This window comes from Alexandromys fortis, unplaced genomic scaffold (genome assembly GCF_014885135.2).
Source record: "Alexandromys fortis isolate MF-2015 unplaced genomic scaffold, M_Fortis_MF-2015_v1.1 scaffold_164, whole genome shotgun sequence".
Lineage (NCBI taxonomy): Eukaryota > Metazoa > Chordata > Mammalia > Rodentia > Cricetidae > Alexandromys > Alexandromys fortis.
In genome coordinates this window covers 2576459-2720637 of record NW_026068047.1, presented here as the reverse complement: position 1 = coordinate 2720637, position 144179 = coordinate 2576459, and the positions used below count along the sequence as shown (strand labels likewise).

Sequence of the window (144179 nt, the reverse complement as noted above, 5' to 3'; positions counted from 1 at the left end):
GGGGAGGAGGCGGAAATCTTTTTTTTTTTTCAATAAAAAATTATATTAAAAAAAAAAAAGAAAGAAAGACAGGGCCCAGAGAACTGCAATCCTTTATGGAAGCATGCACTTTTTGCAGCATACTCCAAATAATAGGCATGCATGAAGAGTGCACTTTGTAACAAAATGAGGACTTGCTTTTCCACACATGGCAACTTCCACACACGGCAAGCTCACTGCGCTGTAGTCTTCATGCGGGTTCTGTTACCTTCAAGCTTGAAAACTCTTAAGGGGTCCACATTTGCCAGCTCCAGGAAGAAGGATGTGGTTAGTTATGCAATGGAATACTGTAATGTAAGAGGTCCCATCGTGACAGGAGCCCCAGAAGGCCAGAATAACTTTAATAGCTAGTAACTTCAGAGAAGCCATTGAGCTGACATCATCTGCTATAAAAGAGATTAGTGCTAGTTTTACCATTTTCTTGAATTGTAGCCATAATGAAATATTAAAAATAAAAATATGGACATGTAAAAATGTATGTCTTAAAAACACCATATAAGATAATGTCAAAAATAATATACTGGGGGTTGGTGAGAATGTTCAGAGGATAAAGACATCTGCTACCAACATGACAACCTGAGTGTAATCCCCAGGATCAACATGATAAAAGAAAGAATCCCCCACCCCCAAGTTGTCTGTCTTCCACACACATGCCATGGCATGTGTGTCTGTTGTTCCTGAACACTAGACTCTTAAACACCCAGGTAGTCCCCAGATTTAGTATTTCAATAATGTAACATCTCTTATTGAAACGACTATGATTTTCAAACCCATTGACTCGGCTAGCCTTAATTCTAAGTTCAAAGACTCATTTCAATACTTCACATGTGTTAAGCTCAGCTGCTAAAGTTGTAACTCAAGTCAATTCATCTTTGTGTTCTTTGTGAACAAAATCATCATCCATCAGTGTCACAAATGAGTAACTTGGGAATGAGTTGGTTTGCCTCGCCTGTTTACTCCCGAATCCTGTTGCTATAAACAGATTGTGTATCTGCCCCAGTCATTTCTGCCTTTGTTTCTCAATTCTTCTAACTAGTCTTCCAGTCTTTGTTTATCCCTCTCTGGTGTTTTATTGTTGCTACTGTAAATACTATTTTTCTGAAATTTTAATACAATTAGGATGCTCTTAAGTTCTTCACAGAGTTCAGTACAAAACCAATGTCCCACAAGCACAGCTCACAAGCCCTTCAAGATCTTTCCCACTCTCCTCCCCAAAGCCCTGGCCACTTATTTATCCTCTTGTTCCAAAATCCAGATGCACTGATTTGCATTTTCCCAAATGTGCAACCACCTCCCTGATTCCACGTGTTGCCAGTGCTGTTCTCTATAGTCTTGCTGTTTAGCTAACTGCTACAGATCTTTTCATCTCCAGTGGTTTGATTTGGTTTTGTGGTCCTGAGGCTGGAACCCAGGGCCTTGCAAATGCTTGGCCAAGTGTTCTACCACTACTTTACATACCTAGCCTTAGACCTCTTCCAGCAAATGGCCTCAAACCACTCCCAACACAATTCCATCTGCACGGCTGGACTTTGCTAAGACTCAACCTGAAACCATTTTTCCACAGTCTGTTTTCTTAACCAGATGTGATCCCTGAGGGCAAGTACTGGGACTTTCATTTTTTTTTTCTCTCTCTCTCCAACAGCCGCTTCTTCCCCTGGAACAGAAAAGGATTATTTCTGACCCTGATCAGGTAGTAAAAACTGGGAGACCCATCCATGGAAGGAATTTTCTTTTGAATCCCTGCCCAGACAGGAAAAGGATCTCTTTAATTAGGCATGACCTTGAGGTTGGCCAGCAGATGGATAAAAGCAGGTCAACGGTTTAATAATAGGTTTTCTCTAGACCGATGACATTTTAAAAGAATGTATACAACTAACTGGCTATCTTTTGGTTTAAAGACTGAAGAGGAACCACAGCAAGCAGGAGAGTCCCTCTCCTTTAACTAAATGCCACAAATCAACGAGCGTTTGTTCCCACGGTCTCAAGTATATCTGGCCCTTTGAATATATGTCAGAAGAGAGAGAGACTAAATCCTTTTGCAATTCTGTTTTTGACTCTTCTACTGTATGGACAGTTCTCATGGGCCTGAAAACAACCAAAAAGCCTTTGCTCCCATGGGAACAGCATCTCCTTGCACTGACTCTGGACAAGAAAGAACCAGGAAAAAAGAAGTCTTGAGCATTTTACTTGAAAACTCTTCCTTACTTAATGAATTTTAGAAAGCCACTTGACTATCATCTTCCCCCAAAATAGTATTATAATTGTTAAAGTAGCATTGGTACTCTGATATCTTCAAGTATTACCTAGAAACCCCAGGCTGTGTTCCTTCCTTCCTATCTGACTAGTCATCCCAATCGCAATAACTCTCTCTGTCTCTGTCTCTGTCTCTCTCTCCCATGACACAGCCAAAGCCCTCTGCCAACACAGAGTTCTCCATTCATGCAAGTATCCTGGTATCAAGAAGAACAAGGAAGTCCTTTGGAAAATGAATGGCAGTGCTCCCATTTGGTCTTAGCAGAGATAACTCACTCAGATTATTAGAAGCATGCACAGGCAAGAATATCAGCTCCACATTTTGGATTTAGAATGTGTCCCCCCAACCCCTCTCTGTCAATGAATTGCCATCAGACAGAATAGACACGCCCACATATGCATGGCCTCACAGCAAATACAGCCCCAGCATCGTGCCAGCTGCCAAGATGGAAGGTAATAAGTTGTCTGTAGCCTGGATCGCCTCATCAATATTTTAGCAAATTCTACAACCTGAAAATTTGTGGCTCAGGCAGTGCTTCTGGCTTACCCTGCTCAGGCTTAACCTGTCCTGGCCTTAGACCTGTTCATTCCTCTTAACAAAATGCTTCCAGAAAGGCAGGAAGACCCAAAGGAGCCAAAGATGCTACTACTTTTGAAATATTTTCATTCATGTTTGTTAGAAAAACACCCAAATTAGTTTCAATTATTCATCCACAGGCTTAGCGAATGAACCAAGACAGTAGGCACAAGCTCATATTTCTTTTTGTTTTGTTTTGTATTTTTAAAAATATTGTTATGATAAGCATCTATTTAGACTTGCCCAGGTCTAACAAACGAAAATAGGGGACTCCAATTCAGTTCAATTTATATTTCAGATAAACAATGAAAACTCTTCTGTTATAAATGTAACATAATCTTTGGGATGTAGAAACACTAAAAGGGCATTTATTGTTTATCTGAAGTTCACATTTATCTGGGCACCTTTATTTTTCATAATAATTTATGTATTTCTCATGGTCATAACTGGTTGAGGCAGAAAAAGGAGAGAAAAGCACACAGAATGTGCAATGTGGCTGTAGAAGTTTTCTCCAGGATGGGATTTCCTCTGACCTTTATGATCATTAAATTTGTATGAAATTTCCAATTTTTTATCTTAACTCTTATGTTCAGAAATCTAACGCGAGTCATGTTTTAAGTGATCTGTATAGCTGGCTTATAATTATGCAAATTTTATACGAACAAAACGCCATTATTTTGAAATGGAATCCACTCCTCCATAACAGGCTGAAGCAGTAACTGGCTGTGAGGGTCACCTGCCATTGTCCTAAATTTCATGCACAGGAACTTCTACCCTGTAAGAAGAAAATCAGCATTTTCGTTGTGGAACATGCCGCCTGCAACTGAAAGTGCGGCTGGGAGCTACAGAGAGAACCAAGGATGCTGGCTGCAGAAAGGGGAGAGGTGGGCTGCAGACAGGGAGAGGGTGGGCTGCAGAAAGGGAACAGAAGCTGCCTTTCAAAGTGATTGTTTTCCAAGCCCCAAACACGCAAATTAGAAAAAGTATGAATTAAAATTCTTTGACACATGATGCATTGATTCTTGTGGCAAATATCTTTACTATAAATTTGGTCACTGGTGAGTAACTACCGAGACAAAGCAGAACAAATTTCACAGCCCTGGGCATTGCTCTTCTCCCTTGAGTCTTACAGACCATAAACAGTCCCTCTGTGATTTGGTAAGCCTTTCAGAATCATGAATATTTGAGTGAATTTTTTCCATGACATAACAAGCAGCCTCTGAGAACTCGTTATTAGCGGTTCACTAGGGTTACAATCAGACAGTGCTTTTGTTTATATACACATTCATTTGAAGTTATTTTCTCTTCATGGAATAATTTGCTAAAGTTTTTGTAAAGGTCTCTGTGGTTTTATAAATCACCATAAGAAATGGTTCCTCATGGATATGTTGGCATTCTTGGCGAATTTACATGATAAATGATGATTAGAGGTTATTAAAAACTTAACTGATAAATATTAACTATCCATTGTGCTAATTGTTGGCTCTTATTCTGAGTCATCTTTGTAATGGCAGGTGCTGTGACAGGTCTGAAATAAAACACCAGTGTTCACAAAAGGCCTACCTCTTAAAGGAAGCCTTCCTGACCTCTCCTCTATGTTCCCAGCTGTAGAAGAGAGGTGAACAGACAGACAGCAGTCAGCAGTAGGGGGACAGGGCACTATTTTGTCTCGGCTTTGTTGGTGTGGTTCATTTTCCTTTATATTTTTCCTGTACTTTAGGGTCACTATTCCGAAACTAAACCTAAGTGGGAACGTTGGTATAAAATCAAAGGGAAGGAACCTGCTGCTGAGAATTTTCTCAGAGAATCTAAAGCTACCTCACTTTTCAAATGTCAGTAGCAACACCATGCTATGGCATTAGAGTGATGTCTCTGGTCTTTTGAAAAAAAAAAAAAAAAAAAAAAAAGGTGCCTCCTAGAGTTCACAGTGCAACCAGGGGCTGGGGCTATTTTCTTTCAGCATGCTGAAGGCCTACTACTCCTGCCAGTTTGCAGTCAGATAGCTAAGGCAGGCCAGAGTCAGGAAAACCAGGATGGGAAAAGGGGGGTGACAGAGGGAGAGAGATGCAGGGGGAAAGGGAGAACAAAGGGGAGGAGAAAGAAAGATGGAAGGGAAGGAAAAGAGAAGCGGAGCAGAGACGGAAGGGAGAATGTGGTGGTTTGAATGTAATTGGCCCCTATAATAAACTCATAGGGAGTGGCGCTATTAGGAGGTGTGGCTGTGTTGGAGTGGGTGTGGCCTTGTTGGAGGAAGTGCGTCACTGTGGGGTGGACTTTGAGGGTTCCTATGCTCAGAATACCACCTAGTGTCTCCGTTCATTTCCTGTTGCCTGTAAAATGTAGGACTCTGAGCACCATACACGCAGCCGTGCTCCTCGCCATGATGATAATGGACTGAACCTCTGAAACTGTAAGGGAGCCACCTCAATTAAATGTTTTCCCTAAAGGAGTTGCCATGGTCACGGTGGCTCTTCACAGAAATGAAAATTTTAAGTAAGACAGAAAGGAGAGAGAGGAGCAGCCACCTGGCACACGGATAGGGATAACCTGATGCAGAAGGATGGAAAGAGAGGTTTCCAGTGCAGTCGCTTCCTGGGGAATGGTTTCAATGGGCGGGAGGTGGAGCGCTTTTGGAAGCCAAAGGAGATGGGGACAATCAAACTGTTCTGTGGAGGCTGGGAAGCTGACTAGGTGAGAAAAGTGCTGTGCAAGCTGAGCACCTGTGCTCAGGGCCTGGGCATCTCAAAGGCTGATTGACAAACTCCAAACTCCACAAGAAACTTCATCCCAAAAAATTAGGCGGAGGAGCCAAAAAGACGGCTCAGCAGTTAAGAGATCTAGTTACTCTTGCAGAGGGCCTGGGTTTAGACCCCAGCACTTTCGTGGCAGCTGATAATCATCCACGACTCTAGTCCCAAGGGATCCAAAGCCCTCTTGTAGCCTGAGTGGACGCTATACACACCACGTGGTGCACAGACATACATGAGGGGAAAAAGATGAAGGGAAGCATGATAAAAAATGACACCAGAAGTCCACCTCTGGCATCCAGGGGTTCATTTATACTACACATGTACACCATACACACACACACACTACTTCTCCTAACTGAGACTTGTTGGAATATGTTTTTCTCCTGTGCAATTCAGACCTACAACTCACCCACACTTGGGTTAACTTACTCCTCAGACCTGTTCTGATGACCATACCCTCAGCCTTCATCTTGACTAAGACTGGACCTGAGATAAGGCATCAACATTTGGTAAGAATGAGAACGACAGATCTGAGCTACTTTGGAAGTTGAATAAGTGCTGGTCCTTTGTAAGAATATTCTCTGTGCTTCCTTACAGCTTAGCAACCTTTTCATTGTCGAAACTTAATTAAATTATAATTAGATCACTCACACCCAGCGTTGCCTGCACACATATGCTTCTGCACAACAGGGTTCATCCCTGGAGGAGACTAATTCTCTCTCTCTCCGCCGTCATTAACTGCCCATAGCTCCTCATCTAGGAGCGGGGCCAGTGAGAATCCCCCCCCCCCCCATTTAGGTTGGGATGTTCTTCTGGTTAATTTCAGGTCAACTTGACACAAGCTAGAGTTATCTGAAAGGAGGGAACCTCTATTGAGAAAATGACTGCATGAAATCCACAAAGCATTTTGTAAATTAGTGATTGACGGGGCAATGTAACTGTGTCTATAACAATTCTGTGCGTGTGTTTCAAGCATCTTTAGTGTTACTTATCCCTCCCTCCTTCTTTCCTCTTTTTCTGTATTTCCTCCCCTCCTCCCCAGTTAAGACTCCCATAGATGTTCTAAGAAAGAGAAAACGCCAGTAACTTTTTTTTAAAAAAAGAAAACATCTGTTTTAACTCTAGAGCCAAGACCAGCCATACTGGTTATAATCTGGTCAATTTCTGGTGCCTCAGTTTTACCACTGGGTGAGGTCATGGTTTCCTGAAAACTCTTTGTGTGCAAAATTCTCTCAGAATTGAAAATTAGATGTTTATTCCCGTCGTCGTGTTCGGGCTTTGGTGGTGCCGCTCTTTGCAGGAAGTCTGCTCTAGTTGCCTACTTTCTCTGGAAGTCAGAGCTCATATTTCAGGCCTAGATGACACCCTAAGTCCAGGTTCGCAGCAAATGCATTGGTGATGAGTATTGTCGCCGTTTCAGCACTAGATAACAACCCAAGGCCTAATCCGCAACTTGTTCAGCACGAACTAGAACACCTCAACAGGGTAGTTCACCCTTGGGCTGAATAGTTTTTGTCAATCTAGGACAAACTAGAGTCACCTAGGAGGAGGAAACCTCGATAGAGATACTGTGTCCATCAGCTTGCCCTGTGGTCGTGTCTGGAGAGTGTATCTTTAAGTGAAGTTTTATATGGGAATATAAGTAGATAGTCTCACCACTGGGAAGGCAGTCCTGTGCAGACTAAGCAAGTCATGGCAGAGCAATCCAGGAAGCAGTGTTCTTCCATGGCCTCTGCTTCAGTTCCTGCTTCCAGATTCCTGCCTTAGCTCCCCTCAATAATGGAATATTACCTGTAAGTATAAAATAAAAAAAAAATTCTTGTCCTCCCTAAGTTGCTGTTGACCATGGCATTTACCGCAACAATACGAAGTAAATTAAAATGTCCCCAAGGGTCTGCCTACGGATGTGATACCCCTGAATCCTCATCCTCAGCCACTGACCTGCATGGTCTAGGCTCTAGAAGAAGTCACTCCCACAAGGCCAGTCCCAGGTTCTATGCTGTAACTACAGGCACCTGCACTCCACAACCCACCAACAGCAACACAGGATAAAACCAGCTAGACAGAACCAACACTATAGGCTGCCTTCTGCAGAGACAGAATCACAGCTCAACACTGCTATGAGCAGCCACAAGTCATCTGAGCACAAATAAAATTCAGATGGAGGAGACCCACATGTGTCTACCAAGCAGCAGGGCTGTGCCAGTGGCTCTTTCCACAGCAGGCCTGAAGATAGGGTCCTAAGGTTATATCCCATGTGAGGTTTCACCAGCCCATCACTAAGTCTGAAAACAGTCCTTGGCTGTCCTGTCCTCTTCAACCCACAACGAAAAGTCATTCTCCATACCGTACTACTTCAAGTTGGAGGAATGCTAGCCAAGTAGTGTGTTGGCCACTGAGGTCAATCCTAAACTGGGCCATAGCTGAGTCTCTTAGCCACAAGGACCTGCATACTCTCAAGGGAGCACCCAGCCCCTTGCACCAACTGATAGTAACGCAGGCCAAACTGTGAGTCAGTCCCACTAGGTGGGGGTTTCCATCTTATGATGGAAGCCCGTCTAGAAGCTCCACCCATAAGTATTGTCCTGTAGATTGCTGTTCTGCGTATGGATAGGGAATGCATGGTGGAGTATACATTTGGCCACGAAGGCTGGTGCTAAGCTGACTCACACCTGAGGCTGCTGATGTTCTAGGCTCACTTCAAGGATGGCAATGATTCAAGCTAAAACCTAAGTGTCTCCCACCAGTGTGCAGGTCACCACCCGATGCCAGGCAGGTCTCGAAGTCCCATGCGTGAACTTTGTCCTAGATGTACAGACTTTCCATTTCTCTCTGGCCCACCTTCTCACCATCAAGGACCTATCTGAGCCCCTCATCACAGTCCTAGGCTCTCTTCCATTTCCTGCTCCTCGTCAGTTAGTTTTGTCCTTCTATAGTTTTGTCTCTGCTGTAGAATCAGAATGAACTGGAGTAGGAGTAACGGAAGCAGTCTGACACTGGTTGGTAAGTTCTGGTGACTTCTGTGGCTACTTACCTGGTGTTAGGAACTGTTGGGCTCTTTTCTGGCACAGTGACTCACTCTGGAGACCTGGTATCTGGTTTCAAGAAAAGGCCTGAACTGAATTCCTTCTCTTTCCCCAGCCAATAGTGTCTTTATCATCTCTTTGGAGTTGAGGAAGAGCGACAGGAAGTCTCCCTTCCTGTGCTCTTTAATGCGTCTTTCCCTGTTATTGTGCTAAGATCAGACACGGGCTCTCCCTTGGTTTCTTTAGCTTTTGTGAAAGCAGTTTGAAGAGCTGCTCAAGCTGGTGGCTTTGCGAGAAGAACGTTATTAAAGGCTATTACTCATCGGCTATTTTTCTCTTCTTTGGTTGGATGACTCAGGAGAGGCGTGTATACCCTGGGAGGAAAGGTTGGAGACCATCATAGGATTCTGCCTACTATGGCCCTAAAGCAAGAAACCAAGCTTGGCTTCTTGGAAACATTGTCAGGGTCACGGAGGAAATGTCCAGGTGATGTGCCCCAAAATATGACACTGTAGAAATCAGCACCATTTATCAATCCATTCCCGTTGCTATAGTGAACTGCCTCTGCCCGGAGATTTTACAAAGAAATGGTTTACAGATCGTGCTGTTCTGTAGAATGAAAGTCTAATCTTGGGTGGTTTCATCTTGTTCAGCTTCTGATAAACACCACCCGAGCTGAGCCACGCATGACACACGGAGAGCATCATGGTAGGGGATTGCGTGTGAGGGAGACATTAATGTGGTAAAGCAAGAAGCTGAGCTTCTCAGGGGTCAGGATTGCTGCTGGAAGTAGGGCCTAGTGCTTCCAATGCCATTCCGCTGTCTAAAACAAGTCACATGGCCAAGCTGACGTGAATGGTGAACATGTCTGCAACCCTCTCCCAGAACAGAGCCAGCCAAGCTGATTCTCAGACCACACTTTTAAAGAGTCTTTATTACAGGTACAGACAATGAAAATCTCCCTGGGGTAGGCACCCCTTGTATTCTTGTGGAAAGGCCTACTCAATAGGAGGGGGCTCATGTCTGCTACGGTAAACCTAGCCAGCCCATGGCTGCAGAGGTCAGAGACCCCTGAAGACAACCTACCATTGCCATGTTCCTAAATCAACATGGTTTCGAACTGTGTTTTAAATACTTACCCTCATCCCCACAGATGAGTGTAGCTGTCAGTCTTCACCAAAGAAACTTCTTTGTCCAGCAAAGACCATTACAAAGATCCACAACCAGTTAAGAGGCTGATAGGAAGTGACAATGTGGGGGCCAGCCACAGTCGTTACAGTACAACCCGAACAGCTAAGGCTCATGGGACATGCGTGGGAGAGGGGGCAGAACGACTGAAGAGATAGAACCAAGATGTCTGCCGCCAAGACATTGTCTCCATACATGACAAGGTGCTGTACCCACGAAGTCTCAACAGCATGGTTGCCTAAACAAGACCTGCATAACAGCCATGTGCGGATGGTGGAAACTGCACAAGACCCCACCTCTAGAGGAAGAGCTAGAGGTAAAGCGTTGACTGATGGGAAAGGGAGGATGGGTTTTCTCAGGGACATGTGCTCAAGGGGGCAGTCCTAAACACATGTGCATGCAAACAACACTAAATGGACTCATTTGACTCTGTGTGCGTGTGTGTGTGCGTGCATTCATGTTTATGTGTGTGTGCATTCACGTTCATGTGTGGGGGGTCAATAAAAATTATAGAAGAGCTCCTGAATTCAAGTGGGGAAGAAACACAGTAGGAACTGAAAGGGAATAGAGGGAGGTGGAAATTGTGTAAACCTAGTACTCACAGATGAGATTTGCAAAAAATAAAAATTTAAGTAAAAATTATTAAATTTTTTAAGCTTCCACCTAAAACTTCTTATTACCAGATAAGGGGACACACACACCACACACTTTTCTCTCAGAAGGAAACAGTATACGTCTGGATGTCTTCTCTATGCTATCCTGGCTGAGTTTCATACATTCTGAATCCCCAGCGGCCACAGGCCTTGCTTGCTCAAGTGTCAGCTATCTGGCAGGGTGTGCGCTTCTCCTTGTGTCCCTGCCAATGTGTCACAGCAGATAGGGTGAGATGATTTGATGGGAATAACAACTTGATTCTCAGCTATCTCTGATCTAACTACAAAGCAGTGAGAGGCTTTGGAATCTCAGTAACGGAGTATGGCCTTCTCTTATTGAGAAGGAAGAGGCTGGTGAGGTGGTTCCGTGGGTGAAGAGCTAGCTAGTGTAAACCTGAGTCTGATCCCCAGACCTCAAAGGGTGAAAATAAAGTTCAAACTTTCCAGTATGGTGTCTTCTGACCACTGCATGGGAGTCATGGAATGTACACACACACACACACACACACACACACACACACACACACACTAAACAAATGTCAAAGGGAGGATGAAAAGAAAAGGCACAAGTGAATGGCTGGGGTTTTTTTTTCTCTCCTCATCTCTTTATTTTCCTTTATTTTTGTGTATTGGAACAGAGATCATTTGCTCTAACTAAAAAAAATTAAAATTAAAGTAATAGACTTAGTTTACTATAATTACCAACCAGCTAGTTACTTATAAACATCAGTCTCCTAGCTAAAACCCAGAAGCATGACAAATATTTTTAAGAGTATTCCCTAGAACAACTTCACATTTAAAAATTCATACTAAATATTTTGAGAGTAAAGCTCACTACTCAAGTTAGTTCCATGTCTTCAAGAAATACCTTTTACACCTATGATGTGAAGTTGTCATAAGAGAACTACCTTCAAAGTCAGAAATCCAGACCACAGCTGCCTGGACTCTACCTACCACTGTCCCTATCATTACATACATATAATTTATTATAATTAATAAAATTTTAGATATCTCCAAAAGGAAGTAAACATAAAGACACACTCAAACATGCAAACATTCATGCATACATAAAAAGTATGCGTAAGCACATAAACATTTATATTACAATATAATATACATACTATTTCATAGTCACAATAAAATGCACACAATTGTGTACATAGTTATATAAGTTAAAGCTGTATTTGGATTTAAAATTATAATTTTAAATAATATACAACATAAACAATTATTTAAATTATAAATATATATTTCTTTCTCAATTTATTGCAAATTATACATGGAAATCACATGCATTTCTGCAACTCCAAAAAACTCTGCATTAGTAGGCAGTTACCAAAACCTTGTGCTTGAACTAAGCATCCTCAAAGTAATTTGGTATCACAAATGTCTAGTTTCATTCCTTTATGAAGCAAAATCTTGACAATTTAATTTAGAAATTATATACTCTCAGTTCTGTCAAAGCTTCCTTGGCTCATGGACAATGCAAATGACCTAGGTTTAATAGTCACCCAAATAAAATGGATCTTTTGTTCTCACCAGAATTGGACGGCAGTTCTGCAGGTAGGCCTGTGTACCAGCTGGCGCATCAATGAAGCCGGCTACACACCAAAAAAGCTGCGCTTTGAGTCCCCACGCGGCTTCATACAAAGCAAGTTATTTTTACATTACCTAAAATGAGCACAAACACAATAGTGCGTTCACAAAACAGCAACCCACGCTTTCCTCCTCCACGTGGTTTCATAATACTTTAATTAACTTGAATTATTTTATGAGATAGTGTGTAATTGAACTAATAAGAGCCTCCCACTACATTATAACTAGAAGTCACAACTCATCATCTTGAAATATAATCTAGTTTCTTAACTTGATGCTCATTATAAACCCAGGAAAGAATTAGAATAGGCATTTTGTTTTATTGTCTATTCTTAGAGGATGTGTATTTTAGTTAGAGCATTGGATAATTATAATTATTTTTCCAACTTTTGACAAAGGTTTTCTAATCAAAGAACTGGAGGAAATATCAGAAAAGAAGAAAAGGTGAGGATGGTGTCAATGAAGAGTCCAGATGTGGACCCGGCCACAGTGAATAGGGGCTCTGAGTCAGAGGAAAACTAATGCATGCCTCCTTGGCTTTTCTGTGTTTTGGTAGAAATTTTCAAATTTTCTTTTGGCTAAAACTATCTTTAAGGGAATCTGAATCCAGCTTTGTAATCCTTAAACTTATAGCACAAAAATACAGCTACCATCCTTTGCTTCTCAAACCCCATTCACACATAGCAAAGTGTTCAAACTACCTCACAGTAAATCTTTAAAATTTGGTAACAATTTTACTTTAAAGAGTTTTGTAAAATCATGAAGATAAAAAGGTAGTAAAGACAAGTTCGGTTCTATAGAAAGGCAGTGATTTGAAGGTTTATTTTAATTTGTATATTCATTAAGTAAACAATGGCTTGACTGTGACATTTTCACACATGTAGGTAATGTACTTTGAAAATAATCACCTCCTGTTCTCTCCTGACTCCTCCTACCTTTTTCTGGCCTCCCTCTTCTCAAATAATCTCTCTCTACTTTAATGTCTTATTTTCTTATCATCTAGATTACACATCTGAGAAAACAACAGGTGGCATTGGACTGAGTCTGGCTTATTTCATTTAACGTGATGACCTTTAGCTTCATTATTGCTTCTGAAAATGACATAATTTTATTATCAAGTTTGTACACGCTCCACTGTGATCATTTAGTACACTTCCTCTATCTAGTCCTCTGCTGATGGTTGACATCAAGGGCAGTTTCATAACTTTTTCTGCATCTTGGCAAAGCTGGCTCTTTAGCTCATAACTCAGAAAATAAAACAGCCATTTCCACCTCCTTTTTAACTATGGGGAAAATGTCTCTGTCCCCATGAAAATTATTCTTGGGGAACTCATTGCAAGGATGCCACTTGTGCAATTAGTTCTTATTTTCTCTAGTTATTTTTCCTCTGGATTATTCCAACATATTCAAAGACATGCTCATGTTGCTCATGTTCCCCGTTCCCCTCCAATGAAGTTCCATGGTATCATCAGGAGGTTAATTTTCTCGCATCTCTGTATCCCTTCACGCTGTTAGATTCATCCTCAAGGCACTACCCCTTACGCTGACAAAGTCACTGTAACAGGTCTAACTCCATATATCTATAAACCATGGCATATGAAATTATTAGGAAGAGTGATTTTGGCAGCTTTCTTGGTGCTCTCAGAAGGACATGAAATGTTTCTTTCTTTAGAAGCTTACAGAAAATGAGACTATGAATATTTTATTTGCCAAATATTTTACAGGTCTGCTTTTACTCTAATTCTCTTGAACAAATCGTCATATGAAGAGTGATTTAAGTCTATGTCATGTGAGTCAATGACTATGATATGGGGTAGGAAAGATTACCCGATTGAGACACAACCATAAAATTTATATTAGTCTCCAAGTAAAAAGCCAGAGCCTTCCAAATACGACAGGTGCCACAGATGCAAATGAGAAAACAAACGATGGTGGGAGAGGGGGCCACTACACCACCCCACACATCATTTCCAGAATTAGATGTTTCATTCTCCAATGGTCCTCTGCCATCACTGGATCCAGCATCTTCTCCTATATTCCAATAAATGCTAACACTTGTCATTTTATTGATGACCATAATTCAGAGATTATTTTAACTTGACTTGGTTTCCGTCATCCCACCATCTAGTCCATCAGTAGGGTCTATGTGTCCCATATCCCACATCTATGCTAAAACTATTGCGTGTCTGATTCAAAGACCACTGTCTAGGTGTTCCTACCCTGTAGATTTTACTCTGTTTCTGGGTTCTAAAAAATTTTTAGAAAAGGTATTCTAAACTATAATCAGAATCATTCATGCATACAGACATTAACAGTGCCAAAAAGATAATTGCTAATACAGAGATGGGTAAGCTTTTAATACATTTCTCAAAATGTCAGAATAAAATCAATTTATTTATAAATCTCAATCTTAATTGAACAAATAAAAGGCATGTTCAGGTTATTTTGGATTCAGGAAAAGTGGAAGCATGCATACTGAATAAGGAAAGGATCCAGCTCTAGAAATGGCTGTGGAAATTAGGCTAATGCTATAAAATCCTGTCGGTCTATTTCTTTTACTTGTCACATTTTTAACATTTTTTAGACATATTTTGGAATTATTTAAATATATTAAGTTCTTTAGGTATGGGAAAAATTTTACTGTCCTGCTACTTAAAATTTCTTGATGCTCTTTTACTTTATGAAAATTAGTTGACATTGGCTTACTTCGCCTGGAGTAGGGTCCTCTTAAGAAGAAGTCTTCATGTTGGGTTGATTGGTCATTGTGAGGCAGAAGCAGGTGAATGCCTGTAACTCTGAGGGCAGTATGGCTTACACAATGAGCGCCAGGACAGCCAAGGCTCTATAATAAAACCCTGTGTCAAACAAACAAACAAAAAACAAAATACCCCAATTCTATTAGAGTTGAAATTAAATAAATGAGATGTGCCCTGAATTCTTTATAGAGGGTTTTTAACTGTATGCATTTTAAATAAATGAAATCCTTTTGGATAGGTTTTCAAATTAGTTCATATTCACTGTACATATTCGTGAGTTCCATAAACATTTTCAGTCAAGTATACTATATACTTTAACCATATTTAATTCCATATGTTTTCCCACCTCTCTCCCCACTAGTCTCTGTCCTTTTCACACACACACACACACACACACACACACACACACACACACGAGAGAGAGAGAAAGATAAAGACAGAGGCAGACAGTGACAGAGAAACAGAAAACCAGACAGAGACAAAGAATATATTGACATATATCTAAAATCAACATATGAGAAAAGAAATTTGATATTTGTCTTTCTGAATTTTGCAAAAAAAATTATAATCTCTAGTTCCATCTACTTTCCTTCTAATAACATGACCGAGTTTTGATCATAGCGGATTAAAATACCATGTGTGTCTATGCTACATCTTCCTTAACAGCTGTATGAACATCTAGGCTGATTCATAACTTGAAGAGTGCCATGGAAACCACAGACAAGCTGGTACCTCTGTAGTATGTCTAGACTCCTCAGGGTATGTCCCCAGGAGTGGTATAGCAGAATCATATGGTAGTTTTAGTTTAGTTTTAAATTTTTTGAGGGAGACTACATATTGATCATCCACAATGGCTAGATTAATTTACATCTCCAACAACAGTGTAACACTTTTCCTTTTTCCCCAACACCTTGACCAGAATTTCACTTTTGTGTTCTTAATGATAGCCATCTTATCATTAAGTGCGGTAATAGCAAAAAAATAAATTTAAATAAATATATTTAAATATAAAAAATTAATAAATAGAATTGCATAAAATTAAAAAGTTTCTACGCAGCAAAAGAAACAATGAACTGAGTGAAGAGATGCTTTACAGTATGGAAGAGAAATCTTTGTCAGCTCCATATCTGGAAAGTGACTAAAATTTATACTGTATGAAGAATAAGAGAAAAAAAAACTCCCCCACCAGAGAATCCAATCAATAAGTGCACTAATAAAATTGTGCTGTGCTGGCTACTGTTACTGCATCTTGACACAGCTAGAGTCATCTAAAAAGAGAGAATATCAGCTAAGAAAATGTCTCCGTAAGATCAGCCCAAAGGCAAGTCTGTAGAGCATTTTCTGATTAATAATTGATATGGATGGTACCGGCTCATCCTGAGTTTTTGGTCTGGGATCTATAAGAAAGCAGACTTAGCAAGCTATGAGAAGCAAGCTAGTAAGTAACACTGCTTCATGCCTGCTGCTTCAGTTCCTGCCTCCAAGTTCCTGCCTTGAGTCCTGCTCTCCCTCCTGTCCTCAGTGGTGGAGTGAGACCTGAGAGTTGTAGGCTGGAATACACCCTTTTCTCCTCAAGTGACTCGTGGTCATGGTGTTACATTACAGCAGTAGAGATTCTAAGTCAGAGATGACGGATGATTCTCAAAGGATGAAATACAAAAGGAAAAAAGATGAAAATTGTTTATCGTCCTCAGCCATCAACTAATTGAAAGTCAGAACTGCATATGGATGCACAAAAGACCCAAATAGCCAAAGTAATACTAAGCAAGAACAGCAATGCAGGTCATATCATAATACCCTGTTTTTAAATTACCCTACAAAGTCATAGGGGAAAAAAAACAGTATGGTGCTGGCTCAAGCTCAGACATGTAGACTGATGGAGTAGAATCAAAAACCCAGAAATCAATCCATGCAGCTACACCCATTTGACCCTCAACAATGGAGCCGAAAACTCACATGGAGAAAAAAAGCCTCTTCAATAGTAAATGAACTCTCATCAAAAATTTATTATAGTCTAATCTACAAAAAGGAGTAAAAAAAAAAATAGCTCCAATCTTTCACCATGTCTAAACAGATTTCCCCCCGAGACTGAGAAGTGTTATCTTGGTATTCTTCCCTCCCCAAGTGTTCTCAACTGGAAGTTCCAGTCTGGGAAATGACGGAATCATAGGAATTGTGTTCTGAGGTTTCCTGGATGAAGATGGTGTCGTGTGGAGTCGGGAATTCGGGCAGGGAAAAAATGGAAAAGGAGAAAGGAACACACCTCCAGAGACCCATAAACATGCAATCTAACTCTTAAGCCTTGCCATCACCACAGAAGGGGAAAGCCCACCATGCCCAAAGCCCACCAAGCATCTTATTTTCCTCTCTCTTCCCTGGCAAGAAGATATCTCTCATTTCTTGATGCCTTTCAAGGGTCTAGGGAGGGAAAACAAGAGGCAATAAGACATCGTTAGGTGCACAGAGCCTTACATTATAATGGCCATTTCCTATTTTTGTTTTCAAACGAGGGGAGAGAATTAGGATTATGTCATTAAAACAGTCATTGACTTAACCTTTCATTTGAGGTAGGATAGTGGTAGCAACGGAGACAAAAAGAGACGTCTCTGGGATATATTTTGGAAGTAGATTGACATATATTGTGGTTGGAGGAATAGCAAATGAAAAGAGAACTAAGAATTACTCTGAGGTTTTCGTTCTTTGAGTGCATTGTGTCCTTTTATTTCCACCCTCTCAAACTTTTTATCGCTCTGAGCCAGAATGCAGTTTGGAGCAGTCTGGTGTTCATAGCGCATCGATCTGGATCTCCTGTGAACAACACGGGTGGACCATACACATAACCCATGTGCTTACAAGGTGAAAAGAGCTGGGGTGTGGATGAATAATGACGTACGTCTTAAACCTCTTCAGAAAAGGTTCCTGGGAGCAGAGCATTTCCACTGATATTATAAGGGGAATGGGGGCACCAAAGATGAGAGCAGGAAGGCAGGAATGATGCTAGTTTAAAAAAAAAAAAAAAAAAAAAAAAACTTGGATTCATACAAAGCCAGTCAGATTGGCAGCTCACAAGGATGCTTGCCTAAGGAGTGGACACTCCCATGAGGTCCTTGTGTGTGCTCCGCAGAAGTCATGAGAATCAGAGGGCAGGCGTTAGAGTTTCCCACCTGAGGAATCCCCAGAACAAGTGTTGCGGTTACTTTGCTGCTGCTGTGATCAGCAGCAGCACCGAAAGCTCCCTGGGGACAAAAGGCTTTCTTACATCTCACGGCTTAAAGTCTGTTGTGAATGCAGTCAGGGCAGAAACCCAAGCAGAAGCCATGGAGAGAAGCTGCTTACTGGCTTGCTCCCTGCAGATGGATCCGTCTGCATTTTTATACAACTTAGGACCACTTTTCCAAGAGTGGCGATGCCCACAGTGAGCTGGGCCCTCCCACACCCATCATTAAATAGACGTCCTAGACGTCCCTATAAGCCAGTCCGATGGAAGTATTTTCTCAATGGAGGTTCCGTCTTCCCAGATGACTCTAGATGGTGTCAAGTTGACAAAAAACTAAGCTGCACACCGCTAACGGCTGTGACGAGCAACCCGAATCTGGTTAGCCAGAGTCGGAAACCCCTCCATGACGCTCCCCAGTGCTCACCTCCATAAGAAATTAATTTGGGTTGCACAACTCAAGTCTTCTGCTGTAGACAGAAGTATTTCATTTTTTAGAAATTACTAAAAATATTTATAGCTTGACGAAGCTAATTTAAAACACACAGCAAAAGCATGCCATTTTCTTAGGTTCTCTGGACTGCAGATGCAGGAATGGCAGCTTATCCCTCAGCAGTGATGGCTCGGGCAGGAGCTCTCTGTGAAAGTAATTCTCTCTTCAAGAGAACCCTTGAGCAGACAACAAGGCCTTTCTACTCACTGGGCAACTGTCAAGCAAGGAGATGAAATTGTCTCCTGTCCCATTTTCCCTAAACTTTCCAAGCATTTGGGCCTCAACACCATCCTGACTTCATCCTAGGGAGAAGTGATATTTTTTTCTCTGACCCAGGAAAATATTTTATAATCTATTTCCTAATCTAGGAAAAGCTGAATCTTACCCCTGTTTTAAAACAAAACAAAATAATAAAAAAAAACCCTAACTAAAATTTGTCCTGAAAAACAAGTGTGATTAAATAAGGCAACCGGAAAAATATTTTCTTTGTTCTGCTGAGAAAATTCGACAGAGCCTGAGGACCCCAGCCAGCCTGGCCATTAGGAATTCAGGCCAAGGCAGGAAAGCAGCCATGCTTACCCTGTCTAGCTGAAACAGCCATAAGACATTTCTGGCCTTTTTCTGCTCCTTGGATAGAAACAACTGCTATTAGCTTCTTTAATAGTTCTGGAGAAGATGAACTCCATCATCTCTGCACATACTGGAGGAATCAATTTTTCTCTGATGGAGCTAGCAATGCTTCTTGTGGAAAAACTATTTTGTCATAAATTTTAAAGAGCACACGAGGAGAAACAATTTGCTAGCTCCAGAATGTACAAAGAAAAAAAAGGGGGGGAAATCGGAAGAAAGCGTAAGGGAGGCCATCAGGAAATGGGAAGAGCCACTAACCACATTCATTCTGAGGACAGTGCTAAGCGGGTGCCGACTTCACGCTCAGCATTTGAAGCACACATGTCTCTTGATAAAAAGAAAGGGAATGAAATTATAAAGCCTGACAATGTCATCACCATAAAGAGCTCTGAAAGTTACTGTCTTAAAATAAGTGCCTCAGAGGCCTGGATAGTCTCACCCACACAAAAGCAATTTTTTTTTTCTTTTTGTCATCTTCTTATTTAACTATGCTAATCCCCAGCGAAGCAAGCACGGGGTTCCGATGAAGTGCAATGTTGTGAACCATGACATTTAACAGACGAGCAAGCTGTTCCCCCAAATGAGCCATGACTCTAAGACTGGGCAAAAAATAGCCTGAAATGAATCACACAGCGTACAATGGCACATGGGATGATTCACCAGGTCCCCAGGAAAGTACGTAGGAGTGGATGGCTAGTGTACTCAGGGTAACACAGTCCCCACGGGCAGAGATGATTGATTGGTCTGTACCACACTGAGCTTGGAGCTGAGGGGATAGCACAGGAAGTGCTGTGATGGACAGGGCCTGAGGGAACGACTCCTCCTGGGATGATAAGCCGGGACCGCTTGTCTTCTGAGGCAGACAGGGCCTACTGCACTACACCCTCTGAAGTGTGTGCAGAGGGCTGCACAGCTGGCATCAGATAAAATATTCGGGATCATTTTACTTGTATGTTACCTAGAGGCAGCACTCCCTCCCCAACGTTAAATCTAAACCATCCCTGTCATTTCAGGCTCTTGAATGAAATCTGTTTCTCACAGGATGTCTCTCTCAGTCTTGGAAATAGTATGCTATTCCCCTACCAAATGGGAACACCTATTTGCATAACTCCTTCTCTTTCTACGCACACGCGCGCACACACACACACACACACACACACACACACACACACACACACACCGAGAGAGAAACAGACTTCTTTAAAGAAAAAATATCTCAAGAAGCAAGTGATAAAGATGTGTTTCCCAGGATTGTAGGGGGCGGGCACACCAGCACCTGCAAAGAACTCACGCTAGAGGTGACTGCTCACTGACTCATGAAAAAGCCCCAGAGAGACTGGTTCCCACAGTTGTCCCTCAGGGAAAGAGGGACAGAAAATGTGGTATGAAACATTCCCAGGGAATTACAGCTTCAGTGGATTTAGAGGAAGTTGGAACTGCCTTGCTAGACGGTCACCATGCAAGAGCATAAACAAGGCAATAGCCCTTGCCTAACTAACTCTAACAGAAGACATTCAAAATTCACCCCACACATACACAGGCCGAATCCAGTGAAAATGTGTTGATAGGCTGTGAGTCTACCCTTCTTAGCTTGAACGTCAGGCAACTTTACTTCTTGATGCAACTTAAAAGCAAAATCAGTATTGTGATTATTACTATCCACATCTCAACTAGAGGTTCCAAAACTATTTTAAGAAAGTCGAAAGCAAGTATAAGCAAGTCCCAGGAAGAGTTCCAGTTTGAAGCCCAAACATTAGCACTCTTTGTAACTGGTAAATGAGCATCTTGCTCACATCCATTATAACCCACAGGCGCACCACATCTTTAACTCTTCCCATATGTCCTGGGCTTGCATGGTGACAGTACTGCTGCTCAGCACACTTTTTCACTTCATCTCGAAATAGTCAGAGAATCAGATGCTATTTCTGGCATTCCAGGAAGGACGCCTAGAGTCTGTGCAATTAGCTAACCGTGCTCGCAAGCGTCTACAAGTGCAAGAAGAGGTTAGCAAGCCTCGTTTGCTCTGAGGGATCTCCTCTTGCTTCACAAGGAGGCTCAGAAAAAAAGAAGATGACCAAGCACAAGTTCTCACAACCCTCCTGTAAGGCAAGCAGTGGGCAGGCTACCAGGAACCCTTATTAGTGCTCCCCTCAGAGCTGGAAAGTCTTTGAGTCTTCTGGTCCGAAGCATTGAGACTCTAAATGACCAGGCCACTCGGGCTCTTCAGTTTGAGTGGACTTTGAAGTCATGGCATGAGCAGGTGCTATTGGTAAAAGCTTCCACTAGATAGTTTACTGACAAAGTAGCAGAAAGTCACAGAGGAGAAAGCTGGGTCTTGGAAGTCCTGAAGTCCTACATCAGAGATTACTTTAGTTGTCAAGATGTAATCTTCTTTTAAAGCATATAGTCAGTGCTGTGGCATAACTAATACAGAAAAAAATAAAACTGAAGCCTTCCTGGGATTCTGCTGTGCTTTCATCCATGGTGAGGATTGCTGAAACACCTCAGCCCCTCACACCGGTTTTGATTTAGGCCTTTCCATCTAATGGATGCTTTCTAGGAAGGCAAGCGTTTGTTGAAACCTAGTTTGTCAGCAAGTTCTGGGGTAGGTACATTACTATATGGTTATATTACCCCTGCAATGAAAGGCATTTACGGCAGGAGATGGATTGCACAAATTCATCTACAGAATGCAATCACGCCCATGACAATAAAGATGTTGTGATATTATCCAAACAAACGATCCCACACTTGCACGGCAGCGCAGATTATAAACATCTGTTGGTGGGTTTAGTCAAGTAAAGGTTATCTCGGGGAAGGCAGGTTAACGAAGCAGTTCATCACCTGCCTGATTGTTGGTCTGTTTTGTTTTTAAGATTTACTTTATTATTACTCATATGTAGGTGGTGTGCCTGTGTGTAGCCACGTGTGTGTGGAAGTCTTTGGAAGCAAGAAGGGGGCATCCAATCTCCTGCGGCTGGAGTTAGCAGGCAGTTAGCTGTGAGTTACCTCATGTGGGTGCTGGGAATCAACCCACAGCTCAAAAAAAAAAAAAAAAAAAAGCAGCAAGCACTCTTAACTAATGAGATTTTTAACTAGTTTCCACAGACCCTTAAAGTCTTCATTCAGTGTTCAGAACAGATTAGTTGGGATTCCTGGTGAATTGCGAGAGTGCAAGCAGAATTCATATTTTCTGCTTAGTTAAAACATACAGCGGTTAGGAAAGCCTGATGGTGTAGATGATTTGTAGGCAGGTCATAGAATGTGCCTATCTGTGCCAGATAGAAAAGGAGGCACCACTCTTAAATATATTCTCTTCCTAATTAAAAAAAAATTCTGATCTCTTCAATCAATGTCAAAATTTCAGTTCTTCTGACAGCAACTTCTAATACCGGCTCACAAATTACAAACTAAACTTGTTTCCTTGTGCAGTGACCATGAAGGACATTGACATTCAGTAACGTATCTCACACACACACATCAAAACACAGTGACTGTACTCAACAGATGTGGTTTGATTCCACCTAAATATAACCTTACATTAGTAGCTTTGCTATATAAAGAAGTATGAGAACTCTGCAGTCACTTCTTAACTGAAAGCATGTGGAAGGGACGCCAACGTAGAGTTCCTGGGGAAGGCCAAAGGGTTGGTTTGCTTTGTGCTCTGACCTCTGCGTGACTTGCCTCATCTTCCATCACCACCAAGTCAGAGACCATCTACGAATCTACTCACTTCATCTTCTTCTGAAAGCTACCTGTAGGATTTGAGTCTCACTGACCTGCACAGGCCCCATTGGCTCAGATTCTCCCTGGAGACCTTGCTGGGGTCTGCTTGTGCACCTCCCAGCACCCCGTCATCTTGATACAAGCTAGAGGCATCTGGGAAGAGGGAACCACAACTGAGACTAACTAGTCTCTAGACTAGCCTGTAGGCAGGTCTGGGGCATCTACATGATTAACGGTATGAGAAAGCCCAGCCACCATGGGTGGTGCCATCCCTGGACAAGTGGTCCTGGAGGTATGAGAAAGGCATCTGACCATAAGCATGGGGAGCCAGCCAGTTAGCTGCACTGACATGGCTCCTCCTAAATTCCTACCTCTAGGTTTCTATCTTGAATTCCTGCCTTAACTTCCCTCAGTGAAACTGTAAGATGAAATAAACCCTTTCCTCCCCAAATGCTTCTTATCACAGCAATAGAAACCTAAGACGCTGCCTAACCCATAGTTCACTCATGTGTTCCTTCAAAGTGACCTTGTTTTCAATACCGGCTCTCTGCTAAGGTTGCCCTTTGATATTTTGATAGTTTCATGTGCATTAAATCTTCTGTGTTAATGGAGACAGGGTCCTGATGGTTCTTGCCAACCAATATCAAGAACTGAGCCCTGTCCCCAGTGCTCTCAACAAAATATAGGTACATCATTTGGGACCAAGGCATGACAGATAAACCATTCCACCTTTCTTGGGCAGTTACTTTGTATCTTGGTTCCTGCCATAACTGGCACCTGCTCCCTGGCCATCACTCGGGTTATCCCTGTCATTTTATTTTGATGTTATTGTTTAAATACAATATGAAATCTGCCGACATCTTCAGCAGCCATACAGTTCTTGAGGTTCATCCAGGTTGAGTCGTGTACCAACAGCTCATTTCTTTCCATTGCTTATGCATCAAAGTTTGCAGAGTGTAGGAACGCAGGGACCATTTCCATCTCAGAAGTCGCAGTCTCCTGCCAGCAAGGGCTGAAAACAATCCACCCACAATGTAAGGGACGTAGGTTGAGATCTGGTTAGCTTCCAGTATTTTCCTATCACAACTAATCTAAGAACATCCATGAACAAGTTTTGTGTTAGTATAAACTTTTATAGTTAAGTGCAATCATTGGTTACAAACTCGGTTTTCCAGAAGAGCTGTACCATTTTTTCATTCCCACCAGAAAATAAGAAACCCAGTCCTTCCAGGTCCGCATCAACACTCGGTGTTTTACACTATTTCTCCTTTTAGCCATGGAGGTAGGTGTACAATGATATGGCACTGTGGTTTTAATTGCTATTTTTCTGCCTGCTAATGAACATGTATTCATGACCTTACCTGTCAACTCTACCCCCTCATATGGTGAAATAGCAGTTGTTTTCCCCTATTTTGCAATCAAATTGTTTTCATAGTGGAGTGTGTGTGTGTGTGTGTGTGTGTATTTAGGCCTGAAGCTTGTTGTTCATATTTAGAATGGAGCCTTTCACTGCCAAACATTTTCTACTGGTTGAGGTAAGTCTTTGGTGGCCAGTTTCTCCCTTAGAAGAAACTATGGATGCATTTCCACGTGCTTGAATAAGGGAACTGGGAGAACATTACCGAGGAACCGGTGGACATGAGAGACATGTGAACTCAGCAGCTTTTCAAGAAAATTACATGATAAATGCATATGAAAACACCCAACTTAACAGTGAATTATAAATCATGAGTATTTTATAGATTTTTTTGTATTTTAATACAAAAAAATCTTTTTCATTTTAATACAACAGAGATGGAATTATTTTCTCTTACAAAGCAGTTGCCCTCCAATATACCACAGTTGTCTTTCTCCGCTGAGGAACCAGACTGGCTGCAACTGTGATCTCTGGTTCACCAACTGCCATGTTCTTTATCTGAATCAGCAGTATTTCATACTCTGGCCAAGTAGGAATTGTGCATCCAAGTTCGCCAAGTGTAGGAATGCAAGGACTATTTCCCTAACTCAGAAGTCACACTCTCCTCCTCTGGCTGCGGTTGAGTTGCTGGCTGGTGAGATGAAGACGAAAGACTGCAGAGGATTGTGCCTTGCTCAGGTAGAGGCTCTGGGGGACCGTTTAGTGTGCAGAAGAGTTTCTAGTTCAGGACATCAGAGAAAAAACATCTTCAGACTTCAGTAGACAATCACCTCAGAACAAGGAAAAAAGAATGGGGTGGGTTTAGCTTTGATACCCAGCACTGGCATAGCTACTCAGAACTATCTTTAACTCCAGTTCCAGGGCTCGGATGCCCTCTTCTGGCCTTTGTGGGCAATGTAAACATAGTGTACAGACAGAGATGCAGGCAAAATGCTCACATATACAAATAAATAAATCCTTTTAAAATGAGAGTAGAAGGATTTTGAGATCAAAAATTTGAGTTTATTTTAAAGACTATAAAATACAATAAAGACAGTATAAAGACAGCATAGGACAAATTAGAGCAGAGATGAGGAAACAGAGTGATAGAAGCTGAGACCAGCAAGTGTACAGAATGGAGAAACAGAGAAGCAAGGAATGTCCACAGGCTCCGCCTCAGTGATTTGGGTAGATGACTCAGGTACAAGGAAAGAATAGGAATAGTAGAAATCTCACTTCAACACAAATCAAAGGCTGGCGAGGAAACAAGAAACAGCTAGAAAAATGAACCACCTATACCTAGGAGCTGGGTGGGTAATGCATACAGGACCAATGTGGCTTTGATATCTGTCACAGCTTGGCATTATCTTCAGAAAGGACACCTAGACTTGAGCACACCTCAGATTATATAGCTCTACTTTTTTCCTGAAAACATCTCTGCATTGACAAATCTGGAAGTCTCTGAACTATATAATTGCTTTATTAAGTGTTGTTTTATAATTCTTTTTCTTGGGTATAGATAAATGACAGTTTCAAAGAGACAGCCTGTTGTACTTAGAGAATCATATTACAAAGATAGAGGACATACTTCAAATTGGCCATATTCTGTGGTGTGGGATGGGATGTCCTTCTGTATATGTGTTGCTTTTATTGGCTAATGAATAAAGCTGTTTCAGCCAGTAGCTTAGCAGAACAGAGCTAGGAAGGAAAACTAAACAATGCGAGAAGAAAGAAGGTGGAGTCAATGAGAAGCCTTATAGCCACCACAGGAGACAGATGTCTCACCAGAGCCCACAGAAACTTTGCTGCTCGCCACCACCTCATAGTGATGCACAGATTAAAGGAAATAGGTTAGTTTAGGATATAAGAGCTAGCAAGAAATACGCTTAAGCTGTTGGCCAAGCAGCATTGGAAATAATAGTTTCTGAGTGATTCTTTCTGCTCCGAGTGGCTGGGAAACAAATGAGTATGCCTCCATCAACATTTCTGGACTTCGCTTTCTTCGTTACATAAACAAACTGCCTGCGGTATATGAGCAGAGCTTCTTTAGAAATAATACTGTAAGAAATGGACCTCAACCCATCTTTGAAAAAAAAAACAAAACAAAACACATGCACCATGCCAAGAGAGTCACAGACAAACTGCCCACCCAGGGCTGGGCTTCAGACTGCAGTTGTCTCCAGGGAAAAAGCATGTCTAAAAGACATGTCGAGAATTTAAGAGATACAAATCCTAGCATTCTGTCAACAAACTGACTTGATTTGACTTGTAGTGTCTTGATTTCACAAACTTGAAGCACATCTACTGCTGGTACTCATTCCCTCACCCCAATACTTCGTACACCATCATCTTTCTAGACTCAAACACAGGGCTTGTGAGTCTTAAAAGGCCTCTCCATCCCAGTGATCACCTCAATCGATGCCTCAGACTTCCTTCAGTTCTACTGGATTTTCTTGAATCTATACAACTAGAGATGGATGGGTTACTACAGGAAGAAAGTACTGTTGGGAAAAACTACCATCATCCTCCTGGGTTTTCAAGGCAATATAATAACTGCCATCTTCATGAAAACTACAGCTCACAGCAGGGCTTATCTTTCACTTGTCTTGCAGGACCATTTCTTCCCATTTGGAATTTTATACAGTAGCTCACTATATAAAACAGACTATAAACTACAAGCAATCTGGTCATGGTTTAGAAAGAAAGGACAAGAGTCCAAGCTCATTCAGCCCCAGCTCCAACTTCACACTTTCCGTCTACAACAACTCCTGAGGATGCATCCCAGGCCGAGAGGAAGACACGAAGAAAACCACCATTTACATTTGTTCAGTGTATCAAAGCTTCCCATAAGCCCATGATGTCATAAAGCTTCTTTACTGATATCAAAAAGACATCGTAAAATTAATTTTTTCTCAAGTTATTCAAACATACAGAATAGAAAACAGGATTTTTAGCAGAGTAAAAGTATGTGCTGCCTATCAGTGTGGCGCATAAGGGAAATAACTAGGAATAGCCAGAAATTCTTCCGGAGCTGTCAATCTAGGGCTACACAGGACAACACACACATTCGAAGTGAAGTGGATCAGGATTACTTTTTATTGCATGTTTGCTTACACATCTGCTGCTTTGTGGGTTGAACTGAACTGAAACACTGTGTTAGTTTCAGCCAATTTCCCATCAACTGAAATCAAGCAGTGAACTGCCTATATATTCCCAGGGATTCTTTCCCAGAACTCAGGCACTAACATTCTCATTTTATCTATAGACTAAAGCACACATTTTAACATTGTTTTCCTTTTAATTTTAAACACTCAATAACAAACCAAACAGCATACTATAAAGAAGATAATCAAAATTTACATGTACACATATAATCCAGGCTCACAGAACTTTTGATTACACAGTACTAAAAAGTAACTATAAACAAGCACTCTGGCAAACTATTCGGTAATCCTATGTCTGTTTTAGAGAATCTTAACACTTTAAGAAGCTGATTCTTTCACAATCAGGCATTTATATGGCCTCTGTGCTACCTTCCCACCCCAACAAAACTTCATGAATCCAAGTCTCCCAGAGAAGCTTTGATTGTTGACTAAACTGCCCAGAATAATTAGGAAGAACAGCACTTCACCAGGCCCAATTTTAAAGAGGCCTAAAAAGTTAACAGCCCAATGAAAAAGCAACAATAGACACATCTACTGTGCAAACGGAACATTCTGGCTATCAATGGATCAGAAGTAATGACTGAGGCTCCTGCCTTAATCCCAGCAATGTCTTATTTAAAAAACGTAAGTGGTAAACTCTTCTAAATTACTTCATACTCTCAAATGAAAAAAATTTTTTAATGAATCATACCTACACTTTATATTTCACCCATATTTTCCTTTGTAAGACAATGTAGAAGAAACAATCCAAGCAACCTTAGCTTAACGTTTTTCCTGACATATCTTCACATAAAAGTTACTAAAATCACAATTCAAAAAGTTTCTCATTAGTCATACAAACATTATAAACTACAGGAAGAAATCATATCCACTTTTGCTCTGACGAAAACAATGTGCTACCAAATATGCAAGAATGTTTGTGCATGGGTTTTCTTCATGTCAGTGTAGCGACCACGACCCCGGGGGCAGCGTCCTCTCTCGAGTAAGCTAGCACCCATGCTTGTTCCACATAGGCACGGCCAGAGGCCCCTGTGGTGTCCTTTCAACGACGACAAACTCTTCAGGGTTGCCAAATGCCTCATAGAAAACCAGCAAGTCTTGTATCGCATGCTCCTCAACCTGTGAGAAAGAAGGAAAGAAGATTGGCTTCTTTCTTTTGGAACAGAAGAGATTAGTGGGATTAGTAGTAGTCCGACTTCCTTGGAGAGCTGAGGCTTCACAAAGATACCACACGGCAGAACAGAATCACAAACTTTCCTAGTCCCTCAGCCTTGCTAGAATAATCAGCAATTATTATTCGACCCCTTAAAAATGTTATGTGTGAGTGTCCGAGTGCATGTTTGTGCACCACCTGTGTGCCCGTGCACTGTCCTTGAGGCCAGAAGAGAACTTCTGAACTCCTCGAACTGGAGTGAAATGGTTGTGAGCTTACCGATACTAGCGTTAAGAACCAAGTCGAGGTCCTGTGGGAGAGGACTACATGCTGCTGAGCCATCTGCCAGTCCCTCAATTTGAATCTTAAAGTTAAGAGAAAAAAAAAAACTGGATTTCTTTCTGGGATCCATTCATGCTGGCAGCTTTGCCCTGTGAGGTATTTTTCTGCTACTGCACAATCCTCTACAACTTGCTGTTGCCCTCTCCAGTGTCATGAGGCTTATCTTTTCCCAGTCTGCCTCTCTCATCTTTCACATGTGTCTGTAAAATCTTTCATCTCTCAAATAAATTCTCTTTTCCATAAACTAAGCCAAAGATAATCTATTGTCTATAATCCACAAGCTGAGGTAGAAACTGAGAAGAGCAGCAAACACCATCCAAACAGCCCAAAGCATTGTCAATACTAAAACAGAAACCTGATCACAATGTGCTAGTTCAAATCAGCCTGCAGAACTACAGACCTAGGACTGGAATGTGGAACAGTCCTCAGCAAGCTGAAGCTGAGAGGGTGTGCACTCACCTGAATGAGAGCCAAGGGTTTCTCCCGGCTTCTGATGAGCGCGGCTTCTTGCTGCCGCTCTTCTTCTACAATGGATGCGAACATGACAGGAGCGATGGCGGCGGGAGCAGCCGGCAAGGAGGACAGCCAGGGGCTGGGGGAATGGCAACAATGATGAGTCGTGTCCTCAGAGTTTTCACACAAAATTTCCTAGGAAATACTATTTAGCTGTTTCCCCCACCCCCCAGGGATTTATTACACATAATGCAACCTGGAAGCTTCTGCAGAAATTACAGAATGGTGAGGTGAAAATACAGAAAAGGAAAATTATTATTTTCCTTAAATAAGAGCTACAGGTTAAATTTTAGAAAATTCTAAAAAGAAAAGGTGTAACAGAAATGATAAAATTAACTCTTATTTTAGAAAAGAGAATATTCAAACAATACATTCTAGTAACTTCAACTACCCAATTATTCATTTCTTAAATATATATTTGTGTCAATGTGAAACACTGGCCTAGCTTTTGAGGCCCACAGGTAATCAATTTAGCTTACTTGGGACTCTCTAGAACTGGAAAATCAGAAACATGATTGCTTTCTAGTCCTGGAGTTCCATGAGTTGGACATCTGTAAAATAAATTCCAAACACTGGGATTAAGGATTTCAGTAATATCTTAGCAAAACTCCTTACTAATAGATACAGCAGAGCAGTAAGCTCCTGGCGCAGAGACAAATCACCATCTGCAGTCAGGCCTAGCTTAAGGACAAGTAAGAAAACAATCTACAAAGAACTGGACCACAGGGAAAGCATCGTAAGAAGCAGTCTTTTTCTAATGATGTACATATATCATTAAGTATGGTAACCAGGCATACATGAGAAATACAAAGGCCTGTGTGAATACTTATCACCGAGTACTAACACACTGTGACATGCTCCAGATGACAGACGGAATGGGAACTAGTACACGGTCTGGAGCAGTGAGCACAAATAAACCTCACCCTCTGTAAACTGCCTTGGTTGTGGAGCTTTATCACAATGGAAAAGTAATTGATACTTGAAGGTATTGCCTGCATTTGCCCTTTTATTGTGTTTTAGCGCCCTAGCAAGCCAGTTCTCTAGCCCTGGTCTGACTTGTGAGACCTTCCCTGGGACTTAGCCAAGGAAAGTTGCATTTGATCTCCATCCAAGTTACTTCCATCAGAATACAGACTATTTCCCATTTATGTTACCCTCTTGTCTAGATTTGAAGATTTAAGAGTCTGTGATGAGCTGGATGGTGGTAGTAATCACAGCACTCAGGAGGCAGAGGCAGGAGGATTTCTGTGAGTTCAAGGCCAGCCTGGTCTATAAGAGCTATTTCCATAACAGGCCCCAAAGCTACAGAGAAACCCTGTCTCAAAAACAAACAAACAAACAAAAGAGTCTGTGATGACAGAGCAGAGATGGTGACTAGAGCAGTAAGCTAAGAGCTCACATCTTCAATCACAAACAGGAAGCAGAGAGAGTGTAAGAGTGTACTAGAAATGGCCCAAGTTACTCTCAAAGCTTGTGTCTAATAACATCCTTCCACCAGCAAGGCCATGCTTCATAATCCTCACCAAACTGTATCGCCAAGTGGGCACAAGTATCCAAACGCTTGAGTCTATTGGAGACAACTCATTCAATAAGCACACTTCAGATGCTGAAAATTATCCTGGTGGTTCTGGGATATTTTTTTCAAAATTTATTGACGCTTTCAAAGATGCACAAATAATGTAGAGGCAAGAACTACTTAGCTGTTAAGTAACTACAGCAAATCAGTAGTTACCAACTATTAAAGAGAAATAAAGGATAGATATAATCAAAGTGCAACATAGTTGTATATGGAAATGCCACAAGGAAAGCACTATTTTCTACAATTAATATTTGCAAATAAAGGATTAAAAAAATCCTTTGTTACCTTGCTGGCTAACAAACTAACTAACTAACTAAATAAATAAATAAATAAATCTAAGAAGGTTTCAAACCCAGGACCTACTAAATCAATGTAAACTAAAGCTTTAAGAGTAACAATTGCACATAACATTTCATATTTTACGACAAGCCTCAATGGTTTACGACAGGGCTGTATGGCCCTTACTTCATTCGTGATTACATTCAGAAAGGGCCATAATGCTATGCTGAAGCATCAATCTGGGAATTGTAGATATAGTGCAATAGAGAGCACTTAGCTAGAAAGTCCCCAGAAAAATTTAAAAAGGCAAACATCTGTTTCATAAGATTATAATCCCATAACTCTTCCTACTAATAATCTTTAGTGGCTAATTAAATTAAACATTTCTTTAGTCAAGCAACTTGGGAGTCCATCAAAATTCATTATAAAATATAAAAAAGCTATTAAATAAAACAGCTAGAATTTTTCAGAGTTCTAAGCTTTCAAATAATATAAAATTATTAAGCTTTAGATATTAAAAACCAGACACTCCCATATATAATCTGTACATAATTAGCGTTCTTAAAAAGGAAAAAAAAACACCAGAAGGTTATCTAAATTATTCTTTAAAGATTTTTGTTCAGGCAGCCTACAGAATGGGAAAAGATCTTTACCAATCCCACATCAGACAGAGGACTGATCTCCAAAATATACAAAGAACTCAAGAAATTGGTCATCAAAAGAACAAATAATCCAATTAAAAAAATGGGGTACAGACCTAAACAGAGCACTCTCAACAGAGGAATCTAAAATGGCTGAAAGGCACTTAAGGAAATGCTCAACATCCTTAACCATCAGAGAAATGCAAGTCAAAACAAGTCTGCGATTCCATTTTACACCTGTAAGAATGGCCAAGATCAAAAACACTGATGACAACTTATGCTGGAGAGGTTGCAGGGTAAAGGGAACATTTCTGCATAGCTGGTGGGAGTGCAAACTGGTACAGCCCCTTTGGATATCAGTATGACGATTTCTCAGAAAATTAGGAAACAACCTTCCTCAAGACCAAGCAATACCCCTTTTGGGTATATACCCAAAGGATGCTCAATTGTATCACAAGGATATGTACTCAACTATGTTCATAGCAGCATTGTCTGTCATAGCCAGAACCTGGAAACAACCTACATGCCCCTCGACCGAAGAATGGATAAGGAAAATGTGATACATTTACATTATGAAGTACTGCACAGAAGAAAGAAATAACAACTTGAAATTTGTGGGCAAATGCATGGATCAAGAAAGCATCATATACACAGACCCAGAAAGACAAATATCATATGTACTCACTCATAAATGGCTTTTAGATATAAAGCAAAGAAAAACCAGTGTACAATTCAAAATCCCAGAGAACCTAGACAACCAAGAAGACCCTAAGAGAGACATACATGGATCTAATCTACATGGAAAGTAGAAAAAGACAAGATCTCCTAAGTAAATTGGGAGTGTGGGGACCGTGGGAGAGGACAGAAGGGGAGGAGATTGGAAGGGAGGAGAGGAGAGAAAAATATATAGCTCAATATAAACAATAAAAAAAACACTAAAAAAGGTTTTTGTTTAAATTAAAAAGTACTGTCAATTTTAGATGTTAAAATAACTAAGCTATTTTTGCTTAGATAATATCTTTTTATTTAGAAGATTTTATATTGCTTTATTTTAAAAATTTACCTAATATCAGAACTAATATAATTACGATTGTAATTTTGTTCTGGAGACAGTTTCTATAATGATGAGAAACACAGCACACATTCCCAGTACAGAGACAGAGGGCTAATTAGGTGAAAGGAAAATGAAAAACAAACACAGCGAACAAAAATAAAAGAAATAATACAAAATCCTTCCCTTCTGCATTTTAATATCCCCAGATGACACTGCCTTTCTTTGCATGCCATTGCCTTGGGGGCAAATACTTTTTTCAGTCACATTTTGTACAGTTAAGACCTAATGTGTTGTGTGCAGACCTTCCTCAGCCGAGTCCCAGTCCTTACATTCTAACCCTTGGGACCACCAGCATTCCTGTCTTCCTGCTTTTCTGCCACTGTTTCCTGTTTGTGCTGTCTTTTCTCCTACTTTTCAATTTCTTCTTTAAAAATCTCAGCCCACATTCCAAAGCCTGTGACAGTAAAAAGGATACATAATAACATGGCCTGTTTCTCTGCTGCTCCCCTGGTCACACATGAGTAGAGGACCGTTAAGGCAGCAGCAGCTGGAGCGTTTGCTCTTCCTAGACTTCCGATGTGTGTGAGCTCCCTTCTCCACGTCCTCTTCCATTCTGCTGCACCACATCGCCACTTCACTCTGCCTTGGCACCTAACTCCATGTGTATGCATTCCTATTTGTTAACGAGACTTCAAATCCAGTAAGGGCCGGGCCTGCATATTATATTTTTATATATGCCCAACAGAAGCCAGTATAATGTATGCCCCTACCAGGTATCTCATAATTTGGTGAGTATTTTGTTTGCCTGCAGTGTTTTATATGTCCTTTTTGAAAAAACTTACTTGTGAATTTCATGTTTTCTATGGCTAAATAAAACACGAAACACAACCTATGTTTTTTTCCATAGCCTTATCAATGAGAGTCATCTATATAAATATTAGTTCCCACATCAACCATTAGGCTATTGACATATGATCTTTCAAGTCAAACTTCCAAAGTCATAGGACAGCACATACTTCTCGCAGTTAAGTCCCAATATGACAGCACACTCTAGTGACCAACTAGCAAACCACAGATCCTTAAAGATTTCTGAGTTCCATGACCAATGGCAACTTAGTCAATGAAGAATTACAATCTAATGTACTGTTAGTATTCAAAATGTAAAATACTACAAAAAATAAACTTAATTTTTATACTTTCAAATTTGTGCATCAGAGATACCCAATAAAATTCACTATATTCAAAAGAAATATTACCTGAAAAGAAGTTACAGTTTTCATTCATTTGTTTATTCAATCCAAAATACCCATTAAATACCCACTCTAAACATGTGTGAGCAATGACTAGCAAAGACAGACATCCTTGCTTTAATAATACTGACACGCAAACAAATACAGAACACGTACATTAAAAATAGACTGGCTCATACCTTTAATCCTAGCCCCTGGGGAAGCAGAGGAAGGGGCAGGTAGTTCTCTGTGAATCTGAGATTGGTCTGAGCTACATATCAAATTCCAGGCCAGCCAGAACTCTATAGCAAGATCTTGTTTCCAAACAAACAAAAGAATCACTAGCAACAACTGTAATTCATGTAACAGAAGTATGGCAGAAAAATGTAACAGAAATTGACTCACCAAAGCAAGGAAGACCCTCTACAATACCCAACTGAATAGACTATGAGGTGGTGTAGGAGGTTCTCCTATCATGTGTTGCTTTCATTGGTTGAATAAAGAAACTGTTTTGTCCTTTTGATAGGGCAGCCCTTAGATAGGTGGAGTAGACCAAACTGGATGCTGGGAAGAAGGGCAGTGTGGCAGACACCATGAATCTCCTGCCTGAGACTGACACTGGTTAGAATCTTTCCCCGGTAAGCCACGACCTCGTGGTGTCACACAGATTGGTAGAAATGTGTTAGATCAGGATGTGAGAGTTGGCCAATAAGAGGCTAGAGATAATGGGACAGGCAGTAATTTAATTAATACAGTTTCTATGTGATTATTTCAGGTGTAAGCTAGCCAGGCGGCGGGACACAGCCTGCCGCTCCTTCCACAGCAATGAGGAGTTGAAATCACAAGTTAAGGTGATATAAAGGATAGCTGTGAACAAGAAAAAGTCAAAGATACTATAATACAGAGATTATTTCCTAAGACAAAGTAAAAGAAGTTGACAGAAGCCAGGCTCTGTAGATCCATATTAAGAATGTTAGCTTTTGCTGGTTGGTGGTGGCACACACCTATAATCCCTGCACTCAGGAGGAAAGGCAGGTGAGTGTCTGTGAGTTTGAGGTCAGCCTGGTCTACAGAGCAAGTTAGTTCCAGGACAGCCAAGGCAACACAGAGAAACCCTGTCTCAAAATAAAAAGAATTTCAGTTTTTATCCTAAAAGCAGTAAGTTTTGTCTGCTTAAAAGAGAACACATTGGCTCAATGTAGTGATGGAAAGAAGAAAGAAGACACGGGATGGAGCCATACTCACAACTAGGGTCGAAGTTATGAAGTTTAGTGTATGTATTAAACATTCAAGAGCTAAAATGAACCATATCCTGATGACAGGCCATTCCTGAGAAAAACTAACAAGAGACCAGCAAGCATAACTTACTAAGGAATAAAGATCAGGAAGAAAGGGCTGTTTACCATATATCTACAGTTTGTCCGACTTTGGGTTTCTGAGAGCATTACTAAAAAAGCAAGAAGTTTGGCTTCAGGCATAAGGAAGGTCTGATGTGCTTCTGAAGACCTAAACAGGATGGAAAGGCCAGGAGGACACGTAAGACTGATGCTCAGATCATATGTGAAGGTGGCCTGCAATACGTTATCTAATAACAGGACATATGCCCATGACAGGCATAGTGTAGAAAGTAAACAGACAGGACCTGCACTTACAGTTCTGGTGTGAGCAGTTCCATAGCAGGGCACTATTAAGGTTAGCTGGACTGCTTTAGTTGAGGAGTGGAACAGAATCCAAATTAATTAAAGTGGGAACTGACAGACGCACAGGTGTGAGGCTCACAATGGTGAGGCAATCACTAGAATAAATTTATGGGTGGAGTGGAAGATTAGCTATTCCTCTCTGTATATTAAAATGCTGCAGCAAATGAACACAGATGGCAAGAATACAGGGCAAAGGAGAAAATTGAATCTTTTCAAGAATAGAAAGGGTTAATTAATAACTGAAGGCTTCAGAAGCAGAAAGAGGCAATTTATGAACATTAAAACTTTAACTTGTCATTTATATGTGAAAAGGCTTCATTTTTTTATTTGCATAAATTCAATTTAAAAAACATTACCTTTCTAAAATTATTTGAAGAGCTAGGGAAATAGGAACCTGATTTTTTCTACCTAATTTTCCTTACTATAACAAAATTACTCAAAAACAGTGCTTCTATATGTACACGCCTGAAGTAAGAAAATCAATAATATCAACAAAAATATATTTAAAAATTTTGCATACACAAGAAGTGTAGTAAAAGGAGCGGTGGGCTGCGTTCCTGCCGGCTGGCTCCCCAGCTAGTTTTACACCCGAAATAATTACATGGACACTGTATTCATTTAAACACTACCTGGCCCATTAGCTCTAGCCTCTTCTTGGCTAACTCTCACATCTTAATTAACCCATTTCTATTAAATCTGTGTATCACCACGTGACTGTGGCTTACCGGGATGAGTCTAACCTACGTCTGTCTTGGAGAGGAGAGCTATGGAGACTGCCTGACTCTGCTTTCTTTCTCCCAGAATTCTGTTCTGGCTACTTCACCCACCTAAGAGCTGGCCTATCAAAAGGCCAAGGCAGTTTCTTTATTTGACCAATGAAAGTAACATATAGACAGAAGACCCTCCCACATCAAAGAAGTTCTCAGAAACAAGTGTTGTTCAAAGTCTCTGGTAAGACCCTTAGGTGCTATCTTCATGGCAGAATAAGTAAGCTGAGGTCAAACACTTCTAAGACTCTACTTGTTTTAACCAGAGTTTATATAATCTGTTTGATATATTGCAATTGAACAGAAAATCGCTGCCGCTGCTGCTGTCATATTTGTTTGAGACCTTATCTGTAGTCCAAGATACCTTACTTAGAATTCATGATGAAGCCCAGGCTTCATGGATTTCATGGCAATCCTACCTCAGTCCATCTAATAATAGGATGCCAGGCCTACTGCAACTTCTTAAAAATGATTTATGGGCGGAAAAGAAATGGTTTGACAACCAAAACCACAAGTGTTCATCATTGTATAACACATTAATCTGACCACAAATGACACTATTTTTTTCTATTAACAATCTAGACTTAATAGTCTAAGGAGATGTGCATGCGATTCCTACCAGCCTGACACTTTTTCTGTTTCTACAAGAATTTCATTTCTAAGTATAACTAGAAGTGTGCAGGGTGGTGTTGGCACACACCTTTAATCCCATTACTTGGGAGGCAGAGGTAGGCAGATCTCAGTGAGTTCGAGGCCAGCCTGGTCTACAAAGCGAGTCCCAGGACAGCCAGACCATCCCACAGTGAGACCCTGTCTTGAGAAACCAAACAAACAAAAAGAAGCCAGGTGTGATGCCTTAGGCCTGTATGCCCTGTATTTGGGAGGCAAAGGCAGGAACACAAGGAGTTCAAGGTCACCTTCAGCTACATAGTCAGTTAAAGACCAGCAAGCCTAGACTATAGAAGACTCTGTCTCAAAAACAAATATATATACACACCATACTACGAGAAGGAATTTTAATCAAAATACTGCTATTAAATTATGGATAGATTTTCATGTATCAGGTAGGCATTTAAAATATGAAGCATCTTCAAAACTCAATATAAAAAAAAATACCAAGACTAGCTGAATTAGGTAGTACATACCTGTAATCCAGCACACAGGAAGCTAAGGCTAGAGTATCCCAAGTTTAAGACAACAAAAAAAGTTTCAGGCTAGCCTGGGCTATGAGATCTTAACTCAAAAATAGTAAGAATTAAATAAATAATAACTTGAGGTAAAACACCCAAAGTTTGATATTTGATACATGGAGGTGGGCTGTGGTAAATACACAAAGAGACAAGCTTCAGCCACAGTGGTGAGATCTAAAATAATTATAACAAGCAAAGGTCGGATTTTATGAAGGACGCATCCTCCATGGTCTCCACTGCTGTGACGGTTCAGAAAGTATACAAACTCTGAGTTGTCAGTGGGTAACTGCTAGGGCAAAGGGGCATGCGGCAGATTCTGGAATCAGTGATTGTATTCACTCGTGTGTGTATGTGACCATGTCTTGTGTGTGGACATATATCAAAGCTCCAAACTGTAACTTCAACATATTTACTATAAGCAAATATTTCCAAAACCACTACCAAAAGTAAAAATGAAAACAGAGAAAGAGGAAATGAACTTGTTAACTTTAATCCTGAATGTACAAGAAGCTATAGTGTCTGCCTTATACACATTTAACATCATTTCAGAACATGAAGCCATCACAGACTATTTTAAGGTAGAAAATATATTAGTTTTAAATGTATTACCTCACAACATTTAGGGCCTGAGAGTTTTCAATTCCTTTAAAAACAACTTTTTTGACATGATCTCCTAAACCATGGCCAGTAACAGGTTTTTTTTCTCCTGGTAAGAAATCCCAGAATGACTTGGATGAAGGTGAGGGTAGAGAAGCCCTGCAGAGAAAGCAAAGATCATGTTAAAAACACTTTGCAGAGGGGCATTAAAACCAGACAATATATACTACAAAAAAAAACAGTCAAAGAATGTAAAAACTGATTTCATAGATTTTTTCAGCAAAAGCATGTAAAAACAGATCAGTTTCACAGATTTTTTTTCTCCTACAGCTATTTATTCAAACAGAGCTTCAATGTACATGGTTGAAAAGGACATGATATACTTAATCTTTTTGTTTGTTGTTTTGTTTGTCAATTCGATATAAGTTAAGATCATTTTGAAAGAGGGAAGTTCAACTGACAAAATGTCTCTATCAGGCTAGCCTGTAGGAAAATCTATGAAGGTTTTCTTAACTATTAATGCAGACTGGCCCAGCATACTGTTGGACTACCCTAGGCAAGTGCTCCTAAACCAGGGGGCCAAGTCAATAAGCAGCTTTCCTCCGTGACCTCTGCTCCAGTTCCTGCCTCTAAGTTCCTGTCCTGATTTCCTTCAGTAATGGACTATGATCTGGCACACATAAGTCAAACAAATCCTTCCCTCCCCAAGTTGGTTCTGATCACTGCTTCAACACAGACAAAGAAAAGCAAACTAAGATACAGAAAAACACTTTCATTAAATGACTATTCGAAGAGTATGCAATAAAATAAGAGAGGATATATCAAAATTTTTATAATTATTTAATTACAAGTTTCAATGTGGCATTGGAATTTTGTTGATTTTGCACCAATGAAAATTATGCCATAAGAGAAAGGAATCACTAGGTACCAAAGCTGGAGATAACCTCTAGATGTTAAAAATTAGTCATGATACTAAAATAGCTACTACAGTTATGCAATAAATTTATGTTTGGGGTATGTACTGGCTAGCTTTTTGTCACACTGGCACAAGCTAGAGTCATTTGAAAGAGAGACTTTTAACTGGGAAAATGTTTCTATAAGACTGACCTATAGGCAAGTCAGACACTTCATTGATTCATGGCTGATGTGGGAGGGCACAGCCCACTGTGGGTGGTGCCAACCCTGAGCAGGTGGTCCTTGTTTGCATTAAAAAAAAAAAAGGCAGGATGAGCAAGCCAGTGAACAGCATTCCTCCCTGGCTTCAGCTTCAGCTTCTGCCTTGTGGTCTTGCCCAGACGTCCCTCAATGACAGACTGCAATGTGGAACTGAAAGGAGAATTAAACCCTTTGTTTGCCTAAGAGCTTTCGGTCATGGTGTTTATCATAACAACAGAAACCCTAACTCTGACAGATGAATTAAATGACATAAAAATAACTCAGCAGAGAAAAAGAAATGAAAAAATAACAATGGCATTTCAAAAGTGAAACACAGTGTTCAAAACTGGTTTATTTGAATGGACACGCACTAAAAGTCAATAAAGGATAGAAATCCCTGGAATTGATGACTGTGAAGAACAGACAGATGACTGACATTAATTTAAGTCAGTTTTGGTGAGTTATGAGACATTAAGTGGCTAACCTACATAATTAGAGAACCAGAACCAGCAAAGAGATACAAAAGGCAAAAATGTAAATCAGACAATAGCCAAACCTTTCCACAACTGGTAAAAAACATAAATTTAAAGATTAAAAAATGTTAGCAAACCCCAACGACAAATGCAAAAAAAAAAAAAAAAATCACCCTTAGGCAAACTAAAAATTGCTTTAAATTAAAGATAAAAGGAAAAGTTGGGGCCCAGCACACTTAACCTAGCAGGCAAGAGCGCCCGAGTTTGACACCTAAACTGGGAAAGGGGTGCGTGTATGTGTTTGGTGGTGGTGGCCATGGGAGTGCCCTGAATGCAGACACAGAAATACATCACAATATGAACATGGCTAGCTTGTTTCAAAAACAATGGGAGTCCAAAGTAGAAAGAAATCATTAACACACCAAGAAAAACAAAAATGTCAATCTAGCCTATATCTCCAAAAAATTTTTGAAGCCATGAACAGGCCTTAACTGTGTTAGATAGAGGAGCAATAGATAATACGATGCACCACAGGAATTACAAAGGTAACAAGAAACTACTGCAAACAACCCGATGGAGAAAAGTATGATGTTTTACAGGATATGGGCAAATATACTAAAAAGAAAAAAAAAATTACCAAAGATTAAAAATGCACCTGTTTCAATTCTACTGAAATTACATAGTATTTACCAAATACACATATTCTAATTACATTATGTTATAGATTAAATAAAACTAAACTACCAGCAACAAAGAAAATTACCAGTCATTGACTCTGAGAGGAGAAGGGAACAACAATTATAAAGAGGAGTCTAGTGAGAATATTCTAAGATAACAGTAATGTCCAGTAACTTATAAAAACAGTAATATATAATTAAGAAGAGGGCTTTATTTCAGAAACAATAAAAACACCCACCAAAAGTCAATCAATGTATATAATTCATCATACTAAGATGACAGGATGAGGAAATACCACGAAAAAATCTTATGATCCAGTCAAGAGAAGCTTCACAAACAAAATCCTTAGGTGTGTGTATATATGTATGTGTGTACATGTATGTATGTATATACATGTGTATATATATATGATTTGTACATTATAAAAACTGCTGGGAAAAAAACTAAGATTGCTATGCTCACAATTCGGAGCACACTAAATTGTCAATCCTCAAATTGATCTACAGATTTAAGATAATGAGTAAAAAAAAGATCATAAGTCTTTTCTTTATCTGTTTATATTTATTTTTGACAAAATTCATGTAAACATGTAAAAGACAAAATAAATAATTTTGGAAAAAGTTTGAGAACTTAATGGTCCCCCATTTCAATGCTGACAGACACTTCTCATGTTGGTGGAGTAGAAGAGGAAGAAACAGACCTAAGAGAACTCAGTCTAGATTAGATGTAGTGGTATTTCATTTGTATTTTAATAAAACCTGACAAATGAGCAGAAAATAAAACAGCCCCACTGATTACTTGTACAAACAGGCAGTGGTGACGCACACCTTTAATCCCAGTAGTCACACTAGTTTGATACAGAAACCAGGTGGTAGTGGTGCACGCCTTTAACTCCAGCGCTAGAGAGGAATATAAAACGGGGGAAGACAGCTCTCACGCACAGTCTCATTCTGAGATTCCTGGAGGCAGGGTCGCCATTTCAGACTAAGGCAGAGGTAAGAGCCAGTGGCTGGCTGTTTTGCTTTTCTGGCCTTCAGGTTGAACTCCAACATCTGTTCTTTGGGTTCTTCTTAATCATGCTACAGTTAAACCCACACTCACTTCCAGCAACATACCCTTTCACCAGCAAATGCTGTGTGCAGTTAAAGTCACTTACTTTAAGTAAAATCTCAAGCAGTAGGAGACAAAAAAAAAAAAAACCTTCTTTATAAATCTGTATTGGAACCATGAACTAATAAAGTATTTGGGTTAAAAAAAACTTTTTCAAAAAAATTAATCTGGATTTGGCTTTATCATAAATAACTTGTCCACAACACACACACACACACACACACACACACACACACACACACACACACACACACTACAAAAATCCAGAGTCCATTTAGAAAAACCACCTTCATTTCCTTTGCAGCCTTGGCCCTAATCCACACACATCTGAAGGTAGGGATGGCACAAAGGACGGGACATGAGGGACTGGGAACACTGTTGAAGATCCTGACAATCAGCTCGCTTGTAAATACAGGAGCTCGGTAACTCCTGCTAGCACAGCACAAGCTGTCAGATTCACTCACGAGTCTAGGAATTCCCACATGTAGTAAACAGCACACACCCTGCCAAGTTCTTTCCAGACAAAAACAGTTCCCTGCTTAGGGTAATAAAACTACTAAATAAGAGCAGTTACAGAATATCTCAACCTCGCGCTCTCATTAGCCATGCACAGTAACCACCTATAAAGCAGCTAAGCTGCGGTCTAAGCAAGCCCGGCCCTTTCCACTGGTTATGCCCAGATTTAAAACAGTGTCTTGTTTCCCACAATTTTGCTTTCCGAACTCGGGCGTTGGTTATTATCCATTCTAAAAGCCACAGAAAATTTATGGAGAAATATTTGCAGAAATTTATATCCATAAAAAAATTAGTCAGGATTTTGTTCCTTAGCCCCAGCAACATTAATGAATAATAATTTTCAGGTCAGAAAGACTAAATAACTGCAATTATTTTATATAAGCTAGCTCAAAAGAATTTACATTTAGACATCACGCCAGGCCACACAGACTATATATTTTCCACAAGATGATAGTGAAAAACATATTCCTCCAAGTAAAACATTTAAAGACGAGAAGTGCCCAGATCCCACACGCACTCAAAGTTTCACATTAGTTTTACAATTCAACTGGCTAGAACTTCGTTCAAAGGCAAAACCCCATTCTAGCGAGCGTTTTCCATGGCCACACCTAACTGTAGGTAGCAAGGGCACAACTATATCCTGGGAACGTGGAGAATGACTTCATGCATCGTGAACACTGCCCCAACCACTGTGTTAAGATTTAGCAGGCTCATTTGTGCTTTAGTTAGCTGCACATTTTACATTAATCTAAAAGACAAATATAAAAATATCTACAAAAGTCAAACCTTATTAGGTGAATCTACAGATAATGAAATGCAAGTAGCTAAAAAATATACTACCATCCTACATTCATTCTATAAAGCTCACCTACAAGGCAGATTAAAATGCTAACTTTAGATTTATTTTCTACTTTTCTAAACAAGAATAAAATTTAAACTCTGTCAATTATTTTTCAACTAGCATGTACAAGGGATGCAGTCTCAGCAGTAGTCACCAGGCATCACATATGTGTTTTCACAGCTCACGTGTCTCACTCAAAAATGAAATTATGCATTATATTGAATAATGTGATTAACTGTACTTTATGTATTTTGTACATAATTAGCATATCAAAAGCAAAAAGTTTATTTTTGTCTTAAGCTCAATTTAAGCTTTACAGACATATACTAATTCAAGAAAGAAAAATCACAATATTTATTTCAATTTATACTAAATATGCCTCAATGTTCCTAAACACTAATCATTAACTAATTATTTTATATAAATGTATTCTTTAAATTTCTAACAAATACTTTCTGATCTATGCCAATAACTTAAGATAAAATGCATATAACGTCGAGGCTGTTAATAATAGATATCTACACATACATACTTGCATATACATTTTAAAAGTTGTTTCAGTTTAGTGTTTAATGAGTAGAAATAAAAGCAGTGTATAATATATCCTAAGAACTTCCCAGAAACACAGCCTTTGAAAGTTCCTAGGCAGTGCTACAGTACAGCTCAGCGGCAGAGCACTTGCCTTGCACACCTAATGCCTAGGTTCAATCTCTAGCACCACGGAGGGAAAAAAGTCTTAAGAAGAAATATAGTTGAGTCTAAAGTTATAAAAGAATATTAAACATAAATCATTTATTTTCAATCATTAATAAATTTAGATACTACTGCTTAGAAGTCAAAATAATCTGTATGTTGTCAGTTATATAAATTGTCTTGATATCATAAGATATATAAAATTAATCACTCATTTGTTTGTACTTAAGTTTTTCAGCTGTGTTCTCATAAAGATTTTGTAATAAGTATCAGTTATATTTAATCATGACACAATTATTTTTCAATAAAATATCCACATATTTCTGCCAAATTTAATGGCATTTTTTCCTCATATTCCTTGAACTCTCCTTAATACGCAATACTCCATTTCCTTTGCATTAGGAAGATAGTGCCATGCGCATGGTGTTCAGCTCATGCTGCCAATGATCACGGGGGAAGAGTTGACTAAATTTAAACATCAAAATCTGAGGTTTCAAATACCTCATCACTTTCACACAGCTGTGTGCTGTGCGTAAAGTTTAAACTTGAAATGGTAAAGCATGTGAAAACCTATACCAAATGTTGAGAACTGAGCACCAGTGGTCACCGCCTTCAGCTTCGAGAATTCTTGCACCTAAATATGCAGACCTTGTCAGTAGAAGCAGAAGTTGGCCATTACAAAACTAAGATCTTGGAAATAAGGGAAAGACACCAAAGATCATCAACATATGTGGGATCCCAAAGGGGAGACTGTAAGGAATCATACAACTATACACGTAGGCACAAAGTATATCCAACTGGAGCAGAAAAGCAAAAGAATCAACATACTAATACAAGACATAAAATTGAACCATAACAGAGACCTCTGAAGCAAACAGCAGTGCTAATCAAACACTATTTTTAACTTTTTATGAATGAATCATACAGTATGGCTTTTTGACTTCCCCTATCAATATATTGCTACATGGTTATATTTAGGCACACTCCCTCCCTTTCATTCCTCTGCAGCACTGTACTTTTTAAAAAGGTTTAGCCAAGCATCAACGAGAGATGACAAAGCTGTATTGGGTTTTAGTCACTGCAGTACTGACAATCTGGACATTCTTGCAGTGTATATACAGTGTGTACGTGGATATCTACTTCACACACAGCAAACGGGAGGACTGATCGCAGGATCTGAATCGGGAGTACTATATAAAGGCCAAAAACTACCACAGCAAATGAGACAGACCACAGAACATAGGTGCCAAGAAAGCTGTTGCCAGGAAAGATTCTAAAACTCCCTGTCCTTGTTTGCTGCTGGCTTTTAAAATAAGCTAACTGATGCCACTGCAAAATCCATATTATTAATCTCAAAGTATCCTCAAGTATTTAACAACCTCTCTCAGATACAGTAACATCTAGAATCCTGACAGCAGTTTTAAAACCCGGTTTTGCCTGTGTTTAGAGAAACCCCAAGTGCTGCAACAGGACCACATCAAATCTCCAACAGCTCTTAGCTGGTTTTCAGAGTTCCTGTGCCTTTGCTTCCCTCCTCACTGGCCCTGATTCACACCTACTGCTCCTCTGGAAGGCAGACTCAGAGCAAAATCAATTTTTTGCTATTCTCTTCAAAATAATTTCTATTTTCAGTGGTAGAAAACAACAACAAAACTTCAGGAATATAGTGACAGTCATGAACACTGACAGAATTCTCCTGGCCCTATCCTACCCTGCCCTCTACCCATGTACCTTTCTCTTAAACTGGGTCCCAAGCATTATGACACGAGCTTCCAAAAAGGGAAACTGGAAAAGAGGCAAAGATAACATTTTATACAACTCATCTTTGGAGATGGTTGCTAGCAATGTGACCACCATGGGAAGATTGTGAGAGTGCAAACTCCCAAGATGCAACACAAAGTCAACAGCACTGCTCGAACAACTGATGTACCATGGGAAACAACCAAGAATGTACACAGAAGGACCAAAGGACCCTATTATTAAAACTCAAGTTTGCTGTTGTGAAGTTTTAGTGTATTTGTTCCTTAAATTGAAACTCTTAAATCTCTCTTCAACAGAAACTACAGAATGGCAAGAATGACATCCAAAAGTAAAACATAAATCCACAGTTTTGAAACCATGATGTCTGTCAATACATCTAAAATTATAGTAAAACATCTTTTAGAAGTCTGTACTGTACAAGTTCCAACACTTAAGTTAAAAAACAACAAGGGAAATGAAATATTTAGGACTTTAGAAACACATGCAGGGGAACTCAAAAGCCAAGGGAAGAAGTCTGAACTCTAACAATAAGAGCATACCATGCATTGGCAGGCTTGGGGGACTTTGAAGGAGCTGTCAGAACTGGTTCCATGCTGTTTGTTCCTGAACTATTTTCTTTGGTGGTCAATGCAATCATTTTCCGTTGCCTCTGAGAAAGTTTGACTCCATGAGAAATAATTTTTCTAAAAATTAAATTAGAGTAAATCAATTATTTCTACTGGCTTCACTGCTTCTAAGAAATCTCAGTTTCCTAAGAAATCATTGTACTTGAAACAAAAATCAAACCCCTTAGCATTAATGTCTGTTTAATCGAGATCATCGTAACATGTTTTCTATTAATTTTCAATTGTTTCAGTTTATACTGCTGATGATCAAATAATGGTTAAACATGAACCCCCAGAATACCATATTTTTCACAAGACCCCGCATCGGACTTGTGCATTTCTGCAGAAATGAGACTTTATGATCACTTCAGCAACAACTGCCTACTAGCCTTCTAGCACGCAACACCCCACTCCACTGCATTAGTGCATCAGACCAACTCAGTCATTAGCACACAGCTGGCAAACAGCACTGAGATAGGTACCTTTATAATCATTATATCAATTGTATAAAAATAAGAGTAAAGACCCAGTATGTCATTCCAATTCTGTAGCACAGAATACAACACAGACTTTTGTCTTAATATTTTTTAACCAACCCTAAGTTTGACTTTGGTGCTGCGCCATATTTTTGTCTACTTTCTTCTGTTTCCATGATGGTTCTGAAATCCACAACAGGAGGACTCACAGGGCTAAAAGACAAAAATAAATAGATAGATAAAAAAAAGCATTCATTACTTATAATGCCCAACACCAAATTTAACCGTACCTGTAAATTATATGTAAGACTGATGATAATTAATTTGTAGTCTAAGTAATAATTTTGTTAGCTTCAACCAACCTCAAAAAAGGTATTCTGAATGGCAGCTACTCTCATAGATGCGTATATGATTACTCTAAAGTCTTCAAGTTGAGCAATAACCTAAAATTATTCTAATAAAACAAAAGGCAAACAAAAGGAGTCCTACGTCATCTAAATTAGGCAAAAGAACTTACTAAATTCTAATTAAAATCTTATCCTTAAAGATAAATGAAGCTGAAAAATCATTTCATTTTCAAAAACAAATGAAATACTACCATCTATTATTAACAAAAACAGGCACTTTTCAGAAACTATGGCAGTGCTCAACAATACTAAAGAACCCCTCCCACTGGAGGGCGGGCAGATGCATTGTAAGGAAAAAAAACAAAGAGGTCCTGGGGCTATTGGAGTTGCACTGTTAGGGGAAAACAATTCTACAATCTCCAAAAGTAGTTTTTGATACAAGTAAAATCTATGATATAGCTAAGAATAATCCATATTATATATTCAAGACTCATGTATCATTTATTTATTTTCACTAAGAAATTCTGCTGCTAGATGTTTTAAGTCATGGCAGGAAAGCCATATCCATAGCATCTTAGCAATAAGGTTGTCTATGCAAGGCCTGCATAATGACACTACCAGGACACAAGCCAGCACGGGCAGAGGAACTTTCAGAAGGCTCCTCCTACATATGAAAAGCTACAGGCAATAGATGGCTGCTGAGAGCAAGGGAATCAGTTTCCTCTAGGGACAAGCTCCCTGATAGGCTATCCAATCCCAAGCTCTAATCACATGTACATATGAGGAAAACTAAATGAACCTCAGTAGTAAATGTACGTACATAAATACATATGAAGCAATAATAATTACAAAGCTAGAGATCATGAGTTTGAACATGAAAGGCAGGAGTTGTTGTTGAAGAGCAGTGAAAATATGCTAATCCAGTACTGGTGTCTGAAATTCTCAAAATAATAACAATATAAATTAAAAAATTATAAAATATCAGTAGTAAAAATGTTTTAAAACAAAGTCTACTATTATTGTCACTAGGCAATACTTCACATTGATGGAAAATGCTGGTGTACACACTAATATTGAGAATACTACAACTGCTAAGGACTTTGTGAATGTGCATGGTGCTGAAACAGAGAGTCAGTCTCACTGGTGACTTTATACCAGCTATTTTTTAAATGTTTATCAAAATAATTAAAAGATGGTTCTAGGTATCACACAACGTATGTATCACTGAAGATATTATAATAAATATACTTGGAAGAGGGAAGGCTGGTAAGCAACTTTTAAGTTGTAGATGATTTTCTCTGTATAAATTAATACTCTTCATTGAATATATTCACTTGGCTAAAAATATATAGCAATCTTTTAGAGGAGTATGATGAAAACCGTATCCGTAACTGGCCACACCAGGTTGCAACTCGGGTAGGCGATTTTCCCTCTCTGTCCTGTCCTCCACTACAACTATCTGACTGCACTTAAGACCCACGCCATGAGATGGAACATACGTGACACTGCTTGGGTAGCTAAAAACATAAGACTTGATAGGCCACAGGCCTAGGGAAGAGCCAAGCTACTGTCCTGCTAAATGAACAATAAAATGACTCCTTACAACATTCTGCTATACTTATACATGAGTGTCAGCCATCAACATAGAAGCTTCCTCCTGCAGCAGATGGAAACAGACAGAGACCTATGACTGGACCATGTGCAGAGAGGAGACTTGGAAACACCTAGTCTTAACCAAAGCTTCTCCCTGCCCTGCAGGTCTACAGGAACCATGTGAAAGAGGAGGTAGAGATTTTTTAAGAGTCAGGGGGGGTGGAGGAGACCAAGGAAACAGCATCTTCCAGACATAACAGAATTGCTGCACAGATGAACTCACGGGGACTATGGCAGCATGCACAGGACCTCCACAGGTCTAAGCCTGAGAGCGTCCCAGCAGTGAGAGGGGAACATAGGCATGATCTCCCGTACTTAACTCAGAAAGTTAACTCCAACTGACAACTGCTTGCTAAGCAAAAAATAGTTTTCTCCAAATTAAGCACAGACCCCAAAACCAGCAATACATGACCAACACAAATGAACCCAATGGCACTTTGTAGATGTTTTGCCTCATATTGCTTTGTTTGGGCATCTTTTTTTTTAATATTTCTGAACTTTTACTTGTATTATTATAGTTTATGATTTTGTGTTTTTATGGCTTTTGGATTTTGTGTGTATCTGTTATATGTATTTCCTGTGATTTTTCTTTTTTGTTTAATTCTGTTGAATTTTTTTTGTTGCCTGTTTGATTTCTAAAGAAAGAACGCACGCATGGAGTTGGATGGGTAGGGATGTGGGTGAGAATCTGGGAGGAGAAACCATGACCAGAATATATCATATGAAAAAAAATTAAAATAAATAAATAAGAAAAAAGAAAATCCTACCTGCAAGAGCCAGCAACCCAACTGGAAGAGCCTACAGTGTCGACTCTGTTACTGGGAATGAACTGGGGAGCAGATTTAGATGTTGGTGATTTTTCCCATGGTTTGAAATCTTCCCTAGCACATGTAGGAGGTGTACCATTCACATATGGTTTAGTTTTCCCCTGTGAAAAAAAAAGAGAGCCTAAGTTGTAATGGCAAGCCTCTAACTTAGTAGCTTAGTGTGTCTAGTCAGCAACATCCAATCAGCTAACACTTGCCAGTTGTGTTTCCAGGCCCAGCACTTAGCCAGCTCACCCTCATCACTTACTGCAAGCTGCACGGCACACAGGAAAGTAAGTCCACACCTTAAACTTCTCCTCGGACAAATAGCAAACAAACAAAAATACAAGCAGTATATACGATATGAAGCAGTAATATTAAAATTCCTATTTTAGAAATAAAATCCACATTAGACATGAAAATTTGATACAAATGTTTTATAGTCCACTCTAGGATGTAGTATTTTAAGTAATAAATATTGCAATAAAATAATATTGACACTTCAAAAGAGTCTTGAAGTCACAGCTATTGCAGAAGGTTCAACTTCCTTATACTCACTGTCCTGCAGATTAACCTTATGAGAACAACAATTTCCTTCAAAGTTCACTTTGTAAGAAGAACAAATTCATAGTCTCAGAAACTCCTAGATGTTCCAATATGTTTTGTGAATACGGCAAAGGATGCACAAAAATGACTCGATTTCTAAAGATGTAACCGTCTTCCTTCCTGGAGAGAACTGGGGAGCGGCTGAGAAAGCTCCTCAGAGCTAAGGAGGACTGCTGCAGTTGAGAATCATTCCCCCAGCAGCCCAGAGGACCAGGAGAGAAACGGCAAAATGTGAAACCAAGCTTACTATCAAAATTATTTTTTTCTTATAAATTTTATTTTAACAGCCACTTCCTAAAATGTTTCTGGAATTTAGGTACAAATATACCTTTCAGAATTATATTCAACATTCAATGTTATATCAATATGTACAGCATCATTATATTTTATATGCAAAAAGATTAGAATCATAAAGAATTCAAAACTGTACTAAAATTTCTACAATTAGAATAATCATATAATTTATAAAAAACATACTTTATACATATTATTTTTAGTTTTTGTTAACACCAGGGAAGTATGAGAAAATTTGAGAGAATATAATGAAAACGAAGGTAAAATGTAGGCACATCCAACATGGTGTTAAGGAAACAATGCTTTATCATACCAACCTCGATCTTATCTGAATGGAACCCTGCTGTAAAATCAGGTGACTGTAAATCTCTGGGACTACCCACTCCTGCATAGCTTCCTTCAGAGTCTGAGGTCAACAGTTCTGGAAGAGACTCCACAGAATTGGCCTTCCCAGACTTTAATAATCCTAAAATATAAAATAAAATAATAAAATAAAATAAATAAATGTTAAGCAGACATATTAAGCATATATGCATTTCACTCAGTGAGCCAAACTGAAAGCAAGAAGCTTATAGACCCAGACCACAGTAACACTGAAATGACACTCACTACCCCAGCAGCACCTGCTCAGGTTAAGGAGATACAGACATTAAGTGGAAGATCAACATGGAGGAGACAGCAACACAACTGTGGCTCATCCTGCCTCTAAGAACTCATCAATAAATCTCAACAACAGAGAACTCCACAGGATCTGCTTTGAAGAGAGTTAACCTCCTTCCTCAAGAAAGGTAAGAAGGGAAACGAGATGACTGACTCCACAGCAACCTGACCCCTGCTGTCCCTTTTCAGCTATCAAAGCCACTGTGCCAGCAGTCAGCCCAGGAACACAGGCTCCTACCGATCCCACTGGCAGCCTGACAAAGGGTTCCTCAGTTTGTTTTCTATACAAAACAAAAATCTGTCATTTGAAATTTTTAATTAGCTTACCCCCTGAAAGGACCTAAATGCCTCTGTTATCCCTATGTTCAGGTTCACCACGAACATAATACAAAGTAAACTTCTGCTTGATTTCAGGTGATAATTCACACATGTCAGACTAATTAGAATCTATATAGCATGCCAAAAGAAACTTGAAGATGCAGGCATTATCTGAGCTGTAAAAGCTATACAACTGATTAAAAATAAAGTGTGCTGTCTCTTACACATTCAGAAAAGTGCTATCCCGTTAAGGAGCTCATCAGACACATGGTAGCTCTCTTCTGTTGTTCATTACTACAAACAGTTTGGCAATGACATTCAACCTTGCCCCTACTATCATAGGTATTTTAACTAAATTTTTATTTCAGACATTACACTTAAAATTGTATGCTTTACAAACCCACTAAAATCAAGGAAATCAAATAATTGATAGACATGGCAAGCAAATATTTTTGGTCAAAGCAAAACGCTTTAACAGGACCACTTGTCTAATTTTAAGAATCCGCATCCATGTTAGCTCTCCACACAGTCATTTCTGATGACATGTGCCTTGTGCTCAAATCTTCCTTTTGGTCCCCAATTAACTTTCACCCTTTCACCATTATCTGCTTGGGCCCCAGAAATCATGCAACATCAGAATGTATATGGAACTTGGCTCAAGAGAGCAAATACTATCTGTTCCTTCCGTCATCATCACAGATCTTCACAGGCTTTCCAGATTACTTCCTGAACACATCACAGCAGATGTGTTAAGATCAGAGTATGATGATACTGTTGGCGTCTGTCCTTACCTTGTCTCTTATTTGAAGAAGGATTTCTTTGCTGTTTTCCTGCCATGTCTACCAGGCTGAGCTAGCTAGCCTGTGTGATTCAATGATTTCTGTCTGTCTCCCATCTCCTAGAAGTGCATTGGGATTACTTATGTTCCTGCTCTGCATCCAGCTTTGACTTGGGTTCTGAGGATTATAACTCAGGTCCTCACTTTCACAGCTAATGCTTTTACCCACAGAACAACTCCCTAGCCCATGAGAATAAGACTCTAACACACATAAAAATACACACACACACTCAATCGAATCATACTATTTAAATCCAATCAAGTATCTACTTCTTCCTTAAGTCATGAGGTAACTGAAAGATTCCCAGTTTCCTAACTGTCCTACTACTTATCCAGAGGTAAAGCCTTCAACAGAGAATACAAAAATCACAGAACGTTATGCCTGGAAAGACCCTAAAATGTATCTTTTTCATTTCTAGATATTCCTGATTCTGACCGTTAATGCTTCATAAATCAGTCTAGGCAGATAATCTCTCCTATTAAGTAATGGGGGAGTCTCCTCTGTGTGTTGCTTGTATTGGTTAACGAGTAAAAAAACTGCTTTGGCCTGATAGGGAAGAATTTAGGTAGACCGAGAAGACAGAACTGAATTCTGGGAGGAAGAAAGCAGAGTCAGAGGGACACCATGGATCCACGGCTGGAGGTAAACGTGCTGAAACTTTTCTGGTAGGCCATGACCTCGTGGTGATATACAGATTGATAGAAATGGGTTAAATAAAGATGTAGGAGTTAGCCAATAAGAAAGCTAGAGCTAACGGGCCAAGCAGTGTTTTAATTAATACAGTTTTTATGTAGTCATTTCAGGGCTAAACTCGCTGGGTGGCTGGGACAAAGAAGCAGCCAGGCTCTCCTTGCAACAATTAACTATCTTCTATGTTACTTAAATACATTATTCTTAACATTATTTCCTTAATTGTAACAAACATATCAAATACTTCATTTGTAAGATTTGAGCCACAAGGAACACAAGTCAATACACAGGGCAGAGTGCCTGTGAATGCTGTGACAGAAAACACGCCAGGTCATGTCTGGCTGCCATATGTGGGCACACTACCTCCTGAAAGGCCATACTGGAGTCTCCTTACTTGTGGTCATACTAATATTTTGCATAGTTTAAATATAGATAAGATGAATCTAGAATATAGGACAACATATAAAACAACTAGCCTCAATGTCTGAGAAAACAATACAAAACAAATAGCATGGAAGATACTGTTCTAGCTAAGAGATACTAACAAGCAAAGGCAGCAGTGTTAACCTTGACAGAACAAGAAACAGTGGCCAAAACAACACTCTAAAAAGTTTGTTGAGTAACTATGGAACTCTGGATGCAGAAGCTAGCACTGGGTAAAGCTATAGTACTATGTTACCTATCTGATGCTGGTATTGGGGTTTTAGAGGAGAGTGTTCTTAAGAGTTTTACTATAATATTTATGAAAAACAATGTATCTACAGAGTATTCCAGGCAGATAGGCAAAAAACAGCTCTGTCAGCATATGCATTGTGTGTGGAATGTTTAGAGGACAATGGTGGGCAACAGGCAACTAACTGTGCTTCTTACAGAAGATGCAATCTATACAGAGCTGCAATGCAAGAACACTGCCTGGCATGTATGAGGCCCAAGGTCAGTCCTCAGAACCACAGGAAGGAAAGGGTGAGGGGAGAGAAGGAAGAAAATGTGGCAATAAATTAACAGTGAGTCTAAATAGAGTGTAAAGGTGTTCATATGTTGCACGTGTGTGCCTGCATATATCTTCTATATTTTCAGCAACTAATAAAAAATTTCTTGTGATTGGTGAATCATGACGACCTGCATTTGATCCCTGGAGCCCATATAATGGTGAAGGACAGAAATCACTCCTAACAGTTGTCTCTGACCTCCACACACTGACCAGAAATATACTCAAAAATACTAACCTGCCGATGGTGGACTCTGAATAATGTCTGAAAGGTTGTAGCCTCCAGAACTGTCAGAACGCTTCCGCGGCTTCTTTTTAGCTCTTGTTTTTGCCTTCTTGAACATTGTTTCCCTAGGAAAATGCAAACATAGAATCAAAAGCAAAAAGAGTTTGGTCAAGCACAAACTCAAAAGGCAAAGGAACCCTCAGCTTCACCAAGGCAAGATTGAGGACATACATCTGTACCAAGAGGAAGTGAGAACTGAACAGCATCCTGGCTACAAGAAGGAAATCTCAGGTCAAAGACATTTCTATTCATAATAAAACCTTTACCAATAAATAAATAAATAAATAAATGGAACAGCACTGTACACAGGTACTTGAACTGATGGAGGAAGGTCATTGGCTAGTAAAGAAACTGCCTTGGCCCATTTGATAGGCCAGCCTTGAGGTGGGTGGAGTAAACAGAACAGAATGCTGGGAGGAAGAGGAAGTGAGGCAGATGCCTCAGACAGATGCCAGGCCGCTGCTCTCTAGGGCAGACACGATGAAGCAAGCCGCCAGGTCAGACATGCTGAATCTTTCCCGGTAAAACTGGTGCTACACAGATTATTAGAGATGGGTTAAAGCAAGATATGAGAGTTAGCCAGAAGAGCCTAGATATAATGGGCCAGGCAGTGTTTAAGTGAATACAGTTTGTGTGTTGTTATTTTGGGGCATAAGATAGCTGGCAGCTAGGAGCCGGGCAGCAGGAACACAGTCCGCAGCTCCTTCAACAACGAAATATAATCTTCAAATAAAAACATTCTGTGCTGGGGTGTGTGTGTGTGTGTGTGTGTGTGTGTGTGTGTGTGCCTGTGTGTATGTGTTTGTGAGATGCATGCTTGTTTGTACAATGTGAAGGCATCAGGGGTCCTACTCCATCACCTTCTACCATATTCCCTGAAGACAAGATCTCTCACTAAATCTGGAGCTCTCAATGTTTGCTTGTATTTATTACTTCACACTAACACCTAGGCCCCTGCCTTGAGTCTGCAGCCTGTCTGGCCAGCAAGCCCCAGAGAACCTCCTGTGTCTCACCTCTCAGGGCTGTTGGACTATGAGGACTATGGCCAGCCCTGGGTTTTAAGGGTGGGCTGAGGTCCCAGCTCAGATCCTCAGGCTTGTGCAGCAGTGTTCCTTCCCATGGAAACACCTCCGCAGCCTTTGTGGTAGTTTCTCTACAGTATTTGAGTGAATGTTAACTTGAATTAAATACTATAAATCAGGAAAGGGAAAGTAAGTATCTGTGAGTGCAACAACTGTCTTATTTTAATGAAATAATTAATATCTCATTATATACTACGGTTCTGCAAGTCAGCTGTGAATATATCATTTTGTGGCAGTTAATGAGTTATTTAACTCCATGAACTTTATAATTTAATATTGTGTTATACATTTTAGGACAATATGTGTAACTTCTACTGTACAAAATGATACCACATCAGGAAAAAAGTTTGTCTAGCGTAGATGACTTCAACACCCAAAGACTTTACCTACCAACTTATTTGTCCCACAGAAATAAGTAATTCTATGATGTGAGCCGAAAATACTAATAAGGTATTAGCCTAAAATACTAATTAGGCATTTATTCTATGCAGAGGTTGTCAAAATTGTTAGAACCACATCTTGTTGATGGACTCCCAAATCTCAATCTCTGTGGATCACTGTTGGGATCTGATTATGAAATATCCTCCCATAGACACAGTGGCCCCAGATAGAGTAAGGCTCAAACGTAGGGTCACAGGCAAGACTTTCATAATAAAGAGTCCAATTTCATCAAAGGATTAACAATTTTATGAGTTTACATCTATTCAGAAGTAAGGTTCTAACTGGAGAAATAAGATCACTGGAGCATTTCTTGGAAGAGTGTATTGTGTCCTGTCCTTCTCTCTCTCCTTGGCCTTACGAGGTGAGCAGCCTTGCTCTGCCATGCCAGCTGGACATGAACAAATCCTCGGAAGCTGGAGGACAGAGCAAACCCTTTAACCTTTCACTGATTTTTCTCAGGGATTTTTTCACAATGCCAAAAAGCTAGAGTATTGACCATCTACTGAAGCAACTGAAGCAATCAGGGTCTACAGAGGACTCCTGAAAAAATGTCACCCCATCTCTGGCTACTGCATTCCTCTCCGGACGCCCTCTAGTTCAGTCTGAGTACAAACATGTAGTCTCCTACCAAGATGGAGGAGAGACAATAACTTGGCTGAACGGGGTTTAGAAAGAGCTGGGACCCATTTGTCCTAATCTTCATGAGCCCGGCTGCCATGAACATCAAGCGTTTCCAAAACAATTTCAAGCATTGTGCCGTCATTACTCTAGAGCCACTACTTTCCAGCCAACACCAGGCTCATCTCCTGACCACTGCTCACTGCTGCCCCCTCTGCTGTTCTTCCACTCCAGTGCAGCAGCATGCCTTTTTAAGTGCCTTTGCCATAACTCCAGGAGGTTTGGAAGAGAGCATTAAGACAAAAGCACTTGACTAACCTGTATGCCTATCTGAAGGCTACCGTATTTTTATACTTACATGTTAAACAGTTTAGATTTAAAATAACAATCATGTATAATGTATTATCTCAAAACAAAACTGCATATTCTTACTTTCTATATCAGAATTTCTCAATTTATAATTCCAATATTAATATAAAATGTCAAATGTCCAACAGGGTAAGGAAGACGAGAAAGAGGGAAAGAAAAAAGAGAACAATGCTTACGAGTGATTTGGTTCCATATTTATTTCTTCTTTGAAAAAGACATCTCCATCCTCTACTTGCATGTAGCTAATATCTGGTCCATCTTGGTATGGTGTAATGACTCTTCTCTCCATTGCTGGAATCTACAGAATGAAACATAACACTTTTTAAATACAAAATTTGTGAAGATTTATAAAAATTGATAAAATGTACCACTTATAATGTCAAGTGGTAACATTAACTAGAAAAAGTCTAGGATACCTAACAATTCAAATACAATGGGGAAAATTTTTTAATAGATTCAATAAAAAGCATATTACATAAAATTGTTGGTGGTGGGGGCTGAAAGGCAACTCTGCTTTCTTTAAGTGTAGGCTGATCCATCTCTCAGGAGTCATGTGACTCCATGCTCTGTACTGTTCTGGCCTTTCGAACTAAAACTTTGAAACAGCAATTTTTATTATAAAGAAATTATAAGAGATGTATTAATTTTATTATGCCTCAATTTTGATTTTCACACTTACCTGAGACTTGAAAGAAATGCTAGGTTCTAGTTTCTAAAAGTTAATGTATTTGCATTCACTATGAAACTATTCCATTGTCATGTCTGGTCTAATACCCTGTTTTTAAAGGTAATTCCATAGCTTACAAAATTTGTACTGAGAAAACAAAAATATTACCATTTTTCGGTAAAATATGGAAAGATCCTTCAAAACATCCTCACTTAACACATCAAGAGACCTGAAAAAAAGAAAGTAAAATTCTAGCTTAGGACTCAAATTTAGCAGCTATCAAGATTTTCAAGTATGTTAATTTCAAATTGTCAAATAAATAACAAAGTTCTTTTTCAAGTTTACATACACTAGCTATAAGAATTCCTTTTGAAATAGGTATAGTTATATGCTATAAATTTTAGGTAACCAGCAAACACATTATATAAATATCTTGATAAAACTAAAGCAAGTCTTTGGAATGGGAACAAATAAAATCTTTTCAACTGCAACATGATACCAGATATTCATTTCTCAACCTTCTTCCCTAACTGTAAAGACCAACTGTGTAAAGAGTGCTGCAATAACAGAACACTGCCTTAAGCACCAGGGCATCCAGGTATGCGGGGTATCCTCGCATTATCACTGCTCTCAATTACCTCCATGACCAAGAGGACCTCACTTTGCTTCTGTGTCTTAACATCTTCCAGAATAAAATGAAGTTTGGATTACTTCAATTATATTCAACATGAATTAAAGTCTCAAAGGTTCCAGAAGGTATTTTAGGCATCAGTGAAAATTTAAAACAAGGTTTACATTATTTGTGTTTGTGTAGTTGTTTTATATATACAAAGTAATAAGCATACATACACATGCATTATGTTGTTTTTAAAGCTATTTCTACAACTAGTACAAAGCAACTTTCATATGCAAATTTGTACCATAAGTTTCAGCACCTGTAGGATAATTACTTACATTAGGTTGCAATGCTAAGTAAATTTTGTTACAGTCCTCCTTTTCTTAATATTTCTGTACGTTTTGTTTTTACTCTTAGCAAACACATACCTGGTTAAGAACAGTTAACTTGACCTACACAGTTATGCTTGTCTACTCAGAGACATCACCACAGCAGGTGCTATCCCCAAGTGACTCAGAGGAAACATCTGTCTCAGGATAACAGAAAACCATGTGATAGAGCATTTTCCATGATATTAGTTTTGAAAATATTGGTATTTGTTTTGTTTTTTGGTAGCCTCTTATCTGACAAACTGAATGAGATTGATTAATTTGACAATACAGAAAAATAAACCTGCTCAAGAGAATCACTAATGTCAGAAATGAAACTAAATCTAGAAATATAATCAGCTTCTAATATATTTTTTAATTTAATTTGAATTTTAAAAATTTAATCAAAAAAAAAAATGCTTAAATGGCAACAAAATTGTCTTTAAGTCAGTCCTAGCTGGTGATTATTAAGACCATTCATGATTCAGCTCAAGAGAAAAACAGAACACTTTATTTCAGTGTTTTAAAAAAATGTTAATTAAAAATCATGTTTAATTTGCAAAGTGGATAGGTAAGTTGTTATCATTAGCTTTGCTTTGTTTATTCATTTCACTGTTGTTGCTTTGATAAACATCTCACTATATAGCCTTGTCTGGTCTAGAGTTTGCTATGTAGACCAAGCTGACCTTGAACTCACAGAGATCCACTTGCCTCTGCCTTCAGAGTGCTAAGATTAAGGGCATGTACCTCCATGTCATTTGCTACCATCTGTAATGACCAAGATTTTCTCAGCTCTTGCCACCCAAATTAAAAAGGACAAAAGTTCTCCAAGTCTTCTCATTTGAAAACAAGAATATTAAGAAAAACTAAGTATGTGAAAATTAACCAGTCTATGTACCATTTTTAGAAAAATGTCCAGTATATATAAAATACTGAATATTAATTATTATAACTTATCATACAAAATAAAAAACTACATATATATGTGTGTATATATAAAATTATTTTAAGTAGTATTAGCTACTACTATTATTATTTTTGAAATAAAACAAAGAGAAGATAAATTATCTTAAATATCTTAAAATGCAAACTGACAGCAAAGATTCCAATTCCAAAAATCTTCACTCACAAATGTAGCCTCATTTTTCTGACCACTGACTTAGCAGTGAGAAGTAATATTTTATCTTCTTTAGGTGCAAAATTTTTCATTAAAAACAAAAAACAAAAAAATTCAAGTGTAAATAGGCCTGGTACACATACAGAATCCTAATGAGTAGGGAGCATAAAACTGTCCCTGGTCACATAACCAAAACCTGCCTCATTAAAAAAATAATTTTTAAATTATTGTTAGAAACACTGGAAGTTTCCATGGTACCTCTAATCCTGAAAGTGATGGTTCCTTAGCATTTGTCAAATTCTTCCCACCTTGGTAAATATATATTCAATTTTAAAGTCCAAGTGCCTCTTTTATTTATATACAAACATCTGTTGGTGCAAAAATCATACAGCATAGAAACCCAACCAACCTTGCTTCAAGTAAGGCTGCCATATTCAGCCCTATGAACTGTAAACAAGACAGTTTCAACTGCTCAGCATTGTACATTGCTGCGAACTCCAGCAACATAACAGCATTCTTAAGGGTAACTACAGAGAAAAAAGATTTGCAAAATTAGATGAAAAGGATTTATTTTAACAAGTGAAATACTTGCATTTTAAAGTTACACAATTCAAACACTTAAAACAAGAAAACAATCTCTAAACAAAGAAATGAATGCTGAGATGAATACAGAAATGAGTTTTATTACGGTATGCTAAAGTAAGTTTAACTGACTGGTTTCAAAGGGAAAAAAGCTTGGACACACAAAAATTTTAGAGAAAACAAAATACGGAAGGGGGATTAGTGTTAGCTGAAAGCAAATACATAAGAACTACTATTCTTCCCCACAAAAGCCTTGAATATTTTTCACTTTCACCAGCGAACACTCCTTTCCATTCATGTAGCACAAACATCTAAAACACTAAAAAGACAGGTGGGCATGGCAGTGCACACCCTGTAATCCAGCACTCAGGCCGAGGAGGGCTTCTATGCATTCACCAGTCTGGGCTACATACATAGATCTTGTCTCAGAACTGACAACCACAAACTAAACAGGTATTTTGAGTAGAAGAAACTGACAGACATTGTGAAATTTAACTGATCTATAGTATTGTCCATGCCAGTGCATAAGACTACACAAGAGCCCAGGATTCCCACGCTTCGTGATGTTCTATGGCACACATTATTCTGCTAGAAACCCTCTAAGAATATTCTATCTGCTTGTAACTACAGCTACCTAAATCTGTCATCTTCTTCTTATACTAAGGTCCAGTCAAGAGAAGAATAAGCTGCTTTCTACAGTCGGTCTTCAGTCTTCTCCCATTTCGTTTTTCTTCCTCCCCCAAACTGTCAAAAGTTAAAATCATAGTCAATAATAGTCGCAGTCTCCCTCTGCCTATGCTAAAACTGCAACCAATGATGATATCATCTCAGAAAATGAAAGCAGATCACACAAAAGCTCTGTGAACTGCTCATGTGGAAATGATGTACGCAATGACTGAACACACTTCCATGAGCCCTTCTGCTAGGAATTCATCCACCAGCTAAAGCAACTGTGCAGCAAAGACTAGGAAAAAATATCCGAGGAGGTCAGCAGGGACCACTGAGCGAACGGAAACATCTAGATATATACCGTACAACTATGCCACAGTAAGTCCTTTACAGTAGCGTCTTTTCTTGATTATGGAAAGAAAATCAGGGCTATTTTCCTATTGCTAATCAAGGAAAAGACAGTACACAACACTTAAAAAGAAAGTCAGGCAAGCTCCTATCCAAAAAAAAAAAAAAATTAACAGAACTTCTTCCATATTTCCCAAAGCAGCCATGAACAGAAACACAAAACTTGAACATAAGGTTACGCCTTTCTTATCAGAATAAACAAAATTATCTAAATAAAGACGTGAGAACCAAACGGTGGAAAAATGAAAAACACATGGCCTGCAGAGCTAAGTCATTTCTACAGTTTGAAGAAGTGGAGCACAAATGGCAAACCACACATAAAAATTAATATTTACTTTCTAAGTTGAGTATTTGTTTTTTGTTTGTTTTTGAGGTGGAATCTCACTTATATAGCTCTGGAACTCTCTATGTAGACCAAGAGCTCTGGCCTGAATCTCTCTATATAGACCAGGATGACTTCAAACTCACAAAGACACACCTGCCTCTGCCTCCCAAGTGCTGGAAATTAAGGTGTGTGCCACCATGCCCAACGATCTTGAGTTTTTTGAAAAGCAGACACACATAACAATGATGTTCTACCATAATGGAAAACAAAGCTAACACAACAAAGCAGACTGCATTATTCTGAAGACACGGCAGTTCTAATTCTGATACTCACGTTTTTCAGTCAATGCTCCTTCACAGGCTTCCTTTAATCTAGTTATGAGAAGCTGATCAGCCACTACAAGAACACTACAAATAAAATCCACATTTTGAGACTCTAACAAGAAGAAAAAAAGAAAAAAAAATACTGTTATTCTGTAACCATTTTAACTAGGAAAAAGCAAAAAGTTAAGCCATAAAGAGGTTTATGATTCTCTTCTACATGTCAGACAACTACAACAAATTGTGAACTCATCAAATAATCTATACCATTCAAGTGGACAACAAGAAAAAAAATTCCCTAAAATGCCTTGAAATTTAAAGTTCTCTTCCTATTACTATGATTAAAACCCCAACTAAAGCAGCTCAGAACAAAAGGTTTACTCTGGCTTGTAGTTCAACATACAGTCTATCACAGCAGAGGGAGTCAGGGCAACATGATGGAGGAAGGTCATTGGTTAATTAATAAAGAAACTGCTTGGCCCTGATAGGTTAGAACATAGGTGGGTGGAGTAAACAGAACAGAATGCTGGGAGGAAGAGGAAGTGAGCTCAGATGCCATGGTCCCTTCTTCCGGACAGATGCGATGAAGCTCCGACCCAGGATGGATGTAGGCTAGAATCTTCCCGGTAAGCGCACCTCGGTGCTACACACATTAATAGAAATGGGCCAGGCAGTGTTTAAATGAATACAGTTTGCGTGTTGTTATTTCGGGGCATAAGCTAGCCAGGCGGCTGGGAGCAGGGCAGCAGGAATGCAACCCGCAGCTCCTTCAACAGCAACAGGAGACTGAAGAAGTTGGCAACATTGCTGCCAGTGAGAAGAAAGTAATGGATGCATACTCCTGCTCAGCCCCCTGTTCTATTCAGACAATCCAGGACCCCAATCCAGGGAATACAGCCCCAGTGGATGGTTCTTCCTGTCTTCATTAGCATAATTAGGATAATCCCTAGCAGGCACACACGTCCAGAGGCCGGTCCATCTCCCTCCAGTTAACTCTACATTTTGTTAAGTTGACAGTAACATTAACCACAGCCATACTGGGCTTATACATTCCCACAATGGGACCATAAAATCATCAACCTGAAGAGATTATTTCAGTGCAAAAGGCTACTAGAATGTCTGACTTGTTTATGATTTCCCATTCCAGTAAGAAATATTCCTAAAACTAACAAATAGAGAGTCAAGTCTCCCGTGCTTCTGTGGAGCACTGCAGAGTCATGTACAGATTCAAGCACTAACTATACTTAGTAGTCTGGCATAAAAAAATAAATAAGAAAAAGTTGGGAGAAGAAAATGTTGGGAGATACACAGAGGGAGTTGGAGGGGAAAAGCAGGGTTGAAGATGATCATATTTCATTATACATATACATGAAATTCTCAAGAATAAAAACTTCAATTAAAAAAGCAAAATACCATAAACATAGCCACACACCAAACAACAATCGTAGAAATGTATTTTTTTCCCTGATGACACATTTTACATCAGTAACAGACCTATGATGATGGCACGCAATATTATAAAAAGATATGATGACAACAGAACAAAATAGGCTATAAAAAGGCTATAAAAATCTATTTTTGAGTAATAATGACAGTGAGTTAGAATGAAACAGGACTGTCCTGAGAGTAAAATTCTTCCCTAAAACTAGAAAATTAGAAAATCACTTTTTCTGAACATAGCAAGGTCTGGCTGGATGGCTGAGTTAGTTAACCTGCTTATCACCAAGTGTGACAACCTCAGTTTCAGTTTCCAAGATCCACAGGGTGGAGGGAGAGAACCAACTCCAAAAATTGATTCTGACCTCCAGCACCAGGGTATCTGACTCATCTAGTCTCTAGGGGAACCCGCATACACACACACACACGAAGTAAAGAAAGAGAATATTTCCATTTAAAACAGTGGCAAAAAGAATTCTGAGAATAATTAATATGATAAAAGTAGTAACTGCAAATCCTATACGTAAAAAACTATGGCTGCACCCCCGTGCCCTACACTCAGGACACTGCTAAAATGGCCGCTTTCTCACATTAATCTACAGGTAAAAATACTGTACAATATAAAAATGGTGACAAGGGCACAATTTTAAATTTTAACAAACAACAGATATGTACTTTAGAAATGAGTAATTTATTGGATGTGAATACCTCAGTTTTCAAAAAGAAATACATATATATATATATATCTTTTTAAAATATATTATTCATTTCAAATACATAAATAATAAGTATATATTTTAAAGTCTCAGTTACACATCAAATACACAAATACAGAATCTCACTCTCAGTCAAACACATCTGAACAGACCACCCAGATTTCCTCATGCAGACTGGGGTACTTCCTATAAGATGTGTCTATTGTCAGAAAACTACCCTGCTATGGACACTTGCCTTCGAACACAATTTGGTTCTCCCCAGCTAGACTGTGATTTCTTGCAAAGAGGGACTTTTCACTTTAAAATATCCTTAGTGTATATCTGTGCCTAAAAACTAATGGCATAATGAACCCCACGAATGTTCGCTCAGAACCACAGCAAATAAGACTCACAAAGCATGAGTTCTTCTCAACAATGGGAACAAATTAGTTTCTTCACGAACTTCCTTCTAGTCCACCTGTTTCACTGCTGACATGTTATTAGAAGAGGGAAAGTTCATAGAAAATTTGTCAAAAATTACACTCCTTGTATTCACAATCCTAACATAGAGGAAGTTAGAGAGATGAAACTTCTAACACTAATTTTAACCATAACACATGGTTCTAAAAAGAATGATTCAGGGCAATGAAAATCTAATTTTTCTGCTTGATTATTATTTGTAATAATCTGTTACTTATTTTAAATGAAGCTTCTACAGACAATATAAGAGGGGGCTATGGTTCATGTAGACTTTATCATTCTCCTATTGTAGCAAAACCAGCTAAATTTCTTTGTGCTCGTACCTCTTATGACCACAGCTTCATCAGTATAGAGGTAGTCCACAATAACTCTCAGAATCTCAGACTGTATTGGCATTTCCAAGGCTGCACATCTGGAGGCCTATGAGCGCATAAGACAAAATCAACTCATTAATCTGAAACAACAAACTACTACCATATTGTTAGATGATTTGCTAGCATAAAAACTTTGGACAGGAAATCACATCAAAGACCCTTGGAAGAATTTATAAAATACAAATCTAAAATAAGACACTTAATTTTAAAACATAACATTAAAAAAGAAACACAGAAAATTCAGAAAACAAGACACACAAGGACAGTCCTACCTAATGTGTGTCTCAAAAATGGTGGTGAGATTATGATTTTTTTTAACAGCTTTATGACAATAATTTTATCTTCCAAATGCTGGTATTTTCTAGAAAACTTGAACACACATAATGTAACATAAACGAAATGCAGAACTAATCCAAAGTACCAAGTTCCAATTCTGGATGTTTTATATAGAAGACCCCCACCCTAACCCCCAGGATATGCAGGAATGCCTACACTCTCTACACCTCACCTCAATCCAGGAGCTGCTCAGCATGCTGCGGAAATATTCTGGAAGAGAAACAGTGCAGTGAGAAGAGGGGGCAGAACAAACACAGGACTCGGTCGCTAACAAGACTCCACCTACCAAGTCTGGCACAGAGCACACATTTATGACAGGGGAATTCCTTTCCATCCACAGACTTCATGGTAACATCATGGAGAAATGAACTGAAAAAAAAAAAAAGTTTAATCAAACAAAGATCAATTTTCTGCATATTTACAGAGGGATGAAAAAAGTATGGATTTGGCTTAACTTTAATCTTAGAGAAATGTTGGCAAGAGTATACACACTACAAATACACATATACCTTACCTTTCAATATCTCAAAAAAGACAATAATAGCCAAATCATTTTTTTTAAAAGAGAACTGAATACTAAAACTTCCCCGTTGATTATCTTTTTAATTGTAGGCAAGGAATTAGTGGCAATCAGTGGCACACTCAAAGCCCTTTATTCTCTTATTAAACAGCCTACTGCATGCCAAGTAATCATTAGAAATTTTCTCTTTCTTCAAGACATCACCTATAAAGTACCTAACACAAAACTTTTTAACATGTAGTATATATATTCCGGGAAAAATCATACTAAACAAAACAATCATAACGAAAATACCTAAACAGCTGAATGGGGGAGGAGGTCTGCATAAAACCCTACTTATAAGATCCACAATTGAAGAAAAAGCAACAAGTAAAATCTCTTTCTTAATCCGAATAGAGAAGAAAGAATGATCTCCTCCAGCAGGCAGTGTCTGTCTAGATCGGTGGCTTCCTAAGCCTCCCGAAGGGGTAGAGACAACCAGCGTCTCCCTTCTCCTATGGCTGCAAGGAGCTCTACTTCCGTCTTATAAACCAAAACTCTAAATACACAGGGCTGACCCTCATCTACTTCCGTCTTATAAACCAAAACTCTAAATACGCAGGGCTGACCCTCATCTGCTAACTTACCATTTTTTCTGACTTAGCTTCAGTTTATCACCAGTTTTCTTCTCAATAACATTAATTTTTTCATTTTCAAATCTGACTCCATCTAACCTATCAAGGAAAAATATAAATTAACAACAGGTGGAGATTGTCTTCTACTAAAAGCAACACCCAACAAAAATCTAACCGTCAGGCTTGAAGTTAAACACAGTTACAACATGCTCCTAGAAAGTCTCAAAACCTCATTTCAAGCTCTAACAAATCAGTCTTCATTAGAATTTAAAATATGCTTAATATCATGGCTGACAAGTCACAAACCAAAGCCATCACATGGTCTTTCTGTATTTCCCAATAGAATCACAGTACACAGCCCTCCCTGTCCCAAATACATGACAATGGCTATTCCAGCACAAGCAGCTTCATATGAAAGCCTTGTTAGAGGAACAGCATATCAGTGCAGGTTCATAATGGGACAGGTGCCATGAGATACTTTAGTAACTCAACGGCAAGCCTTTATCAACAACACAAGGACTTTGCATACTGATGAACTGAAGTTGGTGAAACTTGCCCTGTCTAGGGTGAGCAGAAAGGCTGTAGGTCTTTCTGACACCCAAGATCTTTCCAGCACACAACAGGTTCTAAGGAACTAAGTCGCTCTCCCTGTTACACACTCACAGCACAGCACCTGAAACCCACCAGCAAACTTTCTGTTCTACAATTGCAAATGAGGAATTAAGTCCCTAAGTAGTAACTGTCCAGAAAACAGCAGTGAGAGAAAGGTACACATCCATGTATGTCTCCCACAAAGACAAAAATGAAAGGAAAGAGAGAAAAGGCAACAACCACTTCAAAGCAGGACTGGACAAGGCAAGTAGACCAAGAACTGTACCTGCTACTCAAATCACTGAGGCCAAATTTCTTTGCAACATTTTGCAACATCCTTACAGGATCATCTTCCCCAACACCTTTCCCCTTTTTGGAAGATTTGTGTTTGTTTTTCTGCCTTTCACTAATTGTGTGAGTTTGGTTGTTTTTGTAAACCTCAAATGCTGCCTTCTGGTTATCATCCACATGGCAATTCATTTTATTCATATGAGAATCTGAGGAGCCCTTACAGTCTTCTGCCTTTTTGTTCATGAATATTCTTGGTTTGAAGCCATGAGTTAAGAAGTCACAGGTATCTGTATACATGAACTGTAAGAGGTATTCAAACAAGTCGGGATGAACTTTCTCCACCACAAAGAGATGGCAGCCTGCAGCATCTTCATCTTTCCGGTACACATCTGTCAGTTCTGAAGGAGTACCATCTGAAAGAAACAACTTCTGGAAGAAGTCAGAGCGCACTGCTAACACGTATTTATGAGCAGGAAAGAGTCTGTTGCCAACTTGAAATGTCACATCATGGATGTTATCCATTTCGTCTGTTTCCCTCAGGAGCTTGCCAAATTCTTCAAAAAAGGATGATGAAGACACAACTGGAATTTCATAAAGGCTAGAAATGAAAAAGAAATAATTACTACTTTGAAGAAAACAGATCCCAAGCTGATTCCCTTGAGAAGAAATGGCTTACTTAAACTTAGAAATGTCTAATTCTGGCATTTTCTAAATACAAGAATATCACCCCAAAAATGTTAAATATTTAATAGAATATTAAACAACATAACTGAAAACAATAAAAATAAGAAAAGTTTCCAAGTTTTTCCTTTTTTACATAACTTATTTTACAACTAAAAAAAAAAGGAACTAAGCAAATAAAGTCACAGATCAAGAATAGTTACTCAAGCAAGTGAAAATATATACAATCATTCTACCACCCTGAGTGCTATATGTCTATAATCATACCCTGTTCTCTACACTTCATCTACCAAGGAAAGTGACTGATGTTCTTGCTTTGCCTTGGACTGGGGGTTTTCCCAGCTTATGACACTTTCCGTGCTAAACTGGAAACCTAAGTAAACCAGAATGGATGGTCACCTGACTCCCGGCCTTCCTTCCTCCCAACAATGCCACTGATGTTCATTTCTCCTTGTACTAACGCAGTCAGAACATGTTTACCCGACCCCAACACCTCTTTTTTGTCAATTATCACATTTAAGAGACAGAAACTTTTATACCGAAAAAATATTTATAATCCATTCTTCAGAATCTGAGAACCCCAAGTCTAACATGTACTAAAGACAGACCCTTTGTAGGCATTTTTGTTTTCAAAATCAGGTTATAAACTAGGGGAACACATACTCTCCCCAGTGTAGCCAACATTCCCTCCTGATCACCCTTTAACACATCTGCTGAAGGTCTCTAGAGCTTGGTAACAGCTCCTCGATTTAATCTGCATCAAAAGCTACTGAAAACAGAAGAAGGTCTAATGATTATTCCTTCTAAAAATAAAATGGATTAAAGACAATTATACCTTGTTTTAGGGTCTGACTGTAGGATTGCAAAGTTGCACCCACTTGCATCTGTGCTGACACTAACAGCTCTATGGGCAAAAGGAAGTTTCTCAAGTCGAATTCTTTCATACACACTATTTGTATCAGAGACACAAGACACATCTGGTGAGGAATGATGTAGGTTTGGTAAAATGTCTGCTAAAAAGAAAATAAATGAACTATCATTAATCAAGGCTGCAATGAAATTATTAAAAAGATTTAGGAGTAACTGGAATAAAAGTGATTTGAAAACTGTAAAAGTACACATGAAGTCCTTCTGAAGAACTCAGAACCTCTCCATCTTCAACACAGTGCTGTGTACTCGCTACACATATAGACAATTTTCAGTATTGGTCACAATTTCTTCTCCCAGAAAACACCTTCCACACTGCAGCCAAAGTCACCTTTCACACTGGTAACTCTATCTATACTAGCTTTGTTCGAACCTAAGTGTCACCACAAGCTCCCTCCTTTCTCCTGCAGGCACTAGGCAAATACAGGAATGATCACTGTGCAACTGTGATTTAGTGATCACCAATCAAGAGTCAGCAGGACAGAAACGCCCCTACGCTTAATAAGCCAATCTACCAAGTTAGATCACACTTTAGAGAAATGACTAGTCAAATTCAGTCTATAAAAACAAAAATCGAAATGCTTCCAGGTAGACATGGCACTTACAAAGAAATTATTCTGGCTACAGCAGAAAAATGCTTAAAGAATATACACAAAGACTTTCTTACTTTAATTCCACACACGGAAATAATAAATGATAGGGACTGTAACAATCAATCAGAAGAGGGGAAATAACAATTAAAAAAACATTTACGATAGGAGTAGCACAACTTGGTAACTGTTAGATGTTCAGGAAGGGGCGGGGGGTGGGGGCGAGGGGATGACACTGAAGAGCAGCTGAGGGAGCAAGTGGCCATGAATTCTATCTGACTGACCAGTAAGAGTGATGTAAAACTAAAGACTCACAAATCTTACAAGACAGACCTGTGCTCTGCCTACATTCTCAAATGTAGTCTATTTCAGTCTCCTGTACTTTACTATGCTTCCTCTAACACTGTTATTCCCATCCCTATGCTCTTAAGAAACTCACATTACATTAGTTACTGGTCTCAAGAAAATTGGAATAAAAGACGTTTCTTAGCTCTATCAGCTATCAGTGCCTGGGACCAGGGGGCTCATCTCCCACATTTTCCTATCATTAAAACCCTTCCCTGTACCTAGTACATAGCCAATGCACCTTGCATATTATAGACCTTAGTCTCTATCTATAAAGAAAAAACAAATCAATATTGTGTAAAATTCCTTTTACGTTCTATAATTTTGAGGAGTATGTAACTCTCAGAGTAATCATCAATGTCTGTAGGATACACTGTAAGCATGAAACAACTAATTCATTGGTTCAAGACAACATAATGAAGGACCACGATGTGCCAAAGAATACATCAAATACTAACAACAGAGAGGAGTAGCCATGCCCTGGGTCACGAGTGATCTGATCTATGGGAGAGACACACCTAACCACAAAGGCAAATACACAACCATTGCGGAGTAAGCCTAGCGGTTCCGTCACATTATAGACTGACTAGAGTATGTAAGTAGTCATATAAACTGACCTTTCTTTTCAGAATTCTTTCTTTTATCTTCAACCCACTTCCCTTTAAATCCTTCCCCGTCCTGTGTGACAAGCAGAATTTCATTTCTATTTAAAGCAATATCAGAGACTGACACCTGGCGTGGATAGGCCCATCGGCACTGCTTCAGAGAACTGCTAAGTGATCTCCAGCAAAACACCTAAAATGAAACCAAACCACAGCACAATACAAAGCAATATGGCATCAGAACAAGCAAAATTTGAATTGAAAAACAGTGCAGTGCAGTAAAAATAAAAGCTTTCACACATATTTTTCAAGAATTATTCTTCCACAGAAAAGAGAGATACTTGTAAGCAAAACACCAATGCACATAAATTTAAAAAAAAAAAGATAATACAAAAATCAAGATGATGTTGGAGAACTACACCTTTCAAGAAAGTAGACTAAACAATATTAAGTACTAAATGTGTCCATGGCACTCCCCCAAAGGAGAAGCTGTTTTCCACATGACTTGCTTGGGGCAAACAGTCCTGCTGGAATATTATAGCACACTAAGATGCTAGATTTAACACTTTAATGTCAGGTAATTACCAAAATCAATCCAACTTACTCTCAAGGATAAAAAGATATACTTAACTGTATAACTAAAACAAGGCCTTAGGTAAAGAAGTCTCTCAGTTTAGGGACTCTTAGCAGCCCTGGGAATAGCACAGAGAGTAGCGTTAAGGTACAGAGGGATCTAAGAGAGGGTGCTGCCCTGTCCTGCAAAACTTCATCTCCAGAGGCAGTGCCTCTGTCTGCACACAGGCCACGTTCTAAGCTGGAAACTGCTGGCAGAGAAGGGAAGGGCTGTTGACTTGTTTTAAGAAAGGAGCCTACTATACAGTCCAGACTAGCCTGAGAATTCATGAATCCTGGCCTCATTGTCCTATACACTGGGATTAAAGAGTATCAAGTTAAAACTCATGATTTCCAAAAGACTGACTCCTCATAACCAATTTTTGAAAATAATGGCTACACCTTGTATTATAAACACACCAGCAGGTGGAGCTTTGCAATTGCATCTTGTGGTGTCTGTTTATCTCTGAGGGGCACAGTTGAAACAGGGTTTTCTAAGCAGCCACGCTGCACTCCATCTTCCTATGCAGCCAGCAGGGGCTCAGCCTCCAGGGCACTACGATAGCAGGAAAGCACCACTATGCCTGTCTGTGGTGTTTCATGAGGAGAGGAGGGGCTCTGCAGTACTGACAAACATGTCCAGACGTGGTTGTTCAACTTCTAAAATGTGAAGCTTCATATCACTATTTACACAATTTAGACCTCACAAAATATCTTATCATGTCATTGTTTTATAACAAGAAAACTGGTTTCTTACCCTGTGTGTAATTTTATCAGTATTACTAATACATAAAAGTTAAGTATGTGAAATTTAAATATTTAAACTTTATAATACTATTTAAAGCTTAAAATACGTACAATTTATAATTATGAGCCTGTATTAAGTATGTCTTCAAATATATAATTAAAAAATATATTTTAGGTAGGGCTGGTGACATGGGTTACCAGTTAAAAGTGCTTGCTGCCACGCCTGATGACCTGAGTTCAATCCCCGGGGCTTACATGGTATAAAGAAATAAAGAGTTCCCCCATCTTTTTCTTAGGCCTCCACAGAAGTGCACCACAGCATGGGCGCACATAAATAATTAAAAACATTTAAAACTAGTGATTCCATTATGAGATATGTATTGATACATTTCTACTAGGAAAGAAAACTACAGCTAAGAAATAAGACCTAGAAGCATATTATTTATATATTTAATAAAGGGCATCATAATCTATATTTACATTTACATAAAGTTTTAATCAGGAACAATATTTTTTAATTATGGCCCAAATGTATAATATATTGCCTGTTTACTGTTATAAAATAATTAAATAGTATTATTTCTATTTACACCTTTCAATTCTGTTTATAGACAGTTTACACACCAAATAATTCAAACTACTTGTTTTTATTTTAATAGCAGTAAATGAAGCTTTAGAATCCGTTTAGCAACAGTCCTGTGTCACAGAAGGGAAAGGGCATCAGCAGTCTCCACCAAAGCCAGGCAGTTCACACTATCACATCTCCACAAATCACAGGACTGGCTTTAACATAAATACACACTCACCCTTCCAGCTCCATCCAGAGCAAGGACACATATTTTCTGATCCCCATTTTCTATTAAATGTTCAGGATCAACCTTATATTCCATATAACCTCCAGATACAAGAACCTTTTTCAAGTTTAGTTGTCTGAGTGAAAAAAAAAATCATAAATTAGCATTTTCTGAAGCACACATGCTTAATTTTATAAAAATAATTATTCAAACAATAACTGATAAGGAAAGTAGAAAGATTCTGCCTCTGCTCACTGCACTTCCTCTCAAAGCCACTACCTACACCGTGAACCCCCAATTGATAAGGAACACATTCACTGGAAGGCTATTAGCTCCTAAGTATACCCATATCTTAACATTAAAAAAATTAAAAATAAAATAGAAATGCTTAAATATGCCAATCCTAACCAGTCACACATACCATAAAGGTCAACACCACTACTCCCCTCATCCACAGCCACACGTGTTTTTCTGTCTGTCTGATGTGCAGAGCCTGCCCAGTGCTACTCTACAGCTATCTGACCTCTCAGAAGGATACTTGCTTTGAAAAACTAGTATTTTCAAAGTTACCATGTAGTAATTTAATTTCTTAGTGAAAATTTGGAACACAATTTAATGTATCCAGCGGAAACTTTAAAATGCCTTATAAATGTTAATTAAAACTACAACTTAACATTCCACAAGCCAACTCACACCTATTCAATTGGTTCTATGGAACACATGTGATACATTTCCATCAATGTCAGACAGGGAAGACAGGCTTCAGTAACCTGATGTCTGACTTCAGCGCAGAGCTGGCTTCACGTAAACAACCTGAAGAAGTCACCATCTTATCTTCACTTCATGCATAAGCAATAGCATGTTCACCGTGCTCAAATTTAAATCTGTTTCCAAGAGTTGTTATACTTTTCCAGGAAACAGTTATAGGTGTGCAAAGAATTATTTCCACACTTGCTAGCCCCTACTCTAATGAAATATAATAGAATAAAATATTGCTCTTAAATATCAGTCTGAAAAAAAAGGTTTTCTACAAAAGGGGAATACTTTGGAAGGACCTACGATAACACACTACTGTCAAATCAGATATGGATTAATCAACTACTACAGACTGAAATGTATCAGAAACACAAGATTACTTCAATTATTTTTAAATGCTGCTCTCTGTATCACTCTAAACAAACTCACAGGTGACACACTGAGTATGTGTATGAGAGAAAGGCAGAGAGCTACAGCTGGCATGTGGACCCGTCTAAATTTGATTCTATATTCTTTGATATCGCAAGTAACAGCTAGTTTACTGCATGTTACTATGGCATGCTAAACACAACAGGCTACACTGTACAAGGAGATGTAGCACACCAGTAAGATGTGAAGAGTGAGCCTGGGCAGAGTATTTAAGGTAAACAATTGCTTTTTTAATTAACAGTATATAAAATATTAAAGTCTGTAGATGACACTGTATTATAAACCAAGAATGAGGATTTGTCTAGTTCTGTGCACCAGATACATTAAAAGGGAAACTAACTGGTGTAGGAGTTCCTTGTTTGTGTGTTGCTTTCATTGGTTAATGAATAAAAAAACTGCCTTGGCCTAGTTGATAGGGTGGAACTTAGGTAGGCGGAGAAAACAGAACTGAATGCTGGGAGCAAGAAGGGCAGAGTCAAAGAAGCCATGGATCCTCTGCCTCAGAAGGACTATAGTTAGAATCTTGCCAGTAAGTCACAGCCACGTGGTGATACATAATTTAATAGAAATGGGTTAAATCAAGATGTAAGAGTTAGCTAATAAGTTAGAGCTAATGGGCCAGGCAGTGTTTAAATTAATACAGTTTCTGTGTGGTTATTTCGAGGCTAAGCAAGCCAGGTAGCTGGGACAAACAAGTGGCCCCTCCTTTCAACAACTAACCTGGTGGGACATATCTTATGTTAAATATGACTCAAAAATATTTTATAATTTGCAAACAAAACTTTTTGTTTTGTCCACTGATCCTTGTCAAAAAACAAGAAATCAAAGAAAACCACACTTAGTTATCCCTCCCTTCTGTCATCTCACGAGGCACGGTGTGCACCTAGCAGCTGGAGAGCAGCTGCGGTCTTAGAGCTTATAACCACAGGCTTCTTTTCCAGAATATACATACTTCGTTGCCACCTTCTTGCACTGATAGTCTGCAAGTAAGTAAATATCTCCCCTTGTGGTAACACAGACGGTGGCGCCATCACTTGCAGCTACCAAAGACATGGCAATATCCTTTTGGTGAAGGGCAGAGACTTGACGAGGGGTAGTGACACACTTTTCTCCATTGGGATCCAGTAAGTGACCTAAAAATTTACACAGATAAGTAAACCATAAAATACGCATCCTAAGATCACACTGCAGTTTTCAGATATGGCCATGAAAGATTTCTTACCCAGTTGTCCACCATTCAGTCCCAACGTGTAAACAGCTTCTCGAGTCCACAGCACCGTATGAAACCTGCCTGCTGCTACTCCAACAACAGTCTTTCCTTTCAGGTGTTTTGCCTGTATCTGTTCAGAATGACAAGTAAGACTACAGCAGACTAGATATCTAAGGTCTCGTGCAATCTTGTCTAAGACACAGTACACCAGGTAGTAAACAGCCACTGTCTTCTCAACTGCTAGCCACCTCCCAACTAACACTGAGACCAGCTCATCAGAACACACTGATACAGCCACTTTCAGCCACCAGCTTTCAAACTAGGATTGTATAAAACCAAAACCATTACAATTTTAGCAATGTTTTAAAAAATGGTGATTTCTAAATCTGCTATAAGCAGGTTCTCACAATAGCAGCGCGCTTGACATTTTGGCAGGGATTATTTCCTCCCATGAAAGACCGCCTTATGCATTCCTGGACTCTACCCACTAGCTAGCTATCATTAGCACCACTATCCCACTCCTTCTGAAACTGTCTTCAAATACTGCCATGTGACCCCTGGGAAACTGAAGCTTCCCTATCAACCTAGGATTCCAAGATGGCCATACTGTGAAAATGGAACGCAATCTATTTGTTGTTCCTAAAGAACTACACAAAACTAAATACCCACAAATTGACAGTAAGTTGGAAAATACAGATCTTTCTGAAAGTATCCAACTAGAGACTATACCCAACTATCCTGGAGTAATACTGCTGATCCAGAAGAGAAAAGAGGAAGATTGAAGTGCTTAACTAAAACTGTCAATTTATTAATAATTTTAGATAGAGAGTATCAAACTAAAAAGGAATTTAATATATAAGACATATAAGTTATAAAGTGTGATGCAATAAAAATACTTGTTGTGGGTGATGAGTCTAATAAACAGTAATTTAGAGTACTCCTCCTAGTACATGTAAGGTTTCTAAATTTGGGGAACGGGCACCTTTTGATGGTGGCCATGTGCTGATTGGAGTGGAAAAATAGCGAACTTTGACCCACATACCCTCTTGTCAGCAGGTGCAACATGAGTGGAGACAAAAGAGCAAAGGCTTTTTTCTTAGTGTCTCATTTGTGCAGGTATGGTATGTTGATAAACCAAGCTTCAAACTAAAAAATCTGGGACTGGGAGTAAATTAAGTAGTAAAAATCTTATCTAGCTTGCAAGAATCTTGGCTTCAATCCCTAGCATCAAAAAAGGAAAAAAAAAAAAAAAAAACTCAAGTCACATTCATCTCTGCTTCTAAACACTTTAACGTCCAATCTGTGGGCTGCTGAGATGCTCAGGGGTTATGAACTCACATTGCTCTCGCAGAGAACCTGAGTTCAGTACCTAGGACCACATTAGACAGTTCACAACCATCTGTAACTCCAGCTCCAGCGGACTTTTCTGACGCCCAAAAGGCACGTGCCCTCAGGTGCACAGACTCACATACACGCACACACACACACACACAAACACACACACACACACACACGTAATTTCTTCTTTAATCTTTAAAGTTAATTCTAAGATAATTTAGTAAATAATCTCCCAAGTGCATAACCTCCCCTGTGCTTTTATTTTTAACTTCAAATGAATGCCAGTTTGTACTGTCATTTTCTTACGGAAAAAGAAAAATACAGGTAGCATAGGAAGCCCTGAGTTCACGAGGTTCCTGCGTTAATGTGCATTGCTGACATGGGCAGTCATGTAGCAGGCTCTAATTCCTCAATTGCAAGGAAGCAGCAAAGCCTCACCTGGGGGAAGTTCAAGAGCAACAGCAAAGCCTCCCTCAGGAGCTTGAATGTAAGTGTTTCTGAACAACTGGACAGTGTATGCAAAGGCCAGCAAATGCAGCTCCCTCCTCCTCTGGATGTTTACCTGAGACTGTATACAGAGACCTCTTCAAGGACCAGCAATCCTTGTTTCTGTGCTGCACCTAATATACATGCTGCAGTTGCAGGGTGCTGGTGGTAGTGGGTAAGCGCACCACCACTTGATCCCCGCTTTCCTATACATACGTCTATCTGTCCTTTCTTCATTCTCACTACTGCTTGTCAGAATTCCAGGACTCAAGCCGCATAGGTCACATCAGAAACATATGTATCATAGCACTAAAGAGGAAGTTAACTAAGAAAATACAGTTTCTCCATTAATAAGTTACATCTTTTATCCATATAAATTTTATAGCAAATAAATACCTTACTGGTTAAAAAGAGAAGTTTACCTGTCTAGGTACATTACAGCTGGATGGTGGAGGAATAATTCCTAGTTGGTGAAAAATGTTGAGACCAAATGTATAGACACATCCATCTTCAGTTAGTACAACAGTGTGATCCTCGGCAGCTGCCACTTGGGAACAAGTGTGACCAATCAGTCCTTCCACAAGCCGGGGAACCTAGGAAACAGAGTTGGCTTTATTTTAGTACTCTAATCAACAGAGACTATTTATATAAAAATGCACACAGACTCTGTGACACTGCGCTCAAAATGGTATGACTAGAAGACTGCCCCTTTCAAAGGCAAAGTCTACATCTCATCAAAGCGCAGGTAATGACATTAAGCAGAATAGATATAAGACCAGTAGGGCACTTCAGTGAAATAATTCAAGTGAGTTTTAAAACATTTTTTAAAAACTGTTTATTAAATTTTTTCTGTGTGTGTGTGTGTGAGTGTGTGTGTGTGTATGCACAGGCACATGTGTGGAGGTCAGAGGAAAACTTGTGGGATCACCTTCTGTGAATTCAAGAATCACTCTCATAATGTCAGGTATAGCAGTACCTGTTTAGCCAAACTTTTGGTTCTCAAGTGACTTTTAAGCCCTACTGTATCCCAAATGCAAAGTTAGTAACAGGAATAAAAGAAAAAGGAACCTGTGGTGGTTTGAAAGAAAATGGTCTCCAATTAGAGGAGTGGTTTTGTTGGAGGAAGTGTGTACCTGTAGAGGCAGGCTTTGAGGGCTCATATATGCTCAAGCCAGACCCAGTGAGGCAGTCTACTTCCTGTTGCCTGCATATCAACATGTAGCAGCTCCTTCTTCAGCAGCATGTCTGCTTGCACACTGCCATGTTCCCCACCATGATAATGGACTAACCCTCTGAAACCGTAAGCAGCTACCTCAATTAAATGTGTTTCATTGTAAGAGTTGGCTTGCATGGTCTCTTCACAACAGTGGAAACCCTAAGAGCCCTTTGCTCTTCAGTATTTTAGGAAGAAAGGGAAAGAATACAACTTCCCTTCAAGAAATAACCAAATATAAACTATTCAATTTTTTGCAGTTACGCATCCTGAACTCAAAGCTCATTTCAGCCATTTCCTATCTATTTGATCTCAATCAAATTTTTAACTTTTCCTCATTTTCCTTATCTGAGAACTAGCAATCCATAAACGACTGCTTTCTTAGTGTTAGTGTAATGCACACAACGTAGACAGAAGCGCCTGCAGCTGACAAGACCGCTGGGAGGCTCATTGTAAGTACTAACCCTAACCCTAATTTCAAGTACACCAAATGCTCAAGAAGTGAAAGCTATTAATGTTGTTGCTTTCTTTCCTTTAATAGATGATTTTTTTTAAAAAATCAGCCTTTTCCTGGCATATAATAAACTAGGTTTCTTTCAATTACCTTAAGTTTCAGTAACATAAATACTAACATTTGAATAATATTGTTCACTTTTTTAGATCATGCATATCTTAAGGAAATAAGAACCTGTAAAAGAAAGGGTTTATAATTAATCTGACCTTTAAACTCTTTATATACACATATACATATTTTATAAACCCATATTATTTCCTGACCCAGTATTTGTTATATGTCAAATATTTTTGGATACTTTCACTTTTAAGTCTTTAATTTTTATGCGATATACTAAGAAGCAAATTTCTTAAAACTATTAGTAATTTTGAACGTTACTTTGCTTTCCAGCTAGGATATAAAAATTAACTGATATTTCATCTTATCACAGCTTTGCTGATGTCTGCTATGTAGTGACTCCATTACCAAGCACGTCTGTTCATCTCCGTGGCCTAAGCGTCCACCACGACCATGCCCACAGGTGTAAACCTGCCCTTTCTGGGACAGGAAGACTGAATGAAATTTGCAAAGCACCACCTAAGGAGAAAAGAAAACTACGTTATTAAAAGTCTCTTTAAAAAAAAAAAAAAGACTCTCTGAAAAGGGGCTGGAGAGATGGCTCAGCAGCTCAGAATACCAGCTGCTCTTACAAAGAACCCAGATTCAATGTGCAGCACCCACATGGCAGCTTACTACTGGCTGTAACTCCATTTCTTGAGAATCTGATACCCTCATGCCAATGCATATAAAATAAAATTAAAAATTAAAAAAAAATTCTCTGAAAAAAATCCTCTTTATTTCAATTCTTTAAGCGGAATATTTGTTAATTGTATAGCTAGACAATATGTTTGGGGTGTTCACTATACTATTCTCTTTATAAGTGTTCTAAAATAAAAATTAAATTATAACCATTTTAAATTATACCCAAAAACACTCCCAGGGGAGGGAAACAAAGAGAGCAGTGAAGTGGGAGATTAACACTGGAATGTAAGCTTTCAGTCTTCAATGGCAAAAATAACTGTCCTTTGTTTTCTAGTGTAATGAGGTGTCGAACAGTAAGAACTGAGCAGAGTGTAAAATGGAGAATAAGATTATCAAACAGAATCTGTTATTAATAAAAATAGTAGAAACATCAAAAGAGTATTTTTAGAAAGATTTGATAACACACAATTGGAGAAGCATTGTGTCCTTTCTTGAATTGTTTTTATCAAATATAGCTTTAATAGCATTTTAAACCTTAAAGAATTTTGTATTTGTTTTCAAGTCTTTCTCTTTCCCATTTCCAACCCTCCACCCACTACTGACACACAGTTGGCACTCACATATTCCGTGCATCGGCAGGGGGTAGAAACAGCAAATTCCCAGCAGCTCTAAAGGCGCCCCTGCTTCCAGCTAGCAGAGGCCAGGCTTTGCTGCTTTCACTGCAGCACTACGTCCCTCTCTACACCTTACTACGCTACCACTCCTTCCTTCTTAAGATACACAAAGATGAGAGAGAAAGAAAGAAATCCTAGACTCATTCTCCAGAAAGGCATGGTCCTTTGGAAAATAAGAAAATTATAAGCTGAGCCACAGAAATCTATGGACTACTGAGAGTTCTATAAACACGTTCCTGTCCAAAGTAAAAAAGCAAAATAAAATACTCACTTCTTTGTACCACAAATACAATAAAAGAAAGTCTAAAAACCAATCCCAAGTTTATAAAGTTAGAATTTTTGAAAGAAAAAAAATATTATTTAAGTCAAAACAAATATATTTGTTTCAATTACATATTCATTTTTATCCCACCACTAAAGAACCCATGATAGCAGAACTTAACGCTTGGAATTTTTGAACAATTAGAAAGGTTCTTCACTTCAGCTCTCTAGGATCTGCAATGGGTGAGCGTCAGTTCATCTGGTGCTGCACTACAGAGCCAGCACCTTTCAGTGAGTAAAGGTCAGCTCTGCATCTAACTGTGCTCAGTAAACATTGTCAGCCAGCTTCCGCTTCCTGAACTGAATTTACAATCCTCTTCTCTCACACCTCTCCACAGAGCTTCCCTTATTCATGTCCTAGAGTAAATAAAATCTCCTTGATCCTCAACTTCTACTTCCTTTTTTTTTTGTTTTTTTAATGTATTGTTCTAAACTTTAGAGCATCAAGTAGAACAGAATTTTTTATAATGGGTCTATAATAGGACCAGATAGCACAGTCATACTCTTCGTGTCTTAAGAGCACCATTATCCTGTCACTGGTGGCAAAAGTTCCCCACTCAAGACCACACAATCTAGCACTAACTAAAAACTCAGAAAAAAAAAACATCTTTCGAATACCATAAATGTGTTCAGTCATTAATACCTGTGAATAGATTACTATTTTATGCGCCTAGACAAACAATTAAAGGAATGCCGTACCATTGTAAAATCCCCTGGAGGACCTGCTCAGACTGACACATGCTGAGTAGCACTGCCCAAGGGACTACATGGCCGTCACATACTCCACTCCTGCTCTGACAGCTCATCCCTCATGTTCACCACCGACTGAGAGCAGGCTCATCAGTCTCAGTCACGCTAAGTCCTTTCACTACGGTAAGGTTCATAGGTCTAGAGACAGCTTTAATGACACCATCATACATTCTCTAGTCTCTTCCCCTTCCTAAACAAGCTCCTATGCCTAAGCTTTCAAAATTGAACCTTCTCTATAATTAACTTTTTTATTAAAAAACAAATCTTGCTAGTTATGACCCATCAGAGCATGGCTTTCAATATAAAGAATGTAGCCATTGTGGTGTTATACCAAGGCCTAATATGGTATCATATCATTCAGCGTCCATATAGTTTTTAGTTAATGACACAATTCTACCAGAAAATCATCAAAACCAGAACTGTCAGAGGAAAGCCAGGCATGCACAGTAATTTTATAAACTGAGTATTCCATTTCAAATATGAGCTAAGGGTATATCTCCAGGCTACTACTCTGGGTCAGGCAGAAACAGACACACAGATACAAGTACATACGGGGGTGGGGGGGGGGGATGATGAAAATTGCAGACTAGAAAAGGCCTGACATTCTAAGTCATGCACTCTGGATTTACCCAAAGGTGACTCGGCTAAACTAATTACTTCAAAACAAAATAGCACCAACAAGGAATAAACGTGAATAACAGAAAGGAAAAAAGCAGAGCTTAGGAGTCAAGTTAGGACACGATCATCGCTATCCAAAAAACTGCTGGGAAGAAGCTTGGAAGCAATCTGGAATGTCCTCCAAAGACTCTGTGTAAACGGTTTGGTCCGCAGATTGGTGTTACTGAAAGGTGGTAGAAACTCAACAAGTGTGGCTAGCAGGAGGCTAAAGATCATTAGGGGAATCCCTCAAAGGGGACTATGAAATAGCAGTCTCCTTTACACTCGGTGTTTCTGGCAGCTCTTAGGAGAGCAGTGCCTACCACCATTCTCTCCGGCAGGCTGTGCTATCTCACCAGACCCAAAAACAATCAAAGAAATATGGACTCCACAACTTGATCCAAAACAAATCTTCCCTCCTTTCAGTAAGTCCCAGGCACTTCTTTACAGTAACAGAAAAAATAACACAGCTCATAAGACAAAGGTGAACTCAAATAATGGGATCTGAGGTATAAAATGTAGAAGTCTTAGCATTAAAGTGAGTACAGTGTGAGAGGCAAAAATAAGACCTCAGTCTTGTTAAATTAAATGCCTTACAAGACTGCCCAGAGCAAAATGAAAAAGAAGTCTAAGAGGAGAGTGACATTAAAGACAGTCTGCGCACACCCAGGACGACAGTGGGGAGGAGTTCACTGAGGGTGCACACTCTGCGCACACCCAGGACGACAGTGGGGAGGAGTTCACTGAGGGTGCACACTCTGCGCACACCCAGGACGTTAGCAGGAGGAGCACAATGAGGGTGCACAGTCTGCGGAAGTAAAACACAGCGCAGCAGAAGGACAGACAACCATGCAGAAGACCTTCACATGTTATCAGTGGAAAGGGCACACTCATTCACACTTAAGAATTCAGGATCATGTACCAGAATTAACACCGACCTCTGACACATGACTTGAGAAGTAAATGGCTTAGCACCCCTTACATATACGTCTTATACATATGACTGAAGCTAATGCAGTAAAAACTGTAAGTGGCAAATTCCTAATGAATTTCTTCATTAAGATGTTGTTAGACCTTCAAAAGAATAAAAATGTGCAAAATCGAAACTATCAAATACTTTATCTTATCTCTCAAAGTACACGGATGATCTTTCAGAATACCTGCTTGACATAAACTCCGCTCCTGGAGAACAGGTCCACCAGCTCTGGGTGATGCTTGCTTTTCTGGCTTCCGTGACCCAGAGTAAAGTTTGTGTTATCGCCCCAAGTATAGACCTCTGTGGGATCTGAAATAAAAGTTAGGATTTTATTTTGTTAGAATTTAAGTGAATGACAATTTAGCCTAACTATAGGAACACAATAATCATCAGTTTACCTGAAACATGACTCAATAGAAACTAAATTAGCTTGTATATTTATAAATATGAATCTATTAATACAGTGTATAATTCTAGAAAATTCTAAAACTCAGAAAATCCAAAGCAGAGTGAAAGGCTGAGCCTGATGTGAATAATCACAGTATTTGGCCCTCACTGAGAGCTAATAAGGTGACATGTAACTTCCAGCTGAGTGAACCATCACCTGCAATGTCTACTTTATTCCCAAGAAATTCTAAGTATAAGCTTTATAAATACGTGTGTTTATAAAAGTGAGCATAGTATCACTGTTACTACATGTTACCATACAAACACTAACTTTTTTTCTTTTTTAGGGCAATTGAGGAATTGAGATGGACTTCCAGGGCGCAAGATGGCCTCTGAATTCATTATGTAACAGAGCCTGGCCTTGACCTCCTCACCCTGCCACCACAAGTGCTGGGGTTACACGTGTAAATTAGCATACCCAAGACTAATATTCATTTCTACAATTCACTCTCGATACACAAAATCACAATGACTAAAGAACAAGCCTTTAAACTGATATAAAACTTAATCAGAGGAAAGTTTGTGATAAGTCTTCAGTTTTATTCTGGAAGACTAAAAATATTCTAGAATGAAACTTTGATTGTCATGTACAATGCAGTGGGGGAAGGGCAATGACTGTGTTCTCACTTGGCTTAGATAGAAACTATGCAATACTTCCATTAATTCTCTTCTCTTTTACTGTAAATTCACATTTCCAAAACCAAAAGGGCAAAAAAAAAAGTGGAAGAAGTGACATTAGTATGTGCAAGTAGGACTTGGGAGGAGGTTCAGTTGCCAAAAGTGCTTGCCACAAAGTGGAGGGCCTGAGTTCAAATCCCCCGATCCATGTAGAAGCCAGACATGGAGAGAGCACTTCAACAAGCTGATGAGCAAAACCAAGAGAATTCCAGAAGCCTGGAGAACAGCTAATGTGGGTGATGCCGTGCATCTCAAACAAGGTGAAAGGCAAGAACCAATACTTTTTTTAAGTCTTAAAATGTGTGGGTAGCCAGGTGGTGGTGGTTCACACCTTTAATCCCAGCACTTGGGATGCAGAGGCAGGTGGATCTATGTGAGTTCAAGGCTAGCCTGGTCCACAAGAGCTAGTTCCAGGACAAGCTCCAAAGTTACAGAGAAACCCTGTCTCAAAGAATAAAATAAAATAAAAAATAATCAACACATGTGAAAGTAAAAGTCCAAAAGTCCTTTACAGATATTCAAACAAATAAATCCTCAATATTTTAATCAGAATAAATACTACTAGGAGTTATTAAAACTGTACCTCGCTGAACTGTGTGAAACTATTCTTACCAGTGTTCTTAAACACAACGTGAGTTGGCCTGTCCTTCATTAGAAGATCCAAAGGTGACAATCCTTCTTTATCTTGTAAATACAAGCTAACACCATGCTACAAAATAAAAATACATATTATGGATTCACTCCAAACCAGTAACTTCTGCATAAGAACCAAATGATCAACACGTTAAAAAGAGAAAAATAACCATGTAATAATTATCTGTCATAGCTACATACATTTGCGCTGATATGTAAAAGAACTAAAAATTATAAAATGTTCAATTATTGGTAGTACAAGAAAAGAAATAACATTTTAAAGTTTTGGTTTGGTTGTGCGTATGTACACATGTGTGTGTTCGCATGTGCGTATGTGCATGTGTATGCTGGTGCCCACTGATGTCAAAGTGGACATCAAATCCCCTAGAGCTGGAATTAGAGTGAACCACCCAATGCGGGTGCTGAGAAATGAACTCCAGTCCCCTCTTAACTGCTAAGTCATTTCTTCAGGCCCGAAGTAACATTTTAAATCAAAGAGAAGTACATAAGATGGTTTTTAAAGTGAAATACTTCTCCACTGTGGAACACCTAGTGGCTCTACTGAGAGGCAGAAGAACATTTGACAGGTAGGGCCAAGTAGATACTCCTCCCTCTGGTCCTGTACTACTGGTAAAGAATGCTGGTTTCCTCCTCTTTGTTGCTCTGTAAATACCCAAGGTGAGTAGAGTGCTCACCACAGACTCCTGGTACTGCACTAGCACAGACCCAAAGCAATGGGACAAGGAGTCTGAAATCTCCAAAATCACAAACCAAATAAAATTTCTTCATCATAAGGTAATGTACCTCAATCATTTGTTATAATGACTTAGAACCAAACAGATAATGTAGATCTGATTGCATAGAAGTATCTACATCTTTAGGCATGTCTACAAACACACTCACTTTTTACAGTCAGATTTCAAGTCTAAAAACATACAATAGAAAAGACTGCACAGCAATGGCAGTGTGTGTGTGTGTGTGTGTGTGTGTGTGTGTGTGTGTATGTGTAGTCAGGGCTTGTCTCCTACAATGTGATCATCAGTGCCCATCTCTTCATCTCACCTACCCTGGTCTTAAAAGAAGGGCACTCTGAGAGGTACAATATTCCAAACTATAAACACGACAAATGAGAACTCAGTAACTCATATCATAGCTTATCTTGTAGGCGTTACTGCTAGACCTTACTTACCGCAAGTATCTGAATCATCCGAAACAGCAAGACTTTGGACTACCATACTTCATAACGTATTTATCTTGAATGCTAATGGTACATGTTGAGCAAAGTATATGCCACTTATTTAAGATCAATTCTTTCTGTATATATCCCCCAAATGAGTAATTTACTAACTAGCATTGAAGTTTATAGCAGGCTTAAGAGCCTGAGTATTTTATGACGGTCTTCTACAGGCAACAGATGGGCTTTATACAGGATTTCATCACAGAACACTGATGCTCCCGGAAACACTAACATCTGTTTTTATTTTGACTATGTAGTCCTAAAACAGTGTAAGGTAAAAATTATTATTCCTGGGGTTTAGAGGAAGATAAGATTTCAGATTGATTATTCTAATTAGTTTATAGTTATTCTAGTTTGATTTTGTTTACAGGTCTACAGTCACATGGTGTTCTGGTTGTCTCCTCTGTGGAAATCTTTTCACTTATGTTACCACTGTTGGTCTCTATTATGTGCAAACCCTAACACTACAATATTTTTAAAGCACTTTCCATTTATATTTAATTATTTCATTTTTGCCTATCTCTCCATACTACTATAAAAACTCAATCAAAAAAGAGCTCAGTCATGTTCACTGCAATGTCTGTAATGCACAGCTCACTCTATAGCATATATCATATACTCAAAAGATATTTGTTCAAAATACTTTGCAGTTAGTGTGTCATTCAACCCATGCAATTTTGAAATTCTATTAGGTTTTCATAACAATAGAAAAATATCAAAGCAAGTTCTTCCAGACCAGTGAGTAAACAGCACTATAAAAATACAACGGCACCAGGCGTAGTGTTGACTTCTGACTGCAATCCCAGTCAGGAGGATTTACAGGTTTGAATTCAGCTTAGGAAACTAAACAGGATCTGGTCTCAAGATTTAAAAAAAAAAAAAAAAGAAAGAAAGAAAGAAAAGAAAGAAAGACTAAGTATAATCCAGCCAGGGAGTACTTCCATACCTTGTGTGAGGCCCTAGGCTCACCCCAGGACTACAAATGAAACAATTTAAAGTACACTGCAACAGATGCAGAAGAATCCTATAAACATAAAGCTTTTGGCATTCAATCCCATTATGGAATAAAGGTGTCAAAGCAAAGTCACCTAAAATTGCTACCTTTATTGTAGCTTTATGTAGGCAAAGAGTTTCTGCTAAGGTCTCTTTGGCAATCAGGGGCTGATAGTATGGACAGTATGGGTGTGTATTTATTGGGAAATTTATTTTGGCATTTGACATAAAATTTCTATGGTTCTGAAGTTTTATCAGATGCAAATTCACTGAACCTGCACTTGTGGTTATAGTGTTTTACTGTCAATGAGTAACACTTAAGGTACTATGGTGGCCATCAGAGAACTGATGTGATGCCCTCAATGAAGTCCTGCACCCCTTGTCACTGAAAGGAGAACTGCAAAGGAAAGGACAGGCTGAGCAGGTATCTCACAGCATGAGAATACTGAACAATTCTGGAAGAACATTTTGGTAGAATTGTTTTATCAGTGAAAACTCACTATCTATCAGTGGTCAATAAGGCTCTGATAATAAGACAGAAGCTAAGCAAGGCATCCAAAGCACAATTTCCTAGCTTCTCACGAACAATATACACCACACTACCATGAATATCTAAAGCAAATCTAAGTCCAAAATTCAGGCCAAATCACAGCTGTTTCAAATGGAAGCCCTAAATATAGACACATGCCTAGCAACCTTTCAGACAGAAGAAAACCAAAGAGCCCTCAAAAGTTCAACAGAATTAGCAGCAATGAATATCCCTGTCAAGGATTCAGAGGTAAGACTGGGGCCAACTAATGTTTCAATTCTTTAGCTTTCCCTACAGGGTGAGAAAAGGAGTTAGTGATGCACCTTACAGAAGGGGGGCAGATATGAGGAAAGACTACAACTCCCCTTTTGTAGACATGACTGATGCTCCATGCTTGGAAACATATCCAAGATGACTCGGTAAATAGACCACTTACACAATTTAGTTCCAGAAAAAGGATATTACACTACCAGCATACATTAGAAATTATTTTGATAAGAATGTTACAAAAAAAATCCTGCATAATTATTTTTTAAAAATTCCAACAGATGGAAATACTAATAGTAAGACTCCTAATTTAACTACCAATTGCTTAAAGATAGAAAGACTTATTTAGCATCTTCTGGGCCTGCATAAACTTGACAAAATGCATATATAAAGCAAAGTTACATATTTAGAATGCATGACTCAGTATTTACTAGTGCCGTAACACTGAGTACTTCTCAAAACACTTCATAATTTGGCTACTCACAAAAAAAAAAAAAAAAAAACCTAGATGGAATCCACTGTGTAAGGAAATTTCATATAAATTAAACTGATTTTAATTATCAAATTTTTAAACTAAAAGCATTTTATTCTAGTTAAACAAGTAGATATATTATTCAAAACCTTTATTCCTATCCCTAACTGATACTCAACAATCAGAACCCTGGTAAAGTAGTTACTGATAATTTAAGTCATTTTTTAAACACCTGAAGATATTATTTTAAATTTTTCAGTGGAATTACATTAGACTGAAGTAACTTTAACAGTGGGTTTCACTGTAAGCAAGCAGAAACCTAACATGAAAAGAAACAAGTGAAGACATAACCAATCACGGGCACCAGTTAACCTCTAATAAGGACTCCATTCTGCCTACCTGCAGAAGCAGTTCTCTAAGCCTCTTCGGGTGAGAGCAGGGATTGGACGTGGAAACCTGAGCCTTGAAAACACTAGCTGCTAGGCAAGTGTTCCACCCCTAAGCGACATCTCCACATTGAACATCTCTGGTTTTAAGTGCTGCCCAATTCATAAATCATAATTTCATAAATCATAAATTCAAATAAACTGTGTTCAAGGTTTTTCCTGACAGTTACCATACAGTACACATAACATAAAATTGCACAATAGCTTATTATATGTTGTGAGCTTTAATGTCTATTTGAAATTTTACATAAAATGTGCAAATAAATAAGACATATGGGATTTTAAATCTAAAGATAAGTTAGAACAGTAAAAGCATCAAACACATATAAATGTCTCCTAAAAAAATACAACATGAAATAGATTAAGAAAATCACATGCCTGGGGGAAGGACTTGGTCCTGCCTCAACTTGACATGCCAGGCTTAGTTGACTCCCCACAGAAGGCCTTACCCTCTCTGAGGAGTGGATGGGGGTAGGGGGAGAAGGGAGCAGGAGGAGGTGGGAGGGGAACTGTGGGTGGTATGGAAAATAAATTAAAAAAGAAAAAATAAAAATAAATAGATAACAATTTAAAATTTAAAAAAAAAATCACATGCCTAAACTCCAGCCAGAGAAACAGATCAGTGCCCTGCTCTGCCAGCATCAGAGACGCTTCCTCCTGCAGCAGACAGAAACAAATACAGAAGAGACTCACAGCCAGACAATATGCAGAGAGTGAGAGATCTTGGAACACTCAACCCTAAATGGGAAGTCTCCATCAAATCCCTCCACTCAGGGCTCAGGGAACCCTGTGGAAGAGGAGGTGAAAAGAGTCTAAGAGCCAGAGAAGATGGAGGACACACGGAACCATGACCATCTAGACAGAACAGATCAGGCACGCACATGAACTCACAGACATTGAGGCAGCATGCACCGGGCCTGCAACACACCAAATGGGGCCCTATAGATACATCCCCATCCCTAGCTCAGAATCTAACCCCAACTGACAGTCACCTGCAAATTTGGTTTGCTTTAAGGGAGTCTCACTGGGGAATGAAATTTCCCTTCAGGGCAGGCTATAGGTTCAATAGTAGATGGCCAAGAGAAAATTAACTCAATAGTAACATTGGAGATTCTTTGTCTCATAATGTCATATCCATCATGTCTGGACTTTTTAAATTTTACCTTTATTTTTTAATTTTGTTTTATTTATGTTTTTCTATCATTTTACTCTTCAGGTCCTTTGTGAATATATTATAGACTCTAGTGGTGGTGTTTTATGGGATTCCTGAGTGCATGAACAAGGGGGTCTCTGTTTCTTTGTGCCTGTTCTTGGGCTCTTTTCCTTCTGCTTATTTCGTCTAATCGTACTGTGTTAGTTTTTGTTTTATCTTATTATCCTTTTTTTCCCTCCTCTATACCAGAGGGGGTGGCATGAGGGTTTCCCCACTTAGTCTTCTTGTTTTGTGCTCTTTTTTTAATTATTTTTTATTTAAGTTTTTTTTTTCATCTTACATACCAACCACAGTTCCCCCTCCCTCCCTCTCTCTGACTGTTCCCTACACTTCCCTCGCACCCAACCCTCCACCCACTCCTCTTATTATACTTTATTTTATTATTATCCCAGAGAAGCCTGTTTGTTTTCTTTCTTTCTTTTCTTGGGTTTTTGTTTTGTTTTGTTTTGTTTTTTTCCAAGACAGGGCCTCACAGTATAGCTCTGGCTAGAACTGTCCAGGTTAGCCTCAAACTCACAGAGATCTGCCTGCCTTTGTCTCCCAAGTGCTGGGAATAAATGCATAAACGTGGGATTCAAGGCATGGCTTATTTATTTTAAATAAGAGACAGAAGGGAACTGGATCTAGACGGGAGTGGAGACGGGGAGGAGACAGGAGGAAGGGAGGGAGGGGAAACCATAATCAGGATTATAGAGAAAAATGCTATTTTCAATAAGGAAAAGAAAAAAGAAAAATGCATGACTAAATAAGATTTTGAAATAAACTGATACTTACCTTTAACAGAGACCAAACGCAGTCAATATGTCCATAGAAAGTGCTCCTGTGCAGTGCTGTCCAGCCTGACTCCTTGTCTTTCACCAGCAGGTCCACGCCTTTCTCAATAAGCCAATCTAACACTCCTTTCTTCCCGCAGGAGGAGACCAAGTGCAGGGCATTCCGGCCAAAGGCATCCTTGACAGCTACAGCATTGTAACAGTGAGTGGAGAGGAAGGCCTTGATCTGGTTCTCACTCCCCTTTGTTACCACAGAAAGGACATCCAAGGCATGCTTCAGGGATCGACATTTTGACGTGCAGTCAGGAGTGGCAGAATCCATCCTAAATGCTTTTATATTGCTTACTCCTTCAGAACAGTCACTGAAGTAAATTTTAAAAATGAAAAAGCGAGGACCCAAAGATATTATTCAGGAAGAATTATCGAGAAGATATGACCCTTTGGGGTTATAATTTAAATATTCACAACAATTATATAAAACTATATATCTTTGTATAATCTTTTGGCACTTAAATCAAAAAATTATAAATAGTTCTATAAAGTTCATATCAAATACAAGTTCCTTTTTTAAAAAAAAATCCCAGTTTATAAATTATTTCTGAAGTCAAGCACCAAGGGGGAGTGAGGAGGGGAACTCCCCCTCCACACCGTCTGAGCCTTTCAAATATCCATAATTGCGAGGGTGACCTGCAGGAAAACAAAGCAAAAACAAAATCACAAATATAACTCTCTTGAAATATTTTACAATGTAAGCAACTCCACTCTCATTCATTTAAAAAAAAGGCTACAACTTTCATTATCCCAAGTATTTTTACCTCTATAAAGTACGTCCTCAGAAGCTATAAACACTTTTATATGTATGATCTTCAAGAGAATATCTTCCAAAAGGTCATCACCTAAAACTACATCATAACTGTTAACTAAAACAACCAATACTTCACCGGTTACTCCATTTGACTTTAGTCATGGTAAGAAATGTGTCTTCTCACCTGAATGGCCCCTTGTCGTGGGGGAAATAATTAAACTAAAGGTATCAGAAAAACTGGAGAGCTATCTGAAAAGAAATAATTTTTAACACGTTACACCTATATTAATATAAATCTTTGTTTTATATACAACATTTGAAATGCTGAAATGAAACAATTGGCAAAGTATAGTTAGCTAGGTTAGCTACTGGCAATGGTTCAATCCCAACAACTGTCCTGCCACAAAGATTTTAGTCAGTCAACACTGAGTCTTGAACCATGGTTCCCAGGCTTTATATTCATCAATAATTAAGAATATAATTATATTTTAAAACAAATCTAATCACCTACTACCGTAATATATTCCAAACAAAATAAAGCAGAAAAACAAACAAAAACCACTGTCTCACATGTTACAGTTTTACCTAACAGTATCGACAGTCTCATCCAACTGCGAACCCTGGGAACTACAGCAATCAGCCTGACAAGCTATGTTCACTGCTGTAACCACGGCACAAATGTTATGGAGTAAACACTTTCTGACTGGACTTAAGGCTTGCTCCATAAGACAGAACTCACATCTGGTACCATTAATGGGGCCAATTAATGGTTGGTTGAGTCATAGGTTCAAGCAAAGAATCCACTACTACTATCCTGCTAAACGAGACCACCATTAAACCAACTTCTAAGGACTTCTCATTATACTCATAGATCAGCACATCTCTCAACCTTTATCAGAGAAGCTTCTTTTAGCAAAAGACAATGATTAACACAGAGACCCACAACCCATCCGCATGCAGAATAAGAGACTGTGGAGTGCTCAGATATTTGATCCTATCCTCCCAAGGCTCAAGGATCACTGTGGATAAGGATGTGAAATAGTTTTAAGAGCCAGAGGTAGTATACAACAAAACAATGTTTTTCTGGACACAACACGATCGTTGCACATATGAATTCCCAGCAGCTCTGACTGCATGCACAGGATCTGAACCTGATAAAGCCAGACAAAATCCTAGCATGGGGCAGGGAGGTAATCATGAAGTCACTTCCCTAGCTAAGGACAATTGATGGTTGTTAGGAGAAAGTCAGTTTCATGAGGAGTGTGGCTCCTGAGAGGCCATCCATGCTCCAGGAGGTGGCCATGTGCATACAGGCAGCAGTAAGTTGTCTAAAGTGGGTTAAAGGGGAAAAAAAAAAAAAAGACATTAAAGGGGAAGAGAGAATGGTGACAGGAAGGACAGGGAAGGGATTAGGGAGAAAAGGGGAAGAAATGGGGGATAATCAAAAGACACTGTATGTATGTAAGAAATTCTCAAACAACAAAAAAAATATCCTTGGAAGCCTAGGTAGAGAGTTTCAGATGAGCAGTAAGAATTTGCGGTGGTATGAATGATCTCTGTGAGCCACCACCACCTGGATTGGTTTCTGTATTGATCTTGGGTAGCCCAGGGTAGCCTTGAACTCAGAGATCCATCTGACTCTGTCTCCCAAATCCTGGAATTGAAGGTGTGTGTGTCACCATTACCTGACCCCTAGTGGCTTTAGCTTTAACTAGTCTTCGGGCAGTATTTTTTATCAAAAGACAAATAATATATCAGTACACTGCATCTTTACTAATTTAAATGTTACAAGCTACAGATTATGAGTCATAATCAAAGAGAAGTTTTTATAAGCCCAAACATATTTTTTAAACATAAGCATTTACAATGGTTAGGGCATTTAGGTCTATTAATATTGTAATCTAATGTTCTCATATATTCTCTGTGCATAGAAACTTGGTCCAATTCAATAGCTCGTTTTAATAAAAGAATATTTGCCCAAAATTTAAGGAAAAAGTAATGATCTGGGTGTGACAAAGAATTACTCCCGTGTAATAAGAAACTAGTTTTTCATTGAAAGCAACAAGTCATACCGACATCCTTTAATAGGTATATTCATTCAGTCTAGAATTTTATAATCCAGAAACATCTTGAAAGTTAAAAATGAAGTGAAATCATTACACAAAAATTAGCATATTGAAAGTCCGTCAAACGAGCTTTATTAAAAATGAAAACCAACATATCCAATTAATTTTTGTCTTGAAGCTGCGATGTGACTTAAGTTTTGCAAAAACTTTCTTCGAAAACACGTTTCTAAAAAAGAAGTTCTGTCCACATATACCATGAAGTAGGTCTCTAAAACACTAAAAACTAATGAAAGTAATTCAACCAAGAAGGGCGAAACTGACCAAAAACGCCTGCGATTGTGCATTAGGAAGGTAGTTTACATTATCTATTAAAAAAAAAATTAAAGCACCGCCCTTATCAGTACTTCTGACAAACTTCTTGAAAAGTCCTACTTCAAGGTAGTTGGGACTTTGCTCCTTGAAAAACATCCCCTCTGGCTAACACAACTCCAGTTTTCTGACTACGTTAGCACGTCAGATAACGGAGTCAAGATACACGGCCAATGGTCTGGGTTAACCATTTCCCCTCTGAACTAAATCCCCTTGCAATCTGACAGCCCCCAACGAAAGGGGTCTTTATCCTATCTCTGCCTTTCCACCCAGCAGCAAATCTTCCTGCGAGCCCCCGCGTCAACTCAAACTCTGTAAACTCCACTCAAGCTTTAAGGGACAAGGGCGCCTCTATAGGAAGGGATCCAAGGGAAGTGACGCCAGACAGCTCTCGGAACTAGACGGGCAGCGTCGCCGGAGGGCGTGTCGGGCGGCAGGGCGACGTAGCACTTCGTGGGACCAGGCCATTCATTAGCTGGAGGGGGCGGCGGGGCTGCGCTCCCAGGCCACCCGGCCGTGCCACGCGGCGCGAAGCTCGAAGCCACCCCTCCGCGAGTCCCCTCCCCGGGCCCTGCTCCCCCCCGCCGGGCTGGCAGGACGCCGTCGCCTCCGCCCTCACCAGTCGCTAGTTGAAGGTGCGCCGGGGGTCTCCGCTGGGAAAACGCACGGCCGCACAGGGACTCATCTTCAGTGAAGGCGACCGGGGACAACGAAGGGAGCCAGGAACCGGGCTGCCTGAGTCGGCTCCGGAGGCGGCTGCAGCGACAGCCGCGAATGCCGGCGCCGGGACGGGGTTCGGGGGACCTGGGCTAGAGCGGGCGGGACTCGGGAATAAGACGGGTGCTGATTGGCTAGAGTTCGTGTATGCCCCACAGTGATTGGTCGGGGCTTGCCCACAAGGCCTAGCGTGGCAGCTCCTCAGCTGTGGCCTTCCCCTAGCGTCCCAGAGGAACTTGACCCTACCGGCCTTGGGGCTGTGGACACAAGCTGCCGCCTTGGTCTTAGAGCTAGTTAGTGACCCTCTCGGTGCCAGACGTCATCCTGGTAGATCTGTCTCCGCGCAGGTCGAGACTCGGAAAGGAGGATAAAGCTGGGATGGAGGAAACAAGGACCAGGCTGAATGCCCAAGCACCCGTCACCACTCAGTAGAAGCATAGGCATCTTAGCAAAGTTGCCTCCCGTACCCCTAGCACTGGGGTGACTGGAAAACCAGAGGTGTCCTCTCCCCAGGAGTCGGCCCTGCTCCTCTGTGGGCCCCTGTCGTACCCGGGTTGTCTGAGTGTCACTTCCTTTGTCAGAAGGCAGCATAGCTTTTTCAGATCGCCACTGTGTGACCAGCTGCTAGTTTGAATCCCATCACTCGGTACCTGAGGCCAGGCTTGCAGTAGGTTTTCTCCCTTTAACTCTTAACTCTAAGGCCATTTTAAAAGTTGGAAACTCGTAAGGAGGAAAACAAACCAATAATAAGTTCAGAATGGGAAACATACTGCTGCTTCAGACTGATAGACGCGCCTTAGTAAACGTGTTCAGGGAGGAGTAGCATGACTCAGAAAAAAACACCACTAGGAGTTGGTTGAACCTCTGCCATGTTTGAGTTGCTGTATGAGCCACCAGCGCTATTAAACCAAGATAAATTCGGTATCTTCTTACACTGGCTCAGCCTGATTACCTGTTTTGTAGACTTTCTAGGACGTTAAATTGCTAGATTAAAGTGAAGGTGAAATGAAAACTGAGACCTAGCTCCCCAGATCTCCCAGTACAAGGACTTTTTTTTCTTTTCCTACTTCCTACTTTGACGTGTAACAAAACCCAGTCTGTGTTGTATAAACAATGACTTGAAGTTCTGTATGGTAATCACACACCGACGAACAAAGAAGCCCAGTGATCCAAAACTAATAATGTAAATAAATGTGCTGAGCTGGGTTCACATCTTTTATCTGTCTCTTCCTTAGATCTGAGTAAAGTCATTTAGGCTTTCTGGAGCCTTATTTCCTCATCCGCAAAGTGCATTTGACTTGGTGAGACTGTATTGATAGCATTGAATAGAGTGCCAAACACAATAATACCACACACACACACACACACATATGCATGTGCGTATGAGCTCGCGGCTAATTTTTATACATAACGTGTGTACTTAGCTGAATTAGTCTTAAGTGTTCGTTCATCTAGAAGTTGCCATGTCTTGTAAACATTGGGGGTACAAAATGTTTACATAGCCATAATCCTTATAGGTAAGAATTAAGAGCAACTTTTACAAATATGTGGAAAGATATGCTACAGTACTACAGAGTTCATCTGACTTCCCAAAGAAATGACAAACTAGGTCAGAAGTAGAAGGTAACTAGATGAAGGAGAAAAAGAAAGAACATAGTCATGCCAAGGAATGTATTTGAAGTTGGAGATGGGGCACGGAACTGGTCCTGCCTCAGCAAGTAGCAGAGGAGAAAATATTAGAACACTACTTACAAAGTAAAACTTAACCTGCCACAGTGGTCATGGTGCTGACCAAATTGAGAGATACTCTGACGTAGTGTTATTGTTCCTGGCACAAACAGCATAAGTTTCATATTTTTGTACGCTGTTGGTCCCGAAACGAGTGCCAGTTCGTGGCACCAATAGGTGTCATAAATGTAGTGGTTACAGGTGGCCCTGTCAGTTCAGAAACTCCGTGCTAATGAAAACGTAACCTTTTACTCTAGACTGAAAGCAAACTACCCATCTTTAACCCGAAGGTGAAAATTAACCACACTATACCAGAAAGTAAATATCTGGCTTACCTTTGGATGAGACAAAAAGACACTGCTCCAACTCTTCTATTTTTTGTTGTTTTTTACCCATCTCTTTTGCTCTCCTCTTTTTTTATTTTACTGCGGGTTCAGCAATATAAGTATTTTTCCCTTTTATGCCTTTGTCTAAACATTTATGGTTGGTTTGTTTTGTTTTGTTTTAACCACTAGGCAATCTTTTTCCTATTGAATTTCTGTTGCTCACTTTTTATCTTTATAATATACTTTTAGTAATATTTTTGATTTTATCCTATTAGTTGTAAAAGCTTATGTTTTCTGATTTTATTTCCATTCTTTATCTAATACAGTATTAACTATAAGTAACTTTATCTCATACCAGATTCTACATTCATTTTGCCATTTTCTGTTTTATGTCATTGGTGATATACTACTGAGATTTAATTGATTTTTGGTATATTTTTATATTTCAGTTTGGTGTTGCTGTTCCAATAGTTTGCTTTTCCTCTCTAAGTAGTACTTGGGCACTCAGGAGAAGGATTCTCTATAAGAAAATTCTCAAATACAGCTAAAATACATTGAGAGATAGCCCAACGAAGGGGTGTAAAAACCATATCATAAAAAGACAAAAGAAACATGAAAAACACAGCAACTTAACTCCCTTAGAGTCCCTTAGCAACTATAATTCCTCGATTATTGAATCCAAAGATACTGAAGTTGGTACAATGTCAGCTAAAGGTTTTAAAAGGTTACTAGTAAAAATATCAGGGAACTTAAAGAGGATACAAACAAGCAGATGCATTGGATCTTTACCTAGAGAAGAAAGTAAGGGACACAGAGGGGGGGGAACTCAACAAAATGGATGAGAAGCAAATATAGATTTAAAGGTAGTGCTGAAGAATAATTTTCACCAGTCAACTTAACCAAGCTGGAGAAAGAGATCAGAGATGGAGGACAAGGTAAAGGATTACTGCATCTAAATATCAATAAAACAAAAATAAATAAGCATAACCACAACATTCAAGGGCTCTGGACTATAGTCAAGAGACCAATCTGAGGAATCTATGGATAGAAGGAACTGGTAGAAAAATTAAAAATCTAGAAAATCTACTCACTGAGATTTTCTCAATTCTAGAGAAAGAAATGGACTCTCAGACACAAGTAAATTAGAACCATGAGTAAACTTAACCAGAAAACAACTTTTTCATGGCATTTTATACTCATTCATGTTGAAAACAAGACAAAAACTATTAAAAAGTGGTAAGAGATAAACTCTAAATCATCTGCAAAAGCAAGCACATCAGAATTGCGTCACTATCAGATGAGCAGCCCTAAAATCCAGAAGAATTATACTTTTCAGGACCTGAAAGGGAAAACTCTCAACCAAAATTTTTACATTTCGGAAAATTGTCTTAAAATTGATGGAGATGTAAGGAAGTACTAAGACAAACACAGAATACTATGGTTCTTCTGTTTGTTTGCTTGTTTGTTTTGGCTTTCAAGAAAGGGTTTCTCTGTAGCTTTGGAGCCTGTCCTGGAACTAGCTCTTGTAGACCAGGCTGGTAATACTATGGTTCTTGATCACCAATCTGCAAATGATACTTTATGAAAATACTATACATAGAGGACAAAGATAGACTTAAGCACAAAACCAAACATGAGAGGAATTACTTAATGAAGGGTAAGAAGGAATCTATCATGTCCAACATAGTAACCAGCACACTCCTAATACAGATAGGATTGAAAGATATCAGGGGAGAGGCAGAAAAACCTCTGCCATGGAATTAACTAGACAACCCAATAAGAAAGTCATAGGACTTAATAAACATCTCTATAATAATTTTAAATATAAATGATCTCAACTCACTAATAAAGAGATGCTGCAGACTAGCTGGCTAGTTTTTTAAAAAGAAAAAAAAAACTAGATTTGGTTTTAAAAAAAAAACTATATTTGATTATCCACTGTCTCTAAGAAACACACCTCACTGGTAAACACCCAGGAAATCTGAGTCAAAGTATAGAAATCAGTTTATCAAATGAGTGGAAGTTGAAAATAGCCTGGTATAACAGCACTGACATATGGTAGAATAAATTTTCTTTTAAAAAAGATATTTTTAAAGTCTGCTATATATCAATAAAGGATACAATTCATCAAGGTCTAAGTACCATCTATATACACACAGGGAAGTGTAGGTCTCACCTTTCATCAAGGAAGTTTTATTTTGCAACAGATGAAGACCATCACAGAAATTCTCAGCTGGTCAAAATGCAGCTGGTCAAAATGACTATGGAGTGCCCATACGCAACTGATATACACAAGGAATAAGCCTTTTCCTGAGGCTTAGAGAACATAATGGAACAAGGGGTGGAAAGAAGGTAAGAGCCAGAAGACCAGAGCATCTGCTATGTATGACAAGGTGTTGTACGCATGAAAACTTGACAACATACTCAAAGAAGAACAGCACAATGATAACTCCAGTTGACACATGAACATGGTCAGAAAAATCGTTCAAGGTCCTACCACTAGATAATTGCTACAGCAATTAATGACTACTAAGTGAAGAATAATCGGGCTTATCCATAGATGAGGAGCTGATTGATTTTCTAATCCCAAGTGATGAGTCCTAACAAATCACACACACACACACACACACACACACACACACACACACGCCAGTAATAACTAAAGAAGAGTAATGAGTTTGAGAGGGAGTAAGAGGAGACATGGGACAAGTTGGAGAGAGTGTTGGGCAGAAATTAAGTAAACATAGTACTCATGTATGAAATTCTGAAAGAACATTTAAAAATGAGATAATATAAGATAAAATAATTGGAATAGATATGCACCAAACACTGGGGTTCCAAATGTCATTAAAACAAATTCGAATGGATGTAAGAGGCCTGCCAGGTCCCAGTACAACAACAATGGATGATTTCTGTTCTGGCGGAAGCTTCATTCCAGTCCCTGACATCCATAGACCCAAAGAGTCTGGAATGTTCTAGTGGAAGTTTCACCCCTATTCCCATCCACCATCTCTCTCCAGATCCTGCCACACCTCAGAAAGTCCACCAAATGATGATCTGATCTCTTCCCCCAGAAATGCTCAAGACCACTCCCACAGGGTATTTAAACTGCCCTTAGAGAGTAGGCAAGTTTTTCTGGTCTTCCTTTCCCATCTCCTTTTTGGGGGGCTCGAAAATCATCCAGGAGCATTTTATCCATCAAACCTGGGCTTTTTCTAATTGGGTTTGATTTGGTCTGATTTGGATTGCTGTGTTGCCAGAGAAGCTTACCGGGGTCCAGAAACTTTTCATCTCTAGGTCCCGTCAAGGGGCTGGTTTTCCCCTACTGACCTGGCACCACGTGGTGGGAAACCACCCTTCTCCCCTACACCTGCTTTCCACCAGGCTAAGATGAGCTTTCAGCTGGGTTAGTTGTCCTTTCCAACCCATTGCCTCAAAGGCCCAAGGCCTCCTGCCCTTTTTGGGGTGTCCTGCCAGGCCCCTGACCTGTTAGTGGGACAAAGACATGTCTTGTCCTGTGAGAACCCTTCTTCAGAAGATGTTCTGTTTAACAGAATATTCCACACCACCCTTTTTTGACCCAAAGCCTACTACAGTGGATGCATTGTGTCCCAACATGAACTTGTGAAATGAGCACCTGCAATTTGAACCCAGACCCCCCAAATGCCCTTGGTCTGCCTTTTACAAATTTTTTGTAAATTAGGGCTGACACCGTATGTCCCGAAAGGCTGATTTCTCTGTACACTAAGGCTTGGCCTCAGTATGTTCTTGACAATGGGACACAGTGGCCACCAGGGGCAACTTTTGAATTTTCCATCCTCTGTGACCTTGAAATTTTTGCCTGCATGGGGCCAAGTGTACAGAATTCCCATATGTCCATGATTTCTGGGTACTGGGCTCCCCCACACTCCTTTCCTTAGTAGTCAGTGTCTCACGGCACTGGTCTTGTTGCCTAGGGTCATGATGCCTCCAGGTTCCCACCTATCTGGGAAATGGGACCCTGAAAATTCCACCCTGACCATGCTGCAGGAGACACTGGCCCCTCCCTCACTCTCCCCCCCCCCTTCCCCACTATCCTCCCTACCCAACCGCCTCCTTCAGGGCCACTTGTTCCAGTCAGTGGTCAACATTCCTCTCATTCCTTCCCCATCCACCCTTTCACCCTCTCAGGGACAAAAGTCAAGGGCCAACATCCTCTTCCTTACCGACCTTTTTCTCCTCCCCTTCCTACAGCCCCTCCCTACCCTCCCATGCCACGACCCACCTCCTGGCCCCCTTCTACACATTGACCTAGTTCCCTTGAAACCTCCCAGGTCTTTTCTCATACCCCATCTTGCCAACCCCTTGCCCTCCTCTGTCCTCTCCTAGAGGTAGCTGGAGCTGATGGAATTGATGGAAGATCATACTCCCTTCCCTTTCAGGACCGCTCACAAGTAGAAATGTGGTTGGGTTCCTTCTCTGCTAAGCCTAATGTTTCTATCAGGAAGTTTCATTATCTGTCCCAGGCCTGTGATCTGACCTGGCATGACCTCTTTGCCATCTGGGTCTCCACTCTCACACCCTAGGAGCAAAATCGAGTTCTGGTAACAGCAAAACAGTATGCAGACCAGACTATAGCTCAGTTTACTCAACTTGATCTAGCCTACCCAGTGGGAGCCACGGTCCTGGCCACTCATTTCTCAGTCAGCACTAAATATTAGAAAGACATTTTAAAAACTGAGGAAGGTCCCCAAAGTCCCATACAGCAGTTGGGGAAAATGGCTTTTAAAGTTTTCAATGCCCAAGAAGAGGCAATCCTCCCAAAAGGCCCAGCAGCAACAGAAAGCTACCCTCTACACCCAAGCCATAGCACCACCCAGAGGCCCCCATAACAAAGACAAGGGAAGCTGACCACAAATCTCCATTGCACCAGAGCTCAGATCAAGTCAACTCCACCAAGAACCTGTGTCAAATGCAGCCTGAAGCCACTGACCTAGCAAGGGTATGCCGTATCTGCAGACTGCCTAGACACTGAAAATCAGAATGTCCCCATGAGGGCTCATCCTTTATGCCACACCACCAAGGTCCAGCCTCACCAACATTGGCACCTGAAACCCTTCCAGCCTTTGAACTACTCAGCCTCGTGGAGGATGCAGCCTAGACTTGGGGACTCCCCTTGCACTCTCTGAGCCTTGGGTAACAATGCAGGCAGCTGGTAAGTCCATTACTTTTCTATTGGACTTGGGAGCTACCAAGTCTGTTTTGACATTACACTCAGGGCCTACAGTACCCTCTCCAGTTTCTGTCACGGGGGGTGAATGGTGATATTGCCATGTGTGAGAACAGACACAAGATATACAATGAAACCCACCTTAAGAGTTTTATTAATAAAGAGAAGGGAGAGGAGGAGAAAAAAGGGAAGGTGCACAGGTCTGTCTGAAAGCAACACGGTGAGAGAGAGTGAAGTGGGCATATCCACTTTTTAAATGTCGTTTAGCGCATGCGCATAGGGACTTACATAATCACATCATGCATAGATTAAGTGATTACGCTGCACATAGGTTACATAGGGTGTGAGGCCCTAGGCTGATGAGGCAGTTTGCGTGAATGCTGATGGCACATACGAGACCATGGGAACCAGAAATGCTAATGCCTAGGGTGACTAAGCATTCTGCCTGAATGTTGGTGACCATGGGACCCCGGATGTGATAGAAATAACAACTCACCCTTTTGTTTATTAACAAATGGGGAGGAATTAAGGGTTGAAGATGAGCAGGAATGGGGGCATTGGGGCTCTCAAAACTGTTCAAGCTGACTTGGTGGGCATGAGTCATCTCTGGGAGGCTTCTCCTGAGATGGTTGGGTCTTCCCCCTTGTTTGAGCTCTGTAGAATCATCTGACTGACAGCTTGGACCTGAGAAGATGTTGGCGAGACAGAAGATGAAGTGTAAAAACTTTTCCTTAGATCCTGGTAATTGAGGTAGGAGGGTCCCAAGATGAAGGGGGAGGGGCAGTCCCCAAGGGTCCCAAGGTGAGGGAAGGGGGTTCTGAGATCAAGGAAAAGTTGAATGATACTTACCTTGAGTGAATCTGACCTGCTCAGGTGGGTCCAATTCGACTCCCTGGAGCGTATAAGAATTTTTAAGTTTATAAACGAGGTAAGTTTTTAGACACCTTAAGAAGCGACCAAAGGGAATTTAAAGTCCTGAGCTTGTGGCTATGATGATATAGAGGTGGAATGTAGAGTTTAGTACTCTGCTAGAGTTGGGTTAATAGCTTATCAGAATTTTATTGGGTAGTGTTAAAGTTATGGACAGTCAAGATGTGGCAGGGGGGAATTGCCAATTACACTTTCTAATCTCCACCTGAAACAAACCATAAGGCACCTGTTTCTTTCCCATCACCATGGTCCAGGAGACACAGGTGACTGGTTGCTGAAGGCAGTCAATAATAAACTTGTTATAATCTGTTTTGTGAGTCTCTCTTTTTGGGTCTAGGGGTATGAATGTCTCTGGAGTGTTACTGTAACTTACTACCTGGGCATCTCTGATAGTATTTGCACCTCCAGCTCTGTGGCTAATGGCAATCCCTGGAGCAACACCTGAGTAGTTAATTAGAAATTTGAATATGTCATTAGAGACACAGGGAAATTGATAATGAAGCAGGGTGTGTTGGGTAGAGGCAGGAGGGGGATCAGGAAGAAGAACATATAGGGTTTCTGATGCAGTAGAGTTCAGTGCAGTTGTGGGTGATGTTAGTGTAAAACGCTGCAAGTCCCAGAGTGATGGCAGTGAGCAGAGGGCCATTAGAGTATGCCACAGGTCCCCAAGGAGTGGCAGGCAGAAGACAGCAGGTCCTGAGACCATGGCAGGCCATGAAGGCAGCTGGGTCACAGGCAGGAAGCCATGTGGTGGGTAAGAGACTGAGATGAATAGGTACACCATGAAGAGTGAAGTTGGATATTTATTTAGTGGGTTATAGAAGGGAAAGGGAGAAGGGGAAAGAGGAGAGAGAGGTAGAGAGAGAAACAGAGAGGCAGAAAGGGGAGACGTGGAGAGAGGGAAGAGACAAGCTGCCTTTGAGAGAGAGAGAGGGGGGGGAAGGAAGGAAGGAAGGGGCTCAGGCTGGAAGCTGGGCAGATGGGGAGGGAGAGGGTGTGGCTTGTCTCTTAAAGGGACAAGACAGACCATTACACTCCCATTTATTTTTTATAATAAAAAAGGCAGGAGGTTAGGCATCATAGGTTAAAGGAATTGGAGTGGCAGATTTTCAAGACTGCTTCCTGCTTATTTGTGAGCATCATCTTGGGGGGGGAATATGAGAAGACTGGGTGCTGATCACATCCTGGGGTAGCTGGTCTCTTTGTTCCTGTCCTGTGTTTGTGGTATGGAAATATCTGGTGTCTCTTATACATGTTTAAAGTACTGGCAGAACAGGCAACAAAGTTAAGTTTAGGGGAAAAAATTAGGACAAGGGAATTGACAGGGGTGTATCTGAACTGTTTAAGGTAGATTCTTCAATTCAGCTCCCTGGAACTCACAAGAATTCTTTGGATTTCTGAAAACAGAAGTTTCAGACAGCAGCAGAATGTTTGTAACAGATGTTTTTGTACAATGAAACGTATTTTTAAGACTGTGAAAGACTGTATGAGAGAGAAATTTCATAGTATGTATTTGTCCTCACTTCTTTATAACTTGTAAGTATACACCTTAATAACTTGTATTTGTATTTTGTTGAAATTTGTTTAGTGAGGTTGCCCTTTTAAATGACAAAACCTATCAGCTGTCAAACTGCATCAGAGATCTTTGAGAAGGATAAAATTTTACTTGAGTTATTGATTAAAAAGCAACAGAGAAGTTACTTGATTGGCACCTAGAGCTACTCCTCAGGGTCCTCCATGATTGCTGAAGGTTGTATTTGCCTTTTGGTATTTAGTGCAGGGCCTGCCAGGCTCCAGAAAAATCCTGTGGGCTAAGAAATCTGTAGGAAGACAAGTCTACCTTGACCTGAGCAGCTATGCTGTCGATTCCAGTGATTCTACCCATGTCTGGAGATCTTCAGTTTAGATGAAAGGCAGTTTTTCCCAGTGGTCAGTGCTTGGCAGTTGAAGCGAATTACAGATGGATGTTGTTCTGTGCCCATTTGTCTTCTGTCTTCTTTGGAGGAAGTAGAGTGCTGCTGCTTGGAGCCAACCTGTCTCTTTTTGTTATGAAAAGTCTTTTAATAATTAAATATTTAAATGCCATATTCCCTAGATCTCTGAGCAGTTGAAAACTGTTTATCAGATATAACTACAGTATAGAATCTTCCTGGAGAGCTGAGTCCAAGCTTGACTGTACTGGCTCTCAACTTAACAGGTAAAATTTACACTTGTAAAAAAACAGAAAGTAGAAAAAACTGCTTGCAATAGAAGATTAACGGCAGAACCTAACAATAGCAGAGAACAGCTTAATATATTTTAAATCAAGGTTGGAATATATATATATATATATATAGTATTTTTTGTAAGAGACTTAAAAGAACATACCCATTAAAAACATGACTGTTTTGTAGTCTGAAATGAGATACAATGAACAATTATCACATTTAACAGTAAACATTGGAGCACCCGACAGAAATCTCATGGTCCAAATCAGGAGCAGGAGAGAGAGCACGAGCAAGGAACTCAGGACCGCGAGGGGTGCACCCACACACTGAGAGAATGGGGATGTTCTATCAGGAACTCACCAAGGCCAGCTGGCCTGGGTCTGAAAAAGCCTGGGATAAAACCGGTCTCGTTGAACATAGCGGACAATGAGGACTACTGAGATCTCAAGATCAATGGCAATGGGTTTTTGATCCTACTGCACCTATTGGTTTTGTGGGACCCTAGGCAGTTTGGATGCTCACCTTACTAGACCTGGATGGAGGTGGGTGGTCCTTGGACTTCCCACAGGGCAGGGAACCCTGATTGCTCTTTGGGCTGACTAGGGAGGGGGACTTGATTGGGGGAGGGGGAAGGAAATGGAGGCGGTGGCGGGAAAGAGACAGAAATCTTAAATAAATAAATAAATAAATAAATAAATAAATAAATAAATAAGGAGATAAAAACAAAAGAAAAACCATAGGTGTATTTAAGTTACATGCACGCGCGCGCACACACACACACACACACAGAGTAAACAGGAATTGGGCAAAGTGGATGCTCTTGGTGGGCCCTACCAGAGGCATGCCACTGCATAAAACACACATGTAACAGAGTCAGCAAGAGGAATTTAGAGACAAAAACATAAGTAAACTGGGACCAGGCAGGGAATACCTCAGTAAAGATGGTGGAACTTGGTCACCTGACCTCAATCAAAATGGCAGTGGTCACATGTTGCATGGAAGAGAGATCTAGAGGCATGATCCACCCTGTTGCTGAGCCTCCATGCCATAAGCTGTGGCAGGGAGCAAAAGGCTGGAATTGAAAACAGTTGCATCATGGACTGGCCAATCTTACTGACAGCAATAGCAGTGGAGGGTACAGATTGAGGAAAAGTGGAGCCAGTGGAGCTGGCAGGACAGCAGCAGAGTGAAGGTTTATACCATACCTGAAAATATGAAAACAGCAACACCAAAAGCTTATAGGGGGACGTCTCTCAGCATCCTTTATCTATAGGCCAGGTGTTAAAGCCTGACTGGCTCCAGTCTGGGTGATTTGGAAGCTAGAGAGGCTAGAGGCCACTCCAAGTGGTCTCTCATGGTGGAAAACACTGATGATTAATTTGTCAAGAACAAGAAAAGAGAAAAGAAGAAAAAAATCCAAGGGACCCTGGACCCCCAGTCAAGTGCACCACACAGCATGTGCAGTATTAGTGTGGGAGGACTGACCCCAGGTCATCTGGTCATGTTTTTAGCTATGGAAATCAATGAAGGGCTTAACAATAGTAATGAAGGCTGTGGTTGGGGGCTGGAAAGGGAAAACTCACCACTGAAGTTGCAGGTGTGCATAGAGGTCAGTGCTCAGGCAGATGGAACACGTGTTTGTTGTGGAAAAATACCTGGTTCTGGATCTCAACCCTGGGAGAGGAATGGGAGGACCTACTGGTTCCAACGGCACCAATGTAATGGTTTAAGTAAAATGCTGTGAATTCCCTGAGGGGTGTAGAGGCAGAAATGGTGCAGGTACCTGAGCAGTGGTAGGCAGTGGGTCCCAAGACCATGGCAGGCCATGCAGGCAGCTGTGTCCCAGGCAGGAAGCTATGTGGCAGATGAGAGACCAAGACGGATAGGTACACCATGCAGAGTGGTGTTGGATATTTATTTAGTGGGTTATGAAAAGAAAGGGGAGAAAGAGGAATAAGAGAGAGAGAGAGAGAGAGAGAGAGAGAGAGAGAGAGAGAGAGAGAGAGAGAGAGAGAAACAGGGGGAGGAAAGAGGATAAGTGGGGAGAGAAGGAGAAAAGAGATAAAGATGGTACCTCTTCAAGAGAGAGATGGAAAGAAGGGACTCAGGCTAGAAATTGAAGATCAGCTTGCCTCAGTGGACAGGGGAGGGAGTGGGCATGGATTGTCTCTTAAAGTGACAGGACAGACCATTACAATGGGTAACATGCTGAGTCTAAAATCTATTCTCCAAAGATCACTTATTCCACTATGTGACCTTGAAAACAGAGTGAAATGAAGATTGACAGATGACTGCTAGTGGTGAGGGAGAAGACAGGTATGATTATAAAGGAGAGGTGTGGAGGAGATCATTATGGCAATGGAGCAGTGTGGTAGCCTGATTGTGTTATGGTTTTATTGACCTATGCAGTTATACAAAATGTATATACACACACACACCAACACAAATTTCCTTCTTTTAAATCTGTTCCGTTTAAGTAAGAAGTAACCACCGAATGACACTAGTGGATGGGTTGGAAGGACCTTTCTGAGCTAATTTTGCAACTTCCTGAGAATCCTTGCTCTTTTCAAAGTACAAAGTAAAGAAGTGCATGCAAATTTTAAAGGTCTCTGGATTTAACTGAACCTGAATCCAGTGTTGAAAGTGTGAGGGTAAAATCTTCCCTCCCCCTCTCTAGAAGCAGGAGTGGAGAGTTTCACTTGAACCCCTGTAGCCTAATCATTACAGTTCCTCTACCCTCTGTGAGGCTTTCTTGGAGATTTGATAAGCTTCCTACATCTTAATTAGTTACTTTTCTGCTTACAACAGACAATGTGGGTTCTTGTTTGCTGATTTGAATGCTGATTAATTTTTATTCTGATAGTTTCAATTAGCTGTCATTATCTGCTAAGAGATTTAGGACAGTGATAAGTAAAGTTAATTTATCTTCATACACTGAAGCCACTGATGAAGTTGATACAAGCCAGGAATTAATTAATGGATAGTTAATATGCCTCAGGAACATCATTTCTGTGAGTCTGATGACAGCAGCTTTGTTAACCCTAGCAGCAAAATGGAAAGGAGCCCACATTGCTTTGTGGATATTGGTGGCTCTCATTCTGTTGTCAGCCTCTTGTGTTATTGTGAAATCCTCAGGAAACTGGAATGTTTGTTTATGTGTACATTTGTACCGATGTTGAAATAGGAGCGGCGGGGCTGCGTCCCCAACACCCCAGCCGCTTGGCTAGCTCATGCCCGAAATAACAACACAAAAACTGTATTCATTTAAGAACTGCTTGGCCCATGAACTCTAGCCCTTACCGGCCAATTCTCGCACCTGGACTAGCCCATTTCTAATGATGTGTGTAAGCACCCCAAGGTGCGCTTACCGGGAAGATTCTAGCCTACATCCATCCGGAGTTGGAGGAGCTTCATTGCTTGCATCTGCCCGGGAGAGCTGAGCATGGCATCTCTGCTCCAGAGCAGAGCTGTTGAGTCTCCGGGAGCAGAGCAGAGTCTGACCTCACTTCCTCTTCCGCCCAGCATCCTATCCTGTTTATTCCACCCACCTATCTTATAACCTATCAGGGCCAGCAGTTTCTTTATTGCTCAGCCAATGAAATCAACAGATTGATATATGACACTCCCACATCATACCGAGGTTGTTAATTTTTCTTCCTTTTTTCCCCACTAATGTAGTGATATACAACATTGTCCTAACCTCATTTTGAAGAAGTCAAAGCAGAAACAAAGCATCTAGTCAAGCCCCACCCACAGTCAACAGCAGAGTGAGAATGAACACATACTTGCTTACTTCCTGTCAGGGTCCAGCCTCGATGGGTTTGTACATTCCAGGGTAGGGGCAAGCAGATTAGAAATGTCAAGTAGGAGGAATAGATATGAAAAAAAAAACCACAAAGACATAGGATAAAATCAGTGTATGCTGAATACTGAATATACCCACATTTATTTTCCATATGCTTATATACCCCAATCAAAAAGTGGGATAAGAAGGCAAAAGACTACTTTAACGTGACACACAGGACTAACAGAACAATCACTTGATTTAATGCTTGAGACATCAAGCCACTATTTCCTGAGTTAAGCATTCTGATGCTTTAGGCCGGGATATGCAGTGAATATACCTTAGACCAAGTATCCTGTAGGCAGCCACTCCTTGGGTCAAACCTCCTGTTTTAAAATGAAGGAGCAGGAATAGACTTGAATTCTCTAACCTTTGGTCAAGGTAGAGCAGATCTACCTCTATGGGCCATCTTAACACTCAAAACACTAAGTAACCACAGCCAAGGTCAGGATATCTTGTCTGTAGCTACACCTTAAGTCAGACCTATTGTCTGTTGTCTATAACTTTTAAAGAGCAAGAGTAGCCTCAAACTCTCTGACCTTTTAGTTAAGGTGTAGGGGACCCACATCTGTGGGCCTCCACACTTCACCTCAGTTGGTTTTCTCCTCTCATATTCAAGATACCCTGTCTAGTGAATGGTGCCACCCACTATAGGATGAGTCTCTTCCTTTGTTAATTAACAATCATGATGGTTCCTCCACAGACTTGCACACAGATAATTCTTCACTAGAAATCTCTTTCCAAGTGTTTCTAGAGGGAATCAAGTTGAAAATTAAAACTGTCCAGCATAGAATCTGTGTTGGTGTTGGGACTTTATACTCCATGCTCTTAGATTACAATTAAATTATGAAAAAATTGATAAACTTTATAAAAAATAGAAATACAGACACATATAACTTGAATAGAACTTAACAATGACCCATATAGAGGTGGTTGGCTTTATTTTCCCTTCCTCTCGGCTCTAGTTTATTATTTGTTAGTAAAACACGTCTAGATATGCACTTCCTAAAGTCATACATAATTGCTTTGAAGGAGACGCCACAAAATGGAGTTGGGAGAAGGGATGTCAGGGGTGGACACTGCTTTGCTTTTGTTTCTTTTCTCTTTTCAAAGTCTCTGCCATGGGATGTTTAAATTTTTTTTTTAAAGATGAAAGAAAAACTGAGGCAGCTCCATGACCACTAAAGGTCACCATTTTTTTTTCTAGGTGTCTCTTTAGTATTTTCCACTTACGAGCTGCTTGAAACCCTGTTTCCTATTTATGACTCTGGTTTTCTACAATTATGGGATTATAAATAAATATAACCAAAACATAAATGTGTAGATTCTGTGTGTTTTGATTATATTCATTTACATTCTCTCTGTTTAGTAGTTTTCCTTAGTTTATTAATTTGATCAAATGTTTTAATAATAAAAATAAAGAAATAATCCTCACAATGAATCCTTGTCTTTTGACTGTTAGCTCATTTACTCATGGCTAAATGTTAGTTGTCTTTACACAATGCATACCATGACAAAACAAGTTCAAAAAAGGTCACTACACACCCACAAAAATGAACCCAGTTCCTCTTCAGCTAATAGATGTAGTGTTATGATCTGTCCTGCCCCTTTAAGAAACAAGCCATGCCCACTCCCTCCCCCACATCCACCGAGGAAAGCTGATCTTCAGCTTCCAGCCTGAATCTCTTCCTTTTCTGTCTCCCTCCTGAAGAGGCAGCTTCCGTCTCTCCCTTCTCTCTCTCTCTCTCTCTCTCTCTCTCTCTCTCTCTCTCTCTCTCTCTTTCTCTCTCCCTTGACTCTTCCCCCTTCTTCCCTTCCCCTCCATAACCCACTAAATAAATATCCAACCTCACTCTGCATGGCATGGCTATCCATCTGTCTCTCACCCACATAGCTCCCTGCCTAGGACCAGCCACCTTCAGAGACCTGCAGCATGATCTCATGTGACATCCCTGCCTGGGACTGGCTGCTCTTGGGACCCCCTGCCCGCTGCCTGCCCCCACTATGGGATCTGCAGCATGGTCTCATGGCCCCTGCCTGTGGCAGCCACTAAAAATCCTGCAGCATTTTACTTAATCCATTACATTGGTGCTGTAACTTGAATTCGAAACAAGGTTGCTGCGGGATATATTGAAATTCCAAACATAGAATTGCCCCATTGTCTAAGTCCATATCCTTAAACTATGCCCCAAATTACTCAAAACAAATACTACCACCTTGAAACCTCTTGGTTCTTCAAGATGAGAAGCCTCCATGTTGCAATGAGCAATGAAGGCAATTTGTTTAATTAAAGGTATTTTCTTGGTTGGTTCTTGCCAGAAGTGTTACTTTTGTCTTTACTATATTTAGGTACTTCCATACCTGTGCCTTTCACATTAATTTTATTAATTACTTAAATATTCACAAAATGGTTTTCCTTGTATAATTTTTATTAATTACTTAAGTATTCACAAAATGGTTTTCTTTCTTCCAAGGCACATCCTAGAGTCCCTTCTAGAACTGTATTTCTGAGATTTGGATCTGGTAGTATCATCTTATGCCCTAATTGCTTCAAAATACGTTCTTGCCTGTGATAGCTTCTGGTTTGTTCTCCAACTGTCTATCAGCATCATCTCCCCAACTCCAGTGTCACTGACCATCTTGATCAGTTTGCTTGTGACTCTCCTAAACCATTTGTTTGAACTTTGATTCATCTTTTAGCCTTTTCTGAGTCTGGAAATCTTTGTCTAGATAACCTTTATTTGTTCTTCAAGACTTCAGCCAGTCTCTTGCTCAAGTATTTCTTCTTCTGAGAAGCCACTTTGAAACTCTTTGGTAGTCAGTGTTTTGTGCTGTGGATTGCCTAAATCACCCTGCAGTATGTTTACTTATGTGTTTTCCCTGTGAGATTCCTGAAGTTCAGAATCTTATTTTACTCATCCTGATACCCTCCAGCAGTGGACTTTACCCAGTGTTCCTCAGCAGTGTTTAGAAATGCAAACTGTGAAGTGAATTGTTTTGCAATTTCTGGAGGTGAAAGCAAGGCAAAGAGGGCAGGTTGTTTAGGAATTGAAGGCTTTTTTGAAGAGGAGCCCATGGATAATCCATGTCTGTGCCCTGGTAGTGGGGCACAGGGTCCTCTTTCAGGTTTTTGTCTCCTTGGTAAAAGAATTAAAGGAAAGGCACTAAAGGAAACTCAAGGACAGTTTACTGGAATTGAAAAACAAACAGTAAGGCATACAAGCTGGTGATATTGGCAAGTTCCAGGTAGAAGGAGATAGAAAACTGACAAAGATAGTGCAAGATAAAAGATATACCTTGGTAGACCAGATGGACATACCCAGAAAGAGGAACCAGTGTCCAGGGACATTGTTTCTTTTATTCCTTATTTAAGGAGCACAGTTGGTCTCCTCTTCTGGCACTTGAGTCTTAGGTGAAAAGGCAACAGCCCATTCTCCTGGATGAATGAAGGTAAAAATGATTTACCATAGTATTATTTAGCCTGGATGTTAGCTAGAAGTTGCTTCCTATAATTCAAGGATAATAACTAACTAGTTTTGTTTATTGTTGCCAGCTTCCCTTTTAGACATGTTATCTTCGGGTCAGCTTAAGGCCTTAATGACTTTTAATGCAGCTGTTATACTTGGCTTTCAGTTTTTAATCACTCACTACACAGCGAGGGCTGCTCAACTTCTCATCAATGAAAGCCACAGCTTAAAAATGAGTTGCCAACACTTTGGAGATTTTCCTGTGTGTTACTTGAACCCTGTCTGCTTTGTAAACTTTTAAATTTCTTATCTGTAGGGTATTGCTAACCAGCAACCTGCCTTTTGTCTCAGAAAAGCTGACACTTTGAAATTCACATCTCTCAAGTGGTGCCAGGAAAGGAGACGGCTAAAGATGGCGCCTTGACTCACTTTTTTCCTGATTCATACTCACATACCATCTTGAAATATCACAAACCACCTATTACCAAAGATTCTTTTATGAAAAATACTGGTATTACATCCATTGAGAAACCAATAGATTCTCAATAGGTGCTTGTTTAAAAAATGAATAAAAATCTAAAAATTATTGAGTATAATAAAGAAAAAACATTAAAAATTGTAAATAAATAAATGGAAGAAATCAGCCCAAACGCTATACTTGTAGATCAAAGTGTAACTTAAAAGAGGGAGCATAGAAGGGAAATGATTATTTTGAAAGGACAAAAATGTATTGGCTCTGTTCTATACCCCAGAAGCTGTGAGCAATGAAACTTCGTTGTAAAAACTAAGTGGACGCACAGATGATGCCATCTGGGGTGAGGACTGAAAATATCAGTTACCTGATGGGAAAAGAACTTCTTTGAGGCGTCTCAGACCATGTGGCCTATGACATTTCCCTGACCTTTTGTCAAGGCACCTTTTATCCCAGTTCTGGCTTGAACTTCATGTTCAACCATTTAACCCAAGGCCCATTATTTGCAGTTTATTGTTGCTGCAAATTAAAATCTGCAGGGAGCAGCTATGCACTGTGGTTTTATTGGATAATGTAAGTACAGAGTGACACACATCTTCCCTTCAGGGAAATCTTAGGTAGGAAAAACTTTTCCAGTGCTCAACTTTTCCTGGAATAACTTTGTCATTAAAGATATAGGCATTGAATCAAAAGCTAATTGACTCAAACTGTGAATAATTTAATCTGGAATTCTAGATCCATTTAGTGCACAAATAATTGACATCAAGCATCTTTTATGCAGGGATGACCACCATTTCTGAGTTCCAATGCACTTATTTCTAGTTTTGACAGAAATATTTTAAACTCCCCCTGTCTATTCACATTGCTAATGATATCATAAAAGCTTCAGTGTAGGGGTCGGGAGATGGCTCATTGTTAAGAGTACTTGCTTCACAAGCCTAAGGATCTGAATTCAATGCCTAGCACCTATGCAGAAAACTGGACACGTGCACATGCCTGGCCAGTAACGCAGTGTTGTTGGCAGTCTAGACAGGAAGGTTTGCTGGTCAAGCCAAACGGGCAAGCTTTGGGTACAGTTTGTCTCAAGGGAAAAATGTATAAAGTGATAGAGCAGGACACTCAACATCTTCTTCACAACACTCAATAGTTAGCATTCTCCTTTGGCCTCAGAGAACACATAGGTGAATGCATGCATGTGCACGTGTGTGCATGCACACACACACAGACACGCACACACACAGAGAAGGGGGAGGGAGAGAGAGGGAGAGGGAGCAGAAGAGGGAGAGGGAGAGATTTCAGTATAATATCAAGCCACACATGATCTAAGCTGTGTTTCAAAATATAAGAGGCTTAAAAATTTTAAATGCAGGGGCTAGTAGTTAATAGCACTGGTCGTCTAAAGGTTCAGTAGTTAAAAGTGCTTGTAGTTCTTACAGAAGGCCTGCCAATATCCACATTAGACAGCTTATAACCTTCTGAAACTCCAGCTCCAAAGGATCAGATGCCCTCTTTTAACCTCTGTGGGTACCTGCACACATGTAGAATACACACATATAGACACATATACATAAATTTTTGAAAGATAAATTTACTTTTAGTAGTTTTATATTTTTATGTAATTAGTTAATATATAATTACATAATTTCTTCCCTTTTCTACCTCTCAAGTCCCCTCCATCTTCCATGTTCTCCATCTCTCTCAAATTGTTAGTGTAATCAGAGGCTGCTCATTTGTTTCCTGGCCGCACAGACGTGAAATAATTGCACAGAAACTGTATTAATTATAACACTGCTTGGCCAATAGCTTAGGCAGCTTTCTATCTAGCTATCTTAAATTAACCCATTTCTATTATTTTATATTTTATCACGAGGCTTGTGGTTTACCGCTACCAGCACAAAGGCATCTTTCTCCTCGGGCTACATAGCATCTCTCTGATATTGCCTACTTTCTCCCAGCATTCAGGTTAGTTTTCCTGCCTAGCTCTATTCTGCCCTGCTATAGGACCAAAGCAGCTTTATTCATTAACAAAACACATTCACAACATACAGAGGGGAATCCCACATCAACTCCCCTTTTCTGTCTAAATAAAAAGGAAGGTTTTTAATTTAACAAAGTAAATTTACATATAGCAAAACAGATATCAAGCAAGAATTACAGTTACAATATTTATATCTACTTTATCTTTTATCACAACTAAGAAAAACTATAACTATATATTTGTCAACTCCATCAAAGACCCCAGAAGGACATAATATTACCTAAGTAAACAGGAAGTGCATTGTAAGCAACTTCCAACTAGAATTAACAGAGACATCTTGCTACCTGGACAGTCATCCAAAGTTCTTCTGCAACGTTTCTGCATCTGTCCTCAGTCTATAGGCCAATAGTATCTGGCAGACTTTTCCACGAAACAGGAAATTTCAAAGACAGTGCCACCTATATTGACAGTTTGTCATTCACTTTCTTCTGTGTCCTACAGAATGTCTGGCAGACTCTTTCATGAAGCAGGAACCCTTAAGGACCTGCTTCATCTTCTTTAGACAATTTCAGCAGTCATTTCAATGTGGGTCCTTAATGTCCAGGACATACAGCATAACATCAAGCAGTCCAAACAAGAGCAATTTCTTGCCCCAATGGCTAGAAAACTCCATAAGGAGCCTCTTTGATGCACATCATCCTCTTGAAGTAGATTGATACTGCCAGGAGCAGATGTGTCTCACAATCATGAAAAATCCTAAGTTTTTAAAACATTTTAAATGCCATACTCTGTTGGTCTTTGAAAGATTTGAAGAATATATCTGAAATATATCTTTGTACATCTAGAAAATCTAACATGACTACAAGCTTGTCTATTATAGATGACTATTAATTTCTTAATTATACATTACATTTTTAAATGAGCTGCACAAACACAATACTTACTTGTCTTACTCTGTCTCTTTAAAGACTTTATTTTTTTAAATTAGTTACTTTTTTTTAACTGACCATATTGTTTTTCTCTCTCTTTCCCAACCCTACATACATTTTTTGAACACACTGTGTCTTGTCTAGATATCTTTTATGTCTGAATCTGTCCTATTGGGTATCTATAATCCTTTTCTGTCCATGAGGATTTCTTAAAATCCTAGACTGTGTGGTTAGGACTAAGGCTGCTTTGCCTTTAGGCTCTGCCCAGTCCAACATGGTGGAGGTCCACTCAGTGAAATCTCTGTGAGCCATGCTCACCATCCCATTTTCAGGCACACAGTGAGTCTATCTTGCCATTAAGCAAATTGTAGCACTCTGCTCACAAACCCCATTTAAATACAAGACATCCCAAAAGAGCCAGAGTTCATGCTGCCAGCACAAACCAGAAACCCTTCCCTTAAAGAAGCTGTGCAGGTTTTGCCACTAAAACTGAGGAAACCTCTTAAAGGAGCCCTGACTATGACTTCTTCCAGCAAACAGACCCTATCTAAAAATATGTGGCTACCAACAAGCTCCAATTGACTCCTATTTCTGTGGGTATAGAAGCCCTCTTTTTTTTCTTAAGCTTTTTTTTTTTTTAAGGTCTTATGTGGATCTAGGCTCCAGATCGTGGGTACCATTCTGTAGTCAGAGGCTGCTTGTTCATTTCTTGGCCACCCAGACCTGAAATAATCACATAGAAACTGTATTAATTACAACATTACTTGGCCAATAGCTTAAGTATCTTTCTAGCTAGCTCTTATATCTTAACCCATTTCTATTAATAGGTGTATCACCATATGGTTCTGTTAGGCATCCAGTCTCTGGCTCCTGCAGCTGCTACATGGCTTCTCCCTGACTCCACCTACTCTCTCACTATATCTCTTCCAGCCTGACTATATTCTCCCCTGTCATAGGCCCAAGCAGCTTCTTTATTCACCAATGGCAATAAAATATGTTCACAACATACAAAGGGGAATCCTATATCATGGTAATCTCTTTTTCCTCAATTATTATGATTACATATATATTCATCTATATATCTATGTATATACAATATATATAACCTATGAATCTGATTTTGTTGTTTGTGTGTATGTAGTTTTAGAGCTGACCACTTTGTATTAGATAACCAACCAGATGACTCATTCCTGGGTAAGGATAACTTTCCCTCTTTCAATAATCATCAGTTGCCTATGGTTCCTTCTCCTGGAGTGTTACCTGTGAGATTATTTACTCCTGCCAAGTCAGCATGTCTAGGAAGATTGCCATTGTTGAGATCTCACTGTTCAGTCATTTCTGTAGGAGACTGTTCCACAGCAAGCTTCCTGGTATTCTGCAATGCCTTCAACAACAAGGGTGCTTACCTTCAACTACTGAGTGGCAACCAAGGGCAACAAGCATAGTCTACATGTTTTGTGAGTCATTTGAGATATAAAAATTAATCATTCTAAAGGAGGTTTTTCGTGCCTAGTACTTAAGAAATTTTGGTAGTCTACAGTTCTTGTGGAGAGCCTTGTTAGCCCTAGTAGTCCAAATGCCTTTAATATATATGTGTATGCATACATGTGTAAACACACACACACACATATTCCTAGACTTATATTATTTTGTATGGTTTTTGGGAAGTATAAAGTAGTAAGATTCCTTGAGGCTTTATCAAACAACCTTGTTGTTATTTGTCCCTCCTCCCTCCTTTCCTTAGGTATTTACCTCCCTCCCTATTCCCCAGTTGGGGCCCTCCTCCCTACTTTTTCAATTCCTACTTCATATCTTTAGTATCCTGTTTTCCCCTCTATAATTTCTTGCTTCTGTTGTCACTCCATGTCATTTATAAAAGGTAAGAATTTATTTCTTGTGGTGAAGTGGTGATGGTGTAATTCTTTAATCCCTATACTTAGAGGGCAGAGGCAGGCTGATCTCTATGAGTTTGAAGCCAGCCTGGTCTACAGAGCTAGTTCCAGGACAGTCAAGACTACACAAAGAAACCCGGTCCTGGACTGGAGAGATGGCTCAGTGGTTAAGAGCTCTGGCTGCTCTTTCAGAGGTCCTGAGTTCAATTCCCAGCAACCACATGGTGGCTCACAACCATCTGTAATGAGATATGCTGCCCTCTTCTGGCGTGCAGGCCTACATGGAGGCACAATGTTGTATAGAAAGAAAGAGAGAGAGAGAGAGAGAGAGAGAGAGAGAGAGAGAGAGAGAGAGAGAGACTGTCTTTGGAGGAAAAATTATAATTCTAGAACCTGGAAATCCCTGAATCAAGGGGGTCTTCATGTGGCAAGGGGTTCCTTATTGTGTTGTATTGTGCCATGTGATAGGGAAAGGAGGGAGGAAGAGGGATACACGGTGAGGGGAGGGGGATGGGAAGGAGAGAGAGAAACTTGCCTTTATCCAATTTCCATAAAAGAAAGCATTTAATTGGGAGCTTACAAACAGTTCCACAGAGCTGGTCCATGATCTCCATGGCAAGAAACAAAAAAGGCATGGTACTGGAGAGGCAGCTGAGAGCTTTACATTCTGATCTGCAGTTAGCAGGCAGAGAGAAAGAGACAGTGGGCCTGAATGGGCTTTTGAAACTTCAAAAACCCACCCCTAGTGATACATCTCCTCTAACAAGAACACACCTCCTAAATCTTCTCAAACAGTCCATTAACTGTGAACCAAGCATTCCAACATGTGAGTTTACAGGGCCATTCTCATTCAAATCACCACAGTTTCCATCTCGGATAGTGTGAGGAACACATTTACAATATGTGTATCAATTTAATCCTCCTATGAATCAGTTGTAGGCTCTTAGTGCTTCCCTGGTTAGTATAAGCTGTATAATTATACATTTGTATGAGAGTCATGACTGTATCTAGTTTAAAACATTTTCCTTTAATGTTAGTACTTTTTATGTGCACATAACTCTCAAATAATAAATAATGTATCTCTTCCCTTCTGCCTTTATTTGAACATTTTAATACATACCTCAAACTTCAGAGTATGGATGAGAGTTCAAAGGTTCAAAGATAGAAAAACAAAGGACAAGATGAGTAATTTTGCCTTGATGGATAGAATTTGAAAATCATATACTAAGTGAGAAATCCAAGTCCAGAAAGATAAACACCACATTTCCTCTCTCATTTGTAGAGCCTAGCTTTGAATTTTAGATTTGTATGTTTAACTTGTAGGATCTTTAGGGGTCAGAAATCCAGAAAGCAGGGCTTCTCAGAGAGGGAAGGGAAGAAGCCTTAATCGGGAAGAGGAGAGCATATTTGACATGAAAGAAGAGTACAGGTTTAAACATTTGAGCAGAGATGGGGAATGGGAGCGAGGAAATGATGGATAGAGGGCTAATCAAAACTAAGAACTATGGACATACAACCAAGCCTTATAGAAATCCAGTACTTTATAAGTTAACTAAAGATATTAAAAAAGAGAAGTTTAAACAGATGTTCTGAATGAGTAAACAATGCCAGAAGATAGGAGTTAATTAAATGAAAATCTCAGTGCTAGGATACCTCCTTATCAATTATTGGTGAGGGAGGCCTAGAACCTTCCCACCACACACACACAAACAACATAACAATTGCCATTGATCTTGGTTATTCACCACAACTAGATGGTAAGACACTATTACTGAAAATGCCATTTACTTTGATTGTAGAACATGAATAAACCAGTCTGGAACTGAGCAGCAAACTTTGTCTTTGCTAGTTAGCTTTCACAGTACCAGAAGGTGGTGCTTCCTTGGCGTTCTTATTGAGTGTGAAACCCTGCATACAGATCTGACAAGCAAGCCCTGCCCGCTGGTACAAAAGTGGCATAAAAGATGGTTGTGTTCTTCTGAAGTGGAGAGAAGACGTAAAGCCCCACCTTTATGTGTGTTCAGTCTCCAGACAGCCAACAGGCACAGAGGCCAGACATGAACAGGTGAATTCCTGGAGGGGGAGGGTCCTATCAAATAAAGTTAGTCTCCTCTCTTACTGAGTCTCATTGTTCGAACAGTACCACAAGCTGCCTTTGTTCGTTTTCTAGTGCAGTGATAAATGCCATGATGAAGAACAACTCGGGGGGGGGGGGGTTATTCGGCTTACACATCCTGATAACAGTGGATCAGTGAGGGAAGTCAGTGCAGGACTCAAGCAGGAACGGTGGAGGAATATCACTTCCTGACTTGCTCTCCATGACTTTGCCCACTTCCCTTTCGTACTCTGGTGTACTCCAGAGGCACCATCCACAGTGGGCTGGGTCCTCCCGTGACAATCATTAAACAAGAAAATGCCCCACAGACTTGCCCACTGGCCAATCTGATGGAGACATTTTCTCAGTCGAGGGTCCATTGTCCCAAATGATTGCTTTATGTCAAATTGACAAAAAAAAAAAAAAAAAAAAAAAACTGACCAGCAAAGTATCTTATAGGTTTCTAAAAAGCCCCAGAACTACATAGCCTGAAACAACACTGAAGAAAGTCTCTTCCTCTTAAAAGAAAAGATTCCCTAGGAAAAGTTTGAGTGAATGGCCACTCAAAAAGTAGCAATATCAACAAAGGATTATAGATTATATATTACTTTAAATAAATTTCTGTATATACTTTGTATATGTGCACGCGTGCATGCACACACACACAAGAGAGAGAGAAAGAGAGGAGCTTTTTTAGTTTCTGGTTGGGTATTTTTTTTTTTTTTTTGCCATTGTTAAGGTCGCAAGATTGTGTATTCATCACATCAGGATCTTGTATCATAACAGGATCTGGTTATGCAATTAAAAAATAATTAAACTGCCTTCATATCTTGATGGGAAAATTAAATGATTACACTCTAGGAATACGCTTAATCCCGTTCTGTTTCTAACATATAATAAACTTGGCACTTGCAGAGAAGGTTGAAAGTGAATGTTGTCTGGCGCTCGTCCACAACACTTCCTGCTGGGGAAGATTGGCCCCTTCAAATAACACTGGTGTTTAATTTAAAAATCTTTAATCAACGAGGATCCCAACAACCGTTTAAATTCCACGGCCTGTCAGTACTAACCACCAATTATGAAATCACAGCTAATGCCGTCTGCAGAGTAAGAGCTTTTGAGTCAAGAGTCTGGGGGGCGGTGTTGGGAGAGATCGAGAGCTCACAATGTCACTTCTGAAAGGAGAACGCTGGAGTAGGTTAGCAGAAATCGCAGGCAAGGTGTCGGAATCCTTTAAACAGAAATGCCTCTGGACCCATGCACCTCACCCACCTAGTCCACACAATGCACGTGCTTGAAAACCTGCCACTCTGAAAAAGAATACTCACTTTTGTATCGTACTGATGAAAAAAAAAAAAAAAAAAGACAAGGAAGCCTTTTCCCACGGTCACAGAACCCTGAGAGGAAGATAAAATTAAAGGAGGAAGATTCCATGGATGGGTTATACTGGGAAGGTTAACAGACATCATGTGAAGTCTAAAAGTCATTTCTTTAATTTTCTCCTACTAGTCAAGACATTTAAGGCTTTCCCAGCATGTTTTATGTTTTAATTTGCTTTCATGTCTATCAGCTTATCTACAAGACCGTGTGACAGTGTAAGATGGCATAACAGCAGAAAAGCCCGCCTTGAAAAAAAAAAAAAAAAAAAAAACAAGATGAAAGAGATCCTGAGAAAGTCTAACCCTCCAGAGGCAAAGGGAACACACCAGCAGGGTGTGTGTGTGTGTGTGTGTGTGTGTGTGTGTAGGTGGTGACTGACACTGGCAGATTTGGTTGGCTAGTGGCTAGTGAGAACCGACTAAGACTAAAGAGAGGCCCTAGGAAAGGTGGAAGGGCTTTGGAGACCCTGCAGCCAGGAAGGTGGGAAAAGAAGAGAGAGATCTCATCCTAGGAGCACCTCCTAGTTGAAGCAAAGTCATCTTCAAGGACAAGCTCAAGGTCTCTGAACAGGCAAATGAATTTTTAGAAGCGCAAATCATAAGAAGTTTCTGGTCTGCATATGATCATCAATGTTTTCTTTCCATGTGGACATAGCAAAGGTTGCTACTGATTTCCAATCTTGCTAATAGTGAGCCAGCTTCTAAAACCTGGTTATCATCCTCATAGATGCGTCTCTTTAATAAATGTAATTGAGGCACCTTTTAAAGACTCCAAATGCATGTCAAAGTTAAGGAAGAGAGATTTAAGTCGGAAGGGTTTAAAACAGACCAGCGCAGCAATAGCTTTTGTTTTGTTGGATTACTAACTCTCCCTAATATTAGCAAAGCATGTCTTTTATGTACTTGTGAAGGGCAGGGGTAAAAGTATAGGAAAGGCCAAAGTTCTAAATATTAAAATAGACTAGTTTTTTTCCTACTCCACAAAACAAAGTAGACTTTCAAACTCCTGATGACAACGAAAAGAGACCCCAGGATGGAGAGAAAAGTGAAAAAAACAATCCCAGCCAAAACAAATGGAGAAACCAAGCCAAACTAAACAAGTAGCCCAAATCCCCCAAAACCTTGGAGATTTAAACCAGACCCAATGTCATGGGTTTTTAATCTATCTGCCACTAGATGGTGCTGTATAAACACAAACCACTAAGCCAATCCATTTCATCTTTTTGAAATTGGTAGTTTATTAATTTAAATAAGTCTTTAGTGATAAACCTAACCACCTTACAAAGCAATACATCAATCCTTTATGTCTCTATCAATGAATACTGGCTGGCTTTGAGACTGCTTCAAAGGTAGCTTTAGGGTTGTTACTGGGCAGATAGAAAACGGAATAACAAAAAGATAAGAAGGTTGGTAATAGAGGAGAGGGAAGCAGGGAAGAGAAATAAATTCATGAAAGAATGTATAATTTGAATTTTCTTTGGTTCCCATTAAAACTGCTGGAGCCTCAGTAGATTGTGGGCTTAGTGTTCCTCCAGTAATACCATAATTCATTCTTTTGTTACATCATGAGGCCTGGAGATGAAAAAACCCACGCTAGCAGAAGACCCATGAAGAGATTACATATGCAAATAATTCCACAGCACTTGGGCCGAGAGAAGGTTTGTCTTGTAATATTTCTTTTAATTCACACACTGAACTCTTTGGTGGGTTAAAGCAAAATTGTAAGATGAAAAAGGACAGAGAAAGAAAGAGAATAATTTGAAAGGGGCACGCAGAGCTGCGGTAAAAAGTCAGACTATGGATAAGTGCCGTCTGTGCCGTTTCTTTTTTTAAGTTAAGGGAAGAGTATAGAATTTAGAACAGTTTAGGGAAGAAAGGTTAAGTGTATTTGGAGCCTGGGGAATTGAGGACATCTGGTTATAATCACAGAAAAATAGTATGCCTGTGACCTGGAGGCAGGGACGGGGAACCCAGGTCACCTGCCTTCCTGCAGAAGCAGGCTGTTTCCCCCGGAGCAGTGGGGCTGTATTTCACACAGCTTGGGCGCCATCTACTGCTTCCTCTCTGCACCCGCTGCCCCAGGAAATGAGCAGACCGGGTGAGAGTTTTAGGATGGCAAAGAGCTTGAGAAGACCATTTCCATGCCCGAAGCAGCAATATGGCCAGTCCAGTGATGCCAGGGAGGAACGGAGAAATGCGAAAAAGATTCAGGGCTGCTGGTTTAATGACTTTCCTTCCTGCACACAGCCACCCAGCGAATTCTTTCCTCTTCCTTTGTGTTTTAGCCTACAAACACTGACTCCTTTCTGCAAAGGTCAGCCTGCTGTGCAGACAGAATGTGTGCCTCTCAGCGACTAGGAATACCTTGGTACCAAGAGCACCTATTAAGAGAGGCAAATAGGAAGGCCAAAACAAAGAATAGGTTAACCACCACATTTATTTTTGATGACAAGAACATAAATTCCACTTCCCATTTGCAATAATTCCATGATGTTCTGAAGACACATTTACATCAGAAAAGGACTTCCTAATCATCTGAATTACTTTAGAGAGGACATGGCTGCCACGAAAACTATGGAAAAATACAGAGCATGACATTCTTTTCACTCTCAGTAATTAAGGAAGAATCTAATACAGAATGCTGAATTTCAGAGATTGGGGACTTGCGCTTCTGCCCACAATAAAACGTTAGGTTACTACTTTAGAAAAGCTTCAGCTCATTAATTTTGACACAAGTATTTAAAATAATTTAGTTAGACCTCGGTAAATGGTCTGTAGACTCTTCAAAGTGTTGTTAGCTAAAATATTATTAATGTGAAAATCCACCCAACATGTCTTATAATTTTGCTGAGAAATGAGACGTGAATGCTGTGTTTTATGATAGGGAGAGCTAGGGGGGGGGGGAGAGCGTGGCTCGGTGGTAACTCAATTTACAGGAGTGCCAGGGAGGAAGCAGATCACTAGAAAAACACCCGATTTCAACTTTGCTGTCAATTCCCATTCAGGTGCCTATCTTAGTTCCTTTCTATTGCTGTGACAAAACACCACGCCCAAAGGCAGTTTATAAAAGAAAGCGTTTAATTGGGCTTACAGTTTCAGAGCATTAGAGTCCGTGATGGTGGAGCAAAGGACATAGCTTCAGTAATGGGCAGGGACTCACATTTGAAGGTAAGCAGTGGCAAAGAGGAACTACTAAGAATGAATGGTGAGAATCTTTCGAAATGTCAACGCCCTCCCTCCTCTAGTGACACATCCTTCAACAAGGCCACACCTCTTAATCCTTCCCAAACAGTCTACCAACTGGGGGGGGGGCAATTTTCAAGCATATCAGCTTCTGGGGAGGCATTCTCATTCAAACCACAACATTTATTCGTGAAAAACCAATGTTGTAGGGGAATAAATACCCTGAAGATGGCTGCTGATATACTATGGGGCAGCTCAGTTAGTTCTAACACAGTGAAGGCTCGGGGCAAACAAAGAAAGGGCTAGTTAGTCTAGTTACAAAAGAAGAGAAGTATAGCCGCAGTTGAATGAACTCCGACCGAGCGTCATGTTTTACAGAACTCCAAGGAAATATTTGGGGGGAATGGAACTGAGGGTGAAAGATTCAGACTGGGAGGATGACTCACTCCTCCTCACCACTTCAGCTCCTCTGGCAGAGCCAGAGGTGCCAGGTGGATTTTCTGCTGAGCAGGGCTGGCTTTCCACGGGAACCTCGCTCTGCCCCCTCCTGCCGCTCTCTTCCTCTTTTTCTCCCTGGTTATTTACTCCATAAAGTCATCCCAAGATCCTCAAGAACACCTTGCTCCAGGCCAGTCCCTAACGTGCTCCTCTGAATCTCACCAACTTTGACCTGAACTGCTTCAGGTCATTCTATGGTTTACTTTACAATGATGTGTGCCATATTTCTTACTGAAATAGGAGATCCTTATAGGCAGTAATCTGGTCAGCCTTTGCGCTCCAGATAAAAAAAAATGCCCAGATATATCTGTATCATTTCCTCTTCATACAGCTCTAGGAACCATGTTCCCCCTGCAACATGATGCTTCCCGATCTTTCTTTGTAACCAAGGGCCCACTTAATGAATGTTGCCAATGTCTTCCTTCATCCAGGATCTCAGTAAGTTTAGGCTAACCCAGGTTGCACTAGTGAGCCTGCTCTGTGTCCCAGAGCTAGGATGATCAATTGCCTTCTTTTTGTAGGACTGAGAAATTTCCAAAGAAGGATCTTCAGGACTACATACCACGTAAACTAAGACCATTGGTCAACCCAACACTTCTCTCTCAGTCTTCATGCTTAAACTGCTGCCAGAGCTCTCCTGGGCACATCTTCAATGTTCTTGTTTATCTCTCTCAACCCATGAATGGTTCTCAACCATGAGTCATGACCCCTTTGGGGGGGGGGTTACATATCAGATATCCTGCATACCAGATGTTCATATTACAATTCATAACAGTAGCAAAATTAGAGTTATGAAGTAGCAATGAGTAATTTTGTGGTTAGGGGTCACCATAACATGAAGAACTGTATTAAAGGGTCACAGCAGCAGCAAGGTTGAGAACCACTGCGCTAGAGAGTCTTGTCTATCTGTGCTCCTGATAGCTACATGGTGACTAGTACTTTTTTCCACAAGTCTCTTTCTTTCTTTCTTTCTTTCTTTCTTTCTTTCTTTCTTTCTTTCTTTCTTTCTTTCTTTCTTCTCTCTCTATCTCTTTCCTTGAAAGCTTCTTTCATTTCTACTATTTTGGAGCAAATGGCTCCTGGGCTTCCACAGTATTTACCTTCTCAGTTACTCTGAGGGCAGTTTCAACAGTCTCTATTTCATCCACTTTCAGATAACCAGAAGCTGCAATTCTAGTCTGGTCCACTGTGTGTGACTAATAAGGGAATAAAGGAACATATTGCAAGCCCAGGGGATATTGCCTCCCGTGTTCGTCCGGACAGATGCAGACCTGAGAGGGGTAGATCTAAGGAGCTGTTACTCATTACAGCAACTCCAGGGCACTGGGGTAGCACTCTACAGTCACTGTTTTCTTTAATCCACCCAGCAAACTTCAAGTTTTGATCACCTTCATTTTATGAAGCAAAAAATTAAAGGTCAGAAAGACGAAATATTGCTCAAGGTCACCTAGTTCACATGTGGTATAGACAAGGACATTTTCTGCTTCCAGTGCACATTTTCTTTTGTTTGGCTCAGCTGAATCTCTGGATTTCCTAACTCAGACGATGCTAGCCTTTCACGGGGAAACAACAGCAGCCTGGAGAACTATGTCTAAGTGTGGATTGAGGCGGTGAGGTCGCGAGCAAAAGGGACTGCTTACCGCTAAACTGTCATCAGGATCATTTCTCCAAACTCTCACTTTCTCAGACAAGCTAGGTTTGATACATATAGAGAGAACACAGGCTTAATTTCCTGCTTATATTTATTAGTGATATTTGAGTAAATATGATCAGATGGTCTATAGGGACTCAGGAGAGAAATTTCTCATTCCAGATCACATTTGATACCCAAAATAATTCACTTATTTCAATATTTAAAGTGTTCTTTCTAAGGGCTTTCTCTTTATATCTATCTATCTATCTATCTATCTATCTACATATATAGATACATATATAGAGATACATATATATCTTGCTCACTGTTTACCTGAGAATTGTATAATTGTATTTAGGAAAGAGGAAATCCTAATGTGGGTTATAATACTATACACACATACACACACAATTTGATTAGAAATAACATGTGATTTATCTAGTTATGATTTCTTTTTAAAACAGAGAAACAATGGGATCCTATAGTCTTTGATTTCCTGCCATAGACTGCATGGAATTTATTTTTATATTAAAAAAAAACTTAGGAAGATGAAAGAGGCATCTTACTTTGTTAGCCTTTTAAATAATTTTAAAAGTTTTGCTTGTTTCAAAAAACAATAGTCAATTACATATAGAGTTTTGCCTTTAACACTTTCCACATAAGCTTCCATGACAATAAAATCACTGCTTCAAGGCCTAAAAATCTAGCCTTGTACATTTGATGATTGCACACTGATATGTACTCAATAAGTGTAGCAAATGATTCCTTAATGTTAATTATCTACTTTTATATTTTGTCTGTTCTGGAATGAATTACTGTGAACTAAAGATAGCTATCAATTTAATTAAACTGTAATATGGCTGATTTTTTTAATAGGGAGGTTAGTTGGGCATTGATACTTTGGGTATGTATGTTTAATTTTCATTAATATCAGAAGAAAAATGTATAGATATTTACACTTGCGATTGTCCAGAAGGCGTTTAATATGGAAAAGTAAGATAATTCAAAATTCTGTAGAAATCATTAATTGTAAAACTGCTCAATGTACAGAGAAGTGGCTAACCACGGAGATACTGAAGCCCAATGGGTGGGAGAGCCTAACTCAGACCTTTTCTTATATGCACTTTTCTTGGCTGCTTTGATTTATTCTACTGCTGGCATAATTTACACACTGTTTTTTTTTAATCTATAATGCCTTTGTGCTGCCTTTATTCCAGTAGTGGTAGCATCCACAAAAGACTGGGCAGGCCACCATTCTCAGAACCGGGACGGGGTGGGGGGGGAGTTGTGATAGCTGGCTGTCAACTTTCAAACTAAATTGTAACAAGGAGCTGCAATTTCTCAGAACCCTCTCAAGTCTCCTCCTGATCTCAGTCACTTTACAATAAATCACACACACACACACACACACACACACACACACACACACACACACACACACACGCCAGTGTCTCCCATGCTTTCAGTAAGCCTGTTTGGGGCTCTGGGAGTAAACACCGACTTTGTGGAAGACCTGAGCACATGCACCTTCCTTCCTACTTTCTGAGTATTGGTCTTTATTCATCTCCCACATTCAGAAAAGAGCCAAGGTGGATACAGGGCAACAAAGAAGAGGTTCCAGGGATTAGGATAATGACAGTGACCACAAGTCACTGGGAGAATGAAAAGAGGAGTGAGCCCATTGAAAGACCCAGTGGGGAGGGACAGGGCTGTGCCTGAGGTGTAAATATTGTCACAGAAACAGAATGGTGATGATGGCTGAAGTACTTCCAAAGAGTCTAACTTCCCTTCCCCTAGCAACAGGGCAGGAGGAGGAGGAGGAGGAGGAGGAGGAGGAGGAGGAGGAGGAGGAGGAGGAGGAGGGGGGGGAGGAGGAGGGGGGGGAGGAGGAGGAGGAGAGAGAGAGAGAGAGAGAGAGAGAGAGAGAGAGAGAGAGAGAGAGAGAGACTGATGTTTGCATTCCACAGGAAACTGTTCCTCCAGTGCTGAAGCCCTCTGGAAGGTGAAGTAATGCCTGAGAAACAGGGCAAAGGGCTCCAGAGATGAGAAAATGTATTCAGAGCTAAGAGGAAATTCTTGGTCAATTTCGAGATCCGTATATAAAGGAAAGCTCTAGAAAACCCCCAATGCTGAGAGTAAAAGTGATGGCAAACCCAGGTCCAGAGTCTCAGGAAGGGATAGGATGTATCAGAAACTGATTGCAGCAGAGGCTCTCCTGAGGCTTTCGCAGGGATCCATAGATCGCCACACAGAATCATGGCTGCACTAGACAGATGTACTATGCGGTGTTTCCTACTGAATAAGCCCTTTAATATATTTCTGTTGGAAAATTTCTTGTGCTAAGATCAAATACTTCTTGGTCTGTGAAAGGCAAAGAACAGGAATGGAGCAACTCTGAATGGGGCTGCATGAAACTAATTGCCCGCAAGTCACTGATCAAAGATTGATAAGGGTGATTGTCCCCACCGATGTTACTGATTTTTGTGTGCTTCACTAATTGTGTGTCTAGTTATTGATTCAGTGTGACATTTTAGCCAAGAATCTGAAAATCTATGAAGTTTTTGTTTTTGTATGAAATGAAGATCAATTCCTAGCCTCTTGTGCTGTCTCCTCGCCTAATAAAAAAAATATTGTCATTTGATAACTAACAGATAGTTTTTTTTCTGGTAAAATATTTTTCTTTTATTCCTGACAGAATTACAGCGTCGCATATAATACACAGCACTAATAAGACATAGAACTATATGCACAGCTAAGGAAGAGAACTTGGTAGACACAAACCCATGAACTCGCCTCAGCAAACTCACATTTGGCTGAATTGTTTGGAACTGGGAATGATCACGTCCAAAAATATTTTAGAATTGGTTAGGAAAAATCCTAACATGGCGCAAAGAAATCCAATTAGGTCAGATTAAACCGAAATAAATGGCCCATGTTTTATTAAGCAGCGCCCTCGGGTGGCCTAGACCATGGCACGGGAGACAGGAAAGCAGGGCGCACGTGCAAACCCAGAACCATGCGGGCCTCCTCTGGGAGCCCACTTAAATATCCTGCGGCATGCTGGGATTTGAAGTCCAGACCAAAGCAACTCCCAGCCCTGGATGCCAGGAGCTGGGGTTACTCTCCCGACTTAACATTGTTGTCTTATAAATATACTCCTGCAGAATAAGGGAGGTTTGCAAGGCACTATTAGAGAAAAATACAAGAGAGCAATGTTCTTCTCTAGTAGTCAGGGTGATACAATTCATAGATGCCGTTTTCTTGGTTACAAGGGTTTCCCCCATGTATCTTTTCTCAATAATAGAAGAATATTTGAAAGCTTACCGAGATAAATGCATTCATCATCTCCTTTAATCCTCAAAGGGCCACATTTTATAGATAGAAAAATTCAAAAGAATAATTTTTCCTCTGACTACTCAAATGCTAGGCGGTAGAGCTTGTGTGGTGAATATAAAATATGTTCCTTTCTCTTGAAACTGAGCTGACCTTAGTGACTCACTTATTGCTAACAAAATCTACCGGGAGTGGCTCCTGAAGCTTGGTCAGGAAAGGGCATGCCGCTTCCACCTTGCTCTTTTGTGGTCCTTTTCTAGTAGAAACCAAGGAGCATATAAGAAATCTTATCTTCTTTAGAACTTCATTCGAGGGAAACCACATGTAGGCACACTGGCCAACAGTTCAGAATCAGTTGTCAGGCATGGGAGGGAGGCAATTGAATGTCCAACACTATGAAGCCATCCATGTCTGGTTACAATGACACAAGAGATTTTTTCTTCTGTTTTTTTATACTTCTATTTTACTTTTATATTTACATTTCTTTTTGTAAAAAATATTCTCTCATGGTAACACACACACACACACACACACACACACACACTGTTCTTTAATCAAAGTTCTCATTTCTTCCGGCCTTCCACTAAATCCCTTCTCTCCCATGTAAGACATGGACTGTCTTATGTTTATACCTTTTTTATGTGTGCATGAATGACCCACAGTCTTTAATAAGGATTGCCTGCATGAGCATGAGTGGGGGGATTATTTACATGAAGAAAGGCAATGTATACAAGTGGCTATGAGGAATATGACATGTCCTCCTCCAGCAACCATTAGCTGCCTCTAGCTCCTTGAGGAGGGATGGAGCTTTATGAGCCTTCCCCCATCCAACATGAAATGCTGATAGAACCAGTCTTGTGCAGGTAGACACTGCTGCTGTGGGTTCATGGATGTAAATCTCAAGGTCCAAATCAGAAGCAGAAGGAGAGAGAGCACAAGCAAGGAACTCAGGACCGTGAGGGGTGCACCCATACACTGAGACAAGGGGGATGTTCTATCGGGAACTCACCAAGGCCAACTGGCCTGGGTCTGAAAAAGCCCGGGTTAAAACCGGTCTCGCTGAACATAGTGGACAATGAGGACTACTGAGACCTCAAGAACAATGGCAATGGGTTTTTGATCCTACTGTACCTATTGGTTTCGTGGGAGCCTAGGCAGTTTCGTGGATGCTCACCTTACTAGACCTGGATGGAGGTGGGTGGCCCTTGGACTTCCCACAGGGCAGGGAACCCTGACTGCTCTTTGGGCTGACGAGGGAGGGGGACTTGATTGGGGGAGGGGGAGGGAAAGGGGAGGCGGCGGTGGGGAAGAGACAGAAATTTTTAATAAATAAATAAATAAATAATTAAAAAAAGAATGCAAGGTAAATTAAAAAAAACCATTTGATTCTGTTACTTTATAACAAAATCTAGTATGGGATGCACCTAAGTATGTGATTATATATTGAGATACCAACTTTGGCATGCCCATGATGCTTTGTGTTCTACAAATGGTTTTCTGAGTTCTATTATCTTATCTTTTCCCAAATCAAAGAATTACCATTTTACAAATAATACGTTTTTATTCACTCAGTAAATATTTATTGATCACAACTGTATGTTAAACAGATAATAGCTCCCATTAACACACCAAAAAAATTAGTAAGTGTAAGCTTAAGAACATTGCTACTGATAAAGGGTAGGAAGAAAATGAGGAAGCACTTAAATACATAAGACTCCACCCACGTGAGAAGAGCTCCCCACTAGAAGGCATGGCAGGGAATTCTAGGGGAGGATTAAAAACTTGGTTTTTTTAGGCAATTAGAGGAAGAAAGGAAGAACAGAAAAGGACAAGGACTCCCATGGTTGGTTTGTCTATAGTCTTAGCTTCGAGTCCTTAATACAAGTCATCCTCTCACCGCTACTCAGAGGGAGAAGGGCGGAGAGAAGAACCTCAATGAGGACAACAGAGATGATCCTCTTGGTAGGCATGTCAGTAGATAATTTGTCAAGAGAGTTTCCAAGTTAAAGATTGTTTTCAGCCTACCAGGCCTATTTCAGATAAAAAATAGCTCATCTCCATTTTTTCCCTTGTAAGAATGACTCTTAAACTTAAGGCAATATGTCTTTTCAGAGGGAAGCAATGCTTCTGTGGATCCACGATTTCCTCACTAAAAAGAAAAAAAAAAGCTTTAAGGAAAGAGATTACTATTCTAGCAGCATCGATCTACAGTTCACATAAGCTAAATATTTCTTTGTCCTGATAGTATGGTTTGTTTTAAAGGTAATTTTAAAAACATATTGTGTTTCTTGGGCTAGTCAACAAGAGAACTGAATTTAGCCTCAATAGTAAGTAATCTAAAAATGAGCACATGATCCAGGATCAACCAGACTCTCTCTTAAGAATTAGTGTGAATGCTGGAGAAGAAGGCATTTAGTTGAAGTTCTGAACTACAAAGACCAGGGAACTCTAGGATGCCAGGAACTACCACTGTCATCAGGGAGACAGCCAGTCTACATAATAAATCTAATACCAAAGTTGACTGGTTCTTTTCTGGAAGCTAACGACCTTTATAGTAAACAAGCCAACACATTAATTGTTCTCCCTGCCTGACTTAATGTAGTGTGAATTAAGTTCCTGTTACTACCCAACATTCCTTTCTTAGTCAAATCCACCATCACCTATGAATTCCTAATGGTGGGAACAGATTTCACCATCCATATAATCAACCATTGCTCTGCCCTCATTCTGACACCCCCTCACAGTTTCTCAGGCCAAGGTGGTTATTAGGGACAAAGGCTTTGGTGTGGGTGAGCCCACAAATATTATACAGTAAATCTATTGGACTATGGGACTATCCCCAGTAAGTGTATGCGTACACTCCACCTGGAGAACCCGTTTTTTTGCAGAGCTGCAGGGGACATCTGTGCTTTAGATAAGTCACCGTCAATTCTGTGGGAATCTTGTGAGGTCACATTTCTCTCTTCTCTAATATCCCAGCAGTCTATAAACCTGACTTTTCCTGTAGGGCAGATACCTCCCCCTCACACCATGAAGCCTTGGTGTGAAAAGGATTCAGTCAAGTCCTTGTTGCCATAGCCAAAATCTACATAAAAAGAGGGCCTTTATTTACAGCAGTCACTGATAAGAAAGGAGCTTCATACAGGAGAAAGTATGTCTGCTCAAACAGCAGACTCAAGAAGGTGTAATCTACTGGTCTTCTGATTCAAGAGGCTACCAATATTCTATATTTACCCTTCACCTTGTTTCAACTAACATAAGATCATAGCCCAGGAAATTAACTGTTTATACAGGGAAAAGGCCTAAGTCACTAAAAATAGCTTTAGAGCAAAAAATTCTCACTTGGGCACCCTGCTGGAGTTAAAAGCAGGGTCCCCAGAAGAGATTCCTTTTAACTCAATCAGCTAGAAGCTAATGTAAATCAAGCCCACAGGTCAGTATAGCTACCAAGGCTGTGTTCCCAGCCCCAGGGGAGCTTCACAGCCACGCCCCCTCTGAGACTTAAGGCGCCTCCTTGCCAGATCCACCAGCTTATAGATCTATATATAGTGTTATTTAATATGCAAACTGCATTGCAACACAAAAGTGCAGATTAAAAATGAAAACTATGGTTATATTAAAACCTTGACTTAAGCCTTACCATGACCTACCACCAAGACCACCCCAAACAATCCAAAAGAATCTATGTATCCATCCATCTTACCAAAAGTGCATATTTTTTTTATCTATTAAGATTTTAGTGTGTGCATGGATATGCGTATGTGGTATTTGTGTATGTGTGTGCAGTGTGGGCATGTATACATGTTTGTTGAAATAAGAGCAGCGGGTCTGCGTCCCCAACACCCCGGCCGCTTGGCTAGCTCATGCCCGAAATAACAACACACAAACTGTATTCACTTAAAGAACTGCTTGGCCCATGAACTCTAGCCCTTACAGGCTAATTCTCGCACCTGGACTAGCCCATTTCTAATGATGTGTGTAAGCACCCCAAGGTGCGCTTACCGGTAAGATTCTAGCCTAAGTCCATCGTGGGTCGCAGCTGCCTGGGAGAGCTGAGCATGGCGTCTCTGCTCCAGCAGAGCTGTCGGGTCTCTCTGGGAGCAGAGCAGAGTCTGACCTCACTTCCTCTTCCGCCCAGAATTCTATTCTGTTTACTCCTCCCATCTATGTTCCAGCCATGAGGCCAAGCAGCTGGTTTATTATAACTTAACCAATGAAATCAACAGATTGATATATGACACTCCCACATCACTTCCCCTTTTTCTGTTTAAACAAAAAAAAAAGAAGGCTTTAACTTAACATAGCAAAATTACATATAACAAAACAGTTATCAAGTAAAAATTACAATAATCTATATCATAACTAAGAAAAACTATAACTATAACTAACTATTCTTAACTCCATCAAACAGTCCAGAAAGATACAATATTACCTAAGCAAATAAGAAATAAGCAAACTCAAACTCTAGAAATGACAGAGACATCTCACTGCCTGGACAGTCACCCAAAGTTCCTCTGTACCGTTGGGGCATCCATCTTCAGCCTAGAGGCCCATAGTTTCCAGCAGACATTTCCACAAAGCAGGAACTTTCAAAGGCAGTCACTATCTGCTTGTCCTGAAGAATGTCTTGCAGACTCTTTCATGAATCAGGAACCCCGAAAGATCATCTCACCTTTAGGCAAGTTCAGCAGTCCTCTCTCTGCGGGTTCTCTGTGTCCAGTTTATGCAATAGTCCAGGCAAGAGCAGTTTCTTGCCCAAATGGCTATCAAACTCCATAAGGATCCTCTTTGATGCCCATCTTCCTCTTGAAGTAGATTGGTGCTGCCAGGAGCAGAGTGTCTCATTGTCATGAAAAGTCCTAAGTTATTAAAACATGTAAAATGCCATATTCTCTAGCCTTTGAAAGATATGAAGAATGCCTATCTAAAATATATCTATGCACATCTAGAAAATCTTAACTAACATAACTACAAGCTTAACTACTATTAATGATTATTCATTAACAACCTATATACATTCAAAATTGACCTTAAATCTCTATCAATAAAGCAAAATCTATACTAATGCAAATTATTCATATCTATATCATATCCCCCTTTAAATGTAAAAGAACGTTTATAAACCATATTTGGGAATATGGGCGCAGTTATTTCTCTCCAAACTGCTTCCTGCTGAATGGGGGCGTCGTTAATTAGGTCTTTCATGCTATAACCTGTGTGCTAGTTTCATCTCAGTTGGCAGTTGAGCGAAGCAATTTTCTGAAGATGTTCACAGGAACTCTTCAGGAGGGCGTGGTCTATCATACCATATCGGAATAGAAGAAATGAACAGGGTCTCGTCCTCTGTGAAAACAAAAAAAGAAACTCCTTTCCAAAGTATCATGTCCTTAGATCCAAATTTCAAAGTCAAGGCATCAAAATCTCTACGATGGATTAGTTCAGCAGCCTTTATAAACAAATATCTTTGGGCAGCTGTTGGTCCTTCCTCAGCATTCAAACAATTCAAAGAGAGCATAATAGTATACAGTATCAAGATTCTCTGTGTATTTTCCATCTTTGTAATACGCTTTATTTTAACCTCTATTTCATTTATTTTTACTTTTATTTATATTCTCTGTATCTCTTTGACCTGGAATAACTCTGTAGACCAGGCTCTCCTCGAACTCTCAGAGATCTGCCTGTCTCTGCCTTGCAGGCATTCGGATTAAAGGTGTTTGCTACCACACCTTGAACTCACAGAGATCTGTTTGTCTCTGCCTTCTAGGCACTGGGATTAAAGGCGTGTACTACCACACACAACTTCTCTTTTTCTTACTTTTTTTTTTAAGAACTTTTAACTTTTAGCTTGCATATAATTTTAACACATTGTAAATCATTTAAAAATTTTCTTTATCTTTGAATCTCTTTACTGTATATCTCTTTTTCTGACCACACAAGCCTTTAAATTACTGAGCAATATGAGTAGGATTAAAGTCGTGGCTTTGCCAGCTAGATCCAGTCCATTCCTTAGCTTTCCGGCCTCATGGCTGAGGTACCGGTTGTAGCCACACTGCCACAACTCTACGGCATTTCAAGGTCCCTGCCAGCAAGCGAGCTTCAGCAGCCTGTGCTTGCAAACCACACAAACCGCCTGCGTTAAAGAGTCAGAGTTTGCCGTGGCAGGACAGCCCAGAAAGCCGGCATTTTTAAACGGCACAGCTTTTTTCCTGCTATAGCTGAAAACCGAAAAGCATGCGTTCAGCTTTTCACCAACACCTTTTAAGTGTTTCTTGGCAGGACCTCTTAATGAGCTGCAGGGTTTTGCAGCTGAAGCTGAGTCAGGAAGCCTCTCTTAGATGAGAGCGCTTGCTTGCTTCTAACAAGCGAAGCAGACCCGAAAAATTGTTGCTACCAGGCAGCTGCGACCCACGATGGACTTAGGCTAGAATCTTTCCGGTAAGCGCACCTTGGGGTGCTTACACACATCATTAGAAATGGGCTAGTCCAGGTGCGAGAATTAGCCTGTAAGGGCTAGAGTTCATGGGCCAAGCAGTTCTTTAAATGAATACAGTTTGTGTGTTGTTATTTCGGGCATGAGCTAGCCAAGCGGCCGGGGTGTTGGGGACGCAGCCCCGCCGCCGCTTCATATTTCAACACATGTTGTACACATGCAGTTGTATTTGTGAGAGTTCTCTCACTATGTAGGAGGGGGACAGATTCAACACCAATATCCTCCACTACCATTCTCCATTATTGGTGAGTGATGTTCTCACTGAACCTAGAGCTCACCAGTTTGGATAGGCTGGGTCCCTGCAAGCCCCTGGGATTGGCCTGGCTCTGCCTTCCCAAAGCTGGGGCTGGGTTATTCATGGGCCGCTATGTCTGACTTTGTATTCAGATAATGAGAATCTGAACTCAGATCTTCATGCTTGCACAAAAGGATTATACTCACTGAGCCATCTCCCCACTCCAAGAAGTGAGCTATTCATGGCAGTTTAGGAAGTAAAATACTATCTGTACATAATTACTTTATGCCTGGTCTCATTCTAAAAAATGTATACAAAATTACTTAGTTGATTTTGTAAATGACCACACTTATTGTTGCTTTCAAAATTTCTCTAAAAAAATGCAGACCTGATGATTGTTCACAAGTTAAGATACCAAATATGAGAATTTTTCCCTTTTCTATTTTGTATGCATGTTTGTGTAAGAATAATGATGCCACATAACTTTCCAAGATCACCATTATAAAAACATAAAGTTGCCATACAACCCCAGTGACAAAGAATGTGTTTTTTTCATGGAGTCTCACCAGTGAACTAGCCTCAACCTTTCAGAACTATAGACACAAAGCAAAATAAAGCAAATTTGAGCAAAACACCAACCATAGCACGAACATATTTGAATACACCAATGGGTATATTTTTTTTATTTCCATGTTTCCAAAAATCTTCAGAAATCCCAAATTCACCCCTTGTCCTTCAGTTTTCCCTCTGCCTCTCTAAGAATGCTATTTTCTTATTCATGAGCCATAACCTCAACTTCTTTTGTGGTACCAGACATCACAGAAAACCAAAGCCAGCATATCCGGTGAGGTGTGCCAGTGACTGCAAGGGCTATTTGCATGAGCAATCCTTGCTGTCACTAGAGACTGGAGTCTGTAAACAGTGCAAGCCCAGGTAGGAGATGCTGATGAGGAGAAACATTCTCTGGGAGCTTTTCCCTATGTGACCTCGGTTTCCGGCCACTTGCTTCTTTCTCATTTAATATGAGGAAGGAGCTCAGTTAGCTTTACCTGACACAGCTCAGAGTACCCGAGAAGGAAGACTTAACTGAAAGAATTGAGCAACTCTGACTGGCTCATAGGCATATCTGTAAGGGATTATCTTGATTGTTGATGGAGGGAGGAGGGCCCAGCCTACTGTGGGCAGCACCATTCCCAGGTAGGTTTGTACAAGAAAGTAGCTAAGCGTGAGACTGTGAGTGTTTCTCAGTGGTTGCTGGTATATTTTCTTGGCTGTGAGATTCTCAGTCAGAGGTAACGTGTGGAATGACAAGCAGCTGGGCCTGCTAGTCCCTTTGTGAGTTCCTGTCCTGCCTTCCTGCAATGATGGATTGTTACCAGCAAACTGAAATAAGTTCTTTCCCCCTTAGTGGCTTTCGGTCAGAGGATTTTAACACAGCCACAGAGAAGAAACTCGATTTTTTTCTACCATTCCGCTGTCTCCATCTCCTTCTCTCTTCGAAGACCTATTTTCAGATTCTCAGTTGTTCTCAGACCTCAGAGGAAACAGGTATCCCTAAGGAATTCATTACACACACACACACACACACACACACACACACACACACACACGATTTTTTAAATTGAAAAATAATAATGTTGTGTACTTACGGGGCATGTTGTGATATTTTGCTGTGTATGTGCATTCTGGAACGATCAAACCAAGTCAATGAACACAGCCATGCCTCATATGGCTGTCCTTTCTTTGTGAGATGAATTAGAATCTATTGTTTAGCTGCTGTAATTGCAGCCACGCTGTTGTGCAAAAGCACGCCATTTCCTTATTCCTCCTTTCTCACTGGAACATTGTGCCCTTTGACTGACATCTCCCCTTTCTCCATCTGCCCTCTCCCCACCAGACTCTGCTAAAGAGCTTTTGCTTTTATTTCATCTATAGGTGAATTTTTGCAGTGTTTGTTTCTCTACACCTGACTTATTCCTGTTAACATAATGTCCTCTAAGTTAATCCATGTTGTCAGAAATGGCAGAATTCCCTGTCTTTCAAAGTGTGAATATAATCCACAGTGCGTCCCTCATTTTAAAATGTCAGCACATTTGTTGATGCGCACACAGGAGGGCTCCATATTCTGGCTATCATGAATAGGGCTGCAACAAGAGGTATCTTTCCTTTGATATGCTTATTTCAGATCTTTTTAATACACACCCAGAATTAGAATTTCTGGGAGACATGGTAGTTCTAGTTTAATATTTGTTTTGCATGTGGGGAGAACCGTAATACTGTTTTTAAAAATGGCTGATTTGGTTTCCAATGCCAACAGCAGTGTATAAGACTTTCCTGACTCCCACGTCGTGCCAACACTTAAGCTTTCTCGTCTTTGCATGTGTGTGTATGTTCATTTGTGAGTGTGAATGCACATATTCATGTATGTATGGAGAACAGAGGTGACCCGTCCAGCAGGTCCAGTTATTCAGGGTCTGAAGAGGCTCTACCTGTATGAATCATGGGCGAGAGAAAAGGAGACCAAGCAGAATCCAATTGTCAAGGTCTCCGTTTATTAGGGTAATGGTTACAGCTTATATAGCCCTTGAATGAGGAACTTGGCTTGGGGTGGGGGGTAGGGGATAGTAAAGGTCACCAGTTAACACACCTGGTGTTTTTTGTGTAAGTGGAAACTTCTTTTTGTGATTTCATTAACAAACAGTTCTCAAGGTAGTTGGGATGTGGGGCTCTCTGCAAACATCCTTAGGACAATGGTCCCTGCTATCATCTTTAGGACAATGGTCTCAGACACAGAAGAAGGTGTCAGCTATCCAGCTGTATTGCTTTCTGTTTGATTCTCTTCAGAGGGTCTCTCACTGAGCTTGGAGCAAGCTCCAACAGTACTCCCGTCTGTGCTTTCATGGTGCTGAGGTGAAACATGTGCAGCCATGGCTTTTTACATCGGCTCTGGGAACTTGAACTCAGATCCTCAGACTTGCACAGCAAGTGTTTTTAACCCCAGTCATTTCTCCAGTCCCCTCTTCTCTTTGATAATAGCCAGTCCAATAAATGTGAGGTTGTATCTCATTGTAGCCTTAATGTCTATTTCTCTCAAGCCTAGGGAGACTGAGCATTCTTTCAGGTATCCTTTGACCAAATTTTTTTTTCTTTTAATAGAAGTGTCTTTGGCTGCACACATTCTGGAATACTTATTTCTTCTATCCTAGAGATTTTGATTTAGTAGGATGATTCGGGCCCTACTTTCTGCCTTTTAAATATGCATCCTAGATATTTGTGTTATAATGAATTTTGAAGATTGCAAAAGGAAAAAGAATTCTCTGTTACTGGCTTCAAAATAATTTCGCCTAAAATCATAAAAATGTAGATTTCTAATATATTCCATGTTGAATGAATATTAAATTTGAGAAGGCTAGAAGTCTAGTGTTGTGGAGAGTTCTGACTGAGAAGGAATATCATTCTAGTCTAATGCCTTCATTTCATAGATGAGGAAATAGAGGCTCTGAGTAGTGCCCAAGGCTATGTAAAGTTTGTCATGGAGAAAGGGCTAGAAATAACGCCTTAAGGCTTTGATTGGACAAGTCCTTATGTGGATTTTACTTTTTGTAGGACTCTGGAGTTTCTAATCGTTTCTACAAACGTAGCTCCCGTCTATTTAAACACAGCGAAGGGATTGGTAGTCACAAGAACAGAAGAGAATGTGGTACACACAGCTGGAGAAAGGTGAGTCTAAACCCAAGGTGATTTTCAACCTTCCTAACACTGAGACCCTTTGATAGGGGTCCTCATGCTGTGGTGACCCCAACCATAAAATTATTATCATTGCTACTTCCTAACTGTCATTTTGTTACTGTTGTGAATAGTAATGCAAATATCAGATATGCAGGATATCCGGTATGTGACCCCTGTGGAAAGGGCCCTTCATCCGTTAAATGGATTGTGACCCACAGGTTGAGACCCACTAGTCTAAACAGTGAATTTTTATGCATTTAATTAACTGCAATCATACCTTAGAATCATTCTGGCCTTTCGAATATTCTGCATAAAGCCTTTGCCTTCTGCCCAGCAAGGTTCTATTGGGTCGTACCGTGGCATCATGATGAACAAGGCAGGTATGCCACGAATGCCAACACCATTCATTGGTTCCAGACATACATGGTAAAAATCTACAGCAGGAGCATGACCTCTGGCTTTCTTTGTTTCTGCTCAACGCTCCTACTTTTTTTTTCTTTTTTCTTTTTGGTTTTTCAAGACAGGGTTTCTCTCTAGCTTTGGAGCCTGTCCTAGAACTAGCCCTTGTAGACCAGGCTGGCCTTGAACTCACAGAGATCCCTCTGCCTCTGTCACCTGAGTGCTGGGATTAAAGGCATGTGCCACCACCGCCCGGCTCTCCTGCATTTTTATAAGATAGAAAATATCTATTTCAAAGTTGAACTACTGGTGGTTTTGTAGGAAATTTATAGAATTTTTTAAAAACATGGCCGTTTATTTCCAAGTGGAAAAATTACAAACAAGAGAATACATAGAATTATTACACAAATTATGCTGGCCTGGTTTCTTAGAATAACTGCCACCCCAGATGTTCTTGTTCTGCAAGAGAAATAGTCACTGGAAAATAAATTGCACACTTAGAACATGAAGTCTGGCATCTTTTTCAAAAAAGAAAAAAGAAACAAACCATTAGAATAAGAGACATAGGCATTCATTTATTTACTTATTTTTCTAACTGTTTCACTTTGAATAAATCATAAAATGACATAAGATAAAAAGTCATAAGATGACATAAAATCCTATGGACACAGATGTCAACTTCCTCTATAGGTCCAAATTTTGATTGCCAAAAGTTCTGTAAATGCTAAAATTTATTACAGTAATTATATCCAACTGTGACTTTTAGATAAAGATTTATTTTTATTTATGTGCAAAAAGAAATAAGTTTCCATAAAGAATTGAGCACACAACATCCTTAGCCATCAGAGAAATGCAAACCAAAACAACTCTTATACCCGGTTCCATCTTATACCTGTAAGAATGGCCAAGATCAAAAACACTGATGATAACTTATGCTGGAGAGGATGTGGGATAAAAAGATACTCTTCCATTGCTGGTGGAAGTGCAAACTGGTACAGCCACTTTGGATAACAGTATGGTGATTTCTTAAATTAGGAAACAACCTACCTCAAGACTCAGCAATACCACTTTTGGGTATATACCCAAAGAATGCTCAATCATACCACAAGGACATGTGCTCAACTATATTCATAGCAGCATTGTTAGTCATAGCCAGGACCAGGAAACAACCTAAATGCCCCTTGACCGAAGAATAGATAAGGAAAATGTGGTACATTTACACAATGGAGTACTACACTGCAGAAAAAAATGACATCTTGAAATTTGCAGGCAAATGGATGGATCTAGAAAACATCATATTGAATGAGGTAACCCAGACCCAGAAAGACAAATATCATATGTACTCACTCATAAGTGGCTTTTAGATATAAAGAAAAAAAAAGAAAAACAAAGCCAAAAAACAAAACAAAACCAAAAAAGCCAAAAAAAATAAGTGTACAATTCACAATTGCAGAGAACCTAGACAACAAAGAGGACCCTAAGAGACCTAAGTCAGAAATACGTGGATCTAATGTACAATGCACGTGGGTAGTAGAAAAAGACAAGATCTCCTGAGTAAATTGGGAGCATCGGGACCATGGGAGAGGGTAGAAGGAGAGGGGAGAGAAAGGGAGGGGAGCGGAGAAAAATGTATAGCTCAATAAAAACAATTTTAAAAGGAAAAAAAAAGAATTGAGCATTTTCGTATTGAAAAAGCACAGATGTAGAAACCAGGTAATGGGGCCTCCTACTGATCGCTCTGAACAAGCTGTAACTTCTGCTTGCTTCTGTGCAAAGTCAGAATTATACCCCAAATCTGAAACACTGTCAACAAACTTTCTTTAAGCTTATAATTACATTTATCAACGGATATATGCTTATTTGTGGTGAAAACAGTATTTAAAGTACTGGGTCAAACTACCTTTTAGTATTAACTGTTTCTGGTGAAAGAGCAACACAGCTGTTTGCAACTATACCATGCCCTCGGGCATTTCAGCAGGGTTACTCAGTTCAAAATTCCAGCTCTCAGGCCATAGATACTGTCTTGTTAAAACTGCCAAATCTCCATTCCAGGAAGGAATTATGGCTCGTGGGAGGAGGAAAGAGATGAAAGAGATGTTGCAGGGAAAAGAAAATGACCAGAGTTGAAGGGTGACTCATCAGTCCCATTTAAACAAAAGGTTACCTCTAGCAGGATCACCCACAATAAGCTAGAAGCAACTGTAGCTTAAGTCTAATCCATCATATGAGAAAAACAGCCGCAGTAGGGTGAGCATCATTTAGACAGCACTGAGTGTGGGATGGAAAGGGATACAGTTTTAGGGAGCTTCCAAGTTGCGTCTGATCTCCAAGGAGGTTTAGGAACTAAAGCTGTAGATGATCTAGAGTAATAATTCTCTTTCTTTCGTACACATTGGAATCTAGAAAGATTTTTAAAATTCAGGTTGCACTCCTGGAATCTTTATTGTATCTGACATCAGAATTTTTAAACTTTCCCCATATTTCTAATGTGTTGCCATAGTTGAGAACAATTGATTGAATTTTATGTCTTATTCTGGGAAACTATCCTCTTGAAAATAAGTATAAATTACTCTACAAATGTATAACTGTGAATACTCAATTCTACCTAACAAATACTTATTGAGCATCTACAGTCATGGATGTGATGGGACCACATCAACTAATGAACATTTTATTACATTTATTTATACGTGTGTGTATGTTAGTGTATGGATACTTAGGTGTTATGGCACGTGATTTGGAGGTCAGAGGAAAATTAGTGCGAATCAGTTTCTCTTCTTCAACCATGTGGGTACTAGGGACCAAACACAGGTAGGTCATCAGGTGTGGCAGCCAGTGCCTGACACAAAGAAAACCTGCAGTTAATATGAGCTAATATTACTATGAATATACTAGTAATCATCATTATTTCATGTAATAATATTATTACATGTTACTAATTATTCATTATAGCGGCCCTTTATTTAAATTTAGCAACTTATTTTTCATAGCTGATAAAACCTGCCTGTGCTCTTTCTTTAATAATTTAATAATTAAGTATTTTGACTTTTGATCGTTTTTATAAAATCTTTACGATTAAATGAGTTTCCTTAAGGCTACATTTTATGGAAAATTTTGTCTAAAGTTTTCTTCCACTGAGTGTTCAATAAATGTTTTTTAAATAAACAAATGAATCCAGAAATGGTCGTATCTAATGGGGAAGATAGAATAAAGTTCCTTGGAATCATAGCTATATAGGAATACTTCAATAACTAAACTATTAACTATAACAAACTTCAAATACATAAGAAGAAAATAACTATTAGTAGTTTATAAATTTATTTTCATTACCAGTCCTATTTTGAAAACATATTAGGTTATTACCAAGAAAATTATATTAAAATACAGCTTGAAATTATTTTTCTTATCAGCAGCATGCTTCATAATTCTGTATCTTTGAAAAACCTAGTGTTTTTTTTTTTCCTTTGCAAATTATACTCTAGGCCTAGTAGTTGAGGAATACTTTCTTAAGCCCCTCAGAATTAATATTCCTTAAAAACGGCGGCGGGGCGGCGTGGGTGTGTGGACAAACACAGGATAGACGGACGCAAAGGAAGAGACGGACACGCAGCTCCCACGTGGGTGCGTTTAATGGGGAGAGGGAAACACGATAAGGGCGGGACGTGCAGACACACGAGGAAAAAGGGGCAAGAGAGAGAAACCTCGTGGAGCGCTCGCTTTTAACTGCGGGCGCAAGGTTATCTGGGAGTGATGGTCTTCACCTGGGCGCGACAGCGCGCCCAGGTGAAGGGAAGTCTGGGAGCTGTAGTTTCCAAGGAATAACAGGGGACGCTCTCCTGTCGGCCTCAGATGCTGTCTGATGGCAGGTCTTTGCTTTCGGGTTGGTGGAAGCTAGTAGTCTGCTAAGTTAAGAGATTCTGAAAGATTTATCTGGTAGTCACCGGCTGTCAGTTCACACACAGAGGAGGGCAAAGAATGGCTGTTACAGAGGGGAG

At 39.9% G+C, this 144179-nt stretch overlaps 1 protein-coding gene and 1 long non-coding RNA gene across 5 annotated transcripts; both read right to left on the bottom strand.

The window, feature by feature from the left end:
* Nucleotides 1–27370: 27370 nt before the first annotated feature.
* Ibtk (inhibitor of Bruton tyrosine kinase) lies at nt 27371–95396 on the bottom strand. Of its 2 annotated transcripts, none has more exons than XM_050118897.1 (29): nt 94131–95396; nt 90273–90958; nt 84321–84417; nt 82768–82892; nt 78930–79040; nt 77160–77330; nt 74926–75043; nt 74656–74836; nt 72531–72654; nt 70381–70558; nt 68737–68914; nt 67216–67818; nt 66351–66437; nt 65491–65573; nt 65377–65414; nt 64818–64914; nt 61896–61997; nt 59988–60105; nt 57646–57706; nt 56987–57108; nt 54253–54365; nt 50837–50985; nt 49581–49741; nt 46934–47026; nt 46272–46415; nt 38518–38664; nt 29949–30020; nt 29416–29548; nt 27371–28580 (listed from the first exon to the last, which is right to left on the bottom strand). In XM_050118897.1, exons 2-29 carry the CDS (start codon nt 90591–90593, stop codon nt 28449–28451), a joined length of 4059 nt encoding a protein of 1352 aa, XP_049974854.1. In that variant the 5' UTR covers nt 90594–90958; nt 94131–95396; the 3' UTR covers nt 27371–28448. The 2 variants fall into 2 exon arrangements, with proteins under 2 accessions (XP_049974854.1, XP_049974855.1); XM_050118898.1 differs by having other exon boundaries at nt 68737–68911.
* A 6249-nt stretch (nt 95397–101645) lies between these two features.
* On the bottom strand, nt 101646–134886 carry LOC126486618 (uncharacterized). Of its 3 annotated transcripts, none has more exons than XR_007588170.1 (6): nt 133449–134886; nt 107997–108129; nt 106412–106482; nt 104262–106302; nt 102341–102383; nt 101646–102175 (listed from the first exon to the last, which is right to left on the bottom strand). It is a non-coding gene; the product is annotated as an uncharacterized lncRNA (long non-coding RNA). The 3 variants fall into 3 exon arrangements; XR_007588169.1 differs by lacking the exon at nt 106412–106482 and having other exon boundaries at nt 104262–105700; nt 106212–106302; XR_007588168.1 differs by lacking the exon at nt 106412–106482.
* Between the last annotated feature and the right edge of the window lie 9293 nt (nt 134887–144179).

What these genes read in the sequence shown, in the direction of transcription:
- Ibtk (XM_050118897.1), bottom strand. Translation starts at nt 90,593, where the DNA reads ATGGATTCTGCCACTCCTGACTGCACGTCAAAATGTCGATCCCTGAAG. An exon ending in CTCAGTGATTTGAGTAGCAG is followed by an intron (nt 66,438 to 67,215) that starts GTACAGTTCTTG and finishes TTTCCTTGATAG; the next exon opens with GTTAGATGGAGTCAGATTTG. An exon ending in CCAGTTCTAGAGAGTCCCAA is followed by an intron (nt 29,549 to 29,948) that starts GTAAGCTAAATT and finishes CCATTCCCCCAG; the next exon opens with CCCCTGGCTGTCCTCCTTGC.